We start from the raw sequence: 123,453 nt of genomic DNA, 5'->3' as shown, positions 1-123,453 counted from the left end.
CTCTAGTTGCGGCAAGCAGGGGCTACTCTTCGTTGCAGTGTGCAGGCTTCTCATTGCGGTGGCTTCTCTTGTTGCGGAGCACGGGCTCTAGGCGCGCAGGCTTCAGTAGTTGTGGCTCACGGGATCTAGAGCGCAGGCTCAGTAGTTGTGGCGCACAGGCTTAGTTGCTCTGTGGCATGTGGGATCTTCCCGGACCAGGGATCAAACCCATGTCCCCTGAATTGGCAGGCGGATTCTTAACCACTGCACCACCAGGGAAGTCCCCATAGTATTTTTTAATTAAAAAAAACTAACTTATGGGGGGGGATGTGAGGGGAATGACACTTGACTTAAAAAAAAACCTAAATTATGGATATCTTTGAGCACACTCTGTAGAGATTTGTATCCTGCTTTTTTTCTGGTCTTTTCCATGTCATTAAGGGTTTTTTTTTTTAAATACCATTTCTAATTACTACCCAATAGTCCATCATAGGGATGAACCATCAATTTTACCATTTCCCTCCTGTTAGAAGCTTAGGTTGTATCCTCTGTTTCATTAGAACAGCAACGAACATCCCTGTACGTAAATTCTTGTCTCTGACTCAGATAGTTCCTCAAGATAATTTCCCAGAGGCGGATAGGGGGGTAGGAACACACTTATGGCTCTTGCTGCTTTTCGTCAAAGGCTTCCCAGAAAAGTTGTTTGAGTACAATTACACCAGTGGCTAGACAGCTACACCATACACCATATGAAAGCTACCACTTTCATAAGGTAGAGAGCAGAATTGCAAATGGCATTCCAGGTTTCAGCATACCAGAGTAAAGATAATAAGCAAGTTAAATTGTCACATCTTTGAAGGCAGGCACTGTGTCTCATTTACCTGGATACCTCCACCTCCTAGCACAGGGCTTTGTTCAAAATAAGAGCTCAGTAAATGTTGATTGACTAGATGGATGGAGGTTTTCTGTTGGTTTCTAATTCCTTCTCCACCTTTTGTGGGCCTCTTTAGTTGCAAGAACTCACTAGATCGCTCCCAGATCCCTTGCCTTAATAGTAATAATTAATTTTTCTTCATTCAGGAAACATTAACCAGGACTCCCCTGGTGGCGCAGTGGTTAAGAATCCTCCTGCCAATGCAGGGGACACAGGTTCGAGCCCTGGTCCAGGAAGGTTCCACATGCCGCGGAGCAACTAAGCCTATGTGCCACAACTACTGAGCCCTCACGCCACAACTACTGAAGCCTGTGCACCTAGAGTCCGTGCTCTACAACAAGAGAAGCCATTGCAATGAGAAGCTCGCGCACCGCAATGAAGACCCAACGCAGCCAAAAATAAAATAAATTAAAATAAATTAATTTTTTTTAAAAAAGGAAACATTAACCAAAGAATTGCACCCTTTCCTGGAAGATAATGGGTAAATACTAGATTTAAATTCATAAAATAATTGTACTATTAACATTATTCCAGTTAAATTCTTCTCTGAAAGTCCTATAAGAAAAAATTAATATGTAAAATGTTGCCTGTTTCCCTATGACCATAGTAAAGAGTAAGGTAACTCTTCAGGTGCCTAAGCCAGAAAGCTGGGAGTCAATATATCTCCTACCTTCCATCCCATTGATAAACTCCAATGCTTCTGCCTTCTGGACATCCTCAACCCCTTCCCTCTTTGCCCTCTGCCATTACTTCGTTAGGACTCTCCCTCTTGCTTAAACAGTGCTCTTCTTGGCTCCCATCCAGCCCTGTTCAACCCCATTCAACCACTGCAGCAAGAGGAATCCTTCCCAAACGAAGATCTGAGTAAGTCATGGCCTTGATTAAACACCTACATTTGCAAGCCGCGCAGTGCGGCCAAAAAATAAACAAATAAAATAAGAAAATAAAAGTCTATTTTGGGGAATTCCTTGGTGGTCCAGTGGTTAGGATTCCATGCTTCCACTGCAGGGGACACGGGTTCTATCCCTGGTCGGGGAACTAAGATCCCTCAAGCCATGTGGCAAGGCCAAAAACAAACAAACAAAAAAAGAAACACCTACAGTTGCTCCTCAGTGATTTGAAGAAGATAAAATCCAAATTCTACCAGGAAATACAAGACCCTGCAAGAGCTGGCCCCTGCCGACCTTACTCAATAGTCTAGTCATTCTGAACTACCTGTGGTTTCTTTTTTTTTTTTGAACTAACTATGGTTTCTTGAACCTCCAGACAGCCTTGCAAGTCTTTGAACATGCTTCCTTGCTGTCTGGAGGACTCGTCTTCCAAGACCCTCACACATTCCATTGTCCCTCTACTCCCACCCAGAGACCAAATTATATTTATTTATATTCTTCTGAATGCAGGTTAAAAGCCCTCCTAACTGCCTTTATGCTTCCTACTGGCCTCGGTTTTTCCTGCTTTGTTACATTATTTGTCACATACTGTTGTCATTGTTTTCTTGCCAATCTCATATTTCAGATTTCTTGAAGGCAGGGTCTGTGTCTCACTTATCATTGCTTATCTTGCTCAGCAGTTATCCCAGGACCTGACACAGACACATCTCAAAAAAAAAAAATTTGTTAATGGAAAAACAGCTGTTGCCCTTCTAGAACCTGACCTTTAGTAGAGAGCTCAATCACTTGCCCAGTATGGAATGAGACTCACCTGTCTATAGGAATATCCCCTATGACACACCTAAAATCAGTCTTCTGAATGAAGATCACACAGCATTCTCCTGATTACACATTTTGGAGATCATCTGTAGCAACTTTTTAGAGCCAATCCTGGATGAAATGGCAAATAAAACACAGAAAACTGGTTTTCACAGGTTCCTTACTCCACCCTGCTCCCTTAACATGCCTCTCACTCCTCCCGCCTCCCAGGACTACCTTGTCCATCCCATTAAGTCCCCCAGGAGCACCTTCTGCTTCTGATCTTTGCTTTTGTATTTGTTACCTTTTGCTCCCCAAAACATAGTGGCTTAAAACATGAATCATTTCTAATTTTTCATGGTTTCTATGGGGTAAGACTCCTGGAGTGGCTTGGCTGAGTGGTTCTGGTGTGGTGTCTCTCATAAGGTTGCAGTCAGATGTCGGCTGGGGCTGCAGTCATCTGAAGGCGTGACTGGAGTAGGAGGATCCACTTATGGTTGGAAGTCCACCTTGCTGTGTGGACTTCTCCATGGGGCTGCTTGAGCATCCTCATGCCATGGTGGCTGGATTCCTCCCAAAAAGAACAGTACAATATCCCAAGACTGAACTGCAATGCCTTCTATGACCTAGCCTTGAAAGTCACACTTTATCGGTTCCATAGCTTTCTACTGATCACGTAAGTCAGCCTGACTCAATGTGGGAGGGGGTTACACAAAGGCATGAATAGCAGGATGCAAGGATCATTGGAGGCCATATGAGAAGCTACCTACCACACCTTTCATAAAAGTTGCCTGACCTGTAATTCATTCATTCATTGCCCATATGTCCTAGACAGTATACTTAACAGAGGGAAAGGAGATAATTCTTGAGAAGTGGCTACCCTTCCTTAGGTGATAATGGGTGGTAATAGATTTAAATCAAATAAATTAATCCTAACAAATATGTCATTCTACTAAAAATGTTCAATTTTCCAAAAGTCCTGTAGGGTAAAGCTCTAATAAATATATTTCAAGTTCCACAGCAGGCCTGAGGGTAAATTTTTTAATAGAGCTAGGGAATCAAACATGCTTACTCATCCCTTCCATGGGGCTAGTCACAAGTTTTGGCCCATGCCTCCACCTACTTTGACATCACTACATTTACCTCTATGTGGTTCTAGCCCTTCTCACCTGACGAGGATTTTTTCCTGTCTGCTTCAGAAATGGAATACCATCAGAGATAGAGACATTTCAAGAAAACCTAACAATTGGGACTTTCCTGGTGGTCCAGTGGTTAAGACTCTGCCCTTCCACTGCAGGCGGCACGGGTTCAATCCCTGGTCAGGGAAGTAAGATCCCTCATGCCGCGGGGCAAGTAAGCCTGCACGCCACAACTACAGAGCCCTTGTACCACAACTGGAGAGGAGCCCACATGCTGCAACAGAAGATCCTGCATGCCACAACTAAGACCCGACGCAGCCAAAAGTAAATAAATAAATAAATATTTTTTTTAAATTAGCATCAAAAAAACCCCCCAAAAAACAGACACCATCAAAATTTAAAACTTCTGCTTGTCAAAGGACATCATTAAGAAAATTAATAGACAAAACATCGTATATAAAAAACAAATGACTGGTATCCAAGATGTATTTTTATATTTACAGAAATCAACAATAAAACAAAAAACACCCCAATTTTTAAAAATGGAAAATATAATTGAACAGATGCTTCATAAAATAAGACAAAAATGCCCAACAAGCACATAGAAAAATGTTTAAGATCATTGTTATTAGGTAACTATAAATTAAAACTACAATGAGATACAATGTCACACTCATTAGAATGAATAAAATCAAAAAGACTTAAAACAGCAAATGCTGACTTTGCTGTGGAGCAAATGAAACTCTGATACAATGGTTGTGTGCTGGTTGTACAATGAAACACCACTCCAAAGAACCTTTTGGAAAATTCGTATTAAGTTAGGCAGATCTAGCCTATGACCCAGCAATTCCACTCCTAGGCATTTACCCAACAGAAGTTAAGACAAATGTTCACAAAAACTTAACAAAAGAATGTTTACGACAGCCTTATTCATAATAACCCCAAGCTGGAAGTTGCCCAAATGTCAAAAGGAAAATAGATAAATAATGGTATATTTGTGCAATGGAATACTACTCAACAATAAAATAAATTACTGATACGTGCAACAATATGGATAAATTCCAAAAACATTATAAGTGAAAGAAGCTAGTCATTTTGAAAAGTATATATTATAGAAATACAGTTCTATAAAATCTAAATACAGACCAAACAAATCTGTGGTGATAGTAATCTGATAGTGGTTGTAGGAACACTGGGGAAGGAATTGGCTGGAAAAGGGCAGGAAAAAACATCCCGGGGGGATAAAAATGTTTTATCTCCTGTTTTAGGCAGTGATTATATAGGAGTATGCAATTGTCAAAACTCAATGAACTGAATATCTAAAATCTGTGCATTTTTATTGTATATTCTTTACGTTTTAATTTAAAGGGCTAAAAATCAATGATTTTTAATATCCTAAAGAAAACAATTAGAAAATAAAATTAAAAAAAAAATTCCATTTAAAATACCATTAGAATACTCAGGAATAAATTTAACAAAAGATTTTGCACTAAAAATTACAAAACATTGTTGAGACAGATTGAAGAAAATCTAAATGAATGGAGAGATATACCATGTTAATGGACTGAAAGACTTGAGCGTGTTAAGAAGTTAATTCTCCCCAAATTGATCTGTATATTCAAAGCAATCCTAATCAAAGTCATGTCCACGTTGTAATCCCTAGAATCTATGAATACATCACCTTTCACAGAAAAGGGGACTTTGCAGATGTGATTAAGTTAAGGATCTTGAGATGGGGATATTAACCTGCATCACCGGGGTGGGCCCAATGTAATCATACGGGTCCTTATAAGGGAAAGAGGGAGACAGGAGAGTCAGAGACAGACAAAAAGATGTGATGACAGAAGTAGAGGTCAGAGGGAGAGAGATTTAAAGATGCTGGCTTTAAGATGTTGGAAGGGGACTTCCCTGGTGGCACAGTGGTTAAGAATCCGTCTGCCAATGAAGGGGACACGGGTTCGATCCTTGGTCAGGGAAGATCCCAAACGCCGTGGAGCTACTGAGCTTGCGCACCACAACTACTGAAGCCCGAGCACTCTAGGGCCTGCGTGCCACAACTACTGAGCCCATGTGCTGCAACTACTGAAGCCCGTGTGCCTAGAGCCCGTGCTCTGCAACAAGAGAAGCCACTGCAATAAGAAGCCTGTGCACCACAACGAAGAGTAGGCCCTGCTTGCCACAACTAGAGAAAGCCCGCACGCAGCAACGAAGACCCAACACAGCCAAAAATAAATTAAAAAAAAAAAAAAAAAAGATGTTGGAAGGGGTCATGGAATGCAGGTAGCTTCCAGAAGCTGGAGAAGGCAAGAAAACAGATTGTCCCCAAAGCAGCAAGAGGAACACAGCCCTGCTGACCCATTTAGGACTTCTGACCCCTAGAACAGTAAGATAATAAATTTGTGTTGTTTTAGGCCACTAAATGTGTGTGAATTTGTTACAGCAGCAATAGGAAACTAATACACCTAGCAAAAATGAAAACATGTCCACAAAAGGACCTGTACAAAATGTTCACAGCTGCTTTATTCATAACAGCCAAACAACATAGAAGTCCATCTGTAATAGGGGGTGGATTAACTGGGAAGAGACATAAGAGAATTTTATGGGAAAGTGAAATATTCTGCATCTGGATAGGGGTGTCAGTGCCCTCCAGGCCAAAACCAAGCATATACCTGTAGTTGAACAAGTTGGGATTTTTGCTCCTTACAATGATGGAGAACACATACCATGGAGAAGCATAGAGCATCTCAGAAAGGTGATTTTTAAAATGCCTGAGGTGATTTGGGGGAGGTTTTTAGGAAACAGGGCTTTGTTCTGGATCGGATGCTGTCAGGAAGCAGGGTAACTCTATGATTGGGTATCTTAAAAAATCTTTCCTAGAAGGAGGGAGAACATGGCTAAAGACATAACTGGTAGAGAAGCAGTCCCTCATATCATCTGAGAGAGGGGCATGCTTTATATTTTAGTGGTTTGTACAGTAAACTTGTTTTTGTCTGTGCTTAGACAAGATTATAAAGTTTTTTGACTTTGAGTCACGAAGTCACCTTGTCTGATGCTGATGTTTGATGACATTGTTTATATCCAACAGGAGAGTGACATGGCCTCAACTGTGACTGCCAGGCCAACTTCTAACATGCCAAGGCCTAGCTGTAAGGGTCAGGCCAGTTCCTGGATGTCAGGAACTGCTTTTCTCCTTCTCAGGAAAGTGAGTTACATGGTCGTGTCCATTTGTCAAAAGGGTGGAGTTAGGACTTGTATACTACAAGGTCAGTTGGATCCCGAATGCCTGTATAAAGAAAATCAGACTATTCAATATATGCAAATCAATCAACGTGATACACCATATTAACAAACTGAAGGATAAAAACCATATGATAATCTCAATAGATGCAGAAAAAGCTTTCGACAAATTCCAACACCCATTTATGATAAAAACCCTCCAGAAAGTAGGCAGAGAGGGAACTAACCTCAACATAATAAAGGCCATATATGCCAAACCCGCAGCCAACATCATTCTCAATGGTGAAAAACTGAAACCATTTCCACTAAGATCAGGAACAAGACAAGGTTGACCACTCTCACCATTATTATTCAACATAATTTTGGAAGTTTTAGCCACAGCAATCAGAGAAGAAAAAGAAATAAAAGGAATCCAAATCGGAAAAGAAGTAAAACTGTCACTGTTTGCAGATGACATGATACTATACACAGAGAAACCTAAAGATGCTACCAGAAAACTACTAGAGCTAATCAATGAATTTGGTAAAGTAGCAGGATACAAAATTAATGCACAGAAACCTCTTGCATTCCTATACGCTAATGATGAAAAATCTGAAAGAGAAATTAAGGAAACACTCTCATTTACCATTGCAACAAAAAGAATAAAATATCTAGGAATAAACCTACCTAAGGAGACAAAAGACCTGTATGCAGAAAACTATAAGACACTGATGAAAGAAATGAAAGATGATACAAACAGATGGAGAGATATACCATGTTCTTGGATTGGAAGAATCAACATTGTGAAAATGACTATACTACCCAAAACAATCTACAGATTCAATGCAATCCCTATCAAACTACTAATGGCATCCTTCACAGAACTAGAACAAAAAATTTCACAATTTGTATGGAAACACAAAAGACCCTGAATAGCCAAAGCAATCTAGAGGAAAAAAATGGAGCTGGAGGAATCAGGCTCCCTGACTTCAGACTATACTACAAAGCTACAGTAATCAAGACAGTATGGTACTGGCGCAAAAACAGAAATATAGATCAATGGAACTGGATAGAAAGCCCAGAGATAAACCCATGCACATATGGTCACCTTATCTTTGATAAAGGAGGCAAGAATATACAATGGAGAAAAGACAGCCTCTTCAATAAGTGGTGCTGGAAAAACTGGACAGCTACATGTAAAAGAATGAAATTAGAACACTCCCTAACACCATACACAAAAATAAACTCAAAATGGATTAAAGACCTAAATGTAAGGCCAGACACTATAAAACTCTTAGAGGAAAACATAGGCAGAACACTCTTTGACAGCAAGATCCTTTTTGATCCACCTCCTAGAGTATTGGAAATAAAAACAAAAATAAACAAATGGGACCTAATGAAACTTCAAAGCTTTTGCACAGCAAAGGAAAGCATAAGCAAGGCAAAAAGACAACCCTCAGAATGGGAGAAAATATTTGAAAATGAAGCAACTGACAAAGGATTAATCTCCAAAATATACAAGCAGCTCATGCAGCTCAATATCAAAAAAACAAAAAACCCAATCCAAAAATGGGCAGAAGACCTAAATAGACATTTCTCCAAAGAAGATATACAGATTGCCAACAAACATATGAAAGGATGCTCAACATCACTAATCATTAGAGAAATGCAAATCAAAACTACAATGAGGGGGCTTCCCTGGTGGCGCAGTAGTTGAGAATCTGTCTGCCAATGCAGGGGACACGGGTTCGAGCCCTGGTCTGGGAAGATCCCACATGCTGCGGAGCAACTGGGCCCGTGAGCCACAACTACTGAGCCTGCGCGTCTGGAGCCTGTGCTCCGCAACAAGAGAGGTTGCAATAGTGAGAGGCCCGCACACCGCGATGAAGAGTGGCCCCCACTCACCGCAACTAGAGAAAGCCCTCGCACAGAAACGAAGACCCAACACAGCCAAAATAAAATAAATAAATAAATAATAAAATAATAATTAAAAAAAAAAACTACAATGAGGTATCACCTCACACCAGTCAGAATGGCCATCATCAAAAAATCTACAAACAATAAATGCTGAAGAGGGTGTGGAGAAAAGGGAACCCTCTTGCACTGTTGGTGGGAATGTAAACTGATACAGCCACTATGGAGAACAGTATGGAGGTTCCTTAAAAAACTAAAAATAGAACTACCATACAACCCAGCAATCCTACTACTGAGCATATACCCTGAGAAAACCATAATTCAAAAAGAGTCATGTACCACAATGTTCACTGAAGCACTTTTTACAATAGCCAGGACATGGAAGCCACCTAAGTGTCCATCGACAGATGAATGGATAAAGAAGATGTGCCACATATATAAAAATGGAATATTACTCAGCCATAAAAAGAAACGAAATTGAGTTATTTGTAATGAGGTGGATAGACAAACTGTAGTACATCCACATAGTGGAATACTACTCAGCAACAGAAAGGAATAAATTACTTACTCAGGCAGCATCATGGATGAATCTCAAAACCATATGCTGGGACTTCCCTGGTGGCGCAGTGGTTAAGAATCCGCCTGCCAATGCAGGGGACACGGGTTCGAGCCCTGGTCCAGGAAGATCCCACATGCCGTGGAGCAACTAAGCCCGTGAGCCACAACTACTGAGTCTGTGCTGTAGAGCCCGCTAGCCACAACTACTGAAGCCTGCGCGCCTAGAGCCCATGCTCCGCAACAAGAGAAGCCACCGCAGTGAGAAGCCCATGCACCACAACGAAGAGTAGCCCCCACTCGCTGTAACTAGAGAAAGTCCGCGCACAGCAATGAAGACCCAACGCAGCCAAAAATAAATAATAAATAAATTAATTAATTAATTAAAAACAAAAAACCATATGCTGAGCAAAAGAAGTCAGACACAAAAGAGGACATACTGGGACTTCCCTGGTGGTCCAGTGGGTAAGACTCCACACTCCCAGTGCAGGAGGCATGGGTTCGATCCCTGGTCGGGGAACTAGATCCCGCATGCATGCTGCAACTAAGAGTTCGCATGCCACAACTAAGAGCCCGCATGCCACAGGAAGATATCACCTGTCACAACTAAGACCCAGCACAGCCAAAATAAATAAGTAAAGAAATAGGGGGAAGAAAAGGACATACTGTATGGTTCCAGTTTTCTGATATTCTGGAAAAGGCAAAATTATGGAGACTAAGAACGCTGGTTGTCAGAGTGCTGACCACACAGGGGCAACATGGGGGACCTTTTTTTAGGGTGATGGAAAAGTTCCATAGCTTTGCTGTGGCAGTGGTTACACGCCTATATGTTTATCAAAACTCAGAACTGTATCCCTAAAAAGGGTAAATTTTACTGCATGTAAATTATACCTCCATAAATTTGACTTTAAAAAAACAATCAAGTTAGGGGTAAGAGGGCAGTGGGTATAGGGATCGATGTAACAAGAGTGGCAGAATGTTGATGACTGTTGAAGCCCGGTGGTGGATATATGGTGGTTTATTACACTCTTATGTTTATCTTATATATGCTTGAAATTTTCCATAATAATTTTTTTTTTTAACAGAAGGGGAAATCTCTGCGATGGAGGCCAATATGTCAGAGTCATTTGACTGTTCATCCCTCATACACTCTTTGCACATTAATGAACTGATGACCCTAGATTCTCAAACTGACCTCCTGCTTCTCATGCACTTAAATAAACTAGAACAATTTACTTTGACATTTCTTTCTGGTACTCTTCAGAATTTTTACGTCATTTGATTTGTGGCTTTTACATGTTTTGCTCCATTTTGAGGTCTCTTTATTCCCTCAGCTTGGGTATCCTCTCCCATTTAATATTTATTTTTAAAGATGCCTTTCTCCTCACAATGGCCTCTTTGATATGTCAGTAAACCATGCAGGGCTTATTTTTCAAGTGGCTGTTCTTTTGGATTTGTGCCATGCATTTATCACGGGCTTCCAATAAAGCACTTTTAATAGAAATGGGCTCCAGGCTTTCTATGGGCTGTAACTTTTTAAACAATTCCTTTCATTTCTCTCCCCTTAATGCCCTCATTCTGTCCTAGTTTTCCTTTCTAAAACTGAGCAATCAAATGATGGATTTCCCCCCCTCCGCTTTCCCGTTAGCAGGCTGAATGTGTATTGTGGTCACTATTGACTGAGTGGTTTACCCATGACCACTCAGTGCCCCAGTGTGGTCACTGCACAGACCCAGATTCAGTCTACAATTTCCTGCAGTGGGGATTCAAGTGTTTGCCAAGCATCCAGCACTCCTGGCTATATCAGTCCTCACCTTTATATTGTTAATTGGCTTACTATCAATCTACAGGATAAAATCCCAACTCTCACACCTATTAGACTGGCTAGAATAATAAGACTGAACAGACCAAGTACCCATGAAGATGAAAGCAATTGAAACTCATATGCTATTGGCAGGAAATGTAAAATGTAAGACTCTGTACTCCCGATGCAGGAGGCCCAGGTTCGATACGTGGTCAGGGAACTAGATCTCACATGCATGCTGTAACTGAGAAGTCCACATGCCACAACTGAGACGTCCGCATGCCACAACTAAGAGTCTGCATGCCGCAAGGAAGATCACTTTAGAAAACTTCCCACTATGGAAAAGTTTGGCCATTCCTCAAAATGTTACAGAATTACTATATGACCCATATAGTAATATATACTTAGGAACTCCATTCCTAAGTATATACCCAAGAGAAGTGAAAATATATGTCCACACAAATGAACATGAATGTTCATAGTAGCATTAGTCACAATAGCCCAAAACAGGAAGCAACCCAAATGCTCACTAACAGGTAAATGGATTAAAAATTGTGCTATATCCATACAATGGAATACTACTTAGCAACAAAAAGGAACTTGATACACGCAATGACTCTGATGAATCTCAAAACGATGTTGCTAAGAAGCCAGTCTATAAAAGGGTGCATACTGTATAATTCCATTTTTATAAAACTCTAGAAAACGCAAACTAACCTATACTGACAGAAAACAGATCAGGCAGAAAGCCTGGGGACGGGGTGAGGGATTACCAATCATTGTCTTGATTTCATGGGCTTATACATGTCAAAATTTATCAGACTGTACACTCTAAATACAGGCATATCTCATTTTACAGCATTTCACAGATACTGCGTTTTTTACAAATTGAAGGTTTGTGGCAACCCTGTGTCAAGCAAATCTATCAGCGCCATTTTTCCAAACAGCATTTGCTACTTCATGTCTTTGTCACATTTTGTCAATTCTCGAAACATTTCAAACTTTCTTATTATTATTTATTATGGTGCTCTGTGATCAGTGATCTTTGATGTTACTACTATGACTCACTAAAGGCTCAGATGATGGTTAGCATTTCTTAGCAATAAAGCATTTTTAAATTTTTTAAATTAAAAAAAATTTTTTTTTGGCTGCGTTGGGTCTTCGTTGCTGCTCATGGGCTGTCTCTAGTTGCAGCGAGCAGGGGCTACTCTGCGTTGTGGTGCGCGGGCTTCTCATTGCAGTGGCTTCTCTTGTTATGAAGCACGGGCTGTAGGCGTGCGGGCTTCAGGAGTTCTGGCACACGGGCTCAGTAGTTGTGGCTCGCGGGCTCTAGAGCACAGGCTCAGTAGTTGTGGTGCACGGGCTTAGCTGCTCCGCAGCATGTGGGATCTTCCCGGACCAGGGCTCAAACCTGTGTGCCCTGCATTGGCAGGCGGATTCTTAAACACTGCGGCACCAGGAAAGTCCCAAGCATTTTAAAATTAAGATATGTACATTGTTTTTTAGACACAATGCTATTGCACACTTAATAGCATATAACTTTCATATGCACTGTGAAACCAAAAAATTCGTGTGACTCATTTTATTGCAATATTCACTTTATTGCAGTGGTCTGGAACTGAACCTGCAATATCTCTGAAGTATGTCTGTATATGTATTTTATTACATGTCAATTATACCTCAACAAAGCTGAAAGAAAGTAAGTAAAAGAATAAAAATAATACAAACTCCTAGACTTGGGGAAGGGAGCCCCAGGCTGCTTCTCCAGTTACTCTGTGAGACATCACCTGGGCCAGCCTCATGCTACTTTAGTTCAAACTGTAAGATTCAGCTCAGAAGGTCACGGTGGCCCACTATGGGAGGACTTCCTCTTGATAATGTTTGCTTCCCTCGTCCCCAGAAGCCACCAGTTAAATTCCAACCATAGCCACTGGACCACTTACCACTTGGTGTAAGTTTCTAGGTCTGTCTCCCCAACTCTGGCAGAATCTCCATGGTCAGGATGTGTCACAGTCACTTTTGCATTCCCAATTTAGGCTCCTGCAGAGATTTTTGTTTTCCCCACCAGTGTTCTTTCTATAGAAGGGGGAGGCTTCTCAGAGATAACTCCCTCCAGGACATCATTCATGCAGCGAACAATTACAAAGGAGCTACTGGATAACCAACAAGGACCTACTGTATAGCACAGGGAACTCTGCTCAATATTATGTAACAACCTAAATGGGAAATTGCATAACTGGATCACTTTGTTGTACACCTGAAACTATCACAACATTGTTAATCAACTATACTCCAATATAAAATAATAAAGTTAAAAAAAAAAAAGACTAGGGACTTCCCTGGTGGCCCAGTGGGTAAGACTCCACACTCCCAATGCAGGGGGCCTGGGTTCAATCCCTGGTCGGGGAAATAGATACCACATGCATGGTGCAACTAAGAGTTCGCATGCCGCAACTAAAGATCCCCCGTGCCGCAACTAAGACCCTGCACAGCCTAAATAAATAAATAAATAAATATTTAAAAAAAAAAAAAAAAAGGAGCTACTACCTATGAGACTCTGAGCTAGGCCACTGGAGCGAGGCTCAGTGTTAGAGAGAAAATGGACCAGTGTCCAAACAGTTCCCACCCAGCCTGCGAGAGCTGAGATGCCATGGGCACGCACGGGAGGAACCCCTCGCCAGACTTTGCAGTCCGGTGGGTTCCGTCAGGAAAGGCTTCTCAGAAGAGATATTTAATCTGAAGAATGAACAAGAGCCCCGAGTGGGTGGGGGTGGGAGTTTCCCCACACGTGTAACATCACATGCAAAAAAACCTGAAGCTGAGAAAGGGCGTCAGTGTAGCTGGATTCTGGAACTTGGAGCCTTGTTTTGGTAGGCAGATGAACCTGTTAGGCCATGCATGTAGTCTGGCATTCGTCTAGATTCTAGAAGATTCTAGAAGGCAACATGGAACTTTGAAAGGATTTTAAGATGAGGAGTAGCTTGTTCACATCTGTTTCTGAAAAATAACTGTGGCTGAGGTGGGGACAGTAGTTGAAATCAAGGCAAAGCTAGAGGCAGGGGCCCTCTTAGGAGGGCACTGCACTGGCTCCGGGAAAGTTCATGGCGGCACGAGGCAAGGTGGAGGAGAGAGGGCCAGGTCAGGAGGATGTCTTACACTCCTGCCCCGACACCCAGCCTAGTCACCTACCCGCCAGCAGACCCCCACTTCCCTCCATAACATCCTGAGACTTTGTCCTGAAAGCCCAACCTTTCAAAAGGCCATCTCTCACCTCAGTCACTGATCCATCTTCTGAGCCAAGAGTGCTTTACGTTCATTGAAAACTTGGGCAAACCTGGTCCCAGGACAGATTAAACCAGGTCTGCTTCATCTGTGGGCTTTGAAACAATTGCCCTAGTTAGCCCTATCAGCAAGATTACTTTCTCCCATCTCATTTCTCCCAGGTCTAAGAACTGATAAATCCATTTTGAGGCTCAGCATCAAAGCAGATGTGATGGGAGCCCATGATCCTGCATTGCTGTGCGGCTACTATAGGCTGCATTCCCAAAGCTTGGAGAACAGTCTGGGGACAGGCGTGCCTCTTTTCTTTTAGTTCTCACTTGAACAGGCCTGGCTTCTGGAGACAAGGGTAGGGATGGGGAATTCCTAGGACCCACACTGCGCTGCTGGAGGCCTGGTGAGGCACTCGTGGAGTGCCACACAATGCTTGGTCCAAGTGGGCCCTCACGTCTTCAGGGCTAGAGGATGTATCCTTCTCAAAAACACCTTTGTCTCCCAGTACCTAACATAGGCATATGGTAGCTGCTTCTCAAAGGTCTATCAATCAAACCAAAATCTGGACTTCTTAAGAACCAGGGCACTTATGAGATGGCACTTGGCCCCACCAAGAGACTTCAAGCTGTTATTGGCACTCCCTGTAAGGGGACCGTATTTTTCAGGGAAAGGGGATTTGTGTCCATATAGGGAAGTTTGCATTAGGAAAATGTACCTTCAGCTGTCAGCTTCCAAAATCCCTTAAAAATCCTTTGGAGCCTGTTTTTGGTGGTAGTGGTGGTGGGGATTAGCTGGTGAGCCATATATGGGGCTGGTGGGCAGATGCCAGGCTTTCATGGGCCTCGCAACCAACCCTGGAAAAGAGGCCAAAACTTCTCCAAAGCTTTCGCCCAGTGATGGATGTGCCCATGCAGGTGGCCAGGGGGGCCTCTCTCTGCCCCTCGGATTCCACCCACCCCAAGTGACCCTCTCAGGCATTCATAATAGCAAACATTTGTTTTTCCCAAACTCATTAAAAAAAAAAAAACCTTAATTTTTGACATCTGCTTCATAACCTCACAAACACCACCTGACAGTTTTATTTTCCAATCAAACCTCTTCAAGATACTGACTGGTCTCACCCCTCCCCTGCTCCACACACCCACCTCTGGGTCACTTCAGCCTTCATTCACTGCCCCTGCCCTGCATTTCCTTTCAGTCTGGACTAACAATTTGCCAACTGTAGAGCTTTGGTTTTGCTTTCCTAACTGGACAGTGAGGTCCTTGAAGGCAAATTTCAAGCCTTCTGTTTCCCAGAGCATTTATCAGCATTGATCCCCAAGCAGCTAGTCAATGATTATTGATTGGCAGGGGCCATTCAATTTACCAAGGTAGGGGAGGGAGGGGGGTTGGCAGGTAGCAAGAACCACCTCCATCTGTATATTTTTATCCGTAGGCTCTGACTCTACTTTGTAGATTCCTTGGGTTTTCCCAGAGTCCATGGGTAATCTTGGAGAACACATTCTGCAACTAATTTAAATCACGAGGGAAAAGGTTGGCAAAGAGCCGTAGCTGAAAAAGTGACATTTTAGGGCTAGGAAATCACCAAGGCTATAGAGGAAACCCATCTGCTCACTTGCTGGCCTCGGTGGGAAACAGTAAAGCTGAGAGCTAACATTTCACAGTAGAATCCAGGTTAAACAATCACAAGGCATGTGAACACGGGCAAACCACTTGACATCCCTCGAGCCAGCAAAAAAATTGGATATAAAGCAATCTTTGGCAAGGCAGCCAAGGCTGCTCTGAAACAGCTTCCCCCAACACCACCTCCTTCTGCCAAAGCAAGCTTCTACTCATTGGCAGTTCAGAATACAAAGCTCACCTCCCAGGACTAAGTGTAGTGCATATTCAGGGTTGCTGTCCGCTGCCACCTTGTGGTCTAAATTACAACTGCCGGTCAGGACTGAAATAGGTGGTTACCAGTGCAAAACCACCTGTGCAGTTTAGGATTTTTATCAGTTATCAGTTTCACCTGGCTAATTATCCTCCCTCTCCACACAATGCTTGGCCCATAGTACCCCACAAATTATTCCCAAGTCCCCATACCCCTTAAGAAGAGCCACTTCTATTAGTTACCCGTCTTGCTGGCTTTCCTTACCTTGGTGGGCCTGCTGGTTGACCCAGAGTTGCTGCCTCAAAAGCTTTGACCTCTGAGCAGGAAGTGCAGATTTACTGCAACCATCAGCAGCCCAGGTTTGACCTGCAAGTCAAAGTTGGTATCTCACCCAGCAAACTTGCCTGCAGGCTTGGGCCCCTGGGCTCTTACTGGGCTGCACCTTCAAGGCTCACTTCCTGGCACTGCACCAAGCATGTGGTGTTTGCAGTGCAGGCCCACAGAAATGGTCCCATCAAACCCCTCTGGGTACTTACATGACACTTGGCCCCACCAAGAGAAAACCAACACACTGTTCTTGCCCATTTACTCATGTCGTATGCTGGGTCATCACTGACAAACCCCAGGAAAATGGGACAGTGGATGTCCCATTTTCAAGGAGCCCTGGGATAGCAAGACCTCCAGTTGTCTAGTATTCCTGGGGGGAGGCTAGGCAGTCCCTTTAGGGTGTTTTTGTGCAATGTTTTCTCCCTGATTCTTGTAAACCCTGAGCTTTGAAGATTAATAATTCCAGGACCAGAATAGCAACTTCCTCACCATACAGAGCTGAGCCAGCATGGCTGGTGTGGTCAAGACACCCAGCTTTCCAACCACCTCCCAGAACGGTTAACCACACTGGACAGGACCCCACAGGGAGGCTTATGCTGGAGCAAAGAGGGCCCAGGTCAAAGCCAAGTACTGCAGCTCTAACAACAACAAGTGATGTCACCCTGGATAAGGACAACTCCCAAAACCAACTCGGTCTTACCCCACTTAACACTCTGATCCTTAAACCAGTCCTGTTCAGGCTACATAATGCACAAAACAGGGCACACAGATCAATCTTTTCTGGCTACACGTTTATTCAACACAAAACAATCTCTTCCCAACTTTACTGAGGTGGCTGACCACGTCCACGACCAAATCCGCCTCTCTGCAAGAAAAAGCACATGACATCAGCATAAGTGGTATGCCGGGCAGCAGGCCTCATCATCACTGGAGAATTCCCCGTATGTAAGGGCTCAGAGAACCCAGCCCTGCCTCTTACAGGCTCTGGGGCCACATTCACCTCCTAGGCCCATTTCCTGCTGCCCAGGACAGCTGTTGTCCCAACAGTGATACACCATCCCCGGGGTTAATCCTTTACTTGGATTAACTAGTCTCACAACTACCTTGAGATAGCTACTACTTCATAGATGAGGAAACAGGCACAGAGGGGCACCTGCCGAAGACCACACCATCTGGAGTCTAGAGCCTGCTCAATCTCCAGTGTTCAGGTTTCAACCTTGCTTTGGTTCACAAAACTAATCCAGGGAGCCTATGATGGCCATTAATGAACTAGAAAATACCACTATGCCTCATGTAGTATTGATCTGTGAGACATGTTTCAGTAATTTATATATTTACAGATATTTGCATACTGTGCCTTAATATAAAAACCTATCTGGAATATGTGTTTGGGAAGAGGGGTGGGACGCACCACACTATACTGCATCTCTGGACATGCAGATCCAAAGGGCTGAGACCAGAATAGTGACTGCTTATGAAGAGCAAAAAGGGGATACTTACAAACTGGAATTCGGTTGCTGACCCAGCCCCGGCCTCGGCTTTCTTGTCGGCACCAGCTGGAATGAGAAACATCGATTTAGATTCATTATATGATCTGATCCACTACAGAACAAGGGCAGACAAGTCACCCAACCCAATCTTGCAAGAAAAGCCATGTCAGCAAAGGTACCATGAAGTACAAGTAAATTACAACCTGCAGTGGGGAAACATCTTCTGAGCCACCTCTGCCCCATCCTTCTCCTGGGGCAGCCTTCCTTAAGTCACCTTACAAAACTCACAGCCCAAACTATTGCCTCCTCTAGGAAGGCTGCCTTGACCATGACGTCTGGATTATGTGCCCTTCCTATATGGCACTTCCAATCACTGAGTTACTTCCACGCTTCAGACCAGCACCTAGCTCAGAGGGAGCTCAATGAAGGGGGAACTAAGAGGTGAAGGGCCCACAGAAGCAAAAAGCAACTTTATTATGACCAAGGGAAAGTGGCAAACAAGATGAAAGATCTAGTGCTGCTCTGTCCTATATGGCAGCCACTAGTCCAAATTGAGATGTGTGCAAAATACCCATCAGATTTCAAGACTTAAGAGAATGCAAAATATCTCATTAATGTTTATACAGGTTACATATTAAAATAACATTTCAAAATACACTGGGATTAAAAAAAATTAATATCCACATAAACCATTTCTATTTGCTTTAAATGTGACCACTAGGAAATTTTACAATTCACATTTGAGGGGCAGGGCTAACAGTCAGTGCGGTTTCAGTAAATCTTATTCAAATCGGAGCCCCCCTTTGGCCCATTTCAGACCACACCCACCACAGGCTCCTGTCTGCTCACCCCCTGGCCCTTTGACCAGAGCCACAGTACCCTCCCCAACTCCGTACCTTTGTTCATGCCGATCTCTCCCTGAAATGCTCACTCCCCCACCCTCAACTTGGGGACCAACTGTCACATCCTCTGGCTGATTCCTCGTGTGGTTTGACTTCTAATAAAAGCGACCACGAACTTTCTCTGAACTGAGAGCCTGTTTGCTGGAGGAAATCTTTCTTACTACTATCCTATAAGCTATTTAGGTTAACTGCTCACTTCTATCTCACACCTGAAGAATCAGGCACCACAAGTAGGGAGGCAAGAGCAGTAAAAGTTAGTAAAAATTCCCTTTACACCTTTCTTTTACATCACAATTAATTGCTTCTGCAGCAAGGACAGAGTCTCTTTAAAACAAATTGAATGGCTCCCCATCTTATTCCAGAGTAAAATCCCAAGTCATACCACGGCCCACAGAACTATGAAACCTACATCCTTATCTGACTCTCCCACTATCTTCTGTTTAGACAAGTCAGGTGCCTTCCCCATACGACCTTTGTCTGTAATGCTCTTCCCCCAGGTAGCCTCACCTCCTGCAGATGTTTGCTTCAATCTCACTTTGACAGAACTTTCCCTAAAAATCCAATTGGAAACTGCACACCTCCCCTCCGATAGCACCCACGATGGACATGATATATACTTATTTTTGTTTATCCATCCCCTACTACTAAAATGCAAGTTCAACAAGAGAAGGGCCTTTTGTCTCTCATGTACACTACTAGCCCCCCAGTTCCTAGAATCGTGTCTGGCATACCATAGGCCCTCAGTATATATCTGTTGAATGAACAGATGTCTGTTGTTCCCATCAGCGCAAACATGTGCTATTTAAAAACAAGATTTTGCAATAAAAAAGCAACAAAGGTGATGCGAGTGGGCCCTGCCCTCAAGCACAACACAGGAACACAACTACAAAACAAAGAAAGCATGTTGCTTTCCTAAAAGTCTTCCGTTTTGCTCTAAATGTCTTCAGCTAAAGTCTTCGGTGTCCCCAGCTCAAAGGGCTTTCCTTCTAATCCCCATCCCTGCATAAGACAAGAAGTACAAAGGACTCCAGCTGGAGATGATCTGAGATGAAACGAAGGATCTTTACTGGTTACCTTGGCATCTACAAGGGCCGAGCCCCAGCCAGGGCAGAATCCCAAGATTCTACCCCAATACCCAGATACAGATGATGCTACTCACAGGGCACAGCGCTTCGTCTGTAGGTGTCTCTGTCGGCTTCCCCTCTTGTGAGTCTTGCAGGTCGCTCTCCCTCCAGACCTACAAAAATTAAACCACAGTATAAACACAGGGCAACATGGGAACTCTGTTCCCTTCAAACCAAAAGAACGAACTGCTCTCCATTCTCACTGGGCAACACTTAGTTATAATGGGTTAATGGGGACAGGAACTCCTATACCCAGAACTGTCAGCTAGAAACTTGCCATCGCTGACGTTTTGGCTCCTCAAAGACCTAGGAAAACGCACATCTTAATTAAAATGTCATACACCTGCAAAAAGTTTGCTTTCTTCTACTGTATTTCTCAGCATAAACACACATTTTCCAATTCCTTGGCAAATTAAGAAATCCATCCATTTCTGCAAACATTTGAATAGCCAAAATTTTGAACTTGACCCATCTCTGAAATGGAAAACTTCCTGTGCAAACAGGAAAGGAGGCACCATAAGCTGCAAGCCCCACCTCCAATACAAGTATATAAATACAGAGGCCACCGAGAATCCTCTAGTTCCTCCTCGGGTCTCGCTAGGCTGTGGGATAACATTCTCACAAACACGGAAAGGTTAATCTAGTATTCTCTCTACCTTGTTATGCTGGAAAATTACGTATAGAGTTCATGATTTGAAAATGGACTTTTTAAAAAAAATAATAAAATAAGATTGAATCTGTAGTAAGTGGTCAAAGTAAATAAACGCCAGGCCCCACCTATGGCAAACTGGAATCTGTGTGGGAACAATGGCATTGGCAACACCCCCATGCCCCCAAAGATTCCAAGATGCAGTGAAGAACCTTTTCTCTAAAGATATGTAATCCTGCCTAACCACCTAGGGAGCTTTCATAAAAAATGCAGATTCCTGAGCTCCATGAAGTACCATTCCAGGGAACCTGACAGTCTGATGATCACCTGTTTTTAGGAATCTCTGCATCTCACCTCATCAAACTCACAAACTGCTCCTCCTACAAAGTTCCAGTGACAAGTTTTTTCAAAACCTAAGGAAAAGGAACCATAGCCCTGACAAATGCCAACTGTGAGCCAACAATGACCTCGAGTCAGAAGGTAATTCCCCATACACAGACCCCTTGTACACTGCTAATATACACACACGCACTCTCTACATCCATTCTCCCCTATCTGTCGTGATTATTTTTGCTCCCATTGCCAAGAAACTCTAGACAACTCTTCATTTATTTCACATGGTAAACAGCTTTGCTTTGGATTTCTTGGGGGGGATAAGCACCTCGCTCTACTGGAAAAACTTCAGGAGAAAATTTCAGTAATACTCTACCACATTTATCTTGTCACAGACTAATATTCTGTGTTTAATGCCATTTCTCTGAAGACCTGAGTCCAGTTCCATTAAAGGTTCTAGGACTTGACCTAGGTCTTGTGTGCCAGAGTCCCTCAAAATCTGATTCCAATGTTATATTACTAAGACCACCTCCATGCCCCCCACAAAAAAACCCACTGTTTCACCTCTCTCCCCAGAAAGAGCAACTTCAGAGAATGCCTTCAGAGGCATTATATGGGCACTATACCTTTGGGCCGCGGCCTGCCAGTCTCAGGACGACTGCGGCGCAGGGTGGCAGGCACGATTTCAGGGGGCAGGTGGAGGTAATCCCGGAGATACTGGATACCCTCGTTGGTTAGGTACCAGTAGAAATGTCTCCAGGCAAACTGTTCCTTCACGTAGCCTCGTGATTTGAGAGACTGTAAGACAGAAAACCACGGTTAAGACATAACTAGAGGCTAGAAAAGCAGTGCAAATGGGAAGCCAAACTTCACAGTAGACAAATTTTCACGGTGTATCTACCTCACAGCCCTTCAAGGCAGCAAGCAGCTCTGGCTGTCCTGACCTCTCCTTGGAATTTGCCTTGAACACCAGGTGGAAAATCCCTCCATCTGCACCCCACTCCAGCAGCCCCCCCGGCTACCTGCATGGCCTTCATGACATGAAGATTGGGCACATTCTTGTCTGCCAGCTCGGGGTGCTTAGGCATGTGGACGTCCTTCTTGGCCACCATCACTCCCTCCTTAAAAAGGAGTTCATAAATGGCAATCCGGTTCTTCTTGGGCATCAACATCTGCAAGAAGGAAGCGATTATCAAGAGCCTTTTTGAGCAGTGTGGCCACAGGCCAGTAACCCAGTTCATCACCCCCAAAGACCACACACACACACAGATCACTGTCCCATGGACTGAAATCTCAAACACACCGTGAAAAACAAGAATTCAAACTCCGCTAACTTAAGTCCAACAGTAACTAGTTCCCTCCCCCACCCTCGAAAACACGATTCAGGTGAGAAGCTGCCAAGACATTAAAATAAAACGAAGATAGAGGTACATACTCGCTGCAAGACCTTCACACTCACAACAGAGGTATAAATCGGGAAGCAGATCCTGTACGCTCGGACTATTTGGGGACCATCAGCAACAAACAGTACCTAATGCGGAATGGGCGCGGCGGTACCTTCAGGTGCGCGGGAAGGACCCAGAAGAAAGCCCTCGATTCATGACAGGCCGCTGACCCCAAACCAAAGGGCTGAAACCTTCACAGCCTACCACTCTTCTCCCAAACTAAACTTCCATGGCCAGGCAAAGTGACAAGTCGGGGTGCGGGGTTCTGCCCCGAAAAACAGCGTGCAAGAGGAGCACAGTCTCCCTAGCCTCGCCCGGATCTTCCCCGCCACGAAAGGGCTTCTTCCTCCTCTCCTCCGCCTTCCGCTATCGGGACGCCAATCTTCGCCTGCCAGGGCCCCACTACCCCGCGAAGTGCGCCCCTGACCCCTCTCATTGCTCAGAAATGGAGGTGAGGGGAGCGGGAGCGAGCAGCCTCCGCCGCAACCCCGGGGAGGAGCAGCGACTACGGCGGCGAGAGGCCCAGGATGGGGACCGATGGAACCCGAACGCCAGAGGAACTCACCACAACGGCTGCTGCGTCCGGGGCCGGAGCTGGAAAGGAAGGAGTAGGTGCGACGCGGCGTCTCTTCCGGGCTGCCGTGCCCCGCCCCCTGTCAGGACCCGCGCGCTGCCTGAGGTGGCCTCGGCGGTGCCTGAAGGACTGGCGTCACCGGGCGACCGCGAACCATGGCCTCCTTGAGGACGCACGCACGTGGAAACCGCCGCTGGGGGCTTCTGACCCTGCGTGCTCTATCAATAAATGGTCACTTTTATTGCTTGGGCAGGCCCTTTAGAAAGTCACTACGTCTTTCTTTTGTTTCCCTTCGGTAATTTAACTTATTATTATGTAAATAATATATGCTCTTTGAGGGGGGAAGAGAGAAACCAGACGAAATAATAATAACTGCAATAACAATAATAATAAAAGAATAAAAATAGAATCCCATCAACCGAAGGATCGCTATTAACATTTTGGTATATATTCTTACAAACTCATAGGAAGTGTATTTTTTAACAAAAATGGGATGTTTTGTATGTACGTTATGGTATGACGTTTGGAAACCTGTTTTTTTCGTTTACTAATACATCATGAATCTCTTCTTGTTAATTAATACCTTCAATTGTAATGACTACGTAGTAGTCCGCTGTTGGATGGTTTAATCAACACTATGATTGGATATATATTTTAGAATTTTTTCACTATTATAACTAACGATGCCACACACCTGCACACTTCTCAAATATTTTCCTTAGGACAAAGTCCTGGCAGTGTAATTGTTGAGTAACAAAATACACATTTTTAGGTTTTTGACACATGCCACATTGATGGAAGGCATTATCAATTACATTCTGGTCAGCTGTTATTAACAAGGCTCACTTCCTCATTATTAACCCTGCTGGCATTGGATATTCATTTTTCTCAGTCTGATAGATAAGAAATATTAATCTCATTGCTCTTTTGATTTGCTTTTCTTGATTACTTATGTGGTTAAATAGTTTTACTTTTCTTTTCTTTTTAGGCGTTTGTGTTCCTTCTTTTATAAGTTCATTTCCATTACCTGTTGTCCTATTAAGTTTTTTCTTTTCTATTGATTTGAAATTACTCTATGTGTTAAAGCTATTAACCCTTTGTCACATATTTTTCAAGAATTTTTCCCAGTTTTTTTCATTTGTCTCAACTTTCATGGTATTTCGAAGAAGTTTCACTTTTTTTCCCACATTTCTCTGTATTCAAATCTTTATGGTTTCAGACTTTGGTACAATGCTTAAAAAGTCACTCCACATCTGAACATATATTCACCTAGGAACTTCCCAGGTGGTGCAGTGGTTAAGAATCCGCCTGCCAATGCAGGGACACGGGTTTGAGCCCTGGTCCTGGAAGATTCCGCATGCCGCGGGGCAACTAAGCCTGTGCACCACAACTACTGAGCCTGCGCTTTAGAGCTTGTGCTCTGCAACAAGGGAAGCCACCGCAATGAGAAGCCCGCGCACCGCAACAAAGAATAGACCTAGCTTGTCCCAACTAGAGAAAGCCCGTGCACAGCAACGGGGGCCAATGAAGACCCAATGCAGCCAAAAATAAATAAATTAAAAAAAATATTCACCTATAGTTTCTTCAAGTATTTTTGTGGTTTCACTGTTTAAAAATAAGTATTTGGCAGTTTTGCAGGATGGAAAGAATTCTGGAGATTGGGTGCACGACAATGTGAATTACTTAACGCTACGGAAATGTACACTTAAAATGGTTATGATGGTAAATTTTATGTTATCTGTATTTTGTCACAAGTTAAAGAATAAGTATTCATAACATGTTTACAGAAAATTTTAAAAAAAATCTTGAACAACAAGAAACAAGGAAAAACATAATCTAAGGACTGGTCAAGCAGATTTGGAAAAGAATACAATAAAATTCCTACTAATGAAAACTAAAATGATTGAAATTTAAAACAATTTAAAAAAAAAACAATACATTTGACACACTTTAAGAGAAAAATCATGAAAGGGAAGATAGATGTGAAAAAACAAAACATTCACAATGTAGTCCAGAGATTAAAAGAGATGGAATAAGTGGGTGCGGGCAGGAATAAATTAGGAGGCTGGAATTAACAAATACACACTACTATGTATAAAATAGCCAACAAGGACCTACTGTATAGCACAGGGAACTCTACTCAATATTACATAATAACCTATAAGGGAAAAGAATCTGAAAAAGAATATATGTATATATGTATAACTGAATCACTGTGCTGTACATCTGAAACTTACACAATATTGTAAATCAACTATATTTCAGTAAAAAAATTTTTTAATAAAAAATATATAACTGGAAAAAAAAAGATGGGATAGTTGAAAGAAAGGATTTGAGGTGTGAAGGATAGAGAGGGAAAGTCTAATACATGTCTATGTGAAGTCACATAAGAAAATGAGAGAGAATATGGGAAAGAGACACTGTCAGTATCCTCAAGAATTCTTGGAAGACAACACACTTCAGAGTCACTGTGATCATCAAATCTCAAGTTGGATAAATAAAAACAGATCCATGCCTAAACATATCAAAATGAATTTGCAGGACATCAGAGACAAAGAGAAGACCTTGAAAGCAGCAAGCAGGAAGACACAGGGTTGATGGCTCACTTCCCAGCAGCAGCTCTGGGATGCAGTTTACTGAAATACAGTCTCGCAGGTCTCTTCCCTTACCGTGGCTAGAGTGATCCTGCTACAACATCAGACCACGTCACTCCTCTGCTTAAAATCCGTCAAGGACTCCCCAGTTCACTTACAAAAATATTCAAAGTCTTTATGTGACAAAATTGTTTAAGTTTAAATCTTTTAGGGACTTCCCTGGTGGTGCAGTGGTTAAGAATCTGCCTGCAAATGCAGGGGACACGGGTTCGAGTCCTGGTCCGGGAAGATCCCACCTGCCGAGGAGCAACTAAGTCCATGTGCCACAACTACTGAGCCCATGCACCTAGAGCCCGGGCTCCGCAGCAGGAGAAGCCACTGCAATGAGAAGCCCGCGTACTGCAACGAAGAGTAGCCCCCGCTCGCCGCAACTAGATAACAGCCTGTGCACAGCAACGAAGACCCAACGCAGCCAAAAATAAGATAAATAAATAAATTAATTAATTAAAAAATAAATCTTTTATCCTCCTGGAATGTTTTCTGATGTAAAAATTTTCCCTCCAAAGGGTAAGCTGGTTTCTCAGCATCATTACCTCAATAAGCTATGCTTCTCCTTATCTGAAATATCACTAAATTGTTTAGGAGAGATGGATTCAGTTTTAGATTTTGTTGCATTTGTGCCTGTGAGACACACTGGTGAAAAAACCCAGGATGATTTTTTTTTTTTCTTTTTTTATCTCCCTGTACTATGCAGCTGCTTCCCACTAGCTATCTATTTTACATTTGGTAGTGTATATATGTCAATGCTACTCTCACTTCATCCCAGCTTACCCTTCCCCCTCCCCATGTCCTCAAGTCCGTTCTCTACTTCTGCATCTTTATTCCTGTCCTGCCCCTAGGTTCATCAGAACCTTTTTACTTTATTTTTGGATTCCATATATATGTGTTAGCATATGGTATTTGTTTTCCTCTTTCTGACTTGCTTCACTCTGTATGACAAACTCTAGGTCCACCCACCTCACTACAAATAACTCAATTTTGTTTCTTTTTATGGCTGAGTAATATTCCATTGTATATATATGCCACATCTTCTTTATCCATTCACCTGTGGATGGACACTTAAATTGCTTCCATGTCCTGGCTATTGTAAATAGTGCTGCAATGAACATTGGGGTACATGTCTCTTTTTGAATTATGGTTTTCTCAAGGTATATGTCCAGTAGTGGGATTGCTGGGTCATACGGTAGTTCTGTTTTTAGTTTTTTAAGGAAACTCCATACTGTTCTCCATAGTGGCTGTATCAATTTACATTCCCACCAACAGGGCAAGAGGGTTCCCTTATCTCCACACCCTCTCCAGCATTTATTCTTTGTAGATTTTTTGATGATGGCCATTCTGCCCGTTGTGAGGTGATACCTCATTGTAGTTTTGATTTGCATTTCTCTAATGATTAGTGATGTTGAGCATCCTTTCATGTGTTTGTTGGCAATCTGTATATCTTCTCTGGAGAAATGTCTATTTAGGTCTTCTGCCCATTTTTGGATTGGGGTGTTTCTTTTTTTTTTGATATTGAGCTGCATGAGCTGCTTGTATATTTTGGAGATTAACCCTTTGTCAGTTGCTTCGTTTACAAATATTTTCTCCCATTCTGAGGGTTGTCTTTTCACCTTGCTTATGGTTTCCTTTGCTGTGCAAAAGCTTTGAAGTTCCATTAGGTCCCATTTGTTTATTTTTGTTTTTATTTCCATTTCTCTAGGAGGTGGATCAAAAAGGATCTTGCTGTGATTTATGTCAAAGAGTGTTCTTCCTATGTTTTCCTCTAAGAGTTTTATATTATCCGGTCTTACATTTAGGTCTCTAATCCATTTTGAGTTTATTTTTGTGTATGGTGTTAGGGAGTGTTCTAATTTCATTCTTTTACATGTAGCTGTCCAGTTTTCCCAGCACCACTTATTGAAGTGACTGTCTTTTCTCCATTGTATATCCTTGCCTCCTTTGTCATAGATTAGTTGACCATAGGTGCGTGGGTTTATCTCTGGGCTTTCCATCCTGTTCCATTGATCTATATTTCTGTTTTTGGGCTGGTACCATATTGTCTTGATTACTGTAGCTTTGTAGTATAGTCTGAAGTCAGGGAGTCTGATTTCTCCAGCTCCGTTTTTTTCCCTCAATACTGCTTTGGCTATTCGGAGTCTTTTGTGTCTCCATACAAATTTTAAGATTTTTTGTTCTAGTTCTGTAAAAAATGCCACTGGTAATTGATAAGGATTGCATTGAATCTGTAGATTGCTTTGGGTAGTATAGTCATTTTCACAGTGTTGATTCTTCCAATCCAAGACCATGGTATATCTCTCCATCTGTTTGTGTCATCTTTGATTTCTTTCATCAGTGTCTTATAGTTTTCTGAGTACAGGTCTTTTACCTCCTTTGGTAGGTTTATTCCTAGGTATTTTATTCTTTTTGTTGCAGTGGTGAATGGGATTGTTTCCTTAATTTCTCTTTCTGATCTTTCACTGTTAGTGTATAGGAATGCAAGAGATTTCTGTGCATTAATTTTGTATCCTGCAACTTTACCAAATTCATTGATTAGCTCTAGTAGTTTTCTGGTGGCATCTTTAGGATTCTCTGTGTATGGTATCATGTCATCTGCAAATAGTGACAGTTTTACTTCCTCTTTTCCAATTTGTATTCCTTTTATTTCTTTTTCTTCTCCAATTGCCGTGGCTAGGACTTCCAAAACTATGTTGAATAATAGTGGCGAGAGTGGACATCCTGATCTTAGAGGAAACGGTTTCAGTTTTTCACCATTGAGAATGATGTTTGTTGTGGGTTTGTTGTATATGGCCTTCATTATGTTGAGGTCGGTTCCCTCTATGCCTACTTTCTGGAGAGTTTTTATCATAAATGGGTGTTGAATTTTGTCAAGAACTTTTTCTGCATCTATTGAGATGATCATATGGTTTTTCTTCTTCAATTTGTTAATATGGTGTATCACATTGATTGATTTGCATATACTGAAGGATCCTTGCATCCCTGGGATAAATCTCACTTAATTATGGTGTATGATCCTTTTAATGTGTTCTTGGATTCTGTTTGCTAGTATTTTGTTGAGGATTTTTGCATCTATATTCATCAGTGATATTGGTCTGTAACTTTCTTTTTTTGTAGTATCTTTGTCTGGTTTGGTATCAGGGTGATGGTGGCCTCATAGAATGAGTTTAGGAGTTTTCCTTCCTCTGCAATTTCTTGGAAGAGTTTGAGAAGGATGGGTGTTAGCTCTTCTCTAAATGTTTGATAGAATTCACCTGTGAAGCCATCTGGTCCTGGACTTTTGTTTGTTGGAAGATTTTTAATCACAGTTTCAATTTCGTTACTTGTTATTGGTCTGTTCATATTTTCTATTTCTTCCTGGTTCAGTCTTGGAAGATTATACCTCTCTAAGAATTTGTCCATTTCTTCCAGGTTGTCCATTTTATTGCCATAGAGTTGCTAGTAGTAGTCTCTTAGGATGCTTTGTATTTCTGCGGTGTCTGTTGTAACTTCTCCTTTTTCATTTCTAATTTTATTGATTTGAGTCCTCTCCCTCTTTTTCTTGATGAGTCTGGCTAATGGTTTATCAATTTTGTTTATCTTCTCAAAGAACCAGCTTTTAGTTTTATTGATCTTTGCTATTGTTTTCTTTGTTTTTATTTCATTTATTTCTGCTCTGATCTTTATGATTTCTTTCCTTCTACTAACTTTGGGTTTTGTTTGTTCTTCTTTCTCTAGTTCCTTTAGGTGTAAGGTTAGATTGTTTATTTGAGATTTTTCTTGTTTCTTGAGGTAGGATTGTATTGCTATAAACTTCCCTGTTAGAACTGCTTTTGCTGCATCCCATAAGTTTTGGATCATCGTGTTTTCATTGTAATTTGTCTCCAGGTATTTTTTCATTTCCTCTTTGATTTCTTCAGTGATCTCTTGGTTATTCAGTAACGTATTGTTTAGCCTCCATGTGTTTGTGTTTTTTACGTTTTTTTCCCTGTAATTGATGTCTAATCTCATAGCGTTGTGGTCAGAAAAGATGCTTGACATGATTTCAATTTTCTTAAATTTACCAAGGCTTGATTTGTGACCCAAGATGTGATCTATCCTGGAGAATGTTCCATGTGCACTTGAGAAGAAAGTGTAATCTGCTGTTTTTGGATGGGATGTCCTATAAATATCAATTAAATCTATCTGGTCTATTGTGTCATTTAAAGCTTGTGTTTCCTTATTAATTTTCATTTTGGATGATCTGTCCATGGGTGAAAGTGGGGTGTTAAAGTCCCTTACTATGATTGTGTTACTGTTGATTTCCTCTTTTATAGCTGTTAGCAGTTGCCTTATGTATTGAGGTGCTCCTATGTTGTGTGCATATATATTTATAATTGTTATATCTTCTTCTTGGATTGATCCCTTGATCATTATGTAGTGTCCTTCCTTGTCTCTTGTAACATTCTTTATTTTAAAGTCTATTTTATCTGATATGAGTATTGCTACTTCAGCTTTCTTTTGATTTCCATTTGCATGGAATATCTTTTTCCATCCCCTCACTTTCAGTCTGTATGTGTCCCTAGGTCTGAAGTGGGTCTCTTGTAGACAGCATATATATGGGTCTTGCTTTTGAATCCATTCAGTGAGCCTGTGTTTTTTGGTTGGAGCATTTAACCCATTCATGTTTAAGGTAATTATTGATATGTATGTTCTTATTACCATTTTCTTAATTGTTGTGGGTTTGTTTTTGTAGGTCCTTTTCTTCTCTTGTGTTTCCCACTTAGAGAAGTTCCTTTAGCATTTGCTGTAGAGCTGGTTTGGTGGTGCTGAATTCTCTTAGCTTTTGCTTGTCTGTAAAGCTTTTGATTTCTCTGTGGAATCTGAATGAGATCCTTGCCAGGTCGAGTAATCTTGGTTGTAGGTTCTTCCCTTTCATCACTTTAAATATGTCCTGCCACTCCCTTCTGGCTTGTAGAGTTTCTGCTGAGAAATCAGCTGTTAACCTTATGGGAGTTCCCTTGTATGCTATTTGTTGTTTTTCCCTTATTGCTTTCAATAATTTTTCTTTGTCTTTAATTTTTGCCAGTTTGATTACTGTGTGTCTCGGCATGTTTCTCCTTGGGTTTATCCTGCCTGGGACTCTCTGTGCTTCCTGGACTTGGGTGGCTATTTCCTTTCCCATGTTAGGGAAGTTTTCGACTATAATCTCTTCAAATATCTTCTCGGGTCCTTTCTCTCTCTCTTCTCCTTCTGGGACCCCTATAATGCGAATGTTGTTGCATTTAATGTTGTCCCAGAGGTCTCTTAGGCTGTCTTAATCTCTTTTCATTCTTTTTTCTTTATTCTGTTCCATGGCAGTGAATTCTACCATTCTGTCTTCCAGGTCACTTATCCGTTCTTCTGCCTCAGTTATTCTGCTATTGATTCCTTCTAGTGTATTTTTCATTTCAGTTATTGTATTATTCATCTCTGTTTGTTTGTTCTTTAATTCTTCTCAGTGTTTGTTCTTTAATTCTTCTAGGTCTTTGTTAAACATTTCTTGCATTCTCGATCTTTGCCTCCATTCTTTTTCTGAGGTCCTGGATCATCTTCACTATCGTTATTCCGAATTCTTTTTCTGGAAGTTTGCCTATCTCCACTTCATTTAGTTATTTTTCTGGGGTTTTATCTTGTTCTTTCATCTGGTACAAAGTCCTCTGCCTTTTCATTTTGTCTGTCTTTCTGTGAATGTAGTTTTCCTTCCACAGGCTGCAGAATTGTAGTTCTACTTGCTTCTGCTGTCTGCCCTCTGGTGGATGAGGCTATCTAAGAGGCTTGTGCAAGCTTCCTGATGGGAGGGACTGGTGGTGGTAGAGCTCCCCAGGGTGATTTTAGATAAAGAGCTCAGAATTTGTCCTGTGGGAGACAGCTGGGTTACACTAGGTCAGGGAATCATCTAAGACACTGTGAGGCTCTGAGATCACCTAGAGAGGATGTGGAGTGAGAAGAGGATGCGGAGGGCCCCCACAGCACTTCCCAGCCTCAGATTGGGTTCCTGTGGTGTCTCCAGCCCTGGATGGAGCCTTCTCATGGGCAGGGGCCATGCCTTGCTCCTCTCTTTGTCCTCTCCAGCAGTTAGCATGATGTCTCACACATGATTGGGATACTAAATGTTTCAGGAGTAAACAGCAACCTCATGGTGAGCAGAGGAGATTAGAGGTTACTGAGTCAGGAAGGAGGACGAATAATAATACCTTCTGACACTTAGAAAAGACTTCTCAGATGACAGCACACCCTTGAGTTCACGGAATTCCATTCAGCAGTGAGGCACAAGGCACCTGGCCCTGGGCCAGGTGATGGGGTAAAAGTGGAGGCAAGAACACACTCGGATCCCATGCCAGGCAACAAATACCTCTATTATGTGCTGGGAGCTATGAAGAAAAGGATCAGGGCGTGGTGACCCAGAGCTTGGGTTGAGAAAAACCAGGAGGAACAATTCCAGTGCAAGGCCCTGCTGCAGAGAAGGGCTTGAACTGAGAGGCAAGCCAGCGTGGCCAGGACATGGTGAGCATGGTGAACCTGGACAGCCATGGTGGCCTCAGGAAAGAGGTAGCATTTTATTCAAAGTGCAATGAAGAGCCACGGAAAGGTTTCAGGCAGTCGTGACAGGATCAGATGTATATTTTAAAGAGATTACCATCATCAAGACCAACCCCATTTTAACCACTCCTACGCTGTATTGTGCATGAGATATAGGTCTATCACCTGCCCCATGTTAAAGACACACACACACAAAAACCCAAAGAACAAAAAACAAACGAACAAAAAACAGGCTTAGAGAAACAGATGTTTCTTGTTCAAGGTCACAGAAGTAAGAATTGATGGAACTGGACTCCGTCTGCAGAGCCCGGAGCCTTTCCTACTATCTCAGGCTGCCCCTCTGCAATGGGGTGTTCCTCCTGGGGCCAAGGTCAGGGGCAGGGAGCCAGAGCCCAGGGTTCAGAAAAGTGAGAGGAAGGGCTCTGGCTCTTGCAGGGTTTGGTCTCATGCCTGCTGCTCGTTAGAACCTTTTTGGAAGCTTTTAAAAATCCATTTACCCAGGCCACACCCCAGATTGAGTTAAGTCAGACACAGGGGGTGGGGCCAAGGCATCAGTATTTTGCCTTTTTTTTTTTTTTTTGGCTGCACCACGCGACTTGTGGGATCTTAGTTCCCTGACCAGGGATGGAACCTGGGTCCCCTTCAGTGGCAGCGCAGAGTCCTAACCACTGGACCACCAGGGAATTCCCCCAGTATTTTGCTTTTTTAATTTTTTGTGCAGTACAGTGCACAAATGTTAAGGTTACAACTCAATGTATTTTTATGTGTGTGTGTGTGTGTGTGTGTGTGTGTGTGTGTAAATCCATGTTAACTACCATTCAGATCAAGAGAGAGAATATGACCAGTGCCCCAGAAGTCTCCCTTTCTGGTCAGTGCCCCACCCCCACTCCCAGATACACACTATTCTGATGTCACCACTGTACGTATTGGTTTGTGTCTGGCTACCCGCCCCTCTCCATCATCAGGTCTGTGAGAATCCCCGTCACAGGCATCAGTACTTTGTTCCTTTTGGTTGCAGAGTGGCATTTCATTGTACAGCTACAGCACAATTTGTTCATCCATTTACCAGTTGATGGACACCTAAGTGGTTTCCAGCGTTTACAAATAAAGCTGCTAAGGATGTACTTAGACATGTTTTCTGGTGAACATGGGTATGGGCAGCAGCAGTTTTAAAGCCACCAACATTGAGATCCACCAACTTTGTGAAGCTATAAAATCCTGTGGGCTGCTGGAAAGATGGAAGACTGGAAGTCAGGGTCTAGGTCCCCAGAGACCCCCTGGAGTCCCCCCAGATTGGAAATGAATAAACTACCTTGTAGAGATTTTCTAGTTGCAGTTCCTTCTCTTTTGAGGTTCCAGAGCCTTGAATAAAATCTCCCCGGTCACAGAGGAAAGGGAAGGAGTACTGGGGAGCAGCGCCCTCTGTGGTCAGCACGGTGGCCTCTATTTCTGTGATTCTGGGAACAGAGTGGAGGGCACCCTCTCAGGGCCCAGGTACAGTGAGGCCCTGGCTGTGACAACAGTAAACCAGATGTCCTCAACAGACACTATCTAGAATAGCTTCCTAATACTGTAGCATGACACCTCCTCCCACTCCAGAAGAAACCTCCTTGAAAGAGCCATCTCTGCTGTGAATTTTCATTTATAGCTCCCAAAGCATATGTGAGTTTGTGATCTGTAGGTAGATAGATGGCTGCTGACACATTCCTGGACACACACACACACACACACACACACACACACGTCACCCAGATCTGTTGCCATGGGGCTGAGGGTGTGATTTATTCTCTAAATGGAGCCTGACCCTCCCCTCCACATGGGCAAACCACACCGCAGATGACCTCTCCCTAATCGACTACCACGTCTTTGCCTGTCATTGTTTGGGGCAGCTCCTCTGACCTCACTTGCCTGAGGCTGCCGTGATTATTTTCCTGAATTATTTGATAATGACCAATGTGGAGGCAAAAACTGCAGACAGAGTTCAGGGAATGCCACCTGTTGACAGCCTGTTGGATCTGTTGCCTGCAGAGGTGATCCATGTTGCTGTCAAGGTCTGGTTCATCTATTGTCACCTGTAAACCTCTGAGCATTTCTCATACTCCCTTGTTTTCTTTTTCACTGCCTAACTATTGGGTTGGCCAAAAACTTTGTTCAGTTAGTGAATACATTAGTCAATAAAATTCTTGGTGAAAATGAAAAATGTGTCTTCTATTTTTATTTAAAACCGAACGAACTTTTTGGCCAATCCAATACATCTTTGAGTACCCATTTTACAGCTGGAAAAACTGAGGCATGGGAAGGTTTGGAATCTCAGCTCCACAAGAGCAGGGATTTCTGCCTGTGGTGCTGATGGCTGGAGCCCCAGCAGCCTGGGACAGTGCCTGGCACACAGGAGAGGCTCAGTAAATATTTCTTATGGAAATGAATGAAGCTTGTGATGCATTTTGGTTTTGAAACGTCTATCTCGATATCCTCTTCCTGCTGGGGCTCCTTCCTCAGCACAGTCCACCAGGACAAGCAAGGCAACCACACTTCCCTTGGGGGGGTTTCCTCTCCCATTGCCCATTGGAGCCTCTTTACCTCTGCAATTGAGAGCACAGAATAGAGAGCTACACTGCCTGGCAAACCTCTGCCACTTTGTAGCTGTGGGGGCCCTTAGCCTCTCTGTGCCTTGGTTTCTTCATTTCTTTGCTGGAAATAACAGTACCAACCTGGTGGAGTTGTGGGAAGGATTAAAAGAGTTTGTATAAATGATGCGTTTGGAGCTGTGCCTTGCATGTGGCAGGTGCTCAAGAAAGTCAGTTATTCATATTACTTTAAACAAAAAAAACTTTCCCCCTAGCTTTAATGAGGTATGATTGACAAATAAACATTGTATATACTTAAGGTCTAAGGCCTGATGTTTTGATATCCTCTTTTCTGAAAGATTTTTTCAAATCTTCTGCCCATTTAAAATTTTTTTTCAGTTGTGGTAAAATATACACACCATAAAATTTACCATCTTAACCATATTTAAGTATACAGTTCAGTCTTTTGCCTGTTTTAAAAACTGGATCATTTTTCTTCTTAATATTGAGTTGTAGGAGTTATTTATATAATCTGGATACCAGTCCTTTTTTCAGATATATGTATATATTATGAATATTTTCTCCTAGTCTGTGGCTTGTCTTTTTATTTTCTTAACAATGGCTTTTGAAGACCAGAAGCTTTCTTTCTTTCTTTTTTTAAAAATAATTTTTATTGGAGTCTAGTTGATTTACAATGTTGTGTTAGTTTCAGGTATACAGCAAAGTGAATCAGTTATACATATACGTATAACCACTCTTTCTTATTTTTTAAATTAATTAATTTATTTATTTATTTTGGCTGCACCATGCGGCTTGTGGGATTTTAGTTCCCCAACCAGGGATCGAACCCGGACCCTTGGTAGTGAGACTGCAGAGTCCTAACCACTGGACCACCAGGGAATTCCGTATCCGCTCTTATTTTAGATTCTTTTCCCATATAGGTCATTACAGAGTATTGAGTAGAGTTCCCTGTGCTATACAGTAGGTCCTTATTAGTTATCTATTTTATATGTAGGAGTGTGTATCTCAATCCCAATCTCCCCAGAAGTTCTCTTTCTTTTTTTTTTTAAACACAAAGATATAATTTTATTCATGCAAGAATATGAATACTGTTCAACATGTAGGGCTTTTTTCTGCCTGTTTAAGTTGAATTTCCATCTGAACATCTAATACTGACAAGCCTCAAGCTATTTTAATCAGGTTACTTTTTACGTTTATAAAAGTGGCACAAATGTCTCTGAATACCACTCCAGAGATACTAATACACAAAGCAAACAACTACCCAACTCCTCTTTAGCCTCATATCACAAAACAATGCAAAGACAGATGGAATAACATTCCCTGCACTCTAGGGAAGGCACAGTACAGGAAGAGGGTAAGAGGGTTTCTGGGTCCCTGCCACTGTTTCACATGCTTCTTTCATCTTCTGTCTTCCTTCCTGGGCACGATGGGGCTCCTTTGATGGAAGGCAAGACGGCTGCTATCCCCAGAAGTTTTCAATTAATTAATAGACTAATTTGTTAATTTTTTAAATGACCTGTGCTTTTTGTGTCCTAAGAAATCTTTGCTTAGCCCAAGCTTACAAGAATATCCTCTTAACGTTTTCCTTTAGAAGATTTTTTAGTACCCACCCTCCATCCCCGGCATGGCTTGTGGGATCTTAGTTCCTAGACCAGGGATAGAACCCATGCCCCCTGCAGTGGAAGTGCAGAGTCCTAACCACTGGACCACCAGGGGATTCCCATTTTTTTAGTTTTTTGGGTTTTTTTAAACATCTTTATTGGAGTATAATTGCTTTACAATGGTGTGTTAGTTTCCGCTGTATAACAAAGTGAATCAGCTATACATATACATATATCCCCATATCTCCTCCCTCTTGGGTCTCCCTCCCACGCTCCCTATCCCACCCCTCTAGGTGGACACAAAGCACAGAGCTGATCTCCCTGTGCTATGCGGCTGCTTCCCACTAGCTATCTATTTTACATTTGGTAGTGTATATATGTCCATGCCACTCTCTCACTTTGTCCCAGCTTACGCTTCCTCCTCCCTGTGTCCTCAAGTCCATTCTCTATGTCTGCGTCTTTATTCCTGTCCTGCCCCTAGGTTCTTCAGAACCTTTTTTTTTTTTTTTAGATTCCATATATATGTGTTAGCATAATTTGTTTTTCTCTTTCTAACTTACTTCACTCTGTATGACAGTCTCTAGGTCCATCCACCTCAATTTCATTTTTTTTTTTTAAAGGAATTCCTTTATTGTTATCATTTATTTATTTATTTATTTATTTATTTTTGGCTGTGTTGGGTCTTCGTTTCTGTGCGAGGGCTTTCTCTAGTTGCGGCAAGCGGGGGCCACTCTTCATCGCTGTGCGCGGGCCTTTCACTATCGTGGCCTCTCTTGTTGCGGAGCGCAGGCTCCAGACGCGCAGGCTCAGTAGTTGTGGCTCACGGGCCTAGTTGCTCCGTGGCATGTGGGATCTTCCCAGACCAGGGCTCGAACCCATGTCCCCTGCATTGGCAGGCAGATTCTCAACCATTGCACCACCAGGGAAGCCCCTCATTTTTTTTTTGATGGCTGAGTAATATTCCATTGAATATATGTGCCACCTCTTCTTTATCCATTCATCTGTTGATGGACACTTAGGTTGCTTCCACGTCCTGGCTATTGTAAATAGAGCTGCAATGAACATTGTGAATTTTTTTAGTTTTAACTTTTACATTTATGTCTATGATCGACTTCAAATTAAATTTTGTGTGTGGTATAAGGATTGAGATTCTTTTTGTTTCGAATGAATATCTAGTTCTTCCAGCATCATTTGTTGAAAAGACTACTCTTTCTGCATTGAATTAACTTTGTTGAAAATTAATAGATCACACATCAGTGGCTCTACTTCTGGGCTCTTTTTTCTCTTCCACTGATCTGTAGTGTTATACTTACACCAACAGCACACTTTCTTGGTACTGTTGCTTTATAGATAGACTTGAAATCAGGTAGCATAAGTCTTCCAACTTCATTCATCCTTAAAAAAAAATTGTTTTGTCTTGCTCATTAAAAAAATATTTTGATCCCACATGCCACGGAGCAACTGGGCCCGTGAGCCACAATTACTGAGCCTGCACGTCTGGAGCCTGTGCTCCGCAACACGAGAGGCTGTGATAGTGAGAGGCCCGCGCACCGCAATGAAGAGTGGCCCCCGCTTGCCACAACTAGAGAAAGCCCTCGCACAGAAACGAAGACCCAACACAGCCATAAATAAATAAATAAATACAATTTTAAAAAAAAATAATAAAATAAAATATTTTGATCAGTGTCATAAAAGATGAGGAAAAATAGATAACCAACAAAGACCTACTGTATAGCACAGGAAACTATGCTCAATATTTTATAATAACCTATAAGGGAAAAGAATCTGGAAAAGATATATATAGATATAGATATAGATATATCTGAATCACTGTGCTTACACCTGAAACTAACACGATATTGTAAATCAACTATACTTCAATTAAAAAAAAATTCAAGAAAAAAATTCCAAGGAATTCTCTGGCAGTCCAGTGGTTAGGACTCTGTGTTTTCACTGCCAAGGGCCCAGGTTCAATTCCTGGTCAGGGAACTGAGATCCCACAAGCCGCTCAGCATGGCAAAAAAAAAAAAAGATGAGAAAAGCTTACAGATTGAAATAGACTAAGGAGAAATAACAACTAAATGCAATGTGGGATCATGGATCAGATCCTGGAAGCAAAAAGGGACATTAGTGGGAAATTCATATTAAAGTAAGGTCTGTAGTTTAATGAATAATACTGTACTGATGTTAACTTCCTATTCTCGATTATATAGATATTAATATTAAGGGAAGCAAGGTGAAGGATATCAGAAAACTCCTTATTCTTGTAACTTTTCTCTAAGTCTAAAATTAGTTCAAAATAAAAAATTTTAAAAATTGTACAAATATTGATTGTAACAAATGTACCACTCTGGTGCTGGATTTGATAGTGGGGGAAGCTGAGGGGAGAGGGGCAGGGGGTACATGAGAACTCTCTGTACTTTCTGCTCAATTTTGCTATCCACCTAAAACTGCTCTACAAAACAAGGTCTACTTAAAAATGAAAAAAGAGAAAAAAAGGCACACATGAAAAAGAATGAGATAAGAAAAAAACTTGATGTTGTTTTTTTGCATATACTTTCCCCTTAATTTAAAAAATTGTGGTAAAATACACACAACACAAAATTTACTAGCTCAACCATTTTTAAGTGTATAGTTCGATGGTATTAAGTATATTCATATTGTTGTGCAACCATCACCACCATCCAGAACTCTTTTCATCTTACAGAACTGAAACTCTATACCCATTAAACAATAACTTCCCATTTGCCCCTCCAACCAGCCACTGAAAACTACCGTCTACTTTCTGTCTATGTTTTTGATTACCCTAAGTACCTCATATAAGTGGAATCATACGTGTTTGTCTCCTGTGGCTGGTTTATTTTCACTTAGCATAATGTCCTCAAGGTTTATCCACATACAAAAAAGGGCACAAATAAAAAGAATGAGATAGAAGAAAAAAAGTTGATGTCTTTTAAGTCTCTTTTAATCTATAGGTTCTCCCTCTGTATTAGTTTTTCTGTGTTGCGTAACAAATTATCACAAATTTAGTGGGTTAAAACAACACACACATAGGGAATTCCCTGGTGGTCCAGTGGTTAAGACTCCTCACTTTCACTGCCGAAGGCCCGGGTTCAATCCCTGGTCGGGGAACTAAGATCCCGCAAGCTGTGAGGCACAGCCAAAAAAAAGAGAAAGAAACAAAAAAAAACACACATATATTCTCTCTCAGCTTCCATGGGTCAAAAGCCTGGGCACCACTGAGCTGGGTCCTCTTCTCAGGGGCTCACAGGCTGCAGTTAAGGTGTTGGTCAGGCTGCATTCTCGTCTGGAGACTCAACTAGGGAAGAATCCACTTCTAAGCTCATTCTGGCTGTTGGCAGCACTCATTTCCTTGCAACTGCAAAACTGTGGGCTCCAGATGCTTCCCAGTGATTGCTGGAGACGGCCCTTAAGTTCTAGAAGCTGCCCCAAATTTCTTGTCATGTGGCCCTCTCCATAGGCTGTTCATAGCCTGGATGTTTTCTTATTTAAGACTAATAGGGGAGGACTTCCCTGGTGGTCCAGTGGTTAAGACTCCGTGCTTCCACTGCAGGGGGCGCGCGGGTTTGATCCCTAGTCAGGGAAGTTCCGCATGCTGCGTGGTGAAAAAAAAGAAAAGAAAACAAACAAACAAACAGGGGAGTCTCCCCTTCCAGTCTGCTAAGATGGAGTCATATAACAAAACATGCTTATGGGGGTGCCATCCTCTCACCTTTGCCATAGTCTATTGGTTAAGGGCAAGTTGCAGGTCGTACCCACACTCAAGAGGAAGGGATTATACACGGGCACAACTCATTGGGGGGGGTCAGTTAGGGTATGTTGGCCATACTCTCCATGCCCCCCCCTTTTTTTCCTTTACAATTAATTTGTTGGAGTATCTGGGTTGTTTGACCTGTAGAGTTTCCCTTGGTCTAGATTTTGCTGATTGCACACACAGTGCAGTTCAACATGCTCCTCCGTCACCTGCATTTCTGGCAAACGGGCAGCTGGACCCCGAGGACTGATCAGACTCAGGTTGGATCCTTTTGGCAACATTTCAGGTGGTGGCGTGGTCTTCCCTCGGGAGGCACATGGTGTCTGGCTGTCTCTCTTTTTGTGATGTTAGCAGCCATTGACGTTCAATGCCTACACCAGTTAGTTCAAAGAGGGTAACAAAATGATGATGTCTTAATTCTATTATTTCATTTATTGGTTGCAATACTTTTATAAAGAGATGCTTCCCCTCATCTATTATTTGGTTACCCAGTGGCATAAGTCATATTGGGAAGGCAGGATAAGTGCTTGATTCATTTCTTTTTTTTTAAAATTAATTTACTCATTTATTTATTTTTGGCTGTATTGGGTCTTTGTTGCTGCATGAGAGCTTTTCTCTAGTTGTGGTGAGCGGGGGCTACTCTTTGTTGCGGTGCATGGGCTTCTCATTGTGGTGGCTTCTCTTGTTGCGGAGCACGGGCTCTAGGCATGTGGGCTTCAGTAGTTGTGGCACACAGGCTCAGTACTTATGGCTTGTGGGCTCTAGAGCGCAGGCTCAGTAGTTGAGGTGCATGGGCTCTAGAGCACAGGCTTAGTAGTTGTGGCGCATGGGCTTAGTTGCTCCGCGGCATGTGGAATCCTCCCGGACCAGGGCTTGAACCCGTGTCCCCTGCACTGGCAGGCAGATTCTTAACCACTGAGCCACCAGTGAAGTCCTGATTCATTTCTTTTCTTTTATTTACCTGTTTCCAAGATAATAAATTGCCTCCCTATCAAGATGACCAATTAATTTTTAAAAGCATTATGAACCACAGATTTAAACATATTTGATTGATTTGAATCCATTGCAATTCTTATCCTTATTAAAGCTCACATGGGCCAGTGGGAGCCTCTTCAAACTGGCTTCTGAGTCCTTTTGACATTCTATTAGTCTTCGAGAGTTTCCTGCTAGCTGCTACATCAAGGTGGTCCAGCCTAATCTTGTATTTTGTACCTTCCCGCTCCAGACTTGAAAAAGGCATTTCTCTAAGAAGCCCTGACTTCTTTTTTTATTTTGTAATTTCTTTTTTCTTTCTTTCTTTTCTTTTCTCTTTCTTTTTTTTTCCTCCTGACTTCTTTTCATAGGAAATGGTATTTCAAGACCACATTTTGGGCTCTAGTGATGCTCATTACTGTTGGGTTGATCACTGTGTCTAGCTTTCTGGCGGACAGAACTAGGAAATGTATACAGTTCCTTGTGAGCTCATCTGATATGAGGAAGAAAAGGGGTGTTGGAGCTGAGAGGCAATAAATTCATCACTGGCACATCCACTTTTTTCTGGCTCTTCTCTTTCATTTTTGTTGTCCCTATTCTGTAGCTCAATTTTATTCCACAAGCAGCAGTTTCTCTCCAGTGTGGGGTTCTGTCCTCACAGGGCAGGGAGCCCTGGGGCTGTTTCAGAAGTTTATAGCACCTCGACCGCTCAGCCCCTTCAAGCCCCTTGCTCTGAGCCACACTCCAGTGTCAGCTGCTCTTCTCAAACTGGCCACGGTGCTTTACCAGGAATATCTGTTGCTTATTTTGGGGTTCTCCTGTTTCCAGGTCACCAGATGCTGCACCATCCCCCCTTGCTTCCTTCTGCTTCTTCCCCCACAGATGCAAGTCTTGTAGCTGTCCCTGCTTTGTCCTCACCCTTGTATTTTAAGATTCATGGAGATAGCTTGTCACCCATTTTGTTGTGAACCTTGTCTGTGGTTTTTGGTCACAGCTAGGGTCACTCCCTCAGCTGATGGCTGGGGCTAGGCTGGAAGGTCCAGCAGGCCTCACTTGGCACTTCCTCCACGTGGCCTCTCTTTCCCCAGGTGGTGGCTGGGCATTCAGTCATCTAAGCTTCTTTAAAGCATGGTGGTGGCTTCCCAGAGAGAGAGCACAGAAGCAGAAGCCGCTAGGTATCCGGTTGATCAAAGCAAGTCACAAGACCCGCCCAAATTCCAGGGGAGGAGACAGACCCCACCCCCCGATGGGAGGAGCAGCAGGTGCCGGCCGGGAGGAATGGGTGGGGCCATCTTTGGAGATTCCAACTGTGGCTGGTCTGAACCGGAGCCCAAGCTGATGCCCTTAGGAGACTGGGACCAACGAAGGCCTGCGCCAGCCACTAAGGGGTGGGGCGGGGAGGGAGGGAGGGATGGGTGGCTGCCAGTCCCAGAAGAAAATTCCAGTGTTCAACTCCACAGAACTCCACCCGGTATGGAGTTTCCACCTGGGGCTCTGGGGCACAGGGGGATGGGTGGGGCCCTCCTCCCGCAGGGCCAGCGCTGTGCAAAGGAAAGGAATTAACTTTCAACTTTCCTCTCCACCCCTGTCACTTACAGGCCCTCGAGGGCTGGCAGGACATATGGCCCTGCCAGTGGTAAATCAAGCCGGGAGGCTGGCCAGGGAGAGCCAGATGGAGCAGGAGGAAGACACAGAACCACCCCGTGGCTAACGCTCCCGGGGGGCGTGGCAGCTCTGCGGGCCCGGTTCACCGGCCTTGGAGTATCCAGGCTGGGCTCCCTCCCTCGCCCACGCCGCCTGGGAGACTAGCTCCTTGCGGTCTGCAGGGCCGGGGCAGCTGAAAGGGAAGGAAGATGATTTGACGACGTGTAAGGGCCACTCCAGCAGTCACGATTCTGTTCCTACCTCGCTGCTCCTACGCGCGTGGGGCTGAGCCTACTGGCTGAGTGTGGAGACAAGTCCGCCTGGAGCCCTGAAATTGTGATGGACGAAAGGCAGGGCATTTTCCTCTCTGATGCCTCAGCGTTTTTCTGCGGCTGGCTGGGAGCGCCGGCAAGGCTGAGGCCATATGGCAGTTCCACGTCCTCAGCAAGAGAAGTGGATTTTAGCAGATTGGAGAGCCGTTCCAGCTGTCTTTCTGTGCCTTCAAGGTGAAGATTTGACTTTCTGCCTCCGGGCAGGTTCCACAGGCTATGCCTTTCATCCTTAAGAAGCAGAAACAGGGAGTTCCGCCTGCCAGAACTCCCCAGATATCCTTGACGGCAGGCTCTTGTTGTCGGGAGGATCAGAGGCGGCAAAGATGGGCGCGGATGAGCACCCTGAACTGTGAGAGCTCCGTGCTCCCTGCTCACTTTGTGGGGCTTGTTCCCCCCAAACTCGGTGTCATTGAGTTGTTTTGAACTGGGAAACACCTTACAGCTCTGTTTCTAGCTAGCCCAGGTGCCATCAGGGAATCACGTGGGGAGCTTTACAAAATGTCAGCTTCCAAATCAAAACCACCATGAGATACCACTTGACACCGGTTAGGACGGTTACTATTTAAAAAAACAACAGAAAACAACGAGTGTGGGTGAGGGTGTGGAGAAATGGGAACCCTGGTGCACTATTGGTGGTGATGTAAAATGGGGCAGCCACTATGGAAAACAGTATGGAGGTTCCTCCAAAAAAAATTTTTTTTTAAAATAAATTTTATTTATTTATTTATTTATTTTTGGCTGTGTTGGGTGTTCGTTGCTGCGCGCGGGCTTTCTCTAGTTGCGGCGAGGGGGGGCTACTCTTCGTTGCAGTGCGCGGGCTTCTCATTGCGGTGGCTTCTCTCGTTGTGGAGCACCGGCTCTAGGCGTGCGGGCTTCAGTAGTTGCGGCACGCGGGCTCAGTAGTTGTGGCTCACGGGATCTAGAGCACAAGCTCAGTAGTTGTGGCGCACTGGCTTAGTTGCTTCGCGGCATGTGGGATCTTCCCGGACCAGGGATCGAACACGTGTCCCCTGCATTGGCAGGCGGATTCTCAACCACTGCGCCACCAGGGAAGCCCCCTCAAAATATTAAAAATAGAATTACCCTATGATCCAGCGATCCCACTTCTGGGTATATACCGCAAAGAATTGAAAGCAGGGTCTCAAAGAGACGTTTGTACACCCATGTTCATTGCAGCACTGTTCACAATAGCCAAGAGGTGGAAGCAACCCACATGTCCATCAGTGGATGAAAGGATAAAGAGAAGGTGGTATGTATGTATGTATGTGATGGAGTATCATGCAGCCTTAAAAAGGAAATTCTGTCACATGGTACAACATAGATGAACCGCAAGGACATTATGCTAAGCAAAATAAACCAGTCACAAAAGGACAAATACTGTATGATTCCACTCATATGAAGTACCTGAAGTAGTCAAAATTATAGGAACAGAAAATAGAATGGTGGTTGCCAAGGGCTGGGGGAGAGGAGAAGGGGAATTAGCGTTTAATGGGTATAGAGTTTCAGTTTTTTTTTTTTTTTTTAAGAGTTTCAGTTTTGCAAGATGAAAAAGTTCTCGAGATCTATTGCACAACAATGTAAATATACTTAACACGACTGAACTGTACACTAAAAACTAGTTAAGATGGTAAATTTAATGTTACGTGTGTGTGTTTTTACCACAACTTTTTTAAAAAAGGGAACTCATTTACATTTGGAAATGCAAACATTAAAAAGAAAAAAAAAAAAGGCAAATTCCTGGGCTTTGCCAGACCTCTAGAATCATAATCCCTACAGAAGAGGTTCAGGAAGCTGCTTTTTAAACAAGTCCTCAAGTAATTCTTAAGCCCAGTAATATTTCTTGTCTTAGATGTCGTGCTTAAGAAAACAGGCCCTAGGGCTTCCCTGGTGGTGCAGTGCTTAAGAATCCACTTGCTAATTCAGGGGACACCGGTTCAAGCCCTGGTCCGGGAAGATCCCATACGCCGAGGAGCAACTAAGCGCGTGAGCCACAACTACTGAGCCTGCGCTCTGGAGGCTGCGAGCCACAGCTACTGAGCCTGCACACCTAGAGCCATGCTCTGCAACAGGCGAAGCCACCACAGTAAGAAGCCAGCACACTGCAACAAAGAGTAGCCCCTGCTCGCCGCAACTGGAGAAAGCCTGCGCACAGCAACTAAGACCCAACGCAGCTAAAAATAATTAATTAATTGAAAAAAAAAGAAAAGAAAACAGACCCTGAAATCAAACTGTTGGGCAACTAAAGCAACCCTAGAAAAACAACCCTAGAAAACTGTGCCTTAGTTTTCTCATCTGCATAATGGGACTCACAGATAGGAGTGTTGTAAGGATTAAATTAGTTAATAATCACAAAGCATTTGATCCATGCATATATCATGATTATCAAAAATCGAGCGCCTCCTTTTGCCCGAAGGGAACTGAGGCCCAGAGTGGGGAGATGCCTGGTCTAAGCTCACCCCCCAATGGGGCACCAGAGCCAAGAGGAGGACCCGGCTCCCAGGCCACAGTCACATGTGCCTCAGTCCCTGGGGTCCAGGCCCAGGGACCTGGGGTCCGCAGCTCCTTCCTTGACTTGATGCATTGCAGGTGGGGCAAAGGGGACAAAGCGGGGTGAGGGGAACTGATGGGGCTCAGCGCCTCTATGTCCTGCCCAGCCTCCCTCCCCTTACGGCCACTGCAGATTCAGCTGTCTGCGACAGGAACCCAGAGGCAGAGACGAGTGAAAGAAGGGAGAGGGACTCTTTTCTGCAGGAAGTGCCACACTCTCCTTCCCAGTACAGATCCCAAGTTTCCAGGAGAAAAATCCTTCCCTTCAGGAGGTGGAGGTGCCTACTCGAATAGCAGAGCAATTTTATGGAGCATCGACTCTGCCCTCACAGTATTGCTAGTCCTTCTGACAACACAGCAAAGTGAGCTGAGCTGTTCGCTCCATTTTTCAGATGGGAAAGCTGAGCCCTGGGGGATCAGCCTGGGCCCAGGCTCACTCTCACACAGCCAGCATGTGGCAGGGCCAGGGTGAGGGCTTAGGACCACCTGGGCCCAAGGCTGTGCAGGCTTCTCCTGGACAGGCCAGGGGGCCTCAAAGAGGTAAGAAAAGGGGCTTCATGATAAACAGATTAATCCCTGTTAAGAGCCCAATAGTGTTTTTTACAGAAATAGAAAAGCTCATCATAAAATTCATATGGAATCTCAAGTGACTCCGAATAGACAAAACAACATTGAAAAAGGTCAGAGTTGGAGATCTCACACTTCCTGATTTCAAAACATACTATGAAGTAACAGTAATCAAGATGGTATGGTACTTGTATAAAGACAGACATAGAGACAAATGGAGCAGAATAGAGAGCCCAGAAGTAAACACTTGTGGATATGGCCAAATGATTTCCGACAGGGGTACCAAGACTATGCAATAGGGAAAGGACAGTCTCTTTAACAAATGGCATTGGGAAAACTGGATATCCACACACCAAGGAATGAAGTTGGACCCCTACCTAACACCATGTACAAAAATTAACTCAAAATGCATCAAAGACCTAAACATAAGAGCTAAAACTAGAAAACTCTTAGAAGAAAACGCAGGGGAAAATCTTCATGACATTGGATTTGGCAATAATTTCTTGGATATGACACCAAAAGCACAGGCGATAGAAGAAAAAATAGATAAATTGGACTGCATCAAAATTAAAAACTTTTGGGAATTTCCTGATGGTCCAGTGGTTAGGACTCGGCAATTCCACTGCTTGGGGCCCGGGTTCAATCCCTGGTCAGGGAACTGAGATCCCACAAGCCACGCGGCACAGCCAAAAAAAAAAAAAATTTAAAAACTTTTGTGCATCAAAGGACAAGAGAGTAGGGGAGGGAGGGGCAATATTCGGGGAGGGGATTAAGAGGTACAAACTATTAGGTGTAAAATATGCTACAAGGATATATCATACAACATGGGGAATATAGCCAATATTTTATAATAACTATAAATGGAGTATAACCTTTAAAAATTGTGAATCATTATATTGTATACCTGTAACATGTAATATTACTGTACAAGAAATATACTTCAATAAAAAATTTTTAAACATTTTTTATTTAAAAAAGTAGGGGAAAAATATAACTGGTTTTTGCCATTTTTAACTGATATAATTCACATAATAAATTATACGAGATAATTCACATAACATAAAATGCACCATTTTAAAGCATATAATTCAGTAGCATTTAGCATATTCAGAATGTTGTGCAACCATCACTACTGCCGAATTCCAGAGCATTTCCATCACCCCAAAAAGAAATCCCGTACCCTTTAGCAGTTATTCCCTCTTCACCCCTCTCCTCATCCCCTGGCAACCACTGATCTACTTTGTCTCTATGAATTTGTCAACTGACCTCATTTTTTTAATATAAAATTTTAATCAGATTTATTTCCATTGTCAATTTTCATTGAGAAAATATTGTCCAGAGTAAATGGTATTAACACAAGATCATTTTTTGAGCAATTTTCTATGGCACGCAGTAAAAAATTTTCCATTTTGATTTTTAGCACGCTGAGATTATTGTCATTGGGATCCATTCTTTTCTAATCATTTAAAAAATTCCATATGATGTATTGCCTTTTTTTTTTTTTTCCTGGGGGAGAGTACATATTAAGTTCCACTGTTTAGAGGTCTTGCAATTGTGAGTTTTCTTTGTGGTTGTATTTCAACTAAGTGTAATTTCCCCGATCAAATTTTGCAGATGTGAATTTTGTCAAGTTTTGATGTACTGATGATTTCTCAGAACATTCACTGACCTCCCTTACAAAGAATATGCCATCTCGAACTCTTGAACTCCTGCTATTCTTCATAGCACTATCACCACCTGACATTATTTTATATTTATTTGTGTATATGCTTATCATCTATCTTCCTACCAGATTGTGAGTTCCATGAAGGTGGGAATTTTGACTGTCTTATTCATGACTGTGTTCCCATCACCCAGAACAGTGCATGGGTCACAGTAGGCCCTCAATAGATGGAATGAAGGAAAAAATGAAGTATGGCTTGGATAGAACGCTACCAATCTGTATTTGTGTCTTAGTTAGTCTATGAGTAAAATAACAAGGAACTTTATTAGACAGAGAGAGAAATGATGCAGGATGGAGAAGGGTCCAGGGCCCACATGATGGGGCCAAACCATCCCACTCCACACTGAGGATGGGCCAAGTCCCAAGGAGCTTCCAATATTCCCAGGGAGACAGATAACCAACAGAGCAGCCTCCGCTCCACTGGTTGACTTACTGATGCGATAAAGTGGTGACGTATGGCTTAGGGGCAGCAGGGCACATGGTCAGCAAGACCGGAGATGGTGTGATGGTGCCACCAGACTATCAGGGCAAAAGGAGAGACAAGGGGTTGGAGCTCGGACAACACTTGAGCCGTCATCTCATGATGGCTGCCGTTGCTGGAGGCTGTCACCAAGGAGCCTGCCAGGGGCTCTGCCCTCTCTTCCTCATCACTTCTGCCACATTCTATTGTTCAAAGTAGTCACTGGGCACCCAGAATGAAGGCAGGTGGAGAAACAGACCCCACCACTTGGATGAGCACGCGGATGGGAGCTATTGTTGGGGACAGCTTGGGAAAATACACTCAGTCACAGCCAAGATAAGTAAAGGTTTCCCACTTTGCAGGCCACTCGACTCTTCAAAGGGCTTTCGTGCCCATGCTCATCACATACCTGTGAGGGGCGTGGACTGGCTGTGCATGTGAGACAGTACAGCAGTGTGGGGCCAGACCAAGCGCCACTGCTTCCTTCCTGCATGACCTGGGCAAGCTATTCCACCTCTCTGTGCCCCAGTTTCCTCATCTGTAAAATGGGAGGATGATAATAACGACTTCCTCATAGCTTTGTTGGAGTACTAAGTGAGACATTGGCTATGGCGCACTTGGAATAGGGTCGAGGATAGAGCAAGACCATGTGAACGGTGTTTATCATTACCCTCCTCTTGTATTCATTTTTATCTTTAAAATGTACAATTGAAAATTTTTGAATAGGTGATACATTCAAACGGTTCAAACATCAAAAAGGAATATGAGGATCCACAGAGCAGAGTCTCCCTGCCCTGCATCCAGCCACCCAATTCTCTTCTGGGAAGGTGACCACTCTTTCCAGGTCCTTGTGTCCTGCCAGAAACACCCTCTGCATTTACAAGCAAATATGGATATATATTCTTCCACCATCACTTTGAACATATATATAGGCATGTAGTGACTATACTCACAGCTTTGCACCTTGCTTTTTCCTGTTGAAGCAGATATTTGGTGACTGTTTCATACCAGAATGTTAAGGACTGCCTCATTCTTTTTTTTTTTTAATCACTACCTAACATTATATTTTCATCTATTTGTAGTTATTTTTTGAATTTTTGAATTTTATTTTATTTATTTATTTAATACAGCAGGTTCTTATTAGTTATCCATTTTATACATATTAGTGTATATATGTCAATCCCAATCTCCCATTTCATCACACCACCCCCCCACCACACCCCCGCTGCTTTCCCCCCTTGGTGTCCATACGGTTGTTCTCTACATCTGTGTCTCTATTTCTGCCCTGCAAACCAGTTCACCATTTTTCCAGGTTCCACATATATGCGTTAATATACGATATTTGTTTTTCTCTTTCTGACTTACTTCACTCTGTATGACAGTCTCTAGATCCATCCACATCTCTACAAATGACCCAATTTCGTTCCTTTTATGGCTGAGTAATATTCCATTTTGTATATGTACCACATCTTCTTTATCCGTTCGTCTGTCGATGGGCATTTAGGTTGCTTCCATGACCTGGCTATTGTAAATAGTGCTGCAATGAACATTGGGGTGCATGTGTCTTTTTGAATTATGGTTTTCTCTGGGTATATGCCCAGTAGTGGGATTGCTGGGTCATGTGGTAATTCTATTTTTAGTTTTTTAAGGAACCTCCATACTGTTCTCCATAGTGGCTGTATCAATTTACATTCCCACCAACAGGGCAAGAGGGTTCCCTTTTCTCCACACCTTCTCCAGCATTTGTTGTTTGTAGATTTTCTGATGATGGCCATTCTAACTGGTGTGAGGTGATACCTCATTGTAGTTTTGATTTGCATTTCTCTAATAATTAGTGATGTCGATCAGCTTTTCATGTGCTTCTTGGCCATCTGTATGTCTTCTTTGGAGAAATGTCTATTTAGGTCTTCTGCCCATTTTTGGATTGGGTTGTTTGTCTTTTTAATATTGAGCTGCATGAGCTGTTTATATATTTTGGAGATTAATCCTTTGTCCGTTGATTCGTTTGCAAATATTTTCTCCCATTCTGAGGGTTGTCTCTTCGTCTTGTTTGTAGTTTCCTTTGTTCTGCAAAAGCTTTTAAGTTTCAGTAGGTCCCATTTGTTTATTTTTGTTTTTACTTCCATTACTCTAGGAGGTGGATCAAAAAAGATCTTGCTGTGATTTACGTCAAAGAGTGTTCTTCCTATGTTTTCCTCTAAGAATTTTATAGTGTCCAGTCTTACATTTAGGTCTCTAATCCATTTTGAGTTTATTTTTGTGTATCATGTTAGGGAGTGTTCTAATTTCATTCTTTTACATGTAGCTGTCCAGTTTTCCCAGCACCACTTATTGAAGAGACTGTCTTTTATCCATTGTATATCCTTGCCTCCTTTGTCATAGATTAGTTGACCATAGGTGCGTGGGTTTATTTCTGGGCTTTCTATCCGGTTCCATTGATCTATATTTCTGTTTTTGTGCTGGTACTATATTGTCTTGATTACTGTAGCTTTGTAGTATAGTCTGAAGTCAGGGAGTCTGATTTCTCCAGCTCCGTTTTTTCCCCTCAAGACTGCTTTGGCTCTTTGGGGTCTTTTGTGTCTCCATACAAATTTTAAGATTTTTTGTTCTAGTTCTGTAAAAAATGCCATTGGTAATTTGATAGGGATTGCATTGAATCTGTAGATTACTTTGGGTAGTATAGTCATTTTCACAATGTTGATTCTTCCAGTACAAGAACATGGTATATCTCTCCATCTGTTTGTATCATCTTTAATTTCTTCCATTAGTGTCTTATAGTTTTCTGCATACAGGTCTTTTGTCTCCTTAGGTAGGTTTATTCCTAGGTATTTTATTCTTTTTGTTGCAATGGTAAATGGGAGTGTTTCCTTAACTTCTCTTTCAGATTTTTCATCATTAGTGTACAGGAGTGCAAGAGATTTCTGTGCATTAATTTTGTATCCTGCTACTTTACCAAATTCAATGATTAGCTCTAGTAGTTTTCTGGTAGCATCTTTAGGATTCTCTATGTATAATATCACGTCATCTGCAAAGAGTGACAGTTTTACTTCTTCTTTTCCAATTTGTATTCCTTTTATTTCTTTTTCTTCTATGATTGCCATGGCTAGGACTTCCAAAACTCTGTTGAATAATAGTGGTGAGAGTGGACATCTTTGTCCACTGAAGAATGCTTTCAGTTTTTCACCATTGAGAATGATGTTTGCTGTGGGTTTGTCATATATGGCTTTTATTATTTTGAGGTAGGTTCCCTCTATGCTCACTTTCTGGAGAGTTTTTATCATAAATGGGTGTTGAATTTTGTCAGAAGCCTTTTCTGCATCACTTTTTTGCCCCATTCTTTTTTTTTTTAATTAATAATTAATTAATTTATTTATTTTTGGCTGCATTGGGTCTTCATTGCTGCTTGCGAGCTTTTCTCTAGCTATGCCGAGTGGGGCCACTCCCTGCTGCAGTGCACGGGCCTCTCATTGCGGTGGCTTCTCTTGTTGCAGAGCACAGGCTCTAGGCACGCGGGCTTCAGTAGTTGTGGCATGCGGGCTTCAGTAGTTGTGGCGTACGGGCTTAGTTGCTCTGCGGCATGTGAAATCCTCCTGGACCAGGGTTCGAACTTGTGTCCCCTGCATTGGCAGGCGGATTCTTAACCACTTCCCTGTGCCACCAGGGAAGTCCTCATTCTTTTTTATCAGCTGCATAATATTCCACTGCATGGCTGCACCATGACGTGTCTAAGAAACCGGCCATGGGGGGACTCCGGTGGTTTGCAGTCTTCACTCTAACACACTATGCCATGATGCATCCCCATTGTGTTGGTGAGGAAACTGAGATCTGAGAGGCACAGTGTCCCACCCCAGGCCACATGGTGAGTTGGTGGCAGAACCAGGATCAGATGGCAGTGCCCGGCCCTACACCCCATGATGTATTCCCATCTCATCTGGGTTTGGGCCTCCTGATTCTGGGACAGGGAGGAGCTGGCATGAAAAGGGATGGGGGCCAGAGGGTGAGGGTGTTGAGAAGGCAAATGTACCAGAGCTGTTGTTTTCTTCTCCTTGGTCTAACACTTGGCTGCATGAGGAAGGAGAAACAGGAGGAAGGAAGACCCCAGGCTCTCAGACTGAAAAGAAGCAAAGCAGAGACCATGGGCTGGAGGAGTGCTTTGCAGAAGTGAGCCTCGTGGCAGTGCTTTTGATTGACCTCATTTTCTCCTTCAGGTGAGGTTTGCTTTGGAGGAAGTAGAAGCTGAAACACTGCCCCTGATTGGAGAGGAACTCAGCCCTACAATTGAGGAGGCCCAGGATCGAGACCCAGGACAGCCACTGACTCATGGGATCTAGTCACCCAGACTCTCTGGGCCTGGAAGTGGGGGCTTTTACCCAATGGGCCTCTCCTGTCACATGATCCAGGTTCTGGAGCCACCAGGGATAGGTTCCAATGCCAACGCAATCGAGCTTCCTTGACAAGTCTCATTTCCTCATCAAAAAAAGTAGGAGTGAAAGTAATGCTGGGTGCGGTAAGAGTCCAATGGGACAATGTATATGGAAGCCCTTGGAAAAACTAAAAATCAACACATCATACAGATTCCCTTCCCCCCCAGGTATTAATTCTGAAGCTGATATTACAAATGCTGAACTCTGCTCACAACCACGTCTTCAGTATAAAAGATTATTATGAGCAAACCACACCTCTTTGTTGTTCAGGACACAGAAACTAAAAACCAAAGCACAAACACAAATAGAAAATCTATGTTGAACTCGGCACCCAGCATCTGCTTAGGTATTCTGCCTGCATTTAAGGTGTAATGCCACTAGGTGGCGATAGTGTGCAGGCCCTGAAGTCTCTTCCAGAGCAGATTCCCTAAGGATCATCTCAAAGGTCCTTCCTTTTTATACTTTGAGCAGCTTCACCAAAGGCCCCGCTGAGCCTCAGTTTCCTCATCTTTAAAATGGGGATAATAGTACTAAGATCATGTAAAATCCTCCTGTGCATAGCAAGACGCTCAGTAAATGTCTGCTTCTTTGCTAGCTGAGTGATTATGAGCCTGGCTTTTGGAACCAGAATGCCTGGGTTTGAATCCCAGCTCCACTACTTACCAGCTGTGTGACCTTGGGCAAATTACCTAGCCTCTCTGGGCCTTAGTTTCCTTGTTGGTAAATGGGGCTAGTAATCGTAGTTTATATGTGTAAGGTGCTTACAAGTGCCTGGTCCAAGAAAAATGCTTTGAGTTTGCCATTGTCTATGTATGTGCTGGGGTGAACCCTCTCTCAAGCATAGTCTGGGTCCTAACCCTGGGCACCTCCTAAGATTCAGTGCCTTGTCAAGATCATATGTCTTCAGGGCTTTTTTAACCCCCCTGGCATCAGTCATGGACAGAGAAAGCCACAATTCCAAGACTCCCAACACCCTGGTCTCCGGATTCAAGGTACAGCTGGCAACAGCCTCTGTCCACCAGGCAGGTGATGGAAACCAATTTGCGAGTGTGAAGCCAGCTGGTGGGAAGACAAGGAGGGGGCCGAAGGGGCTGTGAGGCTCTTTTTAAAAAAAAAAAAAAATTAATTAATTAATTTCTTGGCTGCGTTGGGTCTCCGTCGCTGCGCATGGGCCCCCTCCAGCTGCGAGGAGCGGGGGCCACTCCTTGCGGTGCGCGGGCTTCTCATTGCGGTGGCCTCCCCGCGTTGCGGAGCACAGGCTCCAGGCACGCGGTCCTCAGCAGTTGTGGCTCGCGGGCTCCAGAGCGCAGGCTCAGCAGTTGTGGCGCACGGGCCCAGTTGCTCCGCGGCACGTGGGGAGCCTCCCGGACCAGGGCTCGATCCCATGTGCCCTGCATTGGCAGGCAGATTCTCAACCACTGCGCCACCAGGGAAGCCCTGTGAGGCTCTTTTTAAAGTACTTTTGTCCCTTGGGGGTGTGCTGCTCACCTCTGTGCCTACTGCTGGGAGGCAGCTCAGAAAATGAAACACCCTGGGGCTACTGGGCCAATCACTTTCCCGCTGGTCGGGCCCCACCTCCATGCAGATTTTCGGGGGAGGTAGAGGAATCTGGTGACGACAGCACCTGACCGGAAGTCAGATCTGTTTTTAGCCCAGCTCTGTTACGGATGTGCTGTGTGACCTTGAAAGAGTCACTTTTCCTCTCTGGGCTTCAGTCCTGCTCTGCCAAAATTGGGACACACTCCCTGCCCTTCCTTTCCAACCAGAGATACGGTGAGAATAGAGGAGCTCCTCAAAACGTCACCTCCTCCTTGAAGCCTTTCATATCAGACGGAACAAAAGGGAATTCAAATCCTCCCCACCTCCTACCATGTCTCCCAGGCTAAACATGCGATATTAACCACCAATTCGCTCGCTGATTGATTGATTCCACATGCATGTTCAGTGCTGGTCTGCCCTCCTGTCTACACGTCCTTTCTGTCTTGTCTGCAAAACTCCTCTGAAGTGGGCCGTGCCTGCCTCCTTGCTCTGAATGGCATGGAGAGTCTAGCAGAGGAGGCCTCTGACTGAGGGATGGCTCGGGGCTCCAGGTGAGAAACGAAGGTCCCATGGAATCCCAGATGGATCAGAACTTAATGAGGGCTTCTCTGGTGGTGCAGTGGTTAAGAATCTGCCTGCCAATGCAAGGGACACAGGTTTGAGCCCTGGCCCAGGAAGATCCCACATGCCGCGGAGCAACTAAGCCCGTGCGCCACAACTACTGAGCCTGAGCTCTAGAGCCCGCAAGCCACAACTACTGAGCCCACGTGCCACAACTACTGAAGCCTGCGTGCCTAGAGCCCATGCTTTGCAAGAAGAGAAGCCATGACAATGAGGAGCCAGCGCACCACAACGAAGAGTAGCCCCCGTTCACCGCATCTAGAGAAAGCTGGCGCACAGCAACAAAGACCCAACACAGCCAAAAATAAATAAATAAATAAATAAATAAGTAAATTTATTTTAAAAAAAAGAATTTAATGAGACTGAGAAAAGTAAGTTTTGGGGGAGATCAGAGATGGGAAAAGCACTTTGAAAAGTGAAAAGAGGGGATTCCCTGGTGGTCCAGTGGTTAGGACTCCGGGCTCTCACTGCCGAGGGATGGGGTTCAATCCCTGGTCGGGGAACTAAGATCCTGCAAGCTGTGCAGTGCAGCCAAAAAAAAAAGAAAGAAAAAGTAAAAGAAAAAAAAGTGAAAGTGAAAAGAACTATGGAAATGGGAGAAAGTCTTAGTCTCTGGACAGGGGCACAAAACAATAAGAGAGGGAGATGGGGAGGGGGGTTAGTTTAGCTTTGATGAACGCTAAGTTTTGCAGTCAGAAAATCTAGAAGGAAGCTAGTTTAATTTTAGGAAGCATGGAAGTTCTGTGTCAGTTTCCAAAATAACATTTTATTTTGGATTACACATGGGCAAGGGATCTGTGTGTGTGTGTGTGCTTTCCACTCTCATTTTTTTCAGGGCTTGGGGCTGCTAAGGTCTTAATTCAATGCTAGGCATACCTCAACTTCAAATGGAGTAAGCCCAGCTCTTCTGCTCCATCACCCCCTCTCCCCACCACCTACCCCCTCTCTCTATCATCTGCCTAATCAGGTCTCCCCCTCCAAGACCCACCCCACGATGGCCCCAAACCGGTCCGGCTTCTGTGAACCTCCAGTCTCCAGCCTCTCTGAGTGCTTTGAATTATGACCCCATCACTTGTGAATACCTGTGCCTTTCCTGCTCTTGCTATCCTCCACCAAATGCCCGGCTGCCAAGGGACATTGAGTGTCCCATGTTTTGGACTTCACTGCCTTTTCAAAACTTACCCCTCCTGGGCTCCATTCCATCTACACCAAAGCCCCGGATGACATATGTATAGTAGGGGAGGGGCAGATATTCTAGTCTTTCCATCCTAGATTGCACTTTAAGACCCTCTTGGGGAATTAGCCTCTCACAGAAAGAATGTTCTGTCTGGGACTTCCCTGGTGGTCCAGTGGTTAAGACTCCGCGCTCCCAACGCAAGGGGCACAGGTTCAGGGAACTAAGATCCCACATGCTACACTGTACAGCCAAAAAAAAAAAAAAGTTCTATCTAACAGGGGAATTTCGTAGCACTGGAGGAGACCAAAAGGGAGAAATTTATTATCACTAACATGTAGTTAGTGATAATATAATCGACACCAATAACTGCACAACTGTTAGGTTCCAGGCACTATGCTAGGTGCATTACTTTCTTTATCTAATTCCAACAACCCTATGAGGCAAGTGTAATCATCATCATAATAAAGACAACAAAATTAACTGAGTACTTACATGCTAAGCAGTTCACCTGGATTGTCTTGTATAATACATAACCTGTGAGGTAGGTTCTATTGCTGTTCCATTTTCCAAACGAGGGAACCAAGGCATAGATTAGTTAAGTAAGTTGTCACACAAGCTATTAAAATAAGGGGTCTGAACCTCAGAGAGGTTAAGTAACATGCCCATCTTTACCCAGCAAACAAGCAAAGGAGAAAAGTCTATGTTTTCCCCCCTACATGCTCACCATGCCTCCTCCTGGGGCAATGGAAAATGCCAGGTTGAGGTGACGGCAGCTGGGACCAAGAACTGCTGGGGTGGAGATAGGGGTGGGACTTCGTCAGCTCCAGACATCTGCATACCGCTGACACAGAGGGTGTCCAGAAATGCTCCAGGACCCCAGCTCCAGCCACCTGCCAAAAGTCCCTGGCTTTGCTGGCCTCTCCAGTAATCCTTCCCTGCCTCCTGCCCATCTGGCTCATTAGAATCACAGCTATTGTTCAGCACCCCATTGGAATGCTGCCTCCTCCAGGAAGCCTCCTGGATGGCTTTAACCCAGAGCCATCTGACCTTCTCCGGAACATTGTCCACTCACTTGGCTGTCCTCTTCATCCTTGGGGTAGGTGCTGCCATCTGGCCTCCCCCACCAGGTACTCAGTTCCTTTAGACTCTAACACCTAACACATGATCAGTGCTCAGAGAATTCTTTTTGAATAAATACATGCTGCACTGGGGACTCCCCTGGGTCACTGGGGTCACGAATTTCAGTGCCTCTGGTGAGGGGTGATGGAGAGGGAGGGTAGGAAATACAAATGTGTGACAAGCCCAGGTGCAGACATGAGGGAGTGGTGAGCTCTGTGGCAAACTAGAGTCTGTATTCTCCCCTGAGGGGCTTACCATCAGATTCAGTCGCGCCCACTCCCCGCAGATGGCTGGGACCTATTCTTGCCCTGACCACCCTCACTTTCTTTCCCTTTCTCTAGCTTTATTTTTCTACGTTGTGCATATCACTTTAAAGCGTACACTACATACTATTTATTATATTTAACACCTGTCTTCCCTCACAATGTGAAGTACCTAAGGGCAGAGATTTTGCTTTTTTTCCCCTGATGGTCAGCATTTTTTAGCAATAAAGTATTTTCGAGTAATTTTTATTGGAATATAGTTCATCTACAATGTTGTTAGTTTCTGCTGTACAGCAAAGTGACTCAGTCATACATATACATATATCCACTTTTTTAAGATTCTTTTCCCATATAGGTCATCACGGAGTATTGAGTAGAGTTTCCTGTGCTATACAGTAGGTTCTTATTAGTTACCTATTTTATATAGCAATGTGTACATGTCAATCCCAATCTCCCAATTTATCCGCCCCCACCCCTCGCCCCCATTGTGTCTGTTTTGTACTCTGGTGCAGTCCAGCCTCTCATCAGTGCCCTGCACAAAGTAGGCTCTCAATAGATAGGTGTTGAATAAATCCTATTTATAAATCCAAGACAGTTCTTTGCAAGTCTGCAGTGAACAGAGCTGCCCCCAGGGCCTCCTGCAGTGTCCAGGCTTCCGGAAGCATTCAGGGTTCAAGGCAGGAAGGGTGAAGGCTTCGGGGGTCACAACGAACGAGCCCCCCAAAGAGCCCTCAGAAGGTGGCCTGGTCTGTCTTGGTGACAGCAGGGCCAGCTAGAACCAGGGCAGGATGGTTAGTGACTACCCTGGGGTCAATGGGGCATTTCTGGGCGAAGCTGATGTGGGGTGGGGGGGTTATGGGTGGGACGGTGGTGGAGGAGGGGCCCTCACTCCAGAGCACCCCCCCAAACACACACACTCGCGCCAGACGTACCCACCATACACGCCCCCGCATGTACCAGAAGACGCAGGATTAAGAGAGGGCAGAAACAGATGGGGCCGGAAGAATGTCCTAAAAAGTGGGGAAAGGGCAAAGAGGGGGAGGGGAGAGACACCCCGGAGTCTACGGTGCTCCCGCAGGAGGGCTGGGGAGGAGGGTGCAAGGGAGGTGCTCTCTGCACCCGCCCGCCGCAGAGCCCTTCTGCCCCGGCACCACCGAGCACCCCCTCGGAGGAGGACGCCGGCCTGCGAGCTGGGGGTGCTGCGTGTCTCCCCCCCGCCCCCGCACCTCCTAAGCAGGTTGCAGCCGCCTCAGCAGCCGCGGCGCTTTCACCTGCGCAGCCCTGCGCCGCGCCGCCATTGGCTCGCTAAAAATGCCTCGCTAATCTGCGCTCATCTGTGCGCGCCTCCTCCCTCCGCCTCCCCCTCCTCCTCGGCTCTGACCTTCCTCCTTAGCTCAGCCCCGGCGAGGTCTGGAGGGACGCGGCGGCGGGGACGGCGGCGCAGCTTTTCTTCCCCCGGCAAGTCGTCTGGGCTTGAGGCCGGGTCCCAGACGCCCCGTTTGGCCCCGCGGCGCCGCGGATGGTGCCGGGCGCGCCTGCCCCCAGGTAGGAGGTCTGGCCCTTGGCTACAGGGTGGGGAGGGAGGGCTGCAGTCAGGGGGTGCGTGTGTGCGGTGGGCGCAGAGACTGACAGGGGAGAATTGGACAGTTACCTGCAGAGAGGTGAGCGCGCGGCCGGGGGTGCTTTGCAAACGCCGGGGTTCGCGGGCATCACCCGGGCAGTATCAGGATGTCCCTGCGCTGGGCCCCCTGGGAGAGGGACCTGGCGGAGACCTTTACCTGGAGGAAAACGCAGGAAATAGGTTCCTTGGGGAGGTGGGACGCACGCCCCGGGTCCCGTCCGAGTCTCTGGCCTGGCTTGTTCCGGTACCGGCAGGGTGGGTCGGCTGATGCCAGCTTGGTGCGTAGGCTATTTGTGGACCAGAGTGGGCTGGGGAGAAACACAGCAGCTGATGCGTGCCCTATGTCCTGTCCGGTTTACAATTAAAGATATTTTCTTCTGTCCGTCTACGCCTTCCCCCACAGTTGGGATGGGAGGGGGGAAGAGGAGCAGGAGGTGACGATGAATGGCCCGCAGATACAGCAGAAGCCAAGGTCTGTCTGGCACTGCCCTGCTCCCCACCCCCGGGCCACTTGCTGCCTGTTAGAACTCTCTCTCCTCCTTAGTTTTGCCTTAGCGGAGGCCATGAAAAGATTAAAAGGTCATCAGGGTGTGAGGGACACAGAGGCAAACCACAGAGCTTGGCCAGACCAAACTTCAAGCGCCAGCTGCCCCCCACACTCCACTGCCCAGCTCTGCACCCGACGTGCAGTGACACACATGGATGCTTTTCTCTGGGCACAACCATAAATAACTCACGTTGCCCGGGCTCTGGCATGGCGGGTGTGCAAACAGAACTGTCAATGATTTTGGAGGTTCTATCCCTTACCCACCTGGCCTTCCCACAACAGGTCCATAAGCCACTCACAAGCCCCCCGCTCCAGGCAGCTTCCTGATACCCCAGGTGAGATCCTTGCCTCCTGCCCTGCATTCTCCAGCCTAGCCTGCCTTGTGGCTTGGTTATTTATGCCTTGTCTGTCACCCACTACACTGGAAGTGCTTTAGGGTAGGAATGTGTCTGATTTATCTGTCATCACCCCTGCACCTGACCAGGGTCTGGCACCAAGTAAATGTGGGATGAGTGAATGAATCAACCTGAACTCTGAGAAAGAACTGGCAACCTGAAGGAGGAGGGTGAGCCCCATCTTGAGCTTTCCTCCCATCCCCCAGGACCGAAGAGCTACCAAAAACAGACACTCCCATTCAAGCCCTTCCTGGGCCTAGAAGTGATGGGCATCTATGGCATTCAGAGATAAACATTGCAGTCCTGAGGGCTCCAAAGGGTCTTTTTGGGCCCGTGGTATGAGTCCCTGGCTGGTCCAGGCTTGGTGGAAGGCCCTGGTGAAGGTCTGGCTTTCCTCAGGCCCCTGGGTTGGCACTTTTCTCCTGGGGTGCTAAGCTCACTCCAGGGTCTCTGTCTCTGTCCCAGCCCTTGGGAGGGTCCCGGTCAGCATCAGGGCGTCTGTGAGGCCCAAGCCAGATCATCCTCAGCCTCTGAGGTCCTCATAGGGAGCTCTGAACAGATCTTAAGATTGTGTGGAGGAGCCGACCCAGGCCAGAAGAGGAGGCTGCCAGCAAGGGTTCTGGCCCAGCCACAAGGCTCTGTCTGTGACAGGGACATTCTCAGAGCTTCCCCAGCCCTTGTTGCTCCTTTGACAGCCATGCTGGTAAAATATCTGCAAGATGTTCTTATTCTCATCTCACAGAGGGGCAGACTGAGGCCCAGAGAGGGTCAGCAGCAGAGCCAGGGCCAGCGCTCAGCTCCTGGCCCCAAGTCCAGTGTTCTCTCCACTGGGCTCGAGGGAGCTGGGGCGAGGCCCCAGACCCAGGTCAGAGTGTCCAGTTGTCCTCAGTCCCGTCTGGCTCTGTCCTGGCCCCTACTAATGGAGAGTAAGGGTGTGTTGCTTCAGGGCTAGTGGGGGGAGGTGGAGGATGGTTTGGTTAGTGCCTGCAAGTGGTTGGCCCTGGGGGCCTTTCGGGGAGGGATACAGTAAAAACAGTAGAAACGAACAGTGCACAGCATCTGCCACGTGTCAGGAGGCAACTATTTTTCATGAATGGAGTCATTCAGTCTTCACATTAGCCCAATGAGGTAGGTACTACTATTACCCCCATTTTACAAATGAGGAGACTGAGGCACAGAGAGGTCAACTATCCAAGGTCACACGGTTTGAAATTGGAGGAGCTAGGATTTGAGCCTAGGCTCCAGAGTCCATTATTCCCTAATGCATTCCCTAATGCAAGAGCAAGAGGGCTGTGGACCTTACTGCTGAGGGCTCGTCTCTGTGGAGACACAGGTTTCAGGTACTCTGTGGCTAAAGTCCCCACATATTAGGTAGTGTGTGCATGATTATGTGTGACTGTGATGGTTTCAGATGCTCAGAATAATAACACCCATAGTAGTGGGGCTCTTTGAGCACCTACTGTGTGGCAGGCAGAAATCTTTATAAGATGCACATCTGAGTCTGTCACTCCCCTGCTCTGCATCCTTCATTGGCTCCCCATTGCCCTGAGCACAAAGTGCAGTCTCCCTCCTGTGGCCCCGCTGCCCTCCGCAAGCCTGGGCTTCCTCTCCCTTCTCACCCCACCTCTGCCCTCAGCTGCTCTGAACTGCTTTCAGTTCCTCAAATAAATCACACTTCTCTCACCTGCAGGCCTTTGCACAGGCTGATCCCCTGCCTAAAGCACGCTCCCGACCCCCTCCTCCCTACCCATTCCTCCTCACCCTCAGGAGTCTGCTGAAACTTTTCTTCCTTCCAGAAGCTTCCATGAATTCCTCCTCCCCACACTTAGCTCACCTCACCTCACACAATATCCTCTCTGGCTTTTCATTCCTCGCACCCACCCCCAGCTGTGGAGTCCTTGGGGGCAGGGTCTGTGTCCTGTTCCCAGAGTCCCCAGTGCCTAGCACACAGTAGCCCAGCTCCTACTTGTGGGATGAGTTAGCAAATATTGGTCCCCCTCATACACTTTCTCTCCTCACCAATTTCAGGACTTTTTAGCATTCTCCTCCCAATAGGAGCTAAGGACCCCCTCAGAATTTGCCTATAACACCCCCAGCAAGGACGGGCTGGTGGTGGAAAGCCTTCAGTGGAGAAGTGAAACTGCCTGTGGGCCTGGCAGGACAGGGGAGGCATTGGGGTGGGAGTTGGCTGATCTGGGGGAAGTCCTCCCTGGGGAAGCAGATAGGAGGGATGGGGGAGGAGTGGGAGAGTTAGATAGGAGGAGGGCTGCTTGGTTTGGTTTTACATTTTTCTTAAAGAAAAAAGCTTTTATTATTATTATTTTTTTATTACCAAAGTAATATGTAGCCTGTGTGGAAAACCTAGAATGTACTGGAAAGCCAAATTAGAAAAAACTATTAGCTAGCACCAGACCTACCCATTTGTGGGCACTTTGTGGCTGGTTTCTAGCCAGGGACCTGTGGACCGGAAGGGGGAGGTGGGGACTGGGGTCTGGTGGGGCAGGTGAGGGTCCCAGGACTGGGACTTATGCGGGCAGGGGAGTGGTCCCCGGACCTGTGCATAGCAGAGGAAGGAAGCAGGACGGGTGGAAAGAGAAGTGGAGTTCTGGGAATTCCCTGGTGGTCCAGTGGTTAGGACTCCACGCTTCCACTGCAGGGGGCAGGGGTTCAATCCCTGGTTGGGGAACTAAGATCCTGCATGCCATGCAGCGTGGCCAAAATAAATAAATAAATAAATAGATAGATTTTTTAAAAGTGGAGCTCTGATGCAGGCCCAAAAGGGAACCCCAGGGCGCTCTGGAGCTGGAGGGGCCCTTCCCAGTCTCTTTGGAATGGTTGGGCCTTAGGACCTCAGCATCCTTCCAGCACTGGGTGTGGCCCACGGTGTGCCCTTAGGAAGGTGGCTCTGCAGCAGCTGCCATCCCTGAAGGGGCTGCCAGCTGAGGGTCATGTGCTGACTGCACCCCCAACAGAAAGGATGGGTGGGAAGGTGGGAGATGGGCCGAACGGAGAAGACCAGCAGGAACCTGGCCCCAGGTGGCTCTGGGGAGACAGGAACTCTAATGCCAGGGAAGTTGGTGGGGCATCTCTGTGTGGGGAGCCTGTCAGTGGGGGTTGGGGATGCCTGTGGAGACCTTGAGCTTGGGTGTTGGGGGTAGCAGGATGCCTAAAGACTGGGAGGGCAGAGGGGGCCTCAGCTCCTATTTATTTATTTAAAATTGAGAATTATGTGGGGTTATTTTTTGCATTTAATATTTGTTTGTTTGCCCCGGGTCTTAGTTGCAGCACGTGTACTCCTTAGTTGCGGCTCGCCGCCTCCTTAGTTGTGGCATGTGAACTCTTAGTTGCAGCATGCATGTGGGATCTAGTTCCCTGACCAGGGATGGAACCCGGGCCCCCTGCATTGGGAGCACGGAATCTTAACCACTGCGCCACAAGGGAAGTCCCTCAGCTCCTATTCTGAAATTACTTGGGACTTCTCTGGCTGTCTGGTGGTTAAGACTCCGTGCTCCCAATGCAGGGGGCTCAGGTTAGATCCCTGGTCGGAGAACTGAGATCCCACATGGCACGTGGTGTGGCCAAAAAAATAAAATATAAAAATTACTTGATATTGGGACTTCCCTGGTGGCACAGTGATTAAGAATTGGCCTTCCAATGCAGGGGACACAGGTTCGATCCCTGGTCTGGGAAGATCCCACATGCCGCGGAGCAACTAAGCCTGTGTGCCATAACTACTGAGCCTGCACTCTAGAGCCCGTGAGCCACAACTACTGAGCCCGCGTGCCCCAACTCCTGAAGCCCACTCGCCTAGAGCCTGTGCTCCGCAACAAGAGAAGCCAGCGCAGTGAGAAGCCCACGTACCGCAATGAAGAGTAGCCCCTGCTTGCTGCAACTAGAGAAAGCCCGTGCTCGGCAACAAAGACCCAACGCAGCCAAAAATAAATAAATAAAATATAAATAAATTTATGAAAAAAATTTAAAATTACTTGATATTTAAATACTGGGTGGGGGCTGTGGTCGGCTTGCCAGATAAACTCAGTTAAATTTGACTTTCAGATAACCAACAAATTTGGTGGTTATCTGAAATTTTTTTTTTTTTAGTATAAGTATGTCCCACATAGTGCATGGGACATAGTTATACTAAAATTTTTTTTTTAATATTTATTTATTGGGAGAGCAGAGTCCCAACCAACCATGTTGTTTATCTGAAAGTCAGATTTAACTGAGTGTCCTGTATTTTCATTTGCTAAATCTGGCTACCCTAGACTGGGCTGGGGGGCTGGGGGGAGGGGTAGAGAGAGAGGGAGGGAGCCTAGGGGTCCTAATTTTCTCTTGTTTTGGGGGAAAGGTCAATGGATACTTGTTTGAAGTTGACAGTTTAAAAAAATTAACATGTCCATTTTTAGAAATGAATGAGATTTTTAAAATTTTGCATCTGTAAATGTTTGCACCTGTAAAGTTTTTTTAATTAATTTTTGGCTGCGTTGGGTCTTCGTTGCTGCACGCGGGCTTACTCTAGTTGCAGCGAGCGGGGGACTAATCTTTGTTGCGGTGCACGGGTTTCTCGTTGCGGTGGCTTCTCTTGTTGCGGAGCACGGGCTCTAGGCGGGCGGGCTACAGTATTTGCAGCACGTGGGCTCAGTAGTTGAGGTGCATGGGCTCTAGAGCACAGGCTCAGTAGTTGTGGCGCACGGGCTTATTTGCTCCGCGGCATGTGGGATCTTCCCGGATCAGGGTTTGAACCCGTGTCCCCTGCATTGGCAGGCGGATTCTTAACCACTGTGCCACCAGGGAAGTCCCTACACCTGTAAAATTTTGCATTTGTTTCTGTTCACTGTCCAGAGAGTAACTCCCCATTTGTGGATTTTGGCTCCCCAGTGCTGCTCAGAAATAATAAAATGATCCATCCCATTATTTATGCAGGAGGGACAAAGGAGATTTGATGATCAAGGGTGGAGTCACTAAATAAGGCTAATCCATTGGAGAAATGAAAGTCATCATCATAATAAAGCTCTTAGGTGGCAGAGGGTGTGGGAAACTGGAACTCTCCCATCAGCTGGAGGATAGGTCGGCACTACCTCTTTGGCAGTAGCCGCCAAAGTTTTAACCCGGCAGTTCCACGTCCCAGGATTTCTCCTACAGGCACCCCCTTAGTAGGATACAGAGAGCCGGGTGGAATGGTCTGTGTGGCAAAACTAAACGTCCATCAGGAGGGCTGGTGACATATTAGGACCTCGCGAGATGCTGTGATTTTGGCAGCTGTTCATTCTTTGGTTTGGTAAGTGAATGTGGACTGAATATACATCATAAGTATATCAAGATGTATCTCTAAAAGATGAGGACTTTTCCTAACATAATCACAATACCATCATCACACCTAAGAAGAAACCATTTCTTTATATCATCGAATATCCACTGTGTGCTGGGCACTGTTTTAGGTGCTGGGGACCCAGAGAAAAGAATGGGCAGAGCTTAATATCAGGGTGGAAAGATGGTCAGAATGTATTGGCAAGTCAAAGCAAGTGGCTTTGTAGAACAATGTGTATAGTATGATCCCACTTACGAAATATACATATGTATGTTGTGTTCACATTTGCGTAAAAATGTCGAGAAGGCTGCATACCTGATGGTTATTAGAGCTTATCTCTGGGGCAGGTATTGGGAGGTCAAATGTCAGGCAAGAGGGGGAATATTTCCTCTTTATTTTAGCACCCTGTGCTGTTTGCGTTTTATACAACAAACATCATTACTCCTACAAAACATCATTAAAACTCTACTTCATAATACCTGGGATTTTTCTTGGAAATCTAAAAAAAGTGAGCGTTTGAACTGCACTCCCCTCAAATGCAAATTTGATGCCATTTGAGTCAGATGCTGCCACTTGGGTTTGAAGAGTTTTTATTTGTGGCTGGTTTCTCACTGGTTTCCTCATGGGCTTGTTTCTCCTCTCCTTCCTCCTCCCAATCCTGGGGTGGATGTAACCTGGTGGGATGGGAAAGGAAGTAAGTGTGGGTATCAGGAGGGCACAGAGAAGGGAGGCAGGCCCTGGACAGCAGTGCCAGGGGGCCTGAGGGGGCTGAGATCCTCTGACCTGTGCCTGGCACTGTTCTATTTATTCATGTTTATTAACTCATTTAGTCTTCTCAGTAACTTTATGAGGTTATCCCATTTTACAAATGTGGAAACTGAGGTTAAGTGACTTGGCTGAGGTCACACTGGCTGGCAAGTAAGTGGCTGAGGCAGGATTCACACCCATGCAGTCTGGATCCAGAGGCTGTGCTCTTAACCTGGAGGCCACAGCCCTTCTCATTAGGGAGTGGAGATGACCACTCTCAGAGAAGAGAGTCCTTGGCAGGCCCTGCTCCCTAAGGCTGGGGGTGATTGATCATGGCAGGTCTTCGGCAGGAGTAGACCTGGAGGGAAAAGATGGTAGATCCAGAGCGGTGGACACTGGGGCAGGGGAGGAAATTAGCACAGGAACCCAAAGGAAGAAGTGGGAGATGGGGCTGGTGGGGCAGGTGCTGGATAGTTTAGATGATCGGCCTCATTGGCCTGGCTGGGGCAGGTGGCCCAGGGCTATCCCTGCTCCTTGCAGGGCCTGGCAGAGGCCCAGCATCCCCAGGCCCACTCTGCCCCACATGGGCCTTCTCTGGGGCCACACACCCTATCCCTGGCCTGCCTGGGTCCAGCCTTGACTGGCCTCCCGAGAGGAGAGACAGCTGAGGTGGGGCAGGAGCAAGGGCTGGGTGTCAGGAGGCCCAGGGTGAGGTCCTGTACCTGACACTGACATACGGAGGGGCCTTGGGACATTCAACACCTCCCCTTGGACTTGGTTTCCTCCTCTTTTATTTTAAAACTTTTTATCATGGAAAAATATAAGCATTTACAAAAGCAGAGAGAATAGTATAATAAACCATCATGTACCTACCACTCAGCTTCAAATGCTATCAACTCATGGCCAGTCTTGTTGTACCCCCCACCCTGGAATAATTCAAATCCCAGGCATCATTTCATCATAAGTATATCAAGATGTATCTCTAAAAGATGAGGACTTTTCCTAACATAATCACAATACCATCATCACACCTAAGAAGAAACCATTTCTTTATATCATCGAATATCCACTCAGCATTCACATTCCTAGTTGTCACAGACATGTCTTTTTTTACATCTAGTTTGACTCAAGATCCAAATCAGGTCCACACACATTGTGACTGGTTGATAAGTCTTAGTCTCTATTAATCCATACTTTCCCCCCTCCATCCTTTTCTTTGTCCTTGGCAATTTATCTGTTGGAGAAGCCAGGTTGTTTGTCTCATAGGATTTCCCACAGTCTGGATTTTGTGGATTGCATCCCCATGGTGTAGTTTAACATGTTCCTCTGTCCCCTCTGTAAATTGGTAGTTGGGTTCATCCCTCTTCTGACCCCTCCTTGTGCAGTCACCCATAAATCCTCCAGCTCTATCTTCAAGACACCCAGAATCCCACCACTTCTCACCACCTACACTACTGCCCTCCCTCTAAGCCCCCACCATTTCTCTCCTGGATCATTGTAGCAGCCTCTAACTGGTCTCCCTGCACCCCCCTTGCCCCAGCAGCCAAAGAGATCCTTATAAAACCTAAATGTGATCATATCCCTCCTCTGCTCAAAACTTCAATGACTTCCTCTTATTTGGAATAAAACCTAAAGTCCTATAACAGGTCCTACAAGGCCCTGTGTGATCTGGCTGTCCAGTACCTCTGACCTCATCTCGTGCCATTCCCTCTTCACTGGGCTCCTAGCCATTTCTTGGGCATATCAAATATCCTCCTGCCTCAGGGCCTTTGCACTGCTCTTCCCTGTGCCTGGCCTCAGAGGTCCACATGGCACATCCCTGCACATGTCATCTCCTCAGAGAGGCCTTCCCAGAGCACCTCATCTAAAACAGCCCCTGTTATTCTCCATCCCCTGACCCTGCTCTGTTTTCCATCATAGCACTTATGCATCCCTTGTGTTAGAGTCTCATTAGTTTCTGGTCTGTCTCCCCTACCTGCCTGTGAGTCCCATGAGGGCAGGGCGGCAGGACTCTGCCCACAGAACAGACCTCCTCTGCCACTTAGATCCCTCCCTGTCAGCTCCTCCCCTTCCAGCATTTCCTGGAAAATAAAACAACCCCGTACTTGCGCGTGGCACTTCATAGTTTACAAAATACTTCCTGTCTTAGGTCAGATTCCTTGGAAGCCATACCCAAGACAGAGATTCCTGGGTCAGTGGTTTCCTTCAGGCACGCGCACAGAAGGGAGAGAGGGCGCCTGATGGGGCCAGGAAGGAGCTGGAGAAAGATGTGCTTTCAGCTAAGTCTAGCTCTGATCCCCCAGGGAGCTCTGGAGTGGGAGCAGCAAGTGCAGGGTTGGCCTTCCTTGAGGCAAGGGGCCAGCCTTTGTACCCTCTTATCAGGCCTGGGGGAGGGCATAACCTCCCAGGCACCTCTAGGTGAGGCTGCTCACCTATAAGCCGCGGTCAAAACACTAATTTGAAAAGGTACATGCACCCCAATGATCATAGAAACATTATTTACCATAGCCAAGATATGGAAGCAACCAAGGTGCCTATCAACAGACAAATGGGTAAAGAAGACGTGGTGTATATATATACACACACACACACAAAATGGAATATTCCTCAGCCATAAAAAAGAATGAAATTCTGCCATTTGCAGCCACGTGGATGAGCCTAGAGAATATTATGCTTTGTGAAATAAAGTCAGAAAGAAAGACAAATACTGTATAATATCACTTATAGGTGGAATCTAAAAAATAATACAAACAAATGTATACAGAAAACAGAAACAGACTCACAGATATAGAAAACAAACTAGTGGTTACCAGTGGGGAGAGGGAAGGGGGAGAGGCAAGATAACAGCATGGGATTAAGAGATACAAACTACTATGTATAAAATAGATAAGCAACAAGGATATATTATATAACACAGAATTACAGCCATTATAATGTCTTTTAATGGGGTATAAACTATACAAATACTGAATCACTATGCTGTGCACCTGAAACTAATATTGTAAATCAACTATACTTCAATAAAAAAATAACAAACAACTCTCAGGAGAAGGGGGCATCTGTGAGCCACCTGCAGCAGCTTGGGGATGGTACCCCATATGATAAAGGGGTGCTAACAGTACCTCCTCCACCTTCATATCCATTTTCTGCTTTGAGCCCTGCCATTAGCCTATGAGGAAGGTATTTATTAATTAGCATTATTCCTATTTGATAGATGAGGAAGCTGAGGTTGGGAGCAGGGATGACTTGCCTGGGGTTGCACAGCCAGGAACGGGGCAGACCTGGGATTCGATTCATTCTTACTTGGGATCCCCTGATTAGTTGATAAATTGTCTTAGTGGCTACTGGATCATTGTTTTACTCTCATGCATTCATTCAGCAAATATGTATTGAGTGCTGTGTGCCCAGGCTGAACTGGGCACCGGCCATTCAGTGGTGAATGAAACCCATCTTGTCCTTGCCCCCTGGAGCTTTCACTCTGGATCTGCCAGCATTTAGCTGACCGCCCCTCCGCCCCCCTGCTTACCCCTGTTGAGCCCTCAGCAGCCCCAGCTTCCATAATGACAGCATGTGATGTTTGTTGAGCACTTACTATGTGCTGGGCACTGTGTAAGGCTCTTTGTGTTGATGAGCTCGCTTCACCTTCCCAGCACCCTGTTTTCAGATGGGTAAGTTGAGGCTGCAGAGGGCCCTAAGGCTCCTGGTCCAGGTTCCTCCATGAGTGTGTTATAGAGCCCTCTGAACACGGCTCTTTCCACTCCTGCCTCCCCTCCCACGGCCCCACCTACAGCAGGATATCTGGTGTCACCTCTATCAGCAGCTCCATCGGACACCAGGCTGCCACCGCCACCTGCTCTCTGAGTGTAGGGTGACCGGCTGCCATCTCTCCTGCCCCACTTGGCCCTGCCCCAGCTGGGGCACTTCTGATGGGAGGCCTCCCCACCATACAGGGCCCAGGATCCCTGCCTCTGCCCCCGTTCCTAGCACCTTTGTCACTGGCCCGGACTGACTGGGTGGCCCTTCCGCCAGCCCCAGCCGGGCCTGGGCATTGGGGGCCCCTCCCCCCTCACACCAGCTGGCCTGGTAAGCTGCGAAGCTGGCTCAGGTGCCCCTGGACAGGGCCACAGGGGCGGGGTGGCCAATCACAGTGGGGCTTCCTTCCCTTCTCACCACTCCCCAAGCAGGGCCAAGACAAGCCCAGCAGGGAGAAATCAAGTCACGACATTTCCACCTGAGGGGTTTAAGTGTGGGGAGGGCCCCTCAGGCTGCCTTGGTGATGGGGATTTATGAAGCAGTAGAATGGGGGTGGGCACCCCAGCTTGCATCAGCTCAAGGTCCCTGAGCCCCCCTGGTCCTCCTAGGACCCCCCACCACCAGGCTGCTCTGAACCATTGCTCAGCTGCGCTGGGCTGTGATGGCTGGGCCTCTGTCCTTTACTTCAGGCCTGGAGGCTTCCTCCAGGGGCCATGCTAAGGAGGTGCCTGCCCCCCGCCCCGCCCCCTTTGGCAGAATTCTGGGAATTTTTGTGCAAACTTTGGAAACAAAATAGCTTAGAAAGCGCATGCAGATAAGCCTGTCTCCCTGTTGGCATGGCCATTGGAGCGGTTAGTCTGCTCACAGCCTGGTGGGGGTGGCTGTGGTCAGCAGGGGGGATGCAGGGGCTGGAAGACGGGGGTAGCCCTGAGAACCGTGGCCCTCCCACCTTCGCTGCAAGTTAACATCAGATTTCCAGCACATTTTTCTTCCCACCAGATGGTGAGTTTTCTAATTTGATCATTTTGTTTGCTAGACTTCTATAAAGAAATTTCCCTCTTTACCTATTTTGTTATTCTGAAATATGGTACATACAGTAGGATAAAGGCTTGATTCTTTCCCTTTATCATTTTTTAGAGAAATGAGTTGGTGCTTTAGCAACCTCCAAAGGTGACCAGTGAGTAATATTCCTAGTTTTAAAATATAAAAGTATATAAAATAGGTTATACATTTTAACAAATTAATATAAAGCCAACACCCATATTGCCACCATTTAGGTCAAAAATAGAGAATTGCTGCCGCTTCAAAAGACCCCCACGGACCCTTCCCCACCACAAGCCCCTCTCTCTCCCTGGAGGGACCCACCATTCTAAATAGTTGGGGTTATTATCTGCTTTGTTTTTGGTTTTACCTCGTAAGTCTGCATCTAAAACCAAATAGTTCTTTCTGTCTCCTATTGAATTTTAATTAATGGAATTATGTATTCTTTTGTTGTTGTTTTCAATCAACATTTTCTTTTTACCATGCATCTACATTGTTCTTTGTAGGGGTAGTCCTTTTGTTTTTTTGTTTGTTTTTTATTATTTATTTATGTATTTATTTAGGCTGCACCGGGTCTTAGTTGCGGCATGTGGGATCTTCATTGCAGCATGTTTTTAGTTGCTGCATGCGGGCTGTTAGTTGTGGCATGCATATGGGATCTAGTTCCCCGACCAGGGATTGAACCCGGGCCCCCTGCACTGGGAGCACAGTAACCGCTGGACCACCAGGGAAGTCCCAGTCCTTTCGTTTTTTATCGTTGCATAGTGTTCTGATATGTAGATGTATCATGATTTACTTATCCAGTTTACTGTTTACAGACATCAGGATTGTTTTCTGACTGTGGCTCTTGTGAAAAATGCTACTCAGAACATTCTTATCCACGACTCTGGGTAAATACATGCATGCAGTTCTGCAGGGTGTATTCCTAGGAGCGGAATTGCTGGGTCATGGGGAATGTGTATTTTCAAACTTACTAGATAATGCTAAACTGTTTTCCAAAGTGGTTGTACCAGCTCACAAGCAGTGTGTGCAGGATCCCAGTGCTCCACATTCTTTTTTTTTTTTTTTTTTTAATTTTCTTTCTTTCTTTATTCATTTTTGGCTGCATTGGGTCTTCGTTGCTGCGTGCAGGCTTTCTGTAGTTGTGGTGAGCGGGGACTGCTCTTTGTTGCAGTGTGTGGTCTTCTCATTGCGGTGGCTTCTCTTGTTGCAGAGCCTGGGCTCTAGGCGCGTGGGCTTTAGTAGTTGTGGCTCACAGGCGCAGTAGTTGTGGCGCACGGGCTTAGTTGCTCCGCAGCACGTGTGATCTTCCCGGACCAGGGCTCGAACCCATGTCCCCTGCATTGGCAGGCGGATTCCCAACCACTGTGCCACCAGGGAAGTCCCCAGTGCTCCCCATTCTTGCAGATATTTGGTTATTAGCAGACTTTTCTGGGTTTTTTTTTTTTTAGATTTAGATTTTGATTATCATTATGGATTTTTATAAATCTTATGAGTTTCAGTCCTTGGACTCATTATTCTCAGTGATGCTCAAATTTTCCCATCTTTGGGCAGTGGGAGCCTCTTGAAGTTGACTCTGGCATCCATTCACACAACTTTGGAAGTGTCCTTGCTTTCTGGAATGAAGATGTTCCTGGCTCATCTGAGCTGCAATCAGCCATTTCTCCGAAGAGCTGGAGATATATATATATATATATATTTTTTGTTGTTGTTGTTGTTGTTGTTGTTGTTTGTTTTTTTAAATTGAGATATAATTCTTATACCATAATTTTCACAATGTATAATTCAGTGGCTTTTAGCACATGCACAAAGTTGTGCACCCAACACCACTATCTAATTCCAGACATTTCCATTTCTCCAAAAAGAAACCCCATGCCCATCAGCAGTTACTGCTCAGTTCCCCCTTCCTCAACCACCAGTCTACTTTCTGTCTCTATCAATTTGCCTATTCTGGATATTTCATATAAGTGGAATCATATCTTTTGTGTCTGGCTCCTTTAACTTAGCATAATGTTTATAAGGTTCTTCCATGTTGTAGCATATAACAGTACTTCATTCCTTTTTATGACTAAATAATGTTGCATTGTATGGATATACATTTTGTTTATCCATTCATTGATGGACATTTGAGTTGTTTTCACTTTTTGGTTATTATTAATAATGCTTCTGTGAGCACTAGTGTACAAGTTTTTGTGTAGACATGTTTTCATTTCTCTTGGATATATATCTAGGAGTGGAATTGTTGGATCATTTCATAACTCCATGTTTGATCTTTTGAGGAACTGCCAGACTGTTCTCTAGACTGTACCATTTACATTCCCCCTTATTGTGGGTCTGATTTGCATTTCTCTAAGGACTAATAATATTGAGCATCTTTTCCTGTGCTTATTGGCCTTTTGTATCTTCTTTTTTTGTTTTTTTTAATTAATTAATTAATTTATTTATTTATTTTTGGCTGTGTTGGGTCTTCGTTTCTGTGCGAGGGCTTTCTCTCGTTGCGGCAAGCGGGGGCCACTCTTCATCACGGTGCGCGGGCCTCTCACTATCGCGGCCTCTCTTGTTGCGGAGCACGGGCTCCAGACGCGCAGGCTCAGTAGTTGTGGCTCACGGGCCTAGTTGCTCCGTGGCATGTGGGATCTTCCCAGACCAGGGCTTGAACCCGTGTCCCCTGCATTGGCAGGCAGATTCTCAACCACTGCGCCACCAGGGAAGTCCCTGTATCTTCTTTGGAGAAATGTCTTTTCATATCCTTTGCCCAGTTTTAAATTGAGTGATTTTTTAAATTGGGTCTTTTTATTGTCGACTTTTTAGAGTTCTTTATGTATTCTAGATACTAGCCCCTTATCAGATAGATGATTTGCAAATATTTTTTCCCCATTTCCGTGGGTTGTCTTTTCCCTATGAATCCGTTTAACGGGGAATGGTCTTTGAGACTCAGTCTGGGTGTTGGAGGCATTAGGCTTTTTGAATTCTAGAAACCAACCTAAGGACCCACTTATAGCCTCAGCAGTTCTGGGCAGTAGGGCCTCATCTTACAGTGACACTGAGGCACAGAGGAGGGAGGTGGCCTGCCCAGGGGCACCCAGCTGCTATGTGGCTGCAGGGCACCAGAGTCAGGTCCCCAGTTTAGTTCCCATAGCTTCTCTTGGGGTCCTCACTCCAGCCCAACCCACATCCTCCAAACCCCCAAACTCAACCATTCCCTTTCCCTGGGTGCCTCCCACTCTGCTTTGTTGCTCTCAGCTCCTCTCCTTCAAGGAAAACCCTTCTTTGGTTGCCCCAGTCCAGAAGAGTCCTCCTAGGATGAGCTCCAGGAGGTGGGAAGCTGCACTTGGACACATTGTCAATGGTCAAATTTGGGAAAAAGCAAATTCAACCAAGGTAAAGAATTTTCTTTACTGCAGGACTCATCAGTGCCTTTAGGTTGCTATTGTGTATTGTGAACATTAAGGAATTTAATTGCCAAAACTTAGAAGCAACCAGGATGTCCTGCAATAGGTGAATGGATAAATAAACTGTGGTATACCCAGACAATGGAATGCTATTCTATGATAAAAAGAAATGAGCTATCAAGCCGTGAAAGACATGCAGGAACCTTAAAAGACGTATTACTAAATGAAAGAAGCCAATCTGCAAAGGCTACCTACGGTATGATTCCAATTATATGACATTCTGGAAAAGGCAAAACTTCAGAGACAATAAAAAGGCCATGGTTGCCAGGGGTTTGGAGAGAGGGAGGAAAAGATGGAGCACAAGGGATTTTTAGGGCAATGAAACTATTCTGTATGATACTATAGTGGTGGATACATGCCATCACACATTTGCCAAAATCCATAGACTGTACAACATCAAGAGTGAACCCTAATGTACAGAATGGACTTTGGTTGATAATAGTGTCAGTGTTGGTTCATGGACTGTACCAAATGAACCATACTGATGAGGGATGTTGAGGGCAGCGGAGTATATGTGTGTGTGTGTGGGGGGGGGGGCTATGTGGGAATTCTGTTTTCTGTTCAATTCTGCTGTGAACCTGAAACTGCTCTGAAAAATAAAGTCTGTTAATTTAAAAAAGTAACATCAGGGAGTGATAAGTGTTACAATGGAAAAATAGAACAGGGGAAAGGGGCTAGGGGGCGATGGGGGTGGGCTGGCTGTTTCAGATGAGGTGGTGGGTCAGGGACATTGATCAGAGACCTAAACAGGGCAGGAAATAAGCCTGTGGATATCAGGGGAAGGGCAGCCCAGCACAGGGAGCAGCAAATGCAAAGGCCGGGGGGCAGGGAAGAGCCTGATTTGTGTCAGGGACACAGTAAGGACAAACTGCCAGGAGGGGAGTGAGGGGGTTGGGGGAGAGGTTGGAGGTGAAGACAAACAAACAGCTTGGGACGCTCCACATTGGCCTGTAGGCCTGGCAAGCCTGAGCAACTCGTTCTCAGTGAAATGGTGAGTCACTGGGGGGTTTCAGCAGGGGTGTGACACGTCAAAATTATACTTATATTTAAAAAGGATGACTGTCACGCAAACAGACAGAAGGGGCAAGGATGGAAGTAGGGAGACCTTTTAGGAAACTACACATCCTCCAGGGGAGAGACGATGGTGGTGCGGACCCACCGTCCATGGCAGGGGGCTGCGGGGTGGCTGGATTCTGGGTCTGGTGAAGGGAGAGTCAGTGGGCTATGGGGGTGAGGGAAGGAGAGGAACCTAGGTCTTTGGTTTGAGCATGTGGGTGAACAGTGGTGTCCTTTTCTGAGATGGCGAAGACCAGAGCAATGGAGAGTTCCGTTGGGACATGTCTACCTGTTCAACATCCAAATGGGGCGTTAAGGAGGTGGTTGGGTTTACAGGCTGGAATTCAGCGGCAGAGTTGGGGCTGGAAATATGAGTGAGGTATTAAAGCCACAGGCTGGATGAGCTCCCCTTGAGAGCAGATGTAGGCGGCGAAGACGAGGGGCCCCAGGCCCGGGCTGGGTGTGCAGACTTAGAGGTTGGAGAGACCAAGGAGTGACCCAGGTGGCGGCGTGGTGTCAGAGAAGCTGAGGGGCCACATGTTTCAGGGCCAACGATGGGGTGGCCGCTGAGCATGGCAGGAGGAGGATTAGACAGGGATGGGGTGCTTTGGCACGGTGAGGGCCAGAGCCCTATTGGAGGGGCTTCGGGAAGGGGTGGAGACAGGACGGATGGACGGCCTTCCCAGGGGTGTCCTCTAGGAGCCAAGGAGCAGGCCCACCGGGCAGGGGCTGAGGGCAGCTTGCAGTCTGCGGAGGGACTTTTTTTTTTTTTTTAGTGATAGAAAAACCACCGTTTCTCCCTTGATGGGAAAGTTTCCCTATGTGAGGGAAAAACCGATCATGTTGGGGAGGGGAGAGAATTGTTGGGGCGCTGCAGTTGGGGAGCTGGGGGGGCTGGTGCCCAGTGGGAGGGAGGCGGAGCCTGGGGGTGGGGAGCAGTGGCGGGGGAGCCAGTGTGGGCCGTTCTCTTTAGGCTGCTGTTTTCTCAGCATCATCGTCACAGCCTCAGCTGAGAGCTCGGGAGGAGGAGGTGGTGGGAAACACTGGTCTTCACCGTGGTTCTCACGGCCTCTGTGTGGAGCAGGTGCCCTCACCCCCGCTTTGCGGATGAGGAAATCAAGGGTCACTTGCCAGGAAGGGGCAGGACTGGGATTTTGAACAGGGTCTGGTGGGTTCCAAGGACACTCCTCTGGGTGTTCATAGGGGAGCGTGGATCTCAGGATGTGAATCTACATCCCACTCTTCCAGCCTCTCTGCCTAGGGCAGCCCTTCACCTGCAGGGCAGACATCAGGCCCAGACAGCGAAGTGACTGCCCCCACGTAATACAGAGGGACACAGGGTAGACCCAGTGGACTCCCTGGGAGCCAGACCTGGGCCAGAAATCCATTTATCACCTGGTCCCCATATGCTCCCATCCTAACGAGGGCCCATGATGACTTTCGGGGCCCCTGGTACCTATGTCCGTTTGGACCCTGTGCCTGATAGTCCTTGAAATGCCTGGGTATTTGGGTAGTCCTCTTTCTCCAGTGGTGGTTTCCCTAATAAATGGCTGTGTGAGTCCCTCTGGGGAGGGCCTGGTGGCCCATATATACTTGTTCCGGGGTCGCAGGGCCCTCGCTCTCCTTCAGTCAGTTGGACCTGAAACCTTGCTCAGGTGTGGAAACTGGGCAAAGGATCAGGACTTTTTATTGGGGTGCAGCCCTCAGATCCAGATCATCAGGCTTTGGTTTCTTTCTTTCTTTTTTTTTTTTTTTTTTTGGTCACAACGCGAGGCTTGCAGGATCTTAGTTCCCACACTAGGGATTGAACCTGCACCCTCTGCAGTGAAAGCGCTGAGTCCTAACCACTGGACTGCCAGGGAATTCCCAGGCCTTGGTTTCTTTTGATTACAGAGAGTGGGCAGTGTCCTGGTTGGCTGCCCATCTGGCTTGCCTCTAGGGATGCTGGTTCTAGTAACCATTTCCAAAGCTCTGCATGTCAGGCCCTCCCAACTGCCCTCTGACCTTGCCAGAAGTTGTGATAATTGCACTCACCTTGCTTCTGACCAGTAAGTGTTGCCACCTGGCCTCTTATTTGGGCATCCTATCCTCTCCATTGCTGTCAGGGTGCCCAGTTCTGTAACAGCGGCTCCTAGTCTCAGGTCCTCAGAGGACACTCATCCCTGAGCTTGTCAGGCTGCTGGCACCCACCCCCCGCCCCGCAACCAGCACTTCCCTATGGCTTTGGCAAATGGAGAGTCGGTCAGACTGTCCTGCAGAAGATGGACATCTGGTGGGTTTTCCAGCCTGACACGCCATATTCACCTGACACTCTCACTTCTCTGAGCCTTTTGACCCCTCTTCCACCGTCTGACATGGCAGCCCTGGCATTTCTACTTCTTGTGCTGTAATACCACTTTGTTTTTGGCCCCGCTGCGCAGCATGCGGGATCTTAGTTCCCCGACCAGGGATCGAACCCGTGCCTTTGGCAGTGGAAGCATGGAGTCCTAACCACTGGACCTCCAGGGAACTCCCTGGGATACCACTTTCTCCAAGCAGTGTGCTAACACCATCGTTCGAGGTCCTTGTCAGGGTGTCAGTGCTTGTTTATGGTATTAACTCTCTCTTATCCGGCTCTACATCCCCACCCCCGACCTTGATCCATCCCCTTAGATCGCATCCCCTGTGCTCTCCTGGTTCTGCCAACGCAGGGCTCCTTCAAGCCGCCGGCTGAGGTGTGACTTACCTTAGCTATTGCTCGGGTGGCCAGGAGAGGAGGGGGGCAGTTCTAAGGGAGGCTCCTCAGCATCATCCTCAAGCAGGGCGTGTTCTGTGCTCTGAGGGGTCACTTCCAAGTCCCACTCTTTCCGGAGCAGGGCCTGACCTTGGTGCTGCAGACTCATTGTTGGCTGAGACTTCAACCTTCTCTGACATTCTGCTCTGCTTATAATTAAGCCCTGCGCCTGCTCCTCAGCTTTTCCCTCCCCTCCACCTGCAGGAGAGGAGAATTTATATGCATCTAAGGAGGCCCTTGGCTTTCACATTTGGCCTTAAATTAGTGATTAATCACTCTCAGCCTTTTAGAATGGTCTTTCTCCAGTGCATAAGAGCCCCAGCAAGAGCCGGCCCATTCCTTGGGCTTTATAATTAATTATGACTCCCCTAGCCTCTCAAACTCCAGAGAAATTCCCCGCCCCCTCAGCGCGCTCCCTTCGAGTCCAACCTGGAAAAGTGTTCTCAGCTTCATCGCTGCTACTTGCAGGCTGCCAGTTCTGCCCCAGCTGTGGTCCTCACTGCCCGCCATCAGTGGGTGACCCAGCTCCATCCCACTGTTCAGAGGCTGCTTCCTAGAGCTACTGGCTAGGTTGGGTTCCGGGGAAACAGACTCTGAAATGATTTGTGCGAGGGAGGGTCATGGGATCTTGCTCTGGTTGTAAGAGGGGAGGGAAGCAGGACAGGCCAGAGAGAGGGAGGGGTTGGACCGACGGTGCACTTTTAACACCAGCCTTACTTGATCGCCTGGGGAGCGCTGAGGCTGGGATGGTGCTTCAGAGTTCTCCTGAATTAAGGATCCAGGGATCCAGGCCCGTGTCAACCAGTTATTGGATGCGAGCTTCCCCTGCGACAGGGCATGTAAGGTGGAGGGCAGTCCTTGGGGAGGGACTGAGACTTATCAGCAGTAAATATTCCCCACAGCTGGGGGATACCTTTGTCCTGAAGCAGAGCTTCTGGGAGGCGCAGCACACAGCCCAGCACACAATTTATCAATATTTAGTTTTTCATGTATTGGTGGACATTTGGGTTGTTTGGGGGCTAGTGTGATTCCCACTGCTGTGCGCATTCGTGTACATGCCTTTTTTTTTTTTTTGGCTACGCCCCGTGGTATGTGGGATCTTAGTTCCCTGACCGGGGTCCAACAAACCTGCACCCCCTGCAGTGGAAGTGTGGAATCTTAATCACTGGACCGCCAGGGATGTCCCTCGTGTACATGTCTTTCGGTGGCCGTGTGCACTCGTTACTGTTGGGTGTCTACTCGAGAGTGGCAGGGTTGGTGAACTTCAGTAGATATTGCCAAATAGTTTTCTTTTTCTTTCTTATTTTTTAAAAATTATTTATTTATTTGGTTACGTGGGGTCTTAATTGTGGCAGGCGGGCTCCTTAGTTGTGACTCACAGGCTCCTTAGTTGCATCTCTCCTCCTTAGTTGCAGCAGGCGGGCTCCTTAGTTGTGGCTCACGGGTTCCTTAGTTGCGGCTCACCAGCTCCTTAGTTGCGGCATGCGAACTCTTAGTTGTGGCATGCATGTGGGATCTAGTTCCCTGACCAGGGATTGAACCCAGGCCCCCTGCATTGGGAGCATGGAGTCTTAACCACTGTGCCACCAGGGAAGTCCCTGCTGAATAGTTTTCCAAAGTGGCTGCACCATTTTATATTCTCACCAGCAGTGTTCCAGAGTTCTGGTTGCTCTGCATCCTCACCAACACTTGGTATTGTCTGTCCTTTTATTTTAGCCATTCTGGTGGTCCAGACATCAGTGAGTCTTATGTGCAGTCAGGGTGGGAAACCACTGCTCCCTGGCAGATGGGTGGGTGTGAGATTTGGGGAGCACTGGGACCACCCCCACTTTTTTTTTTGGCTGTGCCATGCAGCTTGTGGAACCCTATTTTCCTGATCAGGGATTGAACCCAGGCCCTTGGCAGTGAAAGCACGAGTCCTACCCACTGGACCGCCAGGGAATTCCAGGACCACCCCCACTTGACTGTACCTGATATTCATTTCCAAGTGTCTTCTTCAAAACCAAATCCTGGTTACATTAAAAGGTTATCCGATAGTAACACCCTCAGGTAACTTGGTTTGGCCATCTCCTTTCAGCCTGAGATTCCAGCTCTGAAGGGTTGTGGAAGGAAGCAGGTAAATTTTGCTGCCCGTGAGGCCACACTTCTGTGGATCTCATGAGGACAACCAGAAGCAGCCACAGTGATGCACCCTGTCCAGTGTTTCATGGTTTCCAAAATGCTTTCTCATCTGAGCTCCTTTGGGCTTCACAGCAGCCCCCAAAGGCAGCAAGAGAACATAGTATCAGCTCCATAGGACAGAAGAGGAAACTGAGGCTAATCACTTGTGCAAAGTCATGCAGCAGGTTAGTGGCAAAGTGACCATGAACCCAGCAGTGGATTCCAAGTCCAGGGCTCCAAATTTACTTCTTAGTTTTATTGGCCTGTGGCTCCCCCCTTCCTTTAGAAAGCAACTCGGGGCCAGCCCCACAGCAACCCCCTTCCTTGTTTCATGGTGTACCCCTGCCTGTTGCCCATCAAGGTCCTCTTAGAAGCAGGTAATTCCAAGGGCTCTCTGGGCCTAACTTCTCCAACCTTGATGTTCTCAGCAGTCTCCTGTGGACCTTGCTCGAAGATTTTGAGTTAGGAGGTCTTGTGGGCCCAAGATTCTGCATTTCTCACGAACTCCCATGTGACGCCAGTGCTGCTGGTCCAGGGACCACACTTTGGGTGGTGAGGATTCAGACCACTTCCCAGCCAAGGGCTTTACAGGCAGGTCTTTATGCTGTGCTTGGAATGCCCCCTGGAACTTGGGCAAACACTGGTTAGTTACTGTCTGGATTCTGGCATGAGTGTTAGTTACTACAAGTTCAAGCCTGTCTCCAGTTCCCATTATGGGATGTACCATTCAAGTCATTTGGCTCAGTTCAAAGTCCCTTACTCTTGACACCTCTCTCAGAAGCACCTCTTTCCTCTCCCTCTTCCTGCTCTCTTCTCTTTCCTCTTCTATCAACACTCCTAATTTCCACCCCCATCCCCAAATGGGCAGGATCTCAGCTAGGCATCAGGCAGAAAGCTGGCTGTGTAAACTTATTTATACTAAAGTGTGAATGACTCACATCTCGTCCCTTAACTCTTCCAGTGGTTATTTAGATGTGGGACAAAAAGGAGCTTTCACTTGTTGGAAAAGTTGACAGTGAGGGAAAGAACAGGAAATATTCAGGCATCCCTTCCTGTACCCCCTAACATTTCCCAAACCTGGGTTGATGATTGAGCCCCCCAGCCCACCCTGCCGTTGTAGCTGGAGAGTGGAGAGGCAGCAGGTTGTGCAGATGCAGGAGATTATGCCATGGGACAAAGGACAGCCTGTGAGGGGGAAGGCAGGGGCTAAAGCATGTTGGAGGCTCAGCACCTGCACTGAAGCCTTGGTCACAATGGCTCATTGCAGATAATTGCTGTGGTAATGATGAAGATTGCACAGGCAAACGGATTCCAGTTTACATTCTGCTCCCTGCAAAGGTCATCTATAATTGCCCTGCTTCCTCCCTGTGGCGAGTACAGGGCTGCAGTGGGGGCCTGTCAGGGGGTTTCTGGGCTGCAGGCCCCGACTGAGGGGGTTGGGAGCTGGGAGCCCGCTCGGGGTGATCTCTGCCAGCCTGACTGGGGAGGCAGGTGGTGAGCTCTCAGCGCAGAGGCGGCCTCCTCCCCCTGGGTGACGCTCCAGCTCCCCAGCGCTCTCCGGGCTGAGCTGGCTGGAAGCGGGGCAGGTGGTGCTCGCTGACCCGGTGAGCGGTGACCACTGGCAGGGGCAGTGACTGGTTCTGCTCATCGGTCTTTCTAGAAGCTTCAGCCCCAGATCCCCCTAGCCTGACATGCTGTGGGGCCTTGTGCTCACCTCCCTTCTCTGGTTGTCTTTCTCTACAAAACGAAGGAGTTGGTCCAGACACAGTGGCCCTTCCAGATCTGGATCCCAGGAATCCAGCCTTTGGTGCCCCAGTTTTGTGGAAGATTCGTGCATGGGCTTTGGAGTCAGAATAGAGTTTGAATCATGGCTCATTCCTGCTGTGTGACGTTGGGCTGCTGACTTCACTTCCCTGATCCCCAGTTTCCTCTTTAAAAAAATAAAGATAATGGTAGACATCTCTTAGTGTTGTTTTTGAGATTAAAAGGGACAATAACAATGGACTCTGTAGCTGGCATAATTGAGTGCTTCCTCTGCGTCAGGCACGGTTCTGGGGCTTTTCCTGTCCCCCGAGCTGCCCTGTGAGGTCAGTGCTGCCATTACCCCCATTTTAAGATGAGGAAACATAATGGTGGAAAGCAGACAGGTTTCCAATAGATGTCGGCTGCTGCTAAGATTACTCCTTCTGTGCTCCTTGGGAGGCTTCTCCAGCGAGGCTCCCCCATTTGCTCCATATGCGCTCACCTCTACACCTCCGCTCAATCTCTTCCTTCCCTGAGCTCCCCTTCCTCCCTGCCCCTCCAAGCCTGCACCCCAGCCCTGCCCCTGGCAGCCCTCCCCAGCAGCCAGACCTCTCTGATTCCAGCCTGTCCCGCACCGTCCAGCAGTCTGTTTCCACTGGACTCTGTGACTTCTCCCGAGGCCACCCATGCTCCCCTGGGGCTGAGCCTCTGGCTGATCCTGCTTCATCTCCTCGGATGCACCTGTCACAGCCCTGGGCGTGGAAGGTGCCGGGGAACCCATGTGTTTGAGAAGTTCCAGGGCTAGAGTCTCCCATGGTCACCCCAGACCCAGCATAAACCCCATTGAATGTCTCATGGACCTTGCCTTGTGCTAGAAAGTGGGAATACAGAGACCAACACAAGATGGCCTGGGACTAAGAAGGCTTCAGTGCAGTAGGACAGTGGCTCTCAGCCTGGGATGCCCTTGGGAACCACCTGAGGACCTTGGAATTGCTGATGCCTGGGCCCCACCACAGAGAGTCTGGGGTGCAGCATGGACTTGAGGAGTTTTAAAAGAGTCATGGGTAAGGGACTTCCATGGTGGCGTAGTGGTTAAGAATCCGCCTGCTAATGCAGGGGAAATGGGTTCGAGCCCTGGTCTGGGAAGATCCCACATGCCGCGGAGCAACAAAACCCGTGCGCCACAAGTACTGAGCCTGCGCTCTAGAGCCTGCAAGCCACAACTACTGAGCCTGCAAGCCACAACTACTGAAGCCCACGCGCCTAGAGCCCGTGCTCCGCCGCAAGAGAAGCCACCGCAATGAAAAGCCCGTGCACCACAAGGAAGAGTAGCCCCCGCTCACTGCAACTAGAGAAAAGCACACGCGCAGCAATGAAGACCCAACGTAGCCAAAAATAATTAAAAAAACAAAAGAAAAACCTTGAGGATATTAAAAAAAAATAAAGAGTCGTGGGTAAGAAAATTGGACATCCACATGCAAAACAATAAAGTTGGACCCTTACCTGACACCACATACAAAAATGGATCAAAGACCTAAATGTAAGAACTAAAGTGATAAAACTCTTAGAAGAAAATGTACAGGGAAATCTTCATAATATTGGATTTGGCAATGATTTCTTGGATACGACATGAAAAGCACAGGCAACAAAAGAAAAAATAAATAAATAAATAGGACTTCATCAAAATTTAAAACTCTATCAAGAGAGTGAAAAGACAACATACAGAATGAGAGAAAATATTTGCAAATGATATATCTGGTTAGGGATTAATATTCAGAATGTATAAAGAACTCCTACAACTCAACAACAAAGAACCAAACAACCGGTTTAAAAAATAAGCAAAGGACTTGAATAGACATTTCTACAAAGAAGATATACAGATGGCTAATAAGCACATGAAAAGATGTTCAATATCATTAATCATTAGGGAAATGCAAATCAAAACTACAATGAGATTCCACTTCACACCCATTAGGATGGCCATTATCAAAAAAAGCAGAAAATAACAAGTGTTGGTGAGGATGTGGAGAAATTGGAACCCTTCTGCATTGCTGATGGGAATGTAAACGGGTACAGCTGCTGTGGAAAACAGTTTGATGGTTCATCAAAAAGTTAAACATAGAATATGATCCAAAATCCCACTTCTAGGTCTCTACCCAAAAGAACTGAAGCAGGGACTCAAACAGATACTGAAACACCATTGTTCATAGCAGCGTTATTAACAGTAGCCAAAAGGTGAAAACAGCCCAATTGTCCATTGGTGGATGAAGGGTAAACAAAATGTGGTAAATCCATACAATGAAAAATTACTCACCCTTAAACAGGAATGAAATTCTGATACATGCTGCAACATGGATGAACATTGAAAACATTATGCTAAGTGAAAGAAGCCAGACACAAAAGGATGAGTATTGTGTGATTCCACTTAATATGAGGCGCCTAGACTAGGCAAATTCATAGACACAGAAGGTAGAATGGTGGTTGCCAGGGGCTGGAGGGAAGGCAGGGAATGGGGAGTTACTAATAGGTACAGACTTTCAGTTTGGGGTGATGCAAAGCTCTAGAGATGGATTGTGGTAATGGTTGCATAACAATGTGAATATACCTAATTGTACAATTAAAAATGGTTAAAGTGGTAAATTTTATGTTATATATTTTTCACCACAGGTTTTTTTTTGGCCGCGCCACGTGGCTTGCGGGATCTTAGTTCCCCGACCAGGGAGGAACCCTAGCCCCTGCCAGTGAGAGCGCGGAGTCCTAACCGTTGGACCACCAGGGAATTCCCTCACCACAGTTTAAAAAAAAAAAAAAAGTGTTCCAGGTGATTCTCATGTGCCTCTGGATTGAGAGCACTCTAAGAAGGGCCAGCAGACCAGTATGAAAATAATAGTTGCAGTTAAATACTACAGGTGCTGGGATAGACATGAGTGTGTATGTGGAAAGGATGGGCATATCTGTGTAAAAAGGTCAGAGGGTCAGGGAAGATTTTTTTCCCCATGAGGCAGGCTACTGTAATGATTTGGTCAGTTCTAGAGCCAGACTGCTTGGTCTCAAATCCTGCCTAGCTCAGTGAGTTCTGTGCAGTAACTTAGGCAAGTTACTGCTCTGTACCTTAGTTTCCTCATCTATAAAATGGGAATAATAATAATGCCGGCCTTATAGGGAAGCTATGAAGTTAAATAAGGCCATCCATGTAAAGCGTTTAGGACAGTGCCTGCTCAGTAAATGTTAGATAATGTTATGGTAATGAATATACCATAATTTATTTATCAATTTCGCCAACTATGGACATTTAGGTTTTCTCCCTTTTCTGATTTAACAAAATTGCAAAGGACATTTTTGTGTTTGTTTTCTTGAGGACATAAGATTTTCTCAAGAATGTATGCCAAGAAGTAGAATCCTAAGTTGTTGGGATGGGCATAGTCAACTTTATGACCCACCATTGTGATGTGTGCCCACCATCACAATGCTCTCCAGTGTTGGGGAAACTACTGGGGTCTCTTGAAAGAATTATTTCAACATGATATTTTAAAATATGTGAACCCTGTGTTCAGACGTGTGAGCCTTGCAGATGGTAACAGTTGGGATGCCAATAACAGAAAAAACAACTCAAAATGGTTTAAATCATTGTGACTCAAATTTTATTGTGTAAATGGATCACATATTACCTGTTAAAATGCAAACTCTGAGTCAGTAGGTCTCAGAGTGTGGGGTGGGGCCTGAGAGTCTCCATTTCTAATAAGCTTTTGGGTAATACTAACGCTGATGGTCTACCAACCACACTTTCAGTAGCAAGGGTTCTTAAACTTGGCTGCACATTGAAATACCTGGGGGAGGCTTAAAAAATGCTGACTGTTGGGTCCTTCACTCAGAGATTCTGACTTAATTCGTATGGGGTGAGTTTTTAAAGCTTCCCAGTTATTCTAATGGGCAGCAAAGTTTGGGAACTACTTACTTAAACAAAAAGGGAGACTCATTATCTTGGTTACCAGGATCTCCCGAGGACAGCTCCAGCATTGGTTAGTTCTGTGATTCAATCACCTCCAGAAACCAGCTTCTTTCTGGCCCTCCTCTTAGGCTACCACAGCTCCAGACATCACATGCAGACTCCACAATGTCTAAGAAGATGAGACTATTTCTTCCCAAATGTCTCTTATCATCAACAAGGAATCCTTTCCTGGAAGGTCTTTCTCTCTGGTCTAACTGGCCAGGGGAACAGGTGTGCCACAAATCACTTAGAGAGCAGTGGTTCTTAAAGTGGGGTCCCTGGACCAGGATCATCAGCATCACCTGAGCACTCAATAGAAAGGCAAATTCTTGAGCCCCACCACAGACCTATTGAATCAGAAACTTTGGGGGTGAGGCCCAGCAATCTGTTTTAACAAGTCTTTCAGGTGATTCTGATGAATGTTCAAGTTTGAGAACCACTGGCTTAGAGTTTATATCTTGGACCAGTGGTTCTCAATCTGGGTTGATTTCACCCCCCCAGGGGACATTCAGCGTCTGCAGAAGTTTTTGTTTGTTATAACTGGGGGATAGGTGCTACTGGCATCTAGTGGGTAGAGGCCAGGGATGCTGCCCAACATCCTACAATGCATAGGACAATCCCCCAACGAAGAATTATCCAGCACCAAATGTCAGTAGCGCTGAAGTTGAGAGACCCTGTCTTAGGCCAGTCAGCATTTCTTCTGAGTCACTTGTTATGTAGTCAGGACTCCGGTCGGCAAGAGCCAAAGAGGAATGACTGTTGGTTACAGAACCAACAGTGTCTGCTCCTGGAAATTACTTTCACGATAAATCAGACATCCCCACCATCTTTCCCACCCTGCCCCCTTGTGGCGAAGCCCTTTCTTTAAAAATAGAGAAATACTATAGAATGCAAAGAATGGGGTTGGCAGGGTCAAAGAGGTTTCTGTTTGTCAGGAGGAGCAAACACACAGCCGCTGGCTCTCTCCTTTTTTTGCCGGGGGGGGGGGGGGGGGGGCGGGGGGGGGCGGAGGGGGGGGAATCCTGGCTGGGGGAGGGGGGTGTTGACAGGGGTCATACTTGGTGGCTTGCTCCAAATATTATTGGTCATGCTGTTTTGTCAGGAGATTAATCATCTCTCTCTAAACATAATACATGATTTTAAAGGTTGGCTATATCCCTAAATGTGACTTTTGCAGTGTTTTGGAACCATTTTCTTTTTTTTTTTTTTTTTTTTGGTCCAAGAAATGCAGCCCCATCGTGTCATATGAGCAGGGGAACAACTAGAATGTAATGTGTAGGGAACTCGTCTTTTGGGCCCCATCAAGTGTGTGACACTGGACATGCCTGCATTTGTATGGACTACCTTCTAGCACTGTCTCTTTGAATTTTCTGCAATGATGGAAATGTTCTATTTCTTTTTTAAAAATAATTAATTAATTAATTTTATTTTTGGCTGCATTGGGTCTTCGTTGCTGCGCATAGGCTTTCTCTAGTTGCGGTGAGTGGGGTCTACTCTTCGTTGCAATGCGTGGGCTTCTCTTTGCGGTGGCTTCTCTTGTTGTGGAGCACGGGCTCTAGGTGCGCACGCTTCAGTAGTTGTGGCTCGCGGGCTCTAGAGCACAGGCTCAGTAGTTGTGGCGCATGGGCTTTTTTTTTTTTTTTTGGCTGCGTTGGGTCTTTGTTGCTGCGCTCGGGCTTTCTCTAGTTGCAGTGAGCGGGGGCTACTCTTTGTTGCGGAGCACGGGCTCTAGGGCACATGGGCCTCAGTAGTTGTGGCACGCGGGCTCAGTAGTTGTGGCTTGCGGGCTCCAGAGTGCAGGCTCAGTCGTTGTGGAGCACAGGCTTAGTTGCTCCGCGACATGTGGGATCTTCCCGGACCAGGGCTCGAACCCGTGTCCCCTGTATTGGCAGGCAGATTCTTAACCACTGCGCCACCAGGGAAGCCCAGAAATGTACTATTTCTGCACTAAGATGGTAGCCACTAGCCACATGTGGCTGTTGAACACATGAAATGTGGCTACTGCAGCTGAGGAATTGATTTTTTTTTTTTTTTAGGAATTGAATTTTCAAATTTATTTAAATCTATTTAACTGAAATTTGAATAGTCAATGGCACCAGTGGCAACTGTAATGGACCGTGTCACCTTAGATGCCCTGAGTTGCCCCCATGGTTCTCCGCAGCTTGCCGGCTCGTGGTGGGCCCCGAGAAGCACTCAGCATACAGGCTACTTAGAGCTGGATGGGTTCGTACTTAGAGGATTCCCTGTCCGGCCGATCTCAGCTGGCATCCCCCTGCCCACCGGCCCCAGATTCTAGAGAGAGGCTCGGTTATTTTGTATTTTTTTTTTTTTTTGGCCGCGCCCTGAGGCCTGTGGGATCTTAGTTCCCCGACCAGGGATTGAACCTGAGCCCTTGGCAGTGAAAGCGCGGAGTCCTAACCACTGGACTGCTAGGGAATTCCTGAGGCTTGGTTGTTTTGAATGTTGTGAAAAGCTGTCCCCACACTGAGCATTTCCCAGCTGAGGCAGCTCAGTCCACCCAATATCTCAGAGCTCTTTGCTTTTGGTGAGAATTTTCTCAGTTCAGAGTAGAAATGTTGATTATACCATACCGGTCAAGAACTCTACCTGGTAATTAATTGAGTAAAAAGTCAAGGGACTTCCCTGGCGGTCCAGTGGTTAAGAATCCGCCTTTCAATGCAGGGGACACGGGTTCGATCCCTGGTCCGGGAAGATCCCACATGACGCGGAGCAACTAAGCCCATGCGCCACAACTACTGAGCCTGCGCTCTAGAGCCCGCGAGCCACAAATACTGAGCCTGCATGCCACAACTACTGAGCCCGCGAGCCACAACTGCTGACTGAGCCCTTGTGCCACAACTACTGAAGCCCGCATGCCTAGAGCCCGTGCTCTGCCACAAGAGAAGCCACCGCAATGAGAAGCCCTGGCACTGCAACGAAGAGTAGCCCCTGCTTTCCGCAACTAGAGAAAGCCAGTGCACAGCAAAGAAGACCCAACGCAGCCAAAAATAAATAAATAAATAAAATTTATTTAAAATAAAAAAAAAGACTCTGTGTTCCACTGCAGGGGGTGTGGGTTCGATCCCTGGTTGGGGGAACTAAGATCCTGTGTGCTGCGTGGTGTGGCAAAAAAAAAAAAAAAAAAGTCAATTTGTTTTCCAATTGAAAAAATTACTTAGCATGTGCAGTTTGTTTGGTAGACAAAAATCTTTCAAAACGTGGGGTTCCTTGGGTCAAAAAATACGCAAAGGGTCCCTGAGTGGTGCAGAAGTTGGAAATTGCTAATCTAGTCCAACCCCCTCACTTTGAGGGAGGAAACTGACACAGGCAGACAGGGGAGACCCATGCCAGGTCTTCGGGCTGGGATGGGGCTGAGTCAGGACTAAAAGCCAGAGCCCTAGGCTTGTGGGAGAGGCCAGTGTCTGAACAGGCGTCTTGTGCCCCACTGTGTGTGTGTCTGTCCTGGGCTGTCTGCCCCCCAGGACAGCGATTGTGGCATTCCTTTTGATCAGTGCCCAGACAGGTGGGGAGGTGTAAAAGCCTCTTTGATGACGGTGTCATGGAATAGGTGTTATAGGATAGGAGCAGGGCTGCAGGTGTGCTCACTGGGCTGCCTGTATCACAGTGGGGAGCTACGTGGAAAGAAGGTCATAAAAAATGCAAATTCTTGGGCCCTGTTATAGACCTACTGTGGTGGTCTGGTACTCTGGTGCTCCCTACCCCCACCTGTGAACCCCAGCTCCTGCTATTCACACCCTAGTTAAGCCTCACCCCCCAATTCCCCCCAATTCCCCACCCCTGTCCACCTCCCACATGGACTCTGGGCTTGGCCATTGACTTGCTTTGGCCAGTGAGACACTGGCCGGCGTGATAGAAGCAGAGGCTTGCTTGATAGGTAGGTGCCCACACATTAGAACTTGTCCTTTTGGAATGTGTGCTCTTGGAGCCCTGAGCTATCATGTTAAGTAGGGCCAGGTACCCCGTTGGAGAGAGCACGTGAGAGGGAAGGCAGAGAGGGAACGGGGGGAGGGGGAGGGACAGGGTCAGTTGTGTGAATGAAGAAGCTGTCTTGGACATTTTAGCCCCAGCTGAGGCCATGTGGGAAAGCACCACCCAGCGAACCCACCACCCCACACCCTGGTGGTAGGGGATGGGGCACTGGTTACTGCCAGGCAAGGCTCCCCACTTGACCCCTGCTCATAGGGATGGGGTGGGACTGGCTGCAGTTTTTTCCATGGTGTTTGGCTAGAGTAAGGCACTTATTGTTTTAAAAGTTTTTGTCTTGCTAAACTGCACCTTTCCTAGTCCTTTGGCTAAAGAGAGGAGGCTTGTCTTGGGGCTGTTTTTGTCCACGTTTATTGGTCTTTCTGGGTTGCTGACTTCTCCCACAACACATCTGGGATATAGCAGGCAAAAAGAAAACCCAGAGAACTCACTGCACTGTCGTTCCTTGGGTCCTGAGGTCCCTAGTCAGTCTGCCTTCTTCTCTCCCCCTTTAGAGTCTTCTTATGTTTGTTTTATATGTAATGCCCAGGGTTTTTAGCTGGACTTTGCAGAAGGAAAAGGGACAAGTACATTTACTCCATCTTTTGCCCAGGAACCAGAAATCCAGATTTGCCTGTTCTTGAGCTTCATATAAATAGAATCCACAAGAAAGGCCAAACTTGACCCTGAAGTCAACAGAAAAGAAATAAAAAAATCTCTGTCAACAACGACAACAAAAAAATAGAATCCACTATGTATGTTCTTCTCGGTTTGTGCTTCTCTTGCTCATCATGATGTCTTGAGATTTTTTCCATGTGGTTGTGTGTAGTTGGATGCTTTTCATTGCTGTATAGTATTCAACTATGTAAGCAAACCACACGGTAGCATTTGCACAGTGGAGTCCTAGACAGCAGTGAAAAAGCAAACTACCTCAACTGCATGCAATAACCACACGATTTGTTGATCAGTCCTTCTGTGGATGGGCATTTGGGTTGCTTCCAGTTTGGAGCTACTATGAGTAAAGCTGCTACAAGTGCTCTTGGTCATGGGTTTCAGTGACCACAAACACTCATTTCTGTTGGGAATAAATACTGCAAAAGCCTCTTAACTGGTCTCTTTGTTTTAGCCTGTTGCCTCCTTCTAGTAACTTTTCCATATCAAAGCCACAGTGATCTTTCAAAAACATTAACTGGACCTCTTCTCCACCCTTGCTCAAAAATACCAGTGCCTTCCTTTCTTGCTTAGAATAAAATCCAGATCCTCACCATGGTCCACAAGGCCCTACAGGATCTAGCCCCTGCCTGTTCTTTGTTCCTACCTTGTTTACTCCCCTCTCTGCTGTCCCTTCACCTACCCACACACCTGTCCACCCACCCATTCAGTTTTGGGTGCCTTCAGTGTGCCGAGCTCACTCCCACTTCAGGACATGTGCCTTTGCTGTCCCCTCTGCCAGAAACAGTCTCCCCCCAAATTATCACATACTTCCTTTTCCCCTTTATATAAGTCTTTGTTCAAATGTTATCTCTTCAAAGAGGGATAAATGGCCCCCACTTACCCTCTCTATCCCTTTACCCACATTATTTTTCTTGATGGTTCCCATCATCACTTGAACTTTTACTCTTTATTTGTGGAGTGTCTCCCACTTTGGCATGAAACATCCATGGGGTTATCTCGTGGTTATGTGCTGTGTCCCGCTGCCTAGAGCAGTGCTGCATGTAGTAGGTGCTCAGGAAACGTTTGTTAAATGTTAAAGACACTGACGTGGGATTTGGTCAGATGCTTCAGTTCTGACACCAGCATCATCTTCAAGCTATATCACGGGCCAAGTCCCTTAGACTCTAATCTCCTGGGATCTTGTGACAATGCAGATTCTGATCAGGAGGTCTGGGGTGGGACCTGAGATTCTGCCTTTCCTACCAGCTCCCAGGTGATGCCCAAGCTGTGGGACCTGGGACCCAGGCTTTGAATAGTGAGGCCGTAACTGCTCTGAGCCTCAGTTTCCACACCTGTAAAATGGCTCATTGTGGAAAACAAGTGGGTGAAGTGTGTAAAGCACTGTGCACAGTGCCTGGCCTTAGCACACACTCAGTAAGTTTCGACTGCCCCTCCTCTGGGGACCTTTCAGGCTCTGAAACTCAAAGTAGTTGTTGGTTTTCTCCCTCTGATTCCTTCCACGTGTTTAGTCCCCTACACAGACCCTCAGCAGAGCTTTGTCCAGTTTATTTCTCCATTGCTGGCCAGCAATCTGCTCCATTCTCCTGTCATGGGCAGAGGTTTTGGGAGGATTCTGGCATTTTGACAGTCATGGGGCATTATGCAAATGAGATACAAAGCAGCAGTTAATGAGCCCTGATTGCATTTACCCAGCACTGGGGAACACGGAGGATAACTGCTGGGCTGGGGAGGGGGGCAATTATACTCTTTGGGTTGAACAAGGAGGCGGTGACAGAACAGGTTGGCTGCTCCTGGGGGGCACGAGAGCAGCTGCCCTGTGGCCTGGGTGAGGCCCCCTCCTCATTTGTAGACTGATCCCACCTGTGGGACTGGAACACGATTAAGGTCCAGGAATGGGGGCTGAGGTCGGGCATGGGGTGTGTGTGTGTGTGTGTGTGTGGCATGGGGGGTGTCCCTGGGCCTGTCCAGGGCCTACAAGTAGGGAAGTGGAGGCTGCAGATGGCGACTCCTTGATATTTTTCTAGCCCAATTAACATGCAGAGGAAAGTTGCAACAAAACTGTGGCAGAGGACAATTTTCCCCTGAATGGGGTTCACTTGGGAAGAAGGAGATGAGGGAGGTAGGAGATAAAGACGGAGTAGTTTCAAAGGGCACAGGCTGACATGGTGTAACCTATTACCCGTATTTTTCCTGGTTTGGGGGGTCTCTTATCGATGTCAACTTTGACAAAAACTAAGGATATCCCAATCTTGTTGTCTTCTACCCTTATGATACCTGTCTTGGGGGCCCTCCCAACAGCAGATGGGGCTGATCAGGCTGACAGTAGGGTGGGGTGGGGTGGATGCTCTCTGGCCTGGGGAAGGTGGGGGGCGACAGAAGGGGTCAGCTTCTCGCACAGAGCCTGCCTGAGTGTGGGAGGGCAGAACTCAGGGGTCTGCCAGGCAGCAGATGGGGCTGGATCAGGCTGATGGAGGTGGGTCGGGGGCAGCTGTCTTTGGTATCCCTGGATGGAGCCGGCTCTTTAGGAGAAAGATGATCCGAGGCTGGGGGCTGGCAGGTGGGCAGGGGGCTCTGCTTACAGGGCCTGGGAACTCGATCCCTCCCCACCCCCTAGCTCTCCCGGGAATCTCTGCTCTCAGGCTCCAGGCATCCCCACCCTCTTGGCCTGGGTGTCGACCTCACCGACTATTGAGGACCTCCAGGCCTGGGGACACCCAGCATCAGGCTTCTGGCCCAAGTAGGCCAGGCTGGAAGTCACCTCTGAGGTCGTTTGGGGGAGGGGTCCTCACTCATGCCCACTATGTGACTGGCACTTCAAGTACTTATGACCCTGTCCTGCCTTTGACCTAAGGATGAGAAGCACCCTGGCTGTGAAACTCCTAGAAGATGGGTGGCTGTTACTGTGTTTCCTAATCAGATCTTTCCTAATGGAACCAACATAGAGCCTCGGGAAAAGCTTGGCAGGCATAGGGTTCAAATCCCAGCCCAGGCATTTTCTGGCTTTGTCCCCTTGGGCAAATTGCTCAATCTCTCAGAGCCTCTGTTTCCTAATCAGTCCTGTGACCTCACCTGCAGGGCTGCCGTGACAGCCAGAGACGCTACAGGAGAACTGGAATCAGTAAATCCACTAGCTCGTCACTCCTAAGGGCAGGGACTTTGTTCTGCCCACGGCCTGTGTCCCAGCACCTAGAACAGTTCGTGGTGGGTGCCTAGTAAATATCCGTTGAATGAATGAAATGCCCTATTTCATCTATTCTAAGATGATTTCCCCCTCACATTTGACATCACTGATATTAGGATGCTTCATACAATTTATAGCATGTCTTGGTTTAATTGGCAGCAGTCTTATGATTGAGAGGGGTCTTAGATGGGATGAACTATGGAAGAGGCTATCATTATTATTAACAGGCACTTTTTGGCTTAATTTTTGGTGGGCTTCTGGTTCTTTCTGATTGTGTGTGCCCTCTCCAGGCTGTGTGGGGTCCCTGAGAATCACCCTAGGGCACAGGGGCTGCAGTCATCCTGCCTGAGGTCTTTCTGAGGCGGTGCTGGGCTGGGGTCAGCACATCCTGTGGGGAACACTGTGTGTCCTGGGCCCCTTTCTCCACTTGATCTACAGCCCCCGCTCCGGCCCCCACTGGATGCTATCCCTCCTGGGGAGGAGGGGGTGGCAGGGCTGTCTGAGTCTGGAACTTCCTCTGGGGAGGAGGGTCCCATTTTACTCAATCCTGTCATAATTCCAAGTACCAGGACTGGACAGCAGCTAGGAGGGTGGGGGGAATATCTGTGAGCCTCCTAGGCTGAGGGGGCTCTAGGTAGGATCTAGTCTGGACCAGGCAGAGGACTTTCAGAATGAGGGAGAGGGAGTGGGGGAGGGTGGACCCCATCTCCTCCCAACCCCAGTCCCCTCCAGTCCCTCCAGCAGCCAAGCTAAGACACGGTGGGCAGATTAGTATCTAGAAGAGCAGACAGATCCTCTCCTGGTTGAGACACTTGTGTCACCGATCCGTCCCATAAGGCTAGGGTTGGGGGCTTGCGTGTATAGCTGTGATTTTATGTAGGAAGGGTTTGTGTGATACATGTTCTGGATCCGTGTAGATGTGTGTACACTGATATTAGTGTTAGAGTTATGTGTAAGTATGTGTATGTGTTACCTGTGCATGTATAGGTAGATCCACAGATTTGTGGAAATGCACGTGTGCAGATGCACGTGATGGGTGTTTGTATATATAAGTGTGTCGTTGGGGTGCACATGTGCATGGACACATGTTGGTGCTAATGAGTCATACGTGTGTGGTACAAGCCTAGATGTTTGCTCTAAGGGGTGTGTGACAGCTGTGGCCTGTGGGAGCAGCACCAGAATTCGGATCACAAAGCCTCGCTGCCAATAACAAGCCCAGGAGCCTTGGATGCCCAGACGAGTTGTTTCACTACTGCGGGCCTCAGTTTCCAATCTGTAAAATGGGTATGGAATCTCATGGAATGAGATTGTAGACGAGCATCTCACACTCGGCCTGACACAGAAAAATCTCAGAATAAAAGTTTGGAATTGAGGAATGACTGAATGAGAATAAATGATTAAGCAAGTAGAAATGTTTTACAGAGAGGCACGCGGTAAGATTTTAAGGACCTGAGGGAAGCATGTGGAAAGGTGCAGCTTACAGTGCCTTGAAGGGATGCTGGGGGAGCAGGGTCTCAGGCAGAAAGAGAAGACGGGGCTGGAGCAGGGACCCCCCCCCCACCCCGTGGGGCGTGGCTGCAAGAGCCTGGGAAGGTGAAGTGTGCGCGTGCCCAACCGCCCGTGGATGCAGGAGCCGCAACGTAGGCGGGCGTCCCCCGGTGTACGCGGGAAAGAGGCTGGCTGAGCGAGCATTGCCCGGTTGCCATAGAAACGAGAAGGAGGTGGGTGGTGGGAGAAGGAGGCGGGGGGCGGGAGAAGGAGGCGGGTCGGGAGGCGGGAGGGGGAGGAGGCGGCCGTGGGGGCGGGGAGCTGGCTTCTGCAGTTCGGGCGCTGCTGCCTTCACGAGCAGCGAGCGGTGGAGGGAACCCAAGAGGACAGAGCTCCTGGCCCGGGCGCCAGGCCCCCTCCCCGCCCGCCACCACGGAGAAGGAGGAGGACAGCCGGCCCCTCCGGCCCTGGCCTGGCCCAGTGGGGACAGTGCACTCCTACGTGCCCCTGGCTGGGTGCCCAGACGGGCCCAGGTAGGCATTCCGGTGGGGACAGCCAGAAGAGGCTGCACGGAGAGTGGGGCCCCGGAGCTGTCCTGCCTTCCTACCGGCAGTACCTGGTGGCAAGCACAGGGGCCGAAGGGGCCAGGGCCAGTAGACCTGGTGGGGAGCAGCCTGCATCCTGAGAGGCCCTCTTCAGAACCTGGGGCCTCCCCATCAGGAGGACTGTGCCCCTGCTAGCTCTCCTCCTCTGCACTTCTGTCCCTCTCTCCACCCCTGCCACAGGTCCCGACTGGAGAAATGCCTCTTCCCAGGCAGAGCAGGCCAAGGGGGCTGGAGCTCCCAGGAACCCAAAGTGCCTGCTCCCCAGTCTGAGGCTGGTGGGGGTGGGTGGGTGAGGATGCCCCCCGCCCCCGCTCAGGGCACTGCTGGGCCCTGGCCATTTGGAACCAGCAGAACCCCCCCTCCCCCATCAGCAGCCTCCCTGCTGGCCCCGTTGCTCTCAGGCCCTGGGCTTAGAGCCCCGGGTCAGGGGGGAGGCATCTCTCTTCTCCCCCAAGCTGAGGCCCTTACCCCTCCTTGTTCTCCCTGCAGACCCAGTTCCCCCAGATCTCCCAAAGGACCCCTGTCACACCACTGCAGCAAGCCCAAGGGCTCCATGCTGGGGTATAGGAGAGTGGGCCCTGATTGGGTGGGGGGGTGCCTGTGGCCCTCCCTCCCGCTCTCTCTGTGCCTCTGCTGCATTGCTTCTGGGGATGACTCCACTGCTGCTGGGGGAGCTCGGGGCACTGCAGAGGATCCGCTGCCTGCTGCCCAGGAGGGGGTGGGGCCGGGCCTGGGGAGGCGCTGGGCCGCACTGCCTGGCTCTGGGCACGGAGGGGGCAGGAGGGCCTGCAGCAGCGCAGTGGGTGGGGTGCACCTGGTCCTGGTGGGCCCTGGGCCACAGCTAAAGGGCCTCGGCCAGCGTGGGGAGGAGGTCCCAGCCTGAGGGGGCAGGGGGTGGTGTGTGCAACCTCAGGCGTGCCTAGGGTGCCTGGGCCTTGGAGGGTTTGCCCCCTTCTCCTGCCTGCCTTCCGTCCCCGGCACCCCCTGAGAGCTTGGCTGGGTCCTGGCACCACTCTGTGGAGCTTCCCCTTCCCTGGGCACTTGGGGAGTGAGAGCACCCGGGACAGGGGCCAGTGTGATGGGGCTGGGGAATATGTGCTGAGAGGCTGACGTGGCTCCATTCATTTCTGCAAACCTTAGTTGCACCTGCTGAGTATAGGCACAAGGGCCTCCCCCTTCAGTGTTAAGGGCCCAGGAGGTGAGAGGGCGGGTCTCAGGTGGCAGGAGCTTGGGTGGGGTTGCAGATCTGCCCAGAAGCTGGCAACCCAGTAACCCGTGTGCACTGTCACCATCTGCCCCCTGCTTCTCTGAGCCCCGGCACAGATCAGGGCCTGGGGCCGGCACTGGTGTCTATCCTGCTTCACCTCCTACAGCTGGACCAGCCTCCATCCCGGCCACAACAAGGGCCGGTGAGGCCTGGAGGTCAAGAGCTGGAAGGATCTGTCCCTTCCCCAGGCCCTTCAGGCCTGGCCCTGACCACCCCCCCCCCCATTCCTGTTTGGCCTTCTCTAGGCCACATTCCCCTTCTTTTCAATTTTTTTCTGTCCCATGTCCCCCTGGGGTCTGTCTTTGCTTGCTCTGTCTCTCTCCTACTCTTTTTGCCCTAAGGCTCTGGGGCAGTTAGCCAGCAGAATGGCCTCCTGGGGCCCATTTCCCAGCCCCACCCCATCACCCCCAGTGGGCTCACAGCCCAGGGCACATGCCCCCCACCTCCAGCAGCCTTCCCAGCATCAGAGAGAGCTGAAGGGAAGCCCCAGGAGCACTCAGAGGCCAGGGCCCCAGGACTAGAAAAACAGTTTGGCCCAGGCTGGCCCCTCCCCACATGCCCCCAGTGCAGGAGCTCTGGGGAGAAGGAACATCTCCACTTGGCTCTCAGGGCGCCAAAACTGAGCTCCCATCTCCCTTAAATTGTTCCTCCTGCGGTGCTCTCCATCTCAGGAAACAGCACCCCACCTGCCAGCTGCTCAGGCCCAAACCCTGATGCCACCCTTGACTCCTCCTCCCTCTCGCACTCACATCCAAACCATCAGCAAATTCTGTTGGCCCCAAGTCTGAGTATTTCCCATCCCACCCGCCTCTCACTGCTTCTGGCATTACTACCTTGGTCTGAGCCCCCATCTTCCCTGATGGGAGGGCTGCAGCCACCTGCCAGCAGGTGCCCTGTACTTCTTGCCCCCCATAGTCCCCTATTCCTACGCCCCCAGCAGCCAGGGAGCCTTTAAAACCTAAGCCAGGGACTTTCCTGGTGGTCCAGTGGCTAAGACGTCACGCTGCCAATGCAGAGGGCCTGGGTTTGATCCCTGGTCAGAGAACTAGATCCCACGTGCCGCAACTAAAACATCCCACGTGCCACAACTAAAGCATCCCGCATGCCGCAACTGAAAAAGATCCTGCATGCAGCAACTAAAAGATCCTGCACGCGGCAACTAAGACCCGGTGCAGCCAAATAAATAAATGAATAAATATTAAAAACAACAACAACAAAAAAACCCTAAGCCAGATCACATCCCACCTCTTCTCACACCCTGCAGTGGCTCCCATCTCACTTGATGGGGGAAAAGTCACAGGCCTCACTCGGACCTACAAGGCACCATGTGTCTGCATTCTCTCCCCGCCTTCCCCACCAACCTCTCTGACTTCAGCCTTCCCCTCTCCTCCTCACTCCCTCTGTTCCAGCCACATGGCCCCCTTGTTCCTCAACCATGGCAGCCATGCTTGTGCCTCAGGGCCTTTGCACTGGCTGTTCCCTCGGCCTGGATGCTCTTCCCCCAGATATCTGCATGGTGCCCTCCCTCACCTCCTTCAGGTCTTTGCTCAAATGCCACTTTCTGAGAATGGCCTTCTCTGACCAGCCTGTGTAAAACAGCATCGCTCCTAAACCCCCACCATCCCTCCCTGACCCCTTCACTACCTTATTCTTCTCCAGAGCTTTTGTCACCTTCTACCACACTTGATCATTTACTTTTTCATCTGGTTTCTTGTCTGTCTAGCCCTCTAGAACGTCAGCTCCATGAGGCAGGCGGGTTTCTGGTTTGCTCATGCTGTAGCCCAGAGCTGCAGTATAAGGATCAGGGCTGCAATTAAAGCCAGGAGTCTCTGCCTCAGTGGCTGGCCCCCTGCATCCGTGCTGTAATGGTTTCAGCCCTCGCAGGGGAAGGGATGCAATGCCCCCCTGGCTGGGCAGTTGCCCCAGGGCATCGAGTTGGACAGGATGTCCTGCATGGACTGGGTGCACGCTTCTTGCCTTTTTCTGACCCAGCCATGGCCAGGACAGCTGTACCCGGCCAGGGAGGGGAGGAGAGTGGGCTGCATGCGTCCCACCCCCAGTGCTGCTCAAGACGGAGGGCCCCTTCTTCCTGGTCAGAGTTCTGTGCCTCGGGAAAGCCTGCTGTGCACCCACCAGGAGCATCATCCACAGGGTAGGCAGACCTGGTTCCTGCCCTCCAGGAGACCACAGATGCAGAGGGCTCAGGACAGGACACACCCTGTCAGGACAGAGGACCCATGTGTGGGATGACTGGTCTCGAGGAGACGCATCCAGAGCAGGGAGGATGGGGGCCTGTCTTCCCACCAGCTCCCACTCCTGCCTCCCCATCTGTGGAGCCTGAGACAAGGCTATGATTAGAGTGGTTCATTGGGAGGTGGTCCCCTGGAAACACAGAGAGTGTGGAGTTGAGGCATGAAGGGAGCTTGAGTAAGCTGGTTCCCACTGTGGGCAGCTGGGGCTCGATCCCACTGGGCACCTCTGAGAGCCAGTGTAGCCAGGAAGGTGGGGAGCCGGGGTGTGTGTACACCTGTTCCACCGGTCATTGCTTGAGACTGCCCCTGACCACCCTCTTCCCTGCCTGGTTTTCTTCAACTGTTGTTAATGTTAATCACCTAGTGAGGTGATGTTTATCCACTGCTTGGCTTCCTGTCTGCACTGGAGTGTACGCTCCATGGGAGGAAGGCCTGGTCTCCTTCCCTGCTGAGCCTGCAGCACCCAGAATGGTCTTAGAGGCTCCATAGAGACGGGTGGGCCTAATGGACGTTGCCCCATCCGCGGCCTGGGAGCAGGGGAGCGCAGGGGGTGATTTTCTGGAGGAGAGAGAGGGCCTGGGGCCTGATGGGGCTGGAGGGAGAGGGGATAGGATAGGAGTGGTGAGGGCTGAAGGTTGGAGTCGGGGGAGTGGCCGGGAGGAGGGGAGGGGAGGCCAGCCAGGGGCGGCTGGGGTGCGGTGCCTTCAACCCTTTCCCGCAGGGATGAACCCCGCGGCCCACCCGTTCCCTCAGCTCTGCGCCCCTCTGGGGCCCTCCAGCCTCAAGTGAGACCGAGGCTCTGCCTCCCTCAGTCTCCCCGTTTGCCTCCATCCTCTTCCCGCCTCCCCACCTTGGGGTTTATTGTTTCTGAAGGCAGGGCGCTTTGGGGACTGCCCTGGGGACCTACCTCACAGAAGATGGAGGTTGGGGAGCCTGGTTTTTAGACCCGAAGAGAAGGCAAGAGAAAGCCAGGCCTGGGATCTTCTCTTCACAGGGGACCTGGAGACCTGGGGTTCCAGATGAGACCCAACCATCATGGAAGGTGGTCTTAGCTCGGGCTGCTGTAACAAAATACCACAGACTTGGCAGCTTAAACAACAGACACTTATTTCTCACAGCCTGGAGGCTGGAAGTCCAGTATCAAGATGCCAGCCTATCAGGGCCCTGGTGAGACCTCTCTTCCGGGCTTGTAGATGCAGCCTTCCCGCTGTGTCCCCACACGGCCTTCCCTCTGCTTGAGCCCGGGGAGAGGGGGCGAGCTCTTCCTCTTCTTATAAGGATGCCAATCCTATTGGATTAGGACCTCACCCTTATGAACTCATTTAACCGTAATTACCTCCTAAAAGCCCTATCTCCAAATACAGCCACTTTGCGGAGGTAGAGTATCAATATATAAATTTGAGGGGAACACAAGTCAGTCCTTAGCAAAGGTCTATGGGGGTGTTAGTCCAAAGAGGGGAGAAGGAGACGTGAGGTCATCCAGAGAGATCATCCAGACAGTCTCCTGTTTTGAAAGCTCTGCAGCTGTGGCAAGAGCGGGTAATAATACCCATAGTAATAATAACAGTTAACGCGGTGCTTCCCGTGGCTACTCATTTCACCCTCACACCAACTCCATGGGGTTGGTGGTATCGTCACCTCCATTTTGCAGATGAGGAAACTGAGGTGCAGAGAGTTTAAGCAATTTGCCAAAGTCACACAGCCAGTAAAGTGGCAAAGCCGGGATTTGAACCCAGTCGCTCTGTCTGGCCCCACGGCAGGGCCCTTAACTAATTTGCTCCTAGTGCTGATCTGGTGGGAGTTGCTGTGCATGTCAGGAGAGCAGGCTGCATCCTGAAGCCAGCAAGACGTGGTTGATGGCAGGGTGTGATGAGGAGCCGCACCCGGGTGTGGGGCTGAGGTAGGCTTCTTGCGGGGGACTGAGCTGGCCCTTGAAGGGAGGCAGGGTTGTTTTGGGGAGAGGTGATCCATGGGAGGGAGGATAGCATGCACCCCAGGCAGGAGAGAAGGTGTGAGCAAAGGAGCAGAGCCCGGAATGAGCTTGGGGTGTGTGTCACAGGGAGGGGTGGAAGGACAGCATGTTCCAGCTGACCTGGATCCTTCTCGCTGCATCTGAACCCCCAGCAGAGGCTGGTAAGGGTCCTTGGGTGGCCCCACGTCAGGCACAGTGAGCCCGTCCATTTCTGGGTGAGGTGAGGGGTGGGGGAGCTGCTGGGAATGTTTGTGGGATCTGAGACCCACCCTGGGTGAGGGGGAGGCAGCTCTGGCTTCTCATGGCCCTGCCCAGGTTTGAGCTGAGCCAGTCCCTTAGACCAGGAGGGCTGGGGTGACACCCATGGAGTACGGGCTCTGGGACGGAGGGGCAGGGGAAGGACTCACCCTTGGGTCTGGGTCTGACTCTGCCTCCTCCCTGCTCTGTGACCTTGGACATGTTATTTAACCTCTCTGAGTCTCAGAGAAGGCAGGGAAGTCATCACTCATCTCAATGGGTTGTTATGAGAATTAGAAATAAAGTGCATCAAGAGGTTGGCACATAGTAGGTATTCAAAAATGGTTGTGGTTAATATGAAGGGAGAGTGAAGAGAGGGTGACGTGACAGCCCGATTGCTACCTATTCTGTCTGTGCTGCGGTATCCCTAGGGATGGAGGGCACCATCCCGAGGGCAGAATCATCATGGGGGATCAAGGAGGAAGAGACCCTGGAACTGGACCCTGAGGGTTGACCAAGAGGAGAGGAAGGGGACTCGGAAACAGAGGACAGGAAGGATCTGGGACCCCCTCCTCTGGGATTCCAGCTCTTGGTTGTGTCATCATCATCAACATTTATAGAACACCGACTGTGTGCAGGTGACTATGTTTGGCTCTAGGGTACAGAATTCAGTGTTTCTGCTATTTAATGAATGAATGTTCCAGAAGGTCCTTAGCATTTATTCATCATTCTACAAATAAGGATCATGCACTTACTATGTGCCAGGCACTGCTCAGGATCTGCTGATGGGTTGGGTGTGGGGTGCGAGAAGAAAGAGGAGCTGGGTGACTCCGAGGCCTGTGGTTGTTAGTGGCTAATGCCTAGGAATCTACATGGTGCCGTCCACACCCTCCTGCCCTCCCTGGGCTCATGCTGTTAATTTCTCTATCCCTTCTCCAAGCCAGGGGTCGAGGGAACATGACCAAGGCCTCTGCCCCCCAAAGTCTTTTAGAGGCATCTGGTAGTGGGCCTGGGGCCTGAGGGGGAACACCTTTCACCTTCGGGCTCTTTTCTCCTTAAAGGCAAGTTCAAGGCCTGCACTAAAACTTCAAATTTCCATAGTGGTATGTGTTTTTCAAAAAGAACTTACCACCCTTTTGTCATTTGCTCTTTGAAGACTCAAGTACTGTTTTCTCATCATATGAGTTAGAAAACTGAGATACCCATGACGCGACCCAGCTGAGATCTCACTGGTAAAAGAGGTCAAGCTGGGGCCAGAGCCCAATACCTCCCGTGCCACATGCGTGCCAAGGGCTACGGCATCCTTGGGGGTGAGAAAGGCCCGGTACCTTCCCTGGCTCCACAGACAGGGCCCATCCTGAAATGGGACTCTCACCCCTATTCCAGCAACAGAGGTGACAAATCAGAAGTGAGAGCTGACAGGCTCTTTCAGTCGGGTCTCAGCCTCAGGGCGCTCATCTACAATGTGGGGGTGAGAACGGCCCCCACCTTACAGGGCTGCGGTGGGGATTAGAGGCACTAAGACATGCCGACAGGCCCTGGCACCAAGTCCGTGCTCCATAAATGCCAGCTCTTATTATTAATGATATAGGGCTTCCAGGGCCACAGTAGCTTTACAACCACGGTGAGAAAAGTCAGGTGGGCGCTGTGCCCGTTTGATGGGCTGAGGACAGGTGAGAGCAGATGGGGCTTGTCCACCGGGAGCAGCAGATTCCGGCCACGCCAGCTTCCTGACCTGAGAGATGCCGCGCTCTCAGTGATGGCAGCCCTTGACCGCCATTCAGGGAGGACCAGGCATTTGCCAGAGTTAAGCCCCCGGGTGGCGGTGTGAGGCCGATTTGGAGGAGGCAGGGGCGGGGTGGGGTGGCATGTCTGGCCACGGGGTGATGGGGTGCTCCCACGCCCCCTCCCACGTCCCTTCCCTGACCCTGCCTGCCTGTCTTCCTGGGCCACCTCTGTGTGGGTCTTTCCCAGGTTTAGAGTGGGCTGGACCCTAACCGCCGGCTCATCTAATCCTGAAGTCTGGTTGCATCACCCACATTTCACAGCAAGGCCCGGCAAGGCCATGTGAGTCACCCAGCATCACACAGCAGTTTGGTGGCAGAGCAGGGACCCCAAGGCTAGAGCTATTTCTACTAGATGTGCTGCCTCAGCCGGGAGGCTGGGGAAACCCTGCCTACACCCAGGGTGGGGCCGCAGCCAGTCCCACCCTCCCTGGATCTGGACAATGTGGAGAGTGGCCTTCTTGCATTCCCTTCTAGCCTGACTTGCCGGGTCTGCACTGCTCTGTCCCCTCCCTCCACGCCTCAAGTGCACCCTCGGTCCTGGCTCCCAGCTCCCTCAGCTCTTCTCCAGCACTGGCTGGAGGCTTTTTAAAAATATACAATTTATGCAAGGCAAAATCTAAAGGACACAAAAGGACCCATGGTGAAAAATCCCTCCCCGTTCCCATTCCCCAGCTACCTAGTTCCCTGAAGGCAACTACCATTACTCAGCTTTCCAAAAATATTCTCTGCTCATACGTTTCCCCCCATAAAAATGGAAGCATCCAGCCACACTGCGCTGAACCTGGCTCGTTTTGCTTCAGTGACATGGCTTGGAGGGTTCCTTCCATTCAAGACCGGAGCATTCTGTTGCAGGCCTGCATGGTAATTTACTTAACTGGTCACCTGCGGCCGCGCATTTGGGTTGTTTCCAGCCTTTGGTTTTTACAAGCAGTGCTGCAGTAGATGAAATTGGGTGGCATTACCTTCCAGGTAAATTCCTAGGGGTGGTGCTGCTGGGTGAAGGGTGTGTGCCTCTAAGGGTGGGAGAGAGCACCAAGTTGCCCTCCGTCAAGGTTGTGTGGAGTCACTTCCCCACTACCAGGGGTGGGTTCAACCGTGTCGTCGTTGCTCCCATAACCAAATGTCCCTACCCCCCATCCCCGCCCCCACCGCCAGCTGCTAACAGCTGTACGTGCTAGAGAGCCCAAAGAGCAGAGCTCTGTGACTCCAAGGGTTCTAGATGGTATCTGGCCCCAGGGATACTTAAGTCCTTCATTAAATATCCCTGCCCTTTACTTCTTCAAACCTAGATTCAAAATGTTCTTCATGAAGCAAGTACTGCTGTATAAGTGAAAAGTGCCAAATGAAGAAGAAAAAAAATTTAGACTCATTTCTTTGTCCCTTGATGAATTCAGCTGCCTTCCTGCCCACCTACCACCACTGTGCGTGAGTGTGGGAAGGTGTGTCTGAGGCTTTGCTAAGGCGAAAGGAACAAAATATATTTAGTGCCTGAGAGGAGCAAGGAACAAAAGAGCACCAGCCTCTGAACAGATGGGGAGGCTGAGACCCGAGAAGGGGAGGGACACCCTTGACCAAGTATCCTTAGGTGTTGGTGCCACATGTCTGCCCTGAGCCTGAGGGCCAGCCTGGATCCCCTGGTTGGGCTGAATCTTGCAGAGACTAGCCCTCGCCCAGCATCCTCACTGATCAGGGTGCATAGTGTCCAAGGCTGCGGTGCAGAAGTAGTGAGTTGTCTCCTGCTCAAGGCTCACAGCTCCTAGTAGAGTTGTTACTGAAAGTGGAGTCCAGCTGCTTGCCACTCTAAAGCCAATTAAAAGGCAAGGTTGGTGGAAAGGAAAGTTTGCTTTATTTCAGAGGCCGGCAACCTGTGGGGGGAGGGCAGATTCCTGTCCAAAGGCCAACCCCCCCCCCCCCACTGACAATCAGTAGGCAAGAGCTTTTATAGACAGAAGGAGGGGGCTACATGCAGAAACAGCATTCAGTTCTGACAGTCATCTTGAAATTGGTCATGCAGTGGTTTAATCAGCATCATCTTGTTTTTTTATTTTTAAAATTTTCTATTGCTGTATAGTTGATTTACAATGTTGTGCTAGTTTCAGGTGTACAGCAAAGTGATTCAGTTATACATATATTTGTTCTTTTTCCAATTTTTTACCCATATAGGTTATTACAGAATATTGAGTAGAGTTCCCTGTGCTGTAGGTCCTTGTTGGTTATCTATTTTATATATAGTAGTGTGTGTATGTTAATCGTAAACTCCTAATTTATCACCCCCCCCGCCCACCGCCATGTTTCCCCTTTGGTAACCATAAGTTTGTTTTCGAAATCTGTGAGTCTGTTTCTGTTTTATAAGTAAGTTCATTTGTATCATTTTAAAAAATTAGATTCCACATATGAGTGACATCATGTATTTGTCTTTCTCTGTCTGACTTAACTTCACTTAGTATGATAATCTGTAGGTCCATCCATATTGCTGCATCCATATTGCTGCAACGAAATGGCATTATTTTGTTCTTTTTTATGGCTGAGTAATATTCTATTGTATATATGTACTACGTTTTCTTTATCCATTCCTCTGTGGATGGACATTTAGTTTGCTTCCACGTCTTGGCTATTGTAAATAGTGCTGCAATGAACATTGGGGTGCATGTGTCTTTTTTTATATATATTTACTTTATTTATTTATTTTTGGCAGCATTGGGTCTTTGTTGCTGTGCATGGGCTTTCTCTAATTGTGGTGAGCAGGGGCCACTCCTCGTTGTGGTGCGCGGGCTTCTCATTGCAGTGGCCTCTCTTGTTGTGGAGCATGGGCTCCAGGCGCGCGGGCTTCAGTACTTGTGGCACATGGGCTCAGCAATTGTGGCTCGCGGGCTCCAGAGTGCAGGCTTAGCAGCTGTGGTGCATGGCCTAGTTGCTCCGCAGCACATGGGATCTTCCCGGACCAGGGCTCGAACCCGTGTCCCCAGCATTGGCAGGCAGACTCTTAACCACTGCGTCACCAGGGAAGCCCACATGTCTTTTTGAAGTATGGTTTTCTTTGGGTATATGCCCAGGAGTGTGATTGCTGGACCATATGGTAGCTCTATTTTTGTCTTTTTAAGGAACCTCCATACTATTCTCCATAGTGATTATACCAATTTACATTCCCACCAATAGCGTAGGAGGGTTCCCTTTTCTCCACACCCTCTCTAGCATTTATTGTTTGTAGACTTTTTGATATGGCCATTCTGACCAGTGTGAGGTGATACCTCGTTGTAGTTTTGATTTGCATTTCTCTGATAATTAGTGATGTTGAGCATCTTTTCATGTGCTTTTTGGCCATCTCTGTGTCTTCTTTGGAGAAATGTCTATTTAGATCTTCTGCCCATTTTTTGATTGGCTTGTTTGTTTTTTTGACGTAGAGCATCTTGATTATTTTAAGTACAGTTAATCTTCAGTTCCAGGGTTGGTTTATTCCCATTTCTTTGAGGCCAGCTCTCAGAATTGTGGCAGCTTATGTCATGGCTACAGCCTGGTCATCATGTAGTTAACTTCTTCCACCTGATGGGGTTTTAGTATCTATAAGACAGCTCATAGGATATGGCTCAGAGTATTATCTATAGCCCTTGAGGAGGAACTAATGGTCCTTGACTATGCTTAATGACTAATCTATTATTATTTAGTCTTATTGGACTGTTTTCCTTTGTTTCTTCATTTTCTCACTTCTCTGATTAAACTTACTCTTTGGCTAAAGTTTTTCCACACTCAAAAGGCAGGCTGAGGACATGTGGGGCAAGGACCATAGGGTCCTGCTCCATTTCAATACCCCCTTTTCTTTGATACTCCTCAGTCTTGAGGAGGGACAGGTACAAAACAAGAAAGGGAATAAAGTTTTGGATACAGAGGTTAATCATAGACTTGGTAGAGGAATTCTGTTTTAGTTCCATTTCTGTTCCAGGTTTCCCCAAATCTTTGAGTGAATGGCGTGACAACTGCTCTCGCTACTTCCTGCTGAAGTGGGGCGTAGTCCTGCCTAATTTTGGGAACGACACAGAGTTGGAAATAGTCTCAAGTTCCAAGCTTAGCATCAAAATTTTTTTTTAAATTTATTTATTGGCTGCGTTGGGTCTTTGTTACTGCGCGCGGGCTTTCTCTAGTTGTGACGAGCGGGGGCTACTCTTTGTTGCAGTGTGTGGGCTTCTCGTTGTGGTGGCTTCTCTTGTTGCAGAGCACGGGCCCTAGGTGCGCAGGCTTCAGTAGTTGTGGCACGCAGGCTCAGTAGTTGTGGCGCGCAGGCTCTAGAGCGCAGGCTCAGTAGTTGTCTCGCACGGGCTTAGTTGCTCTGCAGCATGTGGGATCTTCCCGGACCAGGGATCGAATCCATGTCCCCTGCATTGGCAGGTAGATTCTTAGCCACTGCGCCACTGGGGAAGTCCCCAACATTTTATATTATGAAAACATTAACTCTCTCTTTGATTACTTGTCATAGTACCTGGACAAACATTTGAAAATTAGTAGACATATTACAATGAGGATAACAATCAAAATGCATCTTTGTATTATTCTCTGAATGTGTTTTTTTTTTTTTTTTTTTCCCTTAATGGTTAAAGCAGATATACAATGTGTGTTTACTAGGCCACAAACAGGCTGTTTTGGTTAGTCTAAAGTTCAAATTAAATCATGTGTAAGCCAGAATGACTTCCCCATACCTCAATACGTGAAAATTTCTTCCATCATTTCCCCCCCACTTTAATTGCAAATATTTGCACAGAAAGCATTGATAATCAATATATTTTTCCAGCACTGCCAGATGTAGCTCCATTGCCTGCTCTGGGTTCATTCATGTCCCTCAGTGCTAGACCTACTTTTTGGTTATATATTGGCCTAGTTATCCATGATGGGGGAAAACTAATCAGACATAACAAACTAATACAGGGGTATGCTGATGGGGAAACATTTTATAGGCTACACATTTTAGCACTAATACCCAATTGTCACACAAGCATTGTACATGTGCTTTTATTTTTTAAAATATTTATTATTTATTTGGTTGCATTGTGTCTTAGTTGCGGCAGGTGGGCTCCTTAGTTGCGGCTCGAGGGCCCCTTAGTTGTGGCTCACCAGCTCCTTAGTTGCGGCTTGTGGGCTCCTTAGTTGTGGCATGCAAACTCTTAGTTGCGGCATGCATGTGGGATCTAGTTCCCAGACCAGGGATCAAACCTGGGCCCCCTGCATTGTGAGCATGGAGTCTTAACCTCTGTGCCACCAGGGAAGTCCCTGTACATGTGCTTTTAGTAGTAAACTTAAAGCCAGCAGTGATACACATCGTAAGTAATTGTACTCTATGACAACTAGCCAATTTATTCCATCCTGAACGTTGGGGTCAAAATTATGGTTTGAGGGACTTCCTTGGCAGTCCAGTGGTTAAGACTCTGCACTCCTAGTGCAGGGGACACGGGTTCAATCCCTGGTCAGGGAACTAAGATCCTGCATGCTGCACAGCGCAGCCAAATATATATATACATATGGTTTGAAGCAAAACAATAGCTTTTCATTAGAATTCTTTAAATTTCTTACCCAGTTCAGCAGTATGATCTGAAAGTTATCAAATGTTGTCCATATAATTTAACTTACGAAATCCTAGTTGCTTTAATATTTCTTCTGAGATGCCTAGGGGCCTTTTGGAATACTCAAAGTTGGCTAGAGAAAGAAACTTACGGGCTTCTCTGGTGGCGCAGCGGTTAAGAATCCGCCTGCCAATGCAGGGGACACAGGTTCGAGCCCTGGTCCGGGAAGATCCCACATGCTGTGGAGCAACTAAGCCTGTGCACCACAACTACTGAGCCTGTGCTCTAGAGCCTGCAGGCCACAACTACTGAAGCCCGCGCGCCTAGAGCCCGTGCTCTGCAACAAGAGAAGCCACTGCAACGAGAAGCCTGCACACTGCAACGAAGAGTAGCCTCTGCCACTAGAGAAAGCCCATGCACAGCAATGAAGACCCAATGCAGCCAAAAAATAAATAAATAAATAAATTAATTAATTAATTAATTTAAAAAATATTGGTGTTATTAAAAGAAAAAAGAAAGAAACTTACAATGTTATTAAAAGCAGCTCAGTATTCCAGGAAAATTTTGTTCTCTTAACAGGGAGAAAGAAACCAAATTCCAGTCTTTACCAGCTTACTATAGATATTAACCTAATTAAATCCAATCTAATCTTAATCACTCCTGACAGTGTACAAAATTCTTTTCTCAAAGTTCCCTTTTTTTGCAAACCTTTTATCACTTTTGTATCCATATGATTTCCCCATCCAGAAATAACCAGCTCTAGGACAAGATTATTACCATCATTTTTCCTCAACAAAAATGTCTCCATTCTTTATACCTTCTCCGCCGACCACGCATATCCTACTTGCTTTACACACTGAAATGCTTCCCTTATCATTTTTAGTAGCTTTAATTACATATTTCAGTTTTTAACACTTAAAAGCCTTAACAAAACCAAGAAGTAAGTAATTGAACTGTTATACCAGCATTTACTGATTGGCAAACTTAAGAACATGTTCTGGGACTTCCCTGGTGGGGTAGTGGTTGAGAATCCACCTGCCAATGCAGGGGACACGGGTTCAATCCCTGGTCCGGGAAGCTCCCACATGCTGTGGAGCAACTAAGCCCATGTGCCATAACTACTGAGCCTGCGCTCTAGAGCCTGCGAGCCACAACTACTGAGCCCGCCTGCCACAACTACTGAAGCCCGTGCAGCTAGAGCCCATGCTCCGCAACAAAAGAAGCCACCGCAATGAGAAGCCCGTCCACTGCAACGAAGAGTAGCCCCCACTCGCCACAACTAGAGAAAGCCCGCACGCAGCAATGAAGACCCAACGCAGCCAAAAATAAAATAATTAATTTTAAAAAAGAACATATTCCATAACCTCTAAAAACTTACATTTTTTTCGCATAGCATAGTTTCTCTTTATTGTGGTACAAGATGCATGTTTAATAAACCCAAACATCTTTTGAAGTTCTACTAATTAACCCAAGGCTGAAGTCGCAGGCAAAGTGGGCTGTGTTTGTATTTCAAGGACATGATAAGAGTTAACTTCAAGTTTTCTCCTAGGCATATTTTTGTTCTCTGAGGGTCAGAATTCTGAAAAGAGTATTTTATCAAGCTAGCTTTCTCTAACTGCAGATGCAAAAAGAACCAGAAGAATTTCAAAACTCTTTTGGAATTTCAAAAGAGTTTCATCTTAACCAATTTTCTCCAGAGTCTAAAGAATACTGTTGTCTTAGATTGGTAAAAAAAATTATCTTTGGGACTTCCCTGGTGGTCCAGTTCTTGAGACCCTGTGCTTCCACTGCAGACGACACAGGTTCGATCCCTGGTCGGGGAACTAGGATCCTGTATGTCAAGCAGTGTGGCCAAAAAAAAATTGTCTTTTTTCTTTAGTCATAATCTCATAGCTAAATTTTTTCCAGTCACACAAATGGAATATACACTCACACACCAGAAGACAGAACTGTCACAAATCCTCCAAGAGGATGACTGATACAGAGTCCCAAACAAATATTTCCCCAACACAAATGGTCCTCAGTGTCAGACACATGTCAGAACCAATTGGCAAAATGCCCAAATAGCACTTTGTGCTCAAAATAGAAGTTTGCCTGGGTACACACCAGTGGACTTACTCTGTCTTGGAGCTTGTCAGCTCGTCTAGATGCATGTTTCCGTTCCACCAAGAAAAAACGTACATTGGCAGCCAGTGCCGAGCAGGGGAGAAACAGGGAGGATTCCCGAAACAAATGGTTTTGGCAGCTGCTAGGAACGTCCCCCCAAATCCCTCTCTCAGGACCAGCTAGCCACGAGTGGCGGGCTCCTCGCAGCCATCCCAGCACATGGTCATGGTGGGCGAGTCTGCTCGGGAAAACCCCAGGGAGCCAGATGCTGTGAGAGTGCAGCAGCCCTACGTCGGGTGCCAAAAACTGTTACTGAAAGTGGGGATCCGGCTGCTCGCTGCTGTAAAGCCAATTAAGAGGCAAGTTTGGGGCTTCCCTGGTGGCGCAGTGGTTGAGAATCTGCCTGCCAATGCAGGGGACACGGGTTCGAGCCCTGGTCTGGGAAGATCCCACATGCCGCGGAGCGACTAGGCCCGTGAGCCACAATTGCTGAGCCTGCGCGTCTGGAGCCTGTGCTCCGCAACAAGAGAGGCCGCGATAGTGAGAGGCCCGCGCACCGCGATGAAGAGTGGCCCCCACTTGCCGCAACTAGAGAAAGCCCTCGCACAGAAATGAAGACCCGACACAGCCATAAATAAATAAATAAATAAATAAATAAATTTTTTTTTTTTTTAAAAAGCAAGTTTGGTGGAAAGGAAAGTTTGCTTTATTTTGGAGGCCGGCAACCTGGGGGGAGGGCGGATTCCTGTCCAAAGGCCAATTTCCCCCCACTGACAATCAGTGGGCAAGAGCTTCTGTAGGTGAAGGGAAGGGGCTACTTGCAGAAACAGCACAGTCAGCTCTGACAGGCATCTTGAAATTGGTCATGCAGTGGTCTGATCAGTGTCATCTTGATTGTTTAAGTACAGTTAGTCTTCAGTTCAAGGGTCGGTTTGTTCCCATTTCTTTGAGGCCAGTTCTTGGAATTGTGGCAGCTTATGTCATGGCTACAGCCTGGTCATCATGTAGTTAACTTCTTCCACCTGGTATGGGTTTTAGTATCTGTAAGACAGCTCACAGGATATGGCTCAGAATATTATCTATAGCCCTTGAAGAGGAACTAAAGGTCCTTGACTATGCTTAATGACTAAACTATTACTATTTTCTCTTGTTGGACTTGTTTAGACTCTTAGACTTTTAGTCTTGTTTCTGCATTTTCTCACTTATCTGATTAAACTTACTGTTTGGCTAAAGTTTTTCCACAGACAAAAGGCAGGCTGAGGACATGGGCAGCAAGGATCATAGGGTCCTGCTCCATTTCAGGGTCAGGCCCAGCCTGGACTCACTGCCCCTTTGAAGACCAGGCCCCTAGCTCTCTGCGTCCTGTCTCCTAACTACTGAGCCATTCTTGTCCAGGGTGGCGATGAGGACTGGGGGATGGGAGTAGGGCAGTGCCTGCCCTGGCCCGGGGGCAGCACATGGCCTAGATTGGACAGCCGTGATGCCTGCTGACAGATCCATGGTACACACAGCCACCCCAATGTTCACGCAGATTGCGGTGCTCTGACCTGTGGGCCAGGAAGCCACATGTCTGGGACTCAGGAGATACATAAGCGGCTAATGGAGGCTTTGAGGCTGGGCACCAGGGCAGCCGGAAGGGCATTTACAGGAGCCCAGTAGCTCAGAGATCTGAGGAGGCACTGAGCCTGGGTGGGAGGTAGGAGGGGGCCTGCTGCCAGCTTCCCGAGGGTCTCGGGTCCAGGCTTCAGGTGGGGGGGTTCAGGGAGGTTCTAGGGGCTGAGACCAGGGGTTCTGCGTCAATTGGGGATTGGGCAGGAGCTGAGGTGGGTCTTTTGCACCAGGTGCAAGGATTCAGCTGTGTCAGGGTGGGCAGTACCGAGGTGGGCAGATTGAGAAGCTTTCTAGGGTTCATCATTGAGCCCCAGGGTGCCAGGTCCTGGGGAGGGAGTGCAGGACATGCACAAAGATAAGCCTGATTGCTGGCTTTGAGGAGCTGTGTGTGTCTGTGAAGCAAACTGCGGATTTATGTAAAGCAAATATGTAATTATGTGGCCCTAGGTTTTAGCTCTAAGAGTCCAGGAGCACAAAAACAGTTGCAGGCACCATGGTTCTGGGGGTTGCAGCAGGCTTCTGAGAAGAGGTGCCCACGCTTGAGCTGGATGACCGACTTAGGGGAGAGGGGAAGGACAGGATGTGGAGTGAAGGGCTTATGGCGGAGAGACCAGGAGGTGGGCATGAGGGGTGCTACAGGGTGGCTCTTGGGGTTACCCTAGGGATGGGGAGCCGGTCTCTGAGCCCCCATCCAATGCGAGGCCCACAGCAAGTTGGGGCCCCAGGCCTGGAATGGGGCATGCGGGGAGCTGCCCTCATCTCCAGGATCTCTCTCCTGCCCTCCCAGCGCATGAGCAGCCGGCCTGCTGACCGCCGCTCCACACCTGTCCACCCCGCAACGGCCACACCATGTCTGGCTCCTACGACGAGGCCTCGCTAGCTCCGGAGGAGACCACCGACAGCTTCTGGGAGGTGAGGCTTAGATGCTCCCCAGGTCCTGGGGACCAGGCAGCCTGGCTGCGTGGAGGCCCAGGCTCCCACCCATCCATGACCTCAGATCTTGCTCCCCAGCCCCACGGACCCCTCCAAAGCCCTCCATGTCCAACGGGCGGTTGTTGCCACCAAGTGGTTCCTACAGACCATTGAGCCCAGAGCCCCTCTGCCCCACAGCTGCCCCTGGAGAGATCCTGTGGAATTTATGATGCGGAACAGGGCCCTCCTGACCCTCTGCTCTGGGGGCCCCGGCTCAGACTCCTCGTGCTTCACGCAGGCAGGTGCAGCACTTTACAGCTTACATGGCCTTTCACAGCTGTGCCCCGCCTCCTACCCTATGCAGTGGGCAGGGGGCGGAGCACTGGTCACAGAGAAGTGTTACGAGTTCAGGGAGTCCCGCAGCGACAAAGAGGTGGAGCCAGCATTGCAGGAGCCTCCCAAAATATTTGAGACCCAGAAAGAAATTTTCCATCGGCTTCCAAAACCCAAAGTGAAAACTGCCAAACCTAAATTAATAAGTGTTTAATGAGATGTCTACAAAACATAATATTATGTCAAGAAGCTGCAGCTCAGCTCAACGCTTATATGAGTCTATATAAATATAATAGATTTACCACGGCAAGTACAAAATGAATAATTCATTTGAGTCTAAGTCCAAATTATAAATATCCTTCTGCACTTGGTGGCAGTGAGGAAATTCTGTTTAAAGTGGGATGAGGGAGTGTATAGACGGTGGGGTGTGAGGGGGGTGTCCAAGCCTCCGTCAGCAAGAGGGTGCAGAGCCCCCAGGGTGTGAGCGCGGGGCGGCCGGGGTGGCCCAGCGGGCGCCCCCTGCAGGACAGGGTGGCCAGGGCGGCCGGGCGGGCGAGGCGGGGAGCCCGCGGGAGTCGTGCTCGCTGCTCGGCCGCCAGGTGGGGAACTACAAGCGGACGGTGAAGCGCATCGATGACGGGCACCGGCTGTGCAACGACCTGATGAACTGCGTGCAGGAGCGCGCCAAGATCGAGAAGGCGTATGCGCAGCAGCTCACCGACTGGGCCAAGCGCTGGCGCCAGCTCATCGAGAAAGGTGCCCCTCCCCCTCCTGCCCCATGCCCAGCCCGTGCGCACACCCCAGGCGCTAACCGGCCACCCACTGTCTGGGTCCCGGGAGCGCCCTGCCTCTGGATGCACCTGCACCCCCCAGTCGCCGGGCCCTGCCCTGCACACTTCCCCTCCCAAACCACGCAGGCCTCCCTGTCCCCGGTCAGCTCTACTTTCTGCAATTTTAGGTTGGATTAAAAACAAACAACTTTTTATTTTGAAATAATTTAAGCTTAGAGAACAGTTGCTAGAACAGTACAGAGAATTACATGCCTTTCACCCAGACTCACCAGCTCACATTTTACTACGTTTGTTTTCTCACTCCCTTTCTATTTATAGGCATATCTTTTCCGACCCATTTAAGTTAGAGACATGCCCCTTCACCCTAAATTCTTCATGTAACACCGAAGAATAAGAACATTTGTTTACATAACCATAGTTCAACTATCAAATTCAGGGCGTTTAATGTGGCCCATATGCAAATTTTATTATAGCAATTGTTCTTGCTGGTCCAGATCCTGTGGGATGTCTGGTCCCAGTGGCTTCCTGTTATCTGTCACCAGTTGGTTCTTCAGTTTTACGTTCAGTCAACATTCCCGGAGCACCGACTGTGTGCCTGGTGCTGTGCTGGCTTGTGAGAGCTCATGGGGGTCCAGGCTGCCGCCCATGGGGCTCACAAGCTGATGGGGGAGACAGGGAGTAGGCCCAGAGACGGACGCTGTAAGAACAATTCATGAGGGCTGGAGGCCGAGGTATGTGAGGATAGAGTACTCAGAAAAGGCTTCCTGAAGGAGGTGGCTGTTCTTGGGCCCTGGAAGATGGATAAAACTATAGGGAGAGCAGAGGAGGGCATTTCTGCTGCCATGGGAAGTATGGGGAAAGCCTCAGAGAAAGGAGGCATGAGGCGGGCCTCTGGGCAGGGGGTAATGAGGACCCGGTGACCGCATGGCCATTTCCTCAGGCCCACAGTATGGCAGCCTGGAGCGGGCCTGGGGTGCCATGATGACGGAGGCGGACAAGGTGAGCGAACTGCACCAGGAGGTGAAGAACAGCCTGCTGAACGAGGACCTGGAGAAGGTCAAGAACTGGCAGAAGGATGCCTATCACAAGCAGATCATGGGCGGCTTCAAGGAGACCAAGGAGGCTGAAGACGGCTTCCGCAAGGCCCAGAAGCCCTGGGCCAAGAAGATGAAGGAGGTGCGTGGTGGGCGGCTGCCACGGAAGGGGCGAGGCTGGGCAGCTGGGCTCAAGAGGGGCAGACTGATCAGAGGGAGGGTCTCTATGGATGTGGCAGGCAGTGCACTGCCCGCTGGTATTGGGCCCACAGGGGAGCAGCACTGCCTGCCAGAAAGAAACATCCACAGATGGGGCAGGCCCTGCAGTGCCCGACGGGAGGGTGTCCACAGGGGCAGGCAGTGCAGGGAAATGCACAGATGGGTGGGCGCTGCTCCTGAATACCTGGAGCTGGGGCCTGCATCCCTTCCGCCTTTTAAGAATGTGTGCTCACAGCTCCCGGTGGAGCGGGCAGGTGGGAGGGGTTGAGAGTGAACACGTTTGCTTCTGCTTACACCCTGCCCCCTCTCCCCCCTCCCCACAGCTAGAGGCAGCCAAGAAGGCCTACCATCTGGCCTGCAAAGAGGAGAAGCTGGCCATGACCCGGGAGATGAATAGCAAGACGGAGCAGTCGGTCACACCCGAGCAGCAGAAGAAGCTGCAGGACAAAGTGGACAAGTGCAAGCAGGACGTGCAGAAGGTGCTGGTCGGGCTGGGGTCTCAGGGCCCCTTGCAGTGGGTGGCAGCTGGGAGCTGCAGGCCTGGGTCTCACCACCCCCCCCCCCTTGCCCTGGTTCCTATAGATGCAGGAGAAGTATGAGAAGGTGCTGGATGACGTGGGCAAGACCACACCCCAGTACATGGAGGGCATGGAGCAGGTGTTTGAACAGTGCCAGCAATTTGAGGAAAGGAGGCTGGTCTTCCTCAAGGAGGTGCTGCTAGACATCAAACGTCACCTCAACCTAGCTGAGAATAGCAGGTAGCTGGGCGTGGCAGCACGGTGGGCACAGGCAGAGGCAGCAGGGCATCCTGGGCCCTATGTTATAGTTGACAGGAAGGGGAGGGCAGAGCTGCAGGGGCCAGTGGCTGCCTGGGTGTAAGCTGACGCACACCAGATGCTCAAGAAACATGCTTGGATGGATGGGTGAGTGGCTAAGGTGGGGATGGAGAAGGGTGCCCACTGGGCATACCTGGAGCTGCCCACTCAGAGATTGCTCCTTTGGAAGCAGCCTGATTCCCAGCTGGGGGGCACGCCAGCACCCTGGTCTCCTGAACAGGCTCTGGCCCTCACTGAGGCTGAGACGGGGCCATGGTGCATCTTGCCCTGCACCTCTCCATCTCCCCTGTGCACAGCTATGTTCAAGTGTACCGGGAGCTGGAGCAGGCCATCCGGGGGGCCGACGCCCAGGACGACCTCAGATGGTTCCGCAGCACCAGCGGCCCTGGCATGCCCATGAATTGGCCCCAGTTTGAGGTGAGGATGTGTGGGGATGGGGAAGGGGAATCTGAAACAGCTGGAAGGAGCCTCGGGGGGGCAGCCCCCCAGCCTGACTGCTCCCCTGACGCCCCCCAGGAGTGGAACCCAGACCTCCCGCACACCACCACCAAGAAGGAGAAACAGTCCAAGAAGGCAGAGGGGGTAGTGCTGACCAATGCTGCTGGGATGGTGGAGTCCACATCCCAGGCTGGGGACCGTGGCAGGTAAGTGCCTCCTATGGAGCTTCCTGGGGGCCAGGGGGGTCCACACACTGGGACAGCTGAGTTTTACCTCAGGAGACAAGAAATGGTCTAAATCATGGCAACCCTGGGCTCCTCTCAAAGGTAGTGATAGATAACCCTGTGAGAGCACCTACTGCGTGCCAGGCACCGTTCTAAGCATTTTCCATAAATTAGCTCCTTGATGTCTCTTAAGACTCTGAGGAGTGTGTGAATATTCCCATTTTACAGATGGAGAAATCAACACCCAGAGAGGTTAAGTGACTTGCCCAAGGTCACACAGCTAGTTAGTAAGCCTCAGAGCCAAGATATGATGCCCAAGAGGTCTGGCTCCAGAATCCTCACTCATATATTTGCCTTGGCCTTATTTCTTTCTTTTCTTGTTTTTTTTTTTTCTTCCAGTTTTATTGAGATATAATTGATACATAGCACTGTATAAGGTTAAGGTGTACAGCATAATGATCTGACTCACATACATCATGAAATGATTAGCACAATAAGTTTAGTGAGCATCCATCATCTCATATAGATACAAAGTTAAAGAATTAGAAAAAAAATTGTTTTCCTGGTGGTGAGAACTCTTAGGATTTACTGTGTAACTTTCATAGATAACATACAGCAGTGTTAATTATCTTTATCATGTTGTACATTACATCCCTAGTACTAGTAATCCTCACTCTTAGCCACTGGGTTGTAATGCCCCTCTCAGATGAGGGGTCAGATGTTCTCTGGGGTCTCCTTCAGCACCTCCTCACTCAAGGGCTGAGTAATGCTAATAGTCCTGCCTCCCATCTGGTTAAAGAGCTGTCAGTGAGGGTCACTGGCTCCGGACTCCGTTTTACAAGGCCCATCCTTGCTCCAGCCTTGGTGGAATTTAGGGTCAGGGCTCTGGTTGGGAGGAGGGGGCAGCCCTAAGGACAGGGTGAGAGGCCACTCATGCTGGGTCCTCTCTCTGCGTCTCAGTGTTAGCAGCTACGACAGGGGCCAGACTTACGCCACTGAGTGGTCGGACGACGAGAGCGGGAATCCATTTGGGGGAAATGAGGCCAACGGGGGCTCCAACCCCTTCGATGAAGACGCCAAGGGAGTGCGTGTGCGGGCGCTCTACGACTACGACGGCCAGGAGCAGGACGAGCTCAGCTTCAAGGCTGGTAAGGGGGCGGGGCCTGGCGCATGGGCGTGGCCAAGACCTGGAGGGCGACCTGTGCCTCGGGGGCAAGACTTGAATTGGAGAGCAAGGGCAGGGCCTGAGAGTGGCAACTGGGTGCCAGGGGCAGAATCTGGACCTGAGAATAGGGTGGGGGTAGGGCCAGAACTTGGATTGGGGGCGGAGCCTGAGAGCAGGGCTGCCAGGAGGACGGACAGGACTAGGACAATGAAGCTGGAGGCGGGGCCTGGGTTTCCGGGGTGGAGCCGAGATTAGGTGGTTGGCTGGGCCGCCCGTGGGTGTTGAGGTGTGGGTGGGGCTGGTCTCCGGGGGCTGGCATCCGGGCAGTAATGGGCGGGGCACTGGGGTCGGCCCAGTGTAATCAGAGGGCTTACCCGGCAGGTGGGGGTGGGGGTCAGTCCTCTCTGAGTTCCTGTCAACCAGCTCCTCTGTGTCCCCTCCCTAGGAGATGAGCTCACCAAGCTTGGCGAGGAGGACGAGCAGGGTTGGTGCCGCGGGCGGCTGGACAGCGGGCAGCTGGGCCTCTATCCCGCCAACTACGTGGAGGCCATCTAGCTACCCTGATCCCCTCCACATCACCCCCACTCCTCACCCACCGCCTCCCCTCCCTGCCCACTCTTGTCCTCCTCCCCTCGCCATAGAGTTCCAGACATATTTTCCAATCAAGCTTTTATTTTTTTAAAAGTCAAAACAGAACAAAACAAAAAAATACTAAGAGACAGAGCATTTGCCTGGAGGTCAGGGTGGTGGGACTTGGGGTGATGGCCCCAGGGTAGGTGAGGGTCTTAGGACTTAGCCCAACAGCAACATCACAACATCTGCTCTTCAGATCCCACCAAAGAGTCTCCTGAGCCCAGAGGTGTGTCTCCTGGACCCTTCCATCCTGCCTCAGTCCCTCCAGCCTTCCCCTCCCCACCCCAGGCTGCCAGCACCTGCGCCCATTCTCTGGGCCTGGTTTTATGAGCTCTGCCTCCTGCCCAACCCTGCTCCCCTCCACCACCTCCCTATTCTCAAAGACCTCCCCTGCAGACCCCCGAGAAGGGGGCCTCCTCTTTAGTCTTCCACTCTGCCTGGGGAGTGCCCTTCTCCTAGCCTCGCCCCTCAGGACTGGTGGGGCTGGAGGAGGGATAGTCACCCTCTTCTCCCACAGAGCTTTCCAGGGGGCCCTAGACTCCCCAGGACATGAAGAGGGGTGAGCTGGAGTTGGTGACAGTGTGACTGGGGTGTAGGAGGGTGAGTGAACGGGGAGCAGGCTCAGCGGAAGGACCAGAACCCTGCTGGGGCCCTTCTTTGCCGCTGTCAGTACTTCCGGCACAGGCTCTTCCTCAGACCTCGCCCCCATCTCGTAAGGCCTCAGGCCGGGGGGAGGGGCCCCAAAGCCCAGGGGGGAGGGGCCCCAAAGCCCAGGGCAAAGCCAACAACAGTAGCAGCCTCCTCCCGTTTCCTGGGGAGGAGGGCCTCTTGCCCTCCCTCTCTCCCTCCCTCCCTCCCTCTCTCTCTCTCTCCCTCCCTCCCTCCATGTCCATCTAAAACCGTAGAACCACTGGGCTAAGCTGGCCTCCCATGCCTCTCTCCCCTGCTCTGGCCTGCCTGGGGAGGCACTGGGGACCCGGTGCCTGTGGCCAATGGGAGAGGCGTGGGTTTGCAGGAGGGAGGAGCCCCGGCCTCAGGAGCAGGACAGTCGCCAGGTCTTTCTTCCTTGTCCCCTCTCACCCAACCCCAGCCCCTGGCAGCCCCTCCTGCTGGCAGCCCCTCCATCTCTCCAAGCCTGGGTCTCAGTTAAAGGACTTTTGTGGGTGGGAGGAGGCAAAGGGCCTCCCGCAAGAGCAGGAATGTCTCCTGTGGTTGGTGAAAGGAAGTGGTGCTGGATTACCAGGTATTCGTACCAGGTACCAACCAGCCTGGCCCATAGGAGTGGGGCGAGGGTGCTTGAGAAGCCGACCAGGGCAGGACAAGACCCAATGAGGTAGGGGAATGATGGGAAGAGGAGTCTCTCGGGGACCTCCGGGGTGAGGCTTTGAGACTTCCTGCAGCACCACGTGAGGTTACTGCTCACAGCTGATGCTACTTCTGAGCTTCGGGCCTGCAGACACCCTACCCGCTCAGCTCCAGCAGCACCTGGACCCCGGGCCTCCAGGTAAAGACAGTGTGATACCCCAGCGCCTCCGTCAGCCTCAGTCCTCTTTTGCTCCGTGCTTCTTCTCCCAGCAGCCCACTCAGGAGGTCGCAGACCCCAGCCTCAAGGCCCTGAGCCTGGTCATGTGGGCACAGAGGACCTGGGCAGAGTCACAGGGGCCTGAGCTGGTGCAGGCCTCCCTTGGGGCCAGGGGAGTTGGGAGTTTGGGGACAATGGCACCCCCAGGGTCGGGCAAACTCCCCTCTCAGCACCCCTGTTCTTGTTACTGTCTGCTTTCTGGGCCTCTGCTGCAGCCTGAGATGTGCCCTAGGCCCCTCAGAGCCTGAAGTAAGATTTCGGAAGCCTCAGGCCTCTGGACTCCAGAACAAAAGCCTCTTCAGCCTCTCCCCAAGGGCAAGGGTTGGGGTTGGAGGCCTCTGCCCCTTGGAAGGCAGGAAGCGAGCACATCTGCACCTTGGGCCTGGGCTCCCCCTCTCTGTGCCCGCAGCTTGCCGGTACCTGGGGAGGGGCTGTGGCCCTGGCTGGACCCCAGGCCTGTCCCCCTCAGCACTCCAGCAGCCCACTCCGGGGCGGGGGCTCGAAACCCATTCCTTCTGAGCAACCACCTCCACGGCCCTGTTGGGGACCACTCCCTCTCAGTCCCCCGGCTCCTCAGGACCCCAGGGCAGGAGGGTCTCCCGCCCGGAAGTCCCCCTGAGCCCCACCTGTCAGTGCTGGTGTCGGGCACTCAACACCGAGCGTAGCGGCCGCGCCCACCGCCTCCTGTAGCCCCTGTCCGCCCCCTGGATGCTGCGCGGGGCGCCCTGCGGGGCTCGGCGTGTACCGTGTTTTGTCCCCAGTTAAGCACCCTTTCTGCGGCCTGGCTCTGCGAGGAGCCGGGGCTGCCCCGCCGCCTGCCACCCTAGGCTTCCTGACTCCATTAGTCCAACACCTGTGAAACTCTGAGAAGTGCTGTGGTCTCAGCAATGCACCTGTTTTGTACATGATTGTGTAATTTAAAGGTATATAAATACAAATATATATATATATAAGTTGTGATTGTATGACTGTGGATAAAATCCAGAACTGTGTCACCCTGGTTGGACGTTGTCATCCTGAGTCTTGTGTGTCTTGCGAGCGCTCTGAGAGTTGCCTGAGGCTGGACGTCTATTGGGGAGCACGCTGGGTACTGTCCTGGTGACCACCACGGGCTGGGGGCCTGAGGGCTGGTCCCTTCACCTTCCAGGGCCCCGGGTCCTGTCTGTACAGAGAACGTCACACCAGATGCTCTCTAAGGCTCCAAGGCTGTGGCCTTTAGAGTCCTGGGCGCCTGGTGATGAGCACTGACCAGGAGACCTGGGGCATCCGGGGTCCCAAACTCATGGTTCAAGGGCGAATTTGACCCCTAAATAGGTTTCCATTTTTAAAGCAAAATTCTAAAAGTGGCCGCTGAGGCCTGTGGCTCCTGGCTGTTCACAGTCTCAGGCTCCCTGTGGTGTGACATCAGGCCATCCACACTTTCCTGTGTCCTGCCTGACCTCTGACAGCACTTCTGTGTGGGGCCCCTTGGGGGGCAGGACAGGGGCTCTGGGATCCTAACTCTGTTATGCCCGGGGCTCAGCCCCCAGCCCAGCTTCAGCTCCAGTCCCAGCCCCTGCTCCAGCCTCCCCACTCCGGCCAGATCCCCTCTGGGGCAGGGCAGGAGTCCCTGTCCCAGTCCTGCCATCAGGTCACTGTGTCCCCACCCCGGGTCTCAGCCTCCCCCGTCTGGTTAGATGTCTCTCTCAGGCCCTTCTGGCCTTGACAGCCTGACAGGGTCCTGACACAAACCCATCGTTCAAGGCAAATATACTATAGTCCCCTCACCCCTACTGTTTTCCCCCAGCCTCGGAGCATGCTCAGGGCAGGGAGAAAAGGTCCATCTGGGGATTGGATCTGTTCTCTCCCCCGTATTCTTCATCCCCCAGATCCACCTCCAGGGACAAACCCCTGGTTTTTGCCAGAGGACTCTTCAAGTAAAGATAAAAGTTTGCCTTATTTGGACAGGCTGTTCCATGCAGTTATGGGGAGCCCTGGAGGCAGGCTCCCCTGCAAAAGGTCAGGGAGTACCTAGGCTAGATGGAGTCCTGACAGGCAGGTGTGTGAAGGTGGAAGAGGATTCAGAAGGTGTCACTGGATGGGTGTGTGCCTCTGCGCCTTGTGCAGATCCACACAGCAGGGAGCTGCCCCACCCAAGCCCCCCGCAGCTCCACGTTCTAGAGCGGCTCCAGCTCCCCACTCCTCGCCCCTAATCCTCCTCCTCCCTCCCTCCCAGCCCCAGCCTGAGATCCGAGG

At 47.9% G+C, this 123,453-nt stretch overlaps 2 protein-coding genes across 3 annotated transcripts; one reads left to right on the top strand and one right to left on the bottom strand.

Annotated features, from left to right (window-relative positions):
- Window positions 1–17,476: 17,476 nt before the first annotated feature.
- On the bottom strand, window positions 17,477–23,286 carry RPS10 (ribosomal protein S10). Its single transcript, XM_061196368.1, has 6 exons — window positions 23,211–23,286; window positions 22,223–22,372; window positions 21,827–21,998; window positions 20,254–20,331; window positions 18,203–18,258; window positions 17,477–17,567 (listed from the first exon to the last, which is right to left on the bottom strand). The coding sequence occupies exons 2-6, from the start codon at window positions 22,370–22,372 to the stop codon at window positions 17,526–17,528; spliced, it is 498 nt and encodes a 165-aa protein (XP_061052351.1). The 5' UTR covers window positions 23,211–23,286; the 3' UTR covers window positions 17,477–17,525.
- Window positions 23,287–59,140: 35,854 nt separating this feature from the next.
- PACSIN1 (protein kinase C and casein kinase substrate in neurons 1) lies at window positions 59,141–122,159 on the top strand. Of its 2 annotated transcripts, none has more exons than XM_061195138.1 (10): window positions 59,141–59,301; window positions 113,839–113,963; window positions 114,896–115,052; window positions 116,028–116,263; window positions 116,664–116,819; window positions 116,923–117,098; window positions 117,473–117,593; window positions 117,693–117,820; window positions 118,799–118,986; window positions 119,449–122,159. In XM_061195138.1, exons 2-10 carry the CDS (start codon window positions 113,901–113,903, stop codon window positions 119,556–119,558), a joined length of 1,335 nt encoding a protein of 444 aa, XP_061051121.1. In that variant the 5' UTR covers window positions 59,141–59,301; window positions 113,839–113,900; the 3' UTR covers window positions 119,559–122,159. The 2 variants fall into 2 exon arrangements, with proteins under 2 accessions (XP_061051121.1, XP_061051122.1); XM_061195139.1 differs by lacking the exon at window positions 59,141–59,301 and adding an exon at window positions 96,179–96,201.
- Window positions 122,160–123,453: the final 1,294 nt, after the last annotated feature.

This window comes from Eubalaena glacialis, chromosome 7, assembly GCF_028564815.1.
Source record: "Eubalaena glacialis isolate mEubGla1 chromosome 7, mEubGla1.1.hap2.+ XY, whole genome shotgun sequence".
Taxonomy (NCBI): Eukaryota; Metazoa; Chordata; class Mammalia; order Artiodactyla; family Balaenidae; genus Eubalaena; species Eubalaena glacialis.
Note: the sequence above shows the minus strand (reverse complement) of the source record. Positions and strands in the feature narration are given on the sequence as shown.

What these genes read in the sequence shown, in the direction of transcription:
- RPS10 (XM_061196368.1), bottom strand. Translation starts at nt 22,372, where the DNA reads ATGTTGATGCCCAAGAAGAACCGGATTGCCATTTATGAACTCCTTTTT. An exon ending in CAGACGAAGCGCTGTGCCCT is followed by an intron (nt 18,259 to 20,253) that starts GTGAGTAGCATC and finishes TTCTCATTCCAG; the next exon opens with CTGGTGCCGACAAGAAAGCC. An exon ending in CAGCAACCGAATTCCAGTTT is followed by an intron (nt 17,568 to 18,202) that starts GTAAGTATCCCC and finishes TTTTTCTTGCAG; the next exon opens with AGAGGCGGATTTGGTCGTGG.
- PACSIN1 (XM_061195138.1), top strand. Translation starts at nt 113,901, where the DNA reads ATGTCTGGCTCCTACGACGAGGCCTCGCTAGCTCCGGAGGAGACCACC. An exon ending in GCGCCAGCTCATCGAGAAAG is followed by an intron (nt 115,053 to 116,027) that starts GTGCCCCTCCCC and finishes CCATTTCCTCAG; the next exon opens with GCCCACAGTATGGCAGCCTG. An exon ending in AACCTAGCTGAGAATAGCAG is followed by an intron (nt 117,099 to 117,472) that starts GTAGCTGGGCGT and finishes CCCTGTGCACAG; the next exon opens with CTATGTTCAAGTGTACCGGG.